Source organism: Ambystoma mexicanum, chromosome 8 (assembly GCF_040938575.1).
Source record: "Ambystoma mexicanum isolate Mex_15411 chromosome 8, UKY_AmexF1_1, whole genome shotgun sequence".
Lineage (NCBI taxonomy): Eukaryota > Metazoa > Chordata > Amphibia > Caudata > Ambystomatidae > Ambystoma > Ambystoma mexicanum.
This window is the reverse complement of record NC_090929.1, coordinates 605,730,990-605,875,168: the sequence shown is the minus strand read 5'-3', so window position 1 is coordinate 605,875,168 and position 144,179 is coordinate 605,730,990.

The window sequence follows — 144,179 nt, the reverse complement described above, 5'->3', positions numbered from 1 at the left end:
ACCACTCTGTTAGGGGAAAAACATAAGCTATGTTCGGTTTATCACCTGCAAGCTAACGGATTGGTAATAAAAATGAACGGCCTGTTAAAGAGTAAACTATCCAAACTATGCCACACACTTAAGAAAAACTGGGTGTATTGCTTACCCCTAGCACTGTTCCAACTTAGGACACAACCAAGTAAGGACCACCATTTGAGCCTGCATTAAATAGTGACAGGACAGTGCATACATACTATGCTGTCTCCAGTAAGAAGAGCTTCAGACACTCACAGAGCTGCCACAGTGCTAGGGGATGAATTTAAGGAATACTTTACACAAATGACATGTGCCGTGCGAAGTATAGCAAGGCAGATAGCACCCCTTTTCACACAAGACAGTGAGACAGATACAACTACACCAGCACAAGACAGTCCCACAGGACAGCTAATGCCAGGAGAAAATGTATACGTGCACAGTTTTGTGCACAGATGGAACTCCCCACGATTCCATGGCCCGTACAAAGTAATTTGATGGAACCACTGTGAAAGTTAAGGAGTTAAAATATTTGGTGGACTTTTCTGATGTAAGAAGACAGCACAGCACCCCAGAGTAAACAGCCACAGAGCCAAGAGGCTGCTATTCCCTAATGTAGAAAAACAAAATATGGGACAAAGGGGAAAAATGAACTTAAAAATGCATGCAAAATAAACATAAGAGATGTACATAAAAAGTTTAGAATTATCATGTAGTGTTTCTCTCTCTCTCTCTTTCCTTTTCTTTCTTTCTTTCTACTAAGATTTCTTTTTTGTTAACTGCAGGTTAAAGGATTAAAAACAAAAGACAAATGTGAGCAAAATTGGCTTAACGCCTATCAAAAGGTTTTTCATAACTACTAAAAAGATTATTGGTGGAAGAATATGTGAATAACGATGTGTGAGACCTAATAAAAAAAAATGTGCAGATAAATATGTATATATATACTGTTTTGTGTACTTAATACTTTTATATCGCCCCTTCAGGTGATAATATGATGGAGAGGAGGGCCCTCACAAACAACACCTCTAATTTAGATAGTGATAGGATAGATAACAGAGTTAATAGATATTACAATTACGACTGTGTCTTGTACTTTGTTGCAATAGTATTTTGTGTAATGTTATTTTGCCTTGGCATCTACGGGAGCTTGACTTTCATATTGGGGGATATGAAAGAGGGGAGGAGTGGGGTACACGTGATACAAGAATGATCAAGCCTCATATGGGCCAGAGTCAAGACCATTTGGTCACATAATACCTCTCTGATTGCTAATCTTAAAACGATGTATAAAAACCATACTGTCAAAATCCCAGTTTTTACATATGCTGCTATGGGGTACGATATTGATGATGAAACCAGTGAATACAATGGTGATTATTCCCTGTTCGGTACAACTGACTTGCCATATAAAAGCACACAAGCAACCAATAAACCTACCTCACATGGCACTGACATGCACTTTACCCTGAATGTCCCAACCACTCAAGATCTTTTAGTACCACAGTCCTGGCAAAATACTAATGAACACAGTGATGAAACATGGGCAAATATTTTTCCTATGAAGTACCAGAGAGTAAAAATGTTGCATAATGGTCAAGGGGGGGAGCAGGAGGAGAAAAGGGGGGGCGGGAGGTAAGGGTTATGATGCATACCATGGTCTGGGATTAGATGAGACTGAAGACCCCCGCCACCCGGATCAGTCTAACAAATGGTACTCAGACATGAGCGCAACAGCTAAACAAGCAACGAATGAGAGCTGTTATATTTGCTCCCTCATTCCTCATGCCTCTGACATGCCCAAAGTCCTCATATCCCAGGAGGTACCCATGTTGGATGCCCATTGTTTGGTTTATCTAGTATTGGTTAGGATTCGAAGCGCCTTCCAGTCACACACAGTTACAATAGAAATGATGTATAATGAAAAAACCTGCATGAGTAAACCACAAGGAGTGATCTGAATCAATGAACCATTTTTTGTTATCAAAGGGACACGGTTCACAGAAACCAAATGGCATGACGAGACAATCACGTGTAGAGCAGAGGCATTGCGAGGTCTCACTGAGGAGAACTTTCAATTGGTCAAAGAGACATGCACTCCGATCTGGTCTCAACACATCGCAAATCTCACGTGGGTTACAGCTCTCGGAAAACCCATCAAAACACAGAAAGAAATTGTACATGAACTTTGTTTCCACGGCAAAGGGAAAGTACAGATGGGTTCTAACAAACAGTGCAACAGAACAATTATCACTCCAGACATGAAAAAAGCGATGGCTGCACCAATGGACACTTAATGGATATGTGGCAAACAGGCATACCTGCATCTCTCGCCATCCTGGAGGGATACGTGTGCCATGGCCACACTGCATTCGGCCTTCATGGTGATTCTAGAAAGCCATGTCAAAGGGGGGAAACATTCAGCTGACATATCGGCAGCACCCCAGCCAGCAACACAGGAACCCTTCACATATGACATTCTGTCATAAGACAAACTACAAGACAGAGTGTCCCGCAAAAGAAGGTCATCCAATTACATCTCTAGCAAGTCATCAGAACTCCTTGCTGAAATTCCGGATAGATACAAGCTGTTCAACTCTGCAGAGACATTCTTTGCTTCCCTTTTGGAGTCAGGACTTCAGGCGAGAACAAAGCCAAATGGCTGCAGATCGTCCGCTGGGAACTGATCCAAATGGCCAACGACACTGAAGAAGGATTTAACGTGATCAAGGTGGAACTCTGCACCCTACGATTGATGACATGCAGAAAGGGTATGCCCTAGATCTCCTCACAGCAATGAACGGCTGTGTTTGCCGAAAAATCGGGAGCGCCTGCTGTACATTCATACCTTCTGAAGACGCGGACAATGGGACCCTCTCCCACGTCATCTTGGCAGTGCATAATCTCGGGGAAGAATGCGGAAAGAAGGAGGAATAGAGCCAAGCAACTGGTTTGACGACATTTTTAACTGGATACCATCTTGGTTCAGAGTGATGATAAGCATTTTTGTCCCACTCATCGTTTTCATGCTGCTATTTTTTTGTGTGTGCTAGGTGGGAATTCAATGTTGTGCAAAATCAATGCCTAGTTCAACAATGATGGTGGTATGAATGCGCAATTCGACAAGGGTACAAAATATGAAAGATGCACATATCCAAACTGGGGAGTTTGGTCCCTCTAAGTATCGTATGACAGCAGTAGACCGCTATCCTGGGTATAGGGTGGACAATTTATATCATACCACAATCATAGAGCCACGAGAACTACAATGGTATAGAGAGGTCTGGGTGTACCTGGATGGAGATGGGGGAATGTACATGACATGCACACCTGATGAATACGCTAGAAGGGGTCAGAGTTTGCGAAGTGTCTGCAGGGCTTGGATGAAATAAAAGGGACCCCAGCATGGGATGAAGCAGTGCAGGAGGCAGAGTACTATTGGAATGAAAATAATCATAAGGATTAATTTGTTACTTTAGATGTAACGAAAGTGGGGAATGTGAGGGAGTGAAGGGCCGTTTTGGCCCCCCTGTTCATTCAATACGAAATGGACCACTTGCTCACGCACTAGCGGGGGGCGCCTCCATTTCCCTTATGCTAACATCAGCATAGGTGGGGCCATTGCGAGATACACTTGGCTTCCATTTTGTGTGCCCTCAACTCCATCTTTGGACTAGGCCGCACTCCGATACTGCAAAAAGATTCTGTCCTCTCTGCAGTGCTGCGCACAGCGCACACATGGCCCCCACCTTTCCTTCCACCGTCTGAAGCTTCACATATCCCTTTCTCACAGATGCACCGGGGATAATTGAAACTAATAATACAATGTATCTCCTCACCCTTCCTCTGAGATCACTGTCCTGTGTGTGAATCGGCTCGAGCCATGACTTGTAGGCTCATCCATCTCCACAACCCTGCTCCTGCCCTCTCACCCCCACTGCTGGAAAATTACTGCCAAACTAACCCTGTGCCCTTTTAAGGTATTCTCTTGATGTACCAGAAGTGTGATCCCGCTGTGTAGCCCACCCCAGAGTGCCCCCATCAAGTCCAGACCTCCGTTGAAGTATATTGTGTCCTAAAACTAACACATGTCATTATACTCCCCACTTGCTTTTATGTGCTGAGAGCTACCCAGTCACCCAGGTTATCACGGAGGAGAAGCCCCCTAAACCCTGAACCTCATAAAAGACCCAATGAAAGATTGTGTAATCATGTGTATGCAATTTATAGGTTGGCAAGATTTACTCAAAGGTATACCAGCGATTGTTGTTTATTATATGTCTAATGGTAGTTTCTCATGCCAGCTTAGTTAGTGTCTACCTTATCTCGTAGTGGCCTAACCCTCACCCCCTCCGGACACAGTCAGCTGGACCTCGTGACTCACACCCTCCCGCCAACTGGGCAGCCTATCCTGAGGAAGCAGCGCCTGCAGAACCATATGCGACATCACTCACAAGCCAATCATGTGCCAGCATTGTAACCCATACTGTGATGACGATATTTTATTTTATAATCTTGTGTAATTGTAATGTTTGCCAGAGCGCTCTCGAGGCAGCAGAGTTCACTGGATGACAATTCTACATAAAAGCTTGTTAACCTTGCAACCTGTTCTCTTAGTCTCATTCCCTACTGGGATGTGTCATGTTTTATAAGTTTTTCCTGGTACTACGGGGAGTGAGCCTTTATCAGATATAAGAGTGCATCAGGAAATCTATATCACCCTCGTGCTTAGCCTAAAAGACAACCTCTCTGGCCGCCACAGTCTGGCTAATCCTACAATGAACTGCCATCCACTCACTCACACCACTAGAAACCTTGTCACACCACTATTCGTTCTCACTCTCTCTCTACAATTAACCACCATCAACTCCAACCGTCATCCATGTCCTCAGTCCTCCACTCACACCACTTCCTACTCATACCTCAATTCACCCACTCAGAGCTGCAGTCACCAATTCGCACTACCATTATCCGGTTCTACGTCTTAGTCCCGACTGTTGAAGGCTGCACCAAAAAAAGGCCAATTTGGTGCGGTCTTCAACAGCCAAGATTCTGACCATTTTGGGGGGTTTCAGACCCTCCAACCCCGAACCCTCTTGGGTGCCACTCCTGCTCCTACCCCACCATTTTCAATTGGTAGTTTAAACCCAGCCACTCCATGATGCCACGGACATTGTGCCCAGCCTCCCTAGCCCCCACAGACAGACAGAAACATACACACACACTTGCGTGCACACACACATACACACACACACACATATGCACACACGCTTACCTCCAAAGCCCATGACTTCTCTCCTCCAGCTAGGTCATGCCTGTGAGCCCCTGCACACACATGTGTGAAGCTTGGGCCGGATGGTGGCTTGTGGTCTCTGGAATTCAGTAGTATGTGTCACAATCAATAGATTGCAGGCAAAAGGCATAGTACCCATTATTAATATCCAATTTAAACTCTGGCACTCTATCACCAGCCCATATCTACTCACACCACATACACAAGCATCATTAACTCACCTAAGATATTCACATTAATACTCTCATATGTTTCACTCACTGTGCGATGGGGGATTGGTCCATTACCACAGAACGGTTTCGGGTGGTCCAAATGTGTTCCTCCTTAAGCTCCCATATTTCATAGCAAATGCAACTCTGGGGCTTCATTATGAGGTTGGCATATATTTCCCAGAATTACTGCATTGAGTAATTACCATTGTAGCATGGAATAATTCAGCCAACTGATGTGACATCATTACAGTTGATATGGTAGTAACGCTTACAGATTTTAAGAAATACTGTATACAGTATTGATACAAATCGACATTCGTTATGTGTCCAGTTATTTTCCATAGCAGAACATGTAGCTACTGTACAATTTCTAGTATTAATCCTTCATTGCACTATGTTGGAAACGGAGCGAGAAGTTGGGCTAATGCCCACTTTTCACTTGTTTTGGGAGTCCCTCTGCATCTTTTATTTTAATCAGGTACGGATAGCTGTTTTAAAATGCCCATCTTAGTCCTGGAGATTAAAATGGTGTCTTCTGCATACATAAGGATACCCACATTACATTTGGCAATAGTGGGTGCAACTGGAAGTTAGAAATTAAGTCATTGACATACATTAAAAACAGAAGGGGGTCAAGCACACAACCTTGCCATACTCCTTTTTCGACATGAACAGTATTTGTTCTTTCTTAGCAGTGTTATTCTCATGTTTGTCCTTATGGGACTTAAGATTTCTGTGGGGTTTTCAGATAAATTAAAATATTCGATGGGCTCTCTTGTAAATGGAGTCAAACGGTGATTTAAAATCGACAAAAACCAGGACGATTTTTTATTTAATACCACATATTTACTTAAGATAGTGAACAGGCAGACAGCTTGATCAATATTAACCGACCCCCCCCCCACCCAACCCCTACATTTGAACACTGCTTGAAAATCAGAGATACTACTTTTATCCTCTACCCAGCTCTCGAAGCGAGACGGAAGCATTTTCCCATATACTTTGAAGAGGCCATTTATCAGATTTCCAGGTTTGTAGTATTGTAGAGTGTAGCTGTGTGTATTCCCAAACAGGAAGTGGAACCCGGTATTTGGACTTAATTATAAACGAATAACTAAACATAAAAATCCCATACACATTAGAATAAACCCATATTTCTCATCATTAATACTCTGGTCCAGGGGACTGACATGCATCCATGCTATCACAAAACATTTCCCCCAGCTTCATCTCTCCCCCCTTTTGTTAGTTATGCACTATTTCCCACGCTTTTCTTTATCCTTCTCCTTTTCTAGTTGAAAACTAAGGTCTGGATACCCCTGGAAAGTGCACAATTCTCAAAGAAGCCTAGGCACTCTGAGACTGCCTTGTTGCTAATTTGGTGCAGCATAAGAAATGGTTAACATGTCATAACAACACATATGTGTGAGATGATTATAATGTTTACCTCTACCTTTTGAGGGCAGATATTACAGTAGAATACTTCTTTGGTGGTGTATACTTCCTTAGACGGTAGAATGTAAAGCATGCCTGGCCCATAGTCAGGTGGGCTATAATACAGGGTATTTGAAACTACACCTGTTTGTACTGTTACTGCCTCACTCATAATGAGGCCTGAGTCTACAGTCAAAGAACAAGTTTATGAGAACGCCTCTTTCTACATTTGGTAGATGGTCTGAACACCCACTCTGTGCCTCATTGAAGGTGACTGGGGCGGCTCAGATCATGACATAACATGGCTCATCCATCACCTTCCACTCTGAATTTTGTGTTGTTCTGCCAAGTGCTACACACCTTGGGGACCTCCCTGTGACCTTCAATGCTGGGCTTTATGTGATTGTAATTGTAATTGGAATTGATGCGTGTGATTCAATTTGAGTTGATGTAAGGTATCAAATGTTTCACAGTGACCGTCCATGGAAAAGCCCGGAATTCAAATATGTATTCTCACAGCCTTTCTGGGACCTTATTGTGTTTCAGCAAGAACGCAATCAATGGTCCAAGGAAATGATCCCAAAATGGCAAGAAAAAACCTGGGCGGTCCATGAGTGTGCAAGGTATCTCATCCAACCAGTTCTCTATCCAGATGATCTGTGTAGAAGCTCCTCAGTCATGGGCACGTTGTAATAGACAAGTATGGATTCTAGGAACTACACAGCACCAGATCCGTCACCTGAATCACACAATCCAGACAACATGCCTTAGTTTGTCAAATGTGGGTGAGCCATACTTTAGGCACCAGACAAGTTAAAGTTAGGAAATGGTCAGTAAATGCACAAATAAGGTAACCAGAATCCGTAACTATTTATGTGGAGGTGACCAGCAGGGTCCGGTTTCATACAGAGAGGTTGAATGATTTCTTAATCTTCAAGGGGCTGTTACTGGATAGCACTAAAAGGATATGCCAAAAACAGCTCTTCTTCTAAAGAGCAGGTGTGCCACGTCACAAGTTCATGAAGGCTCTTTTAGGCAAGGTGGGATAAGATTAATTGGATACGGATTCTTGGTAATTGTTCAGTGAGCTTCATAACCACAACCAGTTCGATACAATTTAGATACATGTCTCTGCCCCCACTTAAATGACCTGGTGACACAGCACTGAACAAATCAATTCCCACAAGCCATTGCTGACAATGGACACACCAGAGTCAACATAGACAAACCGGCCAATAACACACTCTTCCTGGTAGTATATGTTATCTCATGCCAAAGGATTACAATTGAGAAACAATGCCCACATTTATTCCACATTCTTTCACCCATAAACCCCAACCATCCCAAAGCAGCTACACACAGCCTTTCACTTGCCCGTTTTCAAAAGCCACTCCACCTGACACATCCACTCTCATCCACAGCACCCCTTACCTGCAATTTCACTAACAGACACTTAACAAAGACATTTTGCTGACTACAACTCCCTTTCATGTCCACTCTCAATAAAATGTATTGAGAGTAGGCCAATTAGTAGCGGGGGTATGGAGGTGTACAGACAAGGCCAAGCCCAAAGGATAAAACACTATACTACAAAGGAAACCATTTTTTGACAACAATCTGAAAAAGAAACAATAGTCAGGTCAACAATATTTGTTTAAATAACAATAATTGTCCATGCAAGCTAAAACAGGGAAATAGTAAAGTAAATAATCATCCCACTTTTAAAAAGATAGCCCATACAAAGGAATGGTCAGATACTGCTTTGGGATGCCGCTACACGTAGATTGTGGCGGGAGCATGACACACGCAAAGTGGTATGTCTTGTAAGTTCCATTTGGTATATACAAGTTGAATTTTAGTTTGAGCACTTGTAGTCCTATAAAGTAATAACAGCCAAAAGCTAACATGGGAGAAATATTCAATGAACTTGAGTGAATGACTTCTGCAATGGCTAAATAGCCCAAGCAATTTTTATTGTTAGCAATAAAATGAAATGGGTAATTCTGTTTCTGAAACAGAGATCTGTAAATCAAACCCCTCGCCCCTTTTATAATGTTCTATGCCAAAAGCATATAGCACCCATGTATCTTTGCTGACATCCTATCCTTACATCTTTAGCAACTTCCCTGCAGTGCTAGCGTTCTGAGTTCAAAGGTCACATGTGCATTCCTGACAGCTTCTGGGACTCAAAGTTACTATAGGTGGAGGTGGCTTCATAATCATCAGCTCCTCTGGTTCAAAATATAATTGTATATCCCTGCGACCTGTTGGCAGGTTAAATTGTAAATATAAGCCACGTCTAGATAAGACATGGTGGCTACTGATTTATCCAACCACAAGCATTTGATATCATATTATTGTCAGCTTGGAGGGGTGTTTCAATCATGAAAGGACTGGGTGTGAAATAGTTGTCAGGCTTGGGTTTTCCCAGACTAATCATCTGTAACCTTGCCCAGGAAGCTGCCTCTTTGATTCCCCTTAGGATTGTCAACACCTTCCTCCAAGGCACAGGATCCCTCCTGAGGAGGTCCCCTGGGAACAGGTGCTTCAAAGACAGTCCTAAGATGACAATGGCCCTACCACAAAAGCGTGCTGAATATTGAAGTCATTCTGAAGTAGGCAGACAGAGGAAGGCGGTAGATTTAGAGTAGTCCAGAGGAGAGGTCTAGTATAGAGAGGGGTTCTGCCATCTTACATTCTGATGCAGCCTACTAAACTTATTTTCCCCTCCCCTCTTCCTGCAGACAAGGCAGTCAGTGTATGACATTAGAAAGCCAACGCCACTTGTTACAGCAGCCTGGATTGGACCCCTGAGAACAGACTTGTTTTGGACCAATCTGCTGTAGCATTTTTCGTTAATAAGGGGTCGTCGCCTGCCTTAGCTATTTCATCTTTGGACTTTAAGAAAATAATGATTTACCTGGAACTCGTTGGGAATATTGTCTATTCCAAAGGCATCTGACATAAAGGGGAATACAAAAGACTCCATGGAAGAGGCAAGCTCTTCTCCCTATCACATTTAAAGGCATATTTGGGGTAAAGCTGCTAAGGGCAAAGATGTCAGTGCTGCTTGTGCACTGGAACCAGGATCCTGCTCACTGGAGGTGAGGGACACCCTGTAGCTGCCAGACATATCCCAGAAGTAGAAGTATGGACAATAAGGACTCCCCTTGTCCTGGAGATGCCGGAATGGACCTCGCAGCAAATTAGGAGCCCAGAAGCAGCTTAGGACCCTGTTTACCACCTCTTAACACTTTTGAGCTGATTATAACCTTATTTGGCTCAGTTAGTGTTACTACAGTACCAGCAGTACTGTTTTTGGCACTCTAAGAACTTTGATCCACGTACCTGCTTCTTTGAGTTGTATCGACACCTAGCTCATCCAGTGTGACAGGGTCAGGGTCATGACCCTGGTAGAGGGGACATGGGCCCCTCTCATTGTGTGGTAGGTGGGCTGCCATGGCATTTCCAGAGCTGCTTCTATGCCAGAGGTGGGTTGCAAGAGTTGAAGGGGACCCCAGTCCCTGACTCCCCAGAGTACCTGGCCTGTATAACTGTTGGTACCATTGTTCTATCTAACATGCCTCCTAGCCTCTGTCCTGGTCAGGTAATTTATATTTCCTTTTCAGACCTACCCAGCCCAGAAGCCTACAGGAAGTTCCACAAGAACCTGGTCTGGAGCCATAGGACCAGTGGGACACTGTGCAGCACTGTCTTTGGTCCATCTCAGCAGGTCATTGTGAGGCCCCAACCCTTTGCCGCAAAAGAAGAAACAGCCAAACAGTGCAGACACCTTACTGGATGAGAGGGCATCATTATGAGAAAGAAAATTGTGTGATGTTGAGATAGGAAAGTGGGTGGGGCTTGCCAGGGATTTTAATACCTATGACCTAAAGGCACACATCCCTGGGGAAATATCAGGGCTAGCTTGGCCCCATTCTACAAGTGACTACGGGACCAATGGGAACCCCCTAGGAGGGATAGTGCAGGTTAGGTTGGTCTATAAAAGCCTACCCAAACAGATGATGGATGAAAGGTGTTCAGGTGTGGTTGCAGAAGGTGTTGGTGGAATAAACAACCATGTGTTTGAAAATAAACAGTGGCAATAATTTGTGATACCTGTAATAGTTCATCTGTGACACCAGTGAAGCATATCATCACCACGAATGGAGAGCCAGCTAAACCCCAACATAAATATGGTCTCAACCCAAATTGAAAATCAATTCGACCTGCTGGAGGCCATCAACTTGCTAGGCTTGAATACAGACTCAAATTAGGTCCCGATTCTGAGCTTCATATAAAATAAGAAAAGTCTCAAGCCATGATGCAATGACACTTTCTTATTTCATCCATATTCTGAGCAAATGCGAAAAGTGTTGTTCCATCTCAGAATCAGGCCTGGAGCAGAAGCATCATCTAAGTCGGACTTGACCACCAACTTGACTTGTTTTAGACGCTTGACTAGATTTAACTTGAACGCTGACCTGATCCACTGAAAGCCCCTCTTCAAACCGCCTCGTTGTCCACTCGCCACTGGATCAGCATGGCTCAACCTTCTTGACACTAGCTCACCTGTAGAAAAGCACCAAGAAGCCAGGATCAAATCCAGTGACCCATGAATAGCAAAGGTTTGAGGCAACCAATCATAGAGATCATTTTGTCATTATGATATCTAAAACAATTTGAAAAGATACAGAAGGAAGCAGATAGTGAGGGAGTTTTGAAGGAAATCCAGAGAGTTGATGAATGAGAGGAGAGAGGAGAGGATGGAGAGAGTGTTGCAGAGCGTTGCACTTCATAGGAAAGGCACGGCCATGAGCTGGCAAGGCCCACCAAACCCAGGAGAGAAGAGGTTTTGGTGAACAGACAGCTTTAGGCAACAACCAAGAGCCTTGTGGAACTCAGAGAACCTCAGAGAACCTGCAGAGGGTCCATTACTGCGAGGCCACTCGGGGCTATAGCCAATATCTGGATGCTAGGCAGAGCATCCAAAGGAAGAAGCAGAAAAAAATCTGCAGTGAGCCAGAGCTGATTGTTGGGAATAGCTTCAGTCTGAGAAATACACAGGGAAGTGGGATGATCCAGCTGAAATTTAAGATTTACCTAAAACAATTGGGAAAATAATGTTTTGCTGGTAGGAGTTGGTGATGTCTACAAACATGGATCACCACAAGGAGATAATATGCACCTGGGGAAACGTAGAAACCATCCTGGAACACTATAAACACCCTATGACTTTTGGTGACTTGAAGTCCTTGGAACTATGAATTTCTGGAGTAGAGAACGTGGCTTGCACTAGGACATTAGGCCCTTCTAGATATGACCCTCATGCCTATTTCATCTTGGGAGTGAAGGTGACACATTTAGTGTTGGCAAGAAGGTTAAAGCTTTGAAGCACCCAGTCATAATTAATGGTATTATTTGCACATATGAGGATTAATGAGGCTGAATTTTCTACCCAACGGAAGAGCTCAGGCCTGCTTTTGAAAGTATGTATTATTGTGGATCTGGATAAAAATCTTGCCATTTAGTTTCTAACCATTTTAAGTGTCCAAGCATGCCATGAATACAATCCCTTTCCCCGAGTGTCAAATATATATATCAATTGTTCTGTTTCTTTCTTTCTTTAAACATTTATATAGCACATTAGGTCCATAGGCAAAAGGGTGCTGATACAAATCAAAACAAACAGATACAAATCAAAACAAACAGACGCAAACAAATAACATATAACAAAAAATTAATACAAATGAATGCATTTTAAAAAAGAAACTTGTATAAACCATTGGCATTTGGATACATTCGTAATCCAGTAGACCGTTAATTTACTTTAAGACCTCAACAAAGTCAACAACAAGACTCTCCCAGGGGCCATCCACCCAAGAAAATGTCAATGGGCTGTGTTTGTGGTGGTAGAAAGACCCCCAGACCCTTCTTTGATTTGCATATTAAGTAACTTTGGGTCTGTAAGGATACTTGGCGTGTTACAGCACAGAGTACAGCACTACTGCACAGGTAGCATTTTTTTTTTTGATGCAGCACCACCACATGGGTGTGGTGCATTGCTATATGTGTTGCCAGAGTAACATGGACATATAAGTAAAGACAGGCTATTCAGTCAAAAACGATTTTTATATATAAAATGCAAATCTATTTTTACAGTTAAAAGCACACATGTGCACATTAAAAATGCACACTATTTTTCACCTGAAATGCCTATGTTGCAAGAGACACATTTGAAAATTAAAAACTAACCTTATTAATAACTAACCTGACTAATAAATATTCATTTAACATAACCCACTAATACAAATGTGTCTCCATTGCAGAATTAGGCCTACTCTGAAAGTGAACTTTTAAACGCACATTCATTTTTTTTTCTCTGCTGCTCTGTCCACATAACTACAGGAAGCAAAGAGCTCGAAGGAACAGGAAATCAGTTTGTTACAATTGCCACTGTATAAGCGAGCCATTGTGTAGTGAGGGAGGAGATGACATGATTGATTCTGATTGGAGCAGCGTCATAGCAAGTATCATGCTAGAGGCTGTGATTAGAGTTTTGCTGGGGAAGCTTGAGGAGAGGGGGAGATCAATCGAGATCTTGCAGAGCTGGGAGAAGGACCTGTTTCCTGGCTGAGGCATTCCTGCTGCAAAAGCTGAGAGTTCCAGGCAATAACCCCGGTTTGAGAACGCCAGACGCTTGTTTTCACTAGGGTTAATCTTCAAGGGAGCCAAATTCAGAAAGAGAATAGCCGGAGAAAACTCATGCTGAACAGATAAGGTAATTACAGAAGCATGTGGGAGCTGTGCGAAAGTGTGCGAAACTGTTCAGTCAGTGTATTCGAGGGAGCCCCAGTCCTTTATCAGCATATTTAATGTTACCAATTGAATATATTCTCGCAGCTCTCTGTTCATTTTATCACAAATAATGTTGTACCATTTCATTTATTTCTGTAAAAAAAAGTTAAACTGTGTTTAAAATAAGTGTCTACAATACAAATATATCTGAAAACAGATAGCTAGTGTGTATTATTTCTCTCTTTCATTTTGCATGGGAAAAGGTTTAAACGTGGGTAGATTTTTAAACAGTGCAATTGTCATTTTAAAACAGATGTGTGCATGATTATATTCAGTATGGACAGTTGTGAGTGACTGTTTGTAGCATAGCCTGTTGGAGGTACATGAGCCAACGGGAAGAGAGACTCTCTGGACATAGTTCCATACCGTATATAAGGTAGTGGAAATTACCACAAAAATACCACAATAGCCCATGGTGGCACACAACACTAACACTGAAAATGTGGTATCCCTAAAATGTAGGCCTGAGGTCTCTCTAGTGATCAAGAACAATCTAGATAAAAAACAAGGGATGTTGGATATTGGGGCCACAAATAAACCAACCACTATACCAACCAACCACGCAAACTACCGCGCACATCATCTAAATAGGTCTGAATTCTGAAATAATGCAATATATTATTGTTATGTGTGACCCAATATGAATACAGAGAGTGATTATTGCTAAAGGTATTTTGGCGGTAAGAAAATACAGCAAAGCCCCAAATATCCACAAAATACCCAACAGGTCTCACCCTAAGTTACCAGGGGAATTCAGACACGGACCCCTTGCTCTTTGGTCTTATAGAGGCACAGCTCCACCTCACCAATGAGGCCCGATTAGGCTGCAACATGTGTCTGGGGTTGCTGTTGGTACTCTTGTTCAGAGGAGAATTGCCTAGCATTTCGGTGCTGGACTGCCCCTGGGCAGGACAAAGACTGATATGCAGGGATATTTTTCCTCTGTGAAAGGGACAGTGAGCTGAAGACTTGGTTGAGACTCTCCCAGGGGCAATCCACCCAAGAACAGGTCAATGGGCTGTGTTTGTGCTGGTAGAGAGACTCCAAAACCCCCCTTTGATTTGAAAGTCAACAACAAGTTTCAACGTATATGGGACATTTACAAGATTTCTAGAATTACACAGGAAGTGGGGGAGATTGCTCCAACCGCAGCCCACTACTATACAGTCCCTGTTGTTCGCAGAGCACCATTCTTCATCTTAAATTCCATGGCAGACCTTCAAATCATAAGATCTAATTCATCCAGACCAAAATATTTGGTGTAGCTAAGCGGGAATTTTATTTATGAGGGCCTCTCTGTGTTCCTTCCTCACTCGCTTTACAGCATCAGTTATAATAATGTTCCTCTGGTCCTACATAAACCTTTTAGAAATGCCATTTGTAACTTCTGGAATTTGCATTTTATTCATGCAAATGTTCCTTGAAAGGTGAGGTTTTTGTTTTGGGCTGGTGGAACGCACAGAACATAAATTGGACTCTGAGGGTCAAACTAAAGGATCTACCATTAATGGCAATGACACATGTACCGCCGGAAGACACAATGGCACAGCCTGCCTTGTGCCAGTCTCTTCAATGGTCTTGCTATTATTACCAACTTCTTTTGGAGCTTCTTGGCCAAGCACATCTACTGTCCCTTAGGGATCTTCCCACTAACCCCTTCCGCCAACTCCAGTCATAGTCGGAATTCATGAAGATTACTGGACTGTTTAAGCTTGCCAACAACATGGTTCCCTTAGACACTGCAAATTGACCAAATCATTTGGGTCCCGCTCTGGATTTGCCTAATTAGCGGTAAACTAACCTCAATAAACATTGAACCCGCTATAGAACCTGCTAACATGCTCACAGAGGACCCCTTTTATGTCTAGTAAGGTTCTCCCACAGTATCTAAAACCTCTCCCAGCAACGTTGATACATAGTTCTATCAGTAATCTTTCATTGTGATGTTTGTCAAAATAGTTTATTATCAATGAAATGCATAGCCAGCATGTGTTTTGCACAGTCTGCACCTTCTCAAGGCCGAGGAAGCTTCATTTCATGGTGGTATATTTTAATGTTTAAAGATCATGTGATAATTATTGCCCACACTGACATTGGCTGCCCTAAATATATGATCTCAGGGCACTTTGAAACATAGTTAAACCTGCATAGTCAGACAGCACCTAAAAAAAAGCTACACTGATCGATGCAATATCACCCTACTTATAAATATCACAGGATCTTGAAACATCAGGCTATACTGCAATTAAATTAAGCTTCTGTGTGTATGTAAAAGCTCCAGATACAAGAAACACATGTTGGCTATGTTTTTCAGTGAAGACATCTTTTGATAGGAGACATAAGAAACTGCTTTGGGCTCTCGCCAGGGTTCTGTGGCCATTGATGAAACTCCACTGGCTTCGGGTTCATCAGAGAGTCCTCTTTAAGGTGCTCTGTCGTCTATTCAAGTGTATTCATGGGATGGCACCGGCCTACCTGAATGCAAAAATTCAGCTGTATCGTCCACCATACCTGTGCTCTCCAGGCCAGCACCTCTTGCAGGTCCCATTGGTTAGAACAACTACACAGGGAGAGAAACGGTCTTCTGCCTTTGGCCCCCGAGCCTGGAATGTTTTCCCTTTGTAGCTCCAATGTGCTGACTCTCTTTCTATCTTTAGAAAACAACTAAAAACCCATCTGTTTGAATAAGTTTGTCTCACCTAGCAAACATCAACTTTTGAGCCAGTGCGATGCAGTAACAAATTGACTAACTTATATCTGCACCTAAATGCATTGTTTGCTTGCTCCCTCTAGGATATGCACATTACAAATCAAATCAAATGATAATAGATTTGTGTGGGAAACACTATGGTGTGGAGAGGAAGACACAGAGAAGGGCAAGTTAGAACCCGAGGGATGCCTTGAGTGTTTCAAAGGCAGATCGCATAGCGCAGACAAACGTATTCCATATGCACAGAGGCTGAGAGCCTTACCAGGATGAAAGTGAGCCAGTATGATGAGAGTGTTCACTACCCCAAAAGACGTGGGAAAGTATGACAAAGGAGTAGGGCTGACACAGTTTCCATTGCTAGAAAAGGGTGGTGGATGATCACAATATATACCATGGCAACAGTTGAACACATTTGAGGTGTAAGTTACCCTTGTTGACTGCAGGAGCAGGAATTGAATATATGAGTTTAAAAGACTGACGACAGAGATGACAGTGGCAGTGGGCAACATGAGGGGCTTACTCTAAGCCATCCTTGGGGAGGTAGCTGGTGATGTTTGGAAACTGACAGGGTACACCGGAGTGACAGCACAGAACATGGCGCAGAAGGGCACACTGTTCAATAACTGCTGACTACAGTGAAGATTTTTACTTGTTCTTACACTCTAAAGGAGTGGTGATGACGTAAGTGCTCACACAGAAAATGACCCTAGGGCATCAACAAATAGCTTACTACAGTGAGCATTTAGATCCAGTAATGAGGGGCACTATACTTGTGAACATTGGCTGCTGCTTCCTTTGCAGTAAAGAAGTCAGCAAATATCACAATGGGATGTAGTACCATGCTTGAGTTGGAGCATGCCCATTTTGCTATCCTTGAAAAGTCCAAGATCACATTAAGCCTGCAGAGAGCATCTGGATATGAGGTAATTATCTCGAATCCAGAAAAAAAGTAGCATGATGCAGAGTTGTAAAACCGGCGAGATTCAGAGGAGAATCAGTAGAAGAAGGAAACCATGTACACGACTGCACCGCATACACAGAACACTATGACAACATCCCCAGAGTAAGTGAGAATGCCCTCGGAGGAGGAGTGGTACTCTTTATTGATGTATCTTCGACCATTGACCAGATGACAGGAGAAAGGCAAACTGGGACAGCAGTAGTAAAGCTGAACCCGAGTGGCACAATTGAAATAGTGGAAAGCGCAAGATTGCCCTCACATTTTTCACCGCAAGCGGTGGAATTAGTAATTCTTGTAATGGCATTAGAAGCGCATGTGGACAAAGTGATCACAGTGTACTCCGACTCCGCCTACCTGACGCCAACAGTACATGCAGGACTGTCACATTGGAAAAGGAGGGTCTACAGATGTACTGACAGCACACCGGTGAAGCACACACCCCTATTGGCTAGACTCATAGACACACTGCAGCTCTCATCAGCCATAGCAGTTGTGAAGTGCTAAGCACACATGAGGGGGGAGGACGTGTTCTCCCACGGCAATGAAGCCACAGACTCAGAAGGAAAACATGCAGTGTATTTTGTAGAAATAAATGAGTTTGACACCACACCTAACAAATGCATATGCGTGCTTAGCATGATATTGCAAGAGGGATACAGTTCATTACCCATTAGCCAAATAGTGGAATTTCAGTGACTAGCACCATTAGAGGAGAAAGAGCTATGGATAAAGAGAGGGTATTCAATATTGCCTAAAAATGCACTGCGGCAATAGGAAAGCACAGCAAAGCTAATGATTCCCTCAGCATTATTGCAGATTGTGCTGACACAGCTGCACTATCCTAGTCACCGTAGTAAAGATGTTCTTGCAGCAAATATTGGGGAACTTTGGTTCTGTTCCAATCTGGCAGAATATGTTGCCATTTTTATGAGCAAGTGCATAGTATGCCAAAGGTTAATGAGGGTCACACGTTGCACGTAGTGTAAGGATCAATACTGCACCCTAATGGGTCTTTCCAACATCTCCACATAGATTTTGGGGACGTGATCCAAGTTTGCAAGGGGAACAGGTATATGATCGTGGTTGTATGCCCCTTTTCTCACTAGATTGAAGCTGGTCCATGCTTGCACCCCAGCCCTCATTGTGGTGAAATTCCACATCAGAGAGGTGTTCCCATGATGGGGGGTATGTGATGTACTTTGTTCAGGCAATGGGCCTCACTACGTAAATGAAATTTTTGAGCACATCACGGCCCTTTAAAATGCATTTGTAATGATACATCCCTTACATCACTTTTATGATATCATAGCCAAATGTATGCTAGCATTTCCACTGTAAACACTTTCATAATGTTGTGCCCACAATGTATGACACTATTGCCACTTTAAAAGACTTTCAGGATGCCTTAACCACAATAAGTGCCAACATTCTAAGTATAAAACAAGTTCATGATGCTTTGTTTCTGCAATATATGATAGCATTGCCACTGTAAAAATCTGTCATGATGCTGTTCTCCCACAAAACTGTAGCGTTAGCAATGCTAAATATTTTGTGATGCTTGTTAGGGAGAATTCTCTGTTTAGGCTGAATTTCCTAACCTAGTGAGTCCCCCAGCAGCTTTGCTGGATTTCTGGAGTTTGTTTTTTCCATCCTGCCAAGAGTGAGACTCTTTTCTTCCACTCTTGGACATGAATGTGGTTGATTCCTGTGAATGTCAATGTGTTCTATGGGCTATGGGGTCTTTTACTCCATAGGGTCTCATGTGTTTTACTATGTGTGTTACACCGCACCCTCCGTGCCGTAACACTGGGGCGTCCTAGAGGATCCCCACCATAGACTCCATGCCCTGGAGACTACTGTCTCCCAGGGCATGTAAAGTCACCATTGGCTTTAATAGACCTACATTTACTAACAGAACTAGTACAAACCATTCCATTGTGGACGTACTAGTAGGGGTAATTCAATTACCCCTGGGTCTGTTATTTGAGGAGGCACTGTCCCGTCCCCCCTCGTCGGGTTTTGGCTGGTGGCAGTGGAAACTACTTGTTATATTCGACCCCGAATATAACTCTATGGGATTCTTCCCATTGTTGGACGCTAATACTTTTTCCTGTTAGTCTCTAACATACCGCCGGTTTATTTATCTTAAATAAATCTATCGGTTGGTATTTTCTGCCAGAACTCGGTTTGTAAAATGGCGTCTGTTTTCGTCTCTGTGACTCCTAAACCAAAGGTTGAGCCCTTTGTTCCACATTTGGCGGGCCTCTACACAGAGGCCCTCCAAAGTGGTGCCATTCTGTCTGGGTACCACAGGTGGTGTGGGAGGGGGTTTAGGTACCCTGAACTGAGTTGCCTTGCCAACTCAAGTCGCACTCTGGTGTGATTGGCCCAAGTGGTGAGCCACCCCGCTCACCACTTAGCGTGTTTTGATTGACAGCTAGGCTGAATGAATGGGGGGTTTCTGCATAAAAGCAGGGCTTTTGGGACTGGATCTTCAGAAGTCTCCACAGGACCTAAGAATCCGACGAGGGTAAAGCTGAGCCGACCTGCAACGACGACACCTCCGGTGGAGCCCTGCTGAATCGACTCACCACTTCCCGACGACAGAGGAGATCTCCCCGCCGGAGAGTCTCTTCCCCTGACTGGTGGGAACAACCAGTCCCCTTTGCTTTTTCTTCGTTCCAGGACGCAGTGGTCGAATTGCCCGTGCAGAGCACCCCGGCAACCGGATAGCCACTAACCCCTGTACCGCGACCAAAAGGTGGTGCCTTGTGACGGAGCACTCCGCGGCTGGTCTCTTCCCTGGAGGTGCAACGATCTTCAAATTTCCTTCGACGACGAGATCATCTCTTCTCTTGGCAAAGCCCCGACGTGCATCCACCACCAGGAACAACTGCCCCCGCCGGAGCTGTCTAGCTGTCTCTCCACAGACAAGGTACCGTGTCCGCCTGGCTTCCCTTGTGTCGGTTAGCGTGAGGTGTCTGAATCCTCGCCTCTCCATTGGGTCGCCTCCAAGCCTTCTTAACTGTCTGTTCTGAACTGGTCCAATCTTTCTATAACAATTTGCGACAAAGACTCGAAGTGCATTTCCACTGTGATACTTTTTGGGACGTATCGCCTTGCCTCTCTCCGAGTGGGCCTGGCCTCTGGACTTTGCGATCTACAGTAGACCCTGCCTTACTTGCCTTGCATTTGTTCGTAAAAGTGTTGGTACCGAGTTGATTTCATACCCTGCCTTTTCTCTCCCGTCCTAACGAATACTAGAGTGCCATCTAGGTTAAAGCATTCACCTCTGTCTGCAAATAAGTGGTGCCGTTGAACCTAGACTTGTCGAAATATTGTTAGGGGATTGATATACTCATAGTAATTGTAATTGAAGTTGTTTGCCGTATTAGTGCCAGTGTGTTTTCATAGATGTGTCCTTAAAATAAATAATTATATATCTTTACACCAAAGCACTGTTCCGTGTCTACTTGTTCTACGGTGTAAATTGCCCTATCTTGTATATTCCACATACTGCCTAACTTTTCTTGAGAGAGGTCTGACTGCTCAGCCACAGCTACCAGGTGAATCTGTGTGGTACAGACTGCTACCAAGTGGGTTTACTGCCAAACACCTGTAGGCCTAAATCTTTTGCAGTGGTCCCAGAGGGAACTGCACAGGTTTCTGCTTATCAATGCTCCACTCTCACATTCTATATCAGGATTTCTACTGTATACCTGTTTTATCATGCTGCACAATATTTGCAAGAATACCAGTGTACCACATGTTAATGCTGCAGGCATAGAACCCTTTCAATCCAAAATAAACACTTTCAGGATGCCCTACTCCCTCAACATATGCCAACAGTGCAATTATAAAACATTTTCATACTGCTTTAACCACATTATATACCAGAATTGACACATTAAAATGCATTCAAGATATCATGCCCACATTATTAAATGCTAGCATTGCTGCTGTAGAATACTTCCATGATGATATGCTGCCACAAAATATGCCAGCATTGCAACTGCAACATATATTCAAGATGCTATGCTCCCGTATTATATATCAGTACTGCAACTGTAAAACACTTTCATGATGCCACGCTTACAATATATGCCAGCGTACCACTGTACAATACATTAATGTGCTTGTACATTCCCCTCCCTGCAAAAAATCACATTCAAGATGCTATGATCCCACAAAATATGCCAACATTGCAAATGTTACATGATTCTTTGATGCTGAGCCCACATATGTCAGAAATGCCACTTTAAAACATATTAATTTTCCATGTCCCCAACAAATGCCAGCATTACTACAGCACACCATTCATCATCACGTGTCCACGATATATGCAGGTATACTACTATAAAACACATTTATGGTACCAGCCCATTTTATTCCCCACGAAAAACTGCATGTAAGCTTTAAATTAGCACACACACACACATGCACACATGCACATAAACACACCCACACATACTGCATTACATTCAAATTTTTTAAGCATGTCAAAATAGACTTTCAATAAACTTACCATTCCACATTGTTAACCTACCTTTAGTCTTCTCTCTTGCGTGAGACTTGTCTCTCAGAATTGCAGTTACAGAGAGAACCTAGATGAGGCCCAGGACCAGCCTTTGGTCACCAGCTGTGGCCTGAAATGAGTTTCATCTCAATTAAGTACATGCCAGATTTGACACTTGGCAGGCAGGAGGCACACTGGGATATGTCGAAGGGAGCCTGAGATCTGTAATCTATTGCCACCACCACTCCTTTATACCAACATATCTCTACAGGCATCTGGGTTCAGTTAAGCATTTGTTCAGAGTTTATAAAGATTGAAATCCTGTATATATAATGGGCGTGGAAAGCCATATTGATATAGGAACGGTTTTATAATGTTTATATTTTCCTGGACAATGGTTCTAGTGTTCTCTTTTCCAAATGTATTTTTAAATTTGTATGCCTTTCCTTTGACTCTATTTCACACTGCCTTAAATTGCACCAAAGAATTCAAATCCCTGGGACTTCAGTGTCAGGTTGAGGACACCTTCTGCACCTCTGGACACAATGAGATCTGACCTTCCACCAGAGTCTAGTGAACAACACACCTACCCACATATCTTTCTGCTTAGCTGAACACCAAGCCACTTCTTCAAAATTGTGCACCCCAACCATCCACAATAAGTACCACCTACACAAACAAGCTAGGCCAGAACCCTCAAGAAGTTATTTCTATAATATCCCAACATCCACCTTCTTGAAATAAATCTCAGAATGCTCAAAGCATATGCAGAAGACATGGACACCCTCTGGACTGCCATCCTTCATACCACAACAATGCTTGCACACCACCACAAAGCATCCAAAGATTCAACAACACTCACAAATAATTTAAAGAGAAATGAAAAATGACTTAATCTGTCTGGAAATAGTCACACACCACATGTACCTACTAGGAATTCAACAATACCTCCACACAAGCATCCCTCATTACTCCAAATTCACAAACACCACAACACAAACCTGCATGCAAGCCTCTCCAAGCCTCTCCAAGTCTCTAAACGCACTCTCGCCAGTCCCAAGTGAAGAGGGAGAACTAAACATGGCCTTTGTTGCACCTCTACAACTCTCATCTCAATGGCAGATAAATGTAAGTTGCACATTGTTCCTGCATCCCTCCTTCCCATCATTGATTTAGCACAGGTGTGAGAATTGCTACTCACACAGACAACCATTCAGAACCTATGTTGATGAGTGGCTTGAAGAGATACAGCTGAAATCAATGGAACAAGTTGACTGACTGTAACTTCGAAGAAAGCCGATGATGTCACAACTGACACCATGACATAGATGCATTAGACATGAAGCACATAGGCATCCTTACATGAAATTACACAGACGCTTAGATTTATTTCTGCCAGGCATGAAGAACACACTTATGACTAACACAGTTAGAGGACTAACAGATGCACAACTTTGCCACACAGAAAAAAGCAAGATTCACAGGAATACATATGAACTGCTTGCTGTTGCTTAAATGTAACTAACATGTGTGGCCATGCAATCCAAGATGGAAGCTACAAGTAGATTGGAGTGAATGGAAGAAGCAGAATGGACTCGGGAAACACACAGACTGAGCTTTCAGTGCAGCCACCGTACACAGCTTTGCCAAGGACACATTGAGAGGGAAAGTTTGAAGTTAGCAGAAGAGATAGGACACCTGCAGGGAAGACACGCTGAAAATCCTTATAATTGCCCACACTTGTATGCACCATCCAATCACTTCACACCTACCTGTAAAATGTGTACTGTCAACAATTAAAGGTGGTCACAGGAGGAGCCACTAGATATGTTTTACACAATTGCCACTCTAACCCCTTATAAAATGTGTATATAGATTACCTTACAAACCAATACTGACCCTCGTTAAGTTTTCTAGGGTGTAACTTCATTTTGTGATGTCATGTATTAATAAAACTGGACGACAGGTGAGCGAGTGTGGAGAATGCTACTTTGTTCCTACTTCGATTCCTGTCATTGAATTTTCAATGAAGACAGTACAACTTTGTCCTACGGCTGGATGTCCTCTTTTTTGGTGCAGGGGATTTCCCTGACCTAGTTCCATTTGCCTATAATTGGAGAGATTGATAATAATTCCCCTTGCCTGTAATTCAGGTAGTAGTAGAGGATGGTCGCAAAGACCCCCGGCAGTTAAGACCCTTTTTTACCACTGTGTGCCCGAAGGTATGCATCGCGGCCCGCGAGGGCCAGATTGAGAACCATGCATGGAGACTAAGAGGTTGTCAGGAGCCGCCTTCGAGAAATTCCTGCCCACTCCCTGTGGGACTCCAAGCAGTCCAGATGCTAGACTGGCAGATTGTGGGAGGGATGGGGCCGGAGGACTTCAGGGAATCTGCATAGTTTAAGTATTGACCCAGTCATATTGGGGGAGGGATATTGTTGTTTGTAATTCATTTTGTGTTATTTGTGAAGTATACCTGTTTCCAGGCGTTTAGCTAGGTTACAAATGAATTATTTATGAGTACTATTTTCTAGGTGCTAGCTTAGTTAAGTGGATGATGAGGTTTCCCTGTTTCTAGGTGTCAGCTTAGTATACGGATGATGAGGTTTCCCTTTTTCTACAAGTCAACTTAGTTTACGGATGAAGAGGTTTTCCTGTGTATAGGCACTAGCTAGGTCATGGAAGGTAGTTTCTTAGTTTATCTTTATAGATGTATCTCCATGCTCTGGTATAGAAGAAGGACTACATATTTTGTTGGATTCCCCTGTGATTTGAAAAACAGGAAGACGGCCATATGTCATTTGTGTCGTTGTGTCTTGGGGTATTGTGGGATTTGAGAGCGCACTCAAAGTATTGGGGTCTTTGCCTCAGGCTTCCGTCATCACATAAAAGGTTGTTAATACTACATGACATGTTGATGCAGGGGTGAAGTCCCGTAGTGGGGAACAGATGTGTTGGTGAGAAAAAGGTCTGAGAGAAAATAGTGGGGTTTAGCTTGACGAGGTGATGTTGAAATTGTAAAAGAGTCTTATAACATTTGGATTGGGCTCGAGGAGCACGTGAAAGGATTGTGCCTTGGCCTTTAAAGGCAAAGCATAGAGTGTGGGTGGTGCACATAGCATGCTCCTGTTTGCATTGTTGAGCCAGAAAGGCTGGTGGAAGATCTTGTGATCTGTTGTGTTTTGTAGAAGTTGATTGAAAATTGAAGATAATAGTAATAAATAAATACCTTGACAAATTGTTGAAACATGTAAAAAAACAATCCCAACTTGAGGTCAAGTATTGGCAGTCAGAAAGTTACATCCCACCATTGCGGATACACCCCTTAAGCACTTGTTCAGGTCTCTTCTGCAGTATCAAGACAAAATAGTCAAGTGCAGCGTAAATGGACTTGCAATACTGAGGTCATAATGGTGAAGCAATGGCCCTGGAAGGACAGTCTTTCCAAATCTGTGCAGCAACACATAACCACGTATTTACATGCTGCATATAAAGGGAAAAAATGGGTAACCTGGTAGCTATACTAGAGCTATGGAAAATGTTTGAGGACAGGGAAGAGGATCCATCCAAGAATGAGTGGATGCGGAACCAGCATATTATGGGGGCGAAGTGCCCATGGCTTCTCCTCCCCCTCCCTAAACCACTGACACTGTGAAAGAAGGCCAGGTATTTTACCCTTTGTAAGAATTAAAAGCAGTGGCAGAATATACTAACCCCATTTATGCACCACTGGCATATTGCAAGCTAATAATAGTATAGGGACTATGATTGATGGACTCAAGGAGCGCAGGGACCTGCATGTGAGATTGACTGGGAGCAACAATGTGACACCAGGGCATACTGGGGATAGCGAAGTGACACTCCACCAAACGAGTGGGTAGGAAGACAGATACGGCTCAAATTGGGTAGAAGGGGCTGAAGAAGAGCATAGAAGCACTGAGGAGGAAGCTCAGAAACACAAGGAGAAAGAGGAAGATAACAGAGAATAGCAGTGATAATGGAGGAAGTGAAAAGAAGAGAGAGGGAAGAGGAAGAGGAACAGGAATGGTAGATAAGGGAGGCAGAGACAACAGAAGGAAAGGAAAGAGATGAAGGAGAGAAGAAAATTCAGAAGGAAATAGAGGCAAAGGTGATGTGAAAGGTGGAGGGAGAAAAATTGAAGCAGTTGCAAGTCAAGAGGGAAAAGAGGAAACTGGAAATCGAATGGCTCGTTAAAGCGCATTGGAATACAGAGGAAGAAGAGAGACAAAAGACAGGAGTGGTAAAGAGAGAGGAGAGAGAGATGCCTCAAAGAGGTTGAGGACATTATGATGGGATCAACATGTTTAAAAGATGATGAGGAAAAGAGGATATGAAGAAGAATAGGGATACTGTGTAGCATCAGGAGAGATAGCGCCTCTGCCCGTAAGGCAAGCAGGAGTATACCGGGGTCTTCATTGAGGGGGGAAAGCGACTCACTGGACAGATTAACAGGCAAACAACAGGGAAAATGCATGTTGAGGAGACTTTATTTTGAAGATGAAGAGGACACGGACGGCAATGACAGCATGGGATGGTTCTAGTCAGATGAGAACCTAGGGGAAAGTGATGATGATGAAGAGAAGAGGCCACAGCAACCCTCCAGGGAAATAAGTGCAGAGTGGGAAACACTATGTGGTGGAGAGGAAGACACTGAGAAGGGAAGGTTAGAACCCGAGGGATGCCTTGAGTGTTTCAAAGGCAGATTGCATAGAGCAGACAAATGTATTCCATACGAACAGAGGCTGAGAGCCTTACCAGGATGAAAATGAGCCAGTATGATGCGAGTGTTCACTACCCCAAAAGACATGGGGAAGTATGACAAAGGAGTGGGGCTGACAGAGTTTCCATTGCTAGAAAAGGGTGGTGGATGTTCACAATATATACCATAGCAACAGATGAACACATTTGAGGTGTTACTTACCCTTGTTGAATGCAGGAGCGGGAATTGAATATATGAGTTAGAAAGACTGATGATAGAGATGACATTGGTGGTGGGCAACATGAGAGGCTTACTCTCAGCCATTCTCGGGGAGGTAGCTGGTGATGTTTGGAAACTGACAGGGTACACCGGAGTGACAGCACAGAACATGGCGCACAATGGCACACCGTTCAATAACTGCTGACTACAGTGAAGATTTTTACTTGTTCTCACACTCTAAAGGAGTGGTGATGACTTAAGTGCTCACACAGCAAATGACCCTAGGGCATCAACAAATAGCTTCCTACAGTGGGCATTTAGGTCCAGTAATGAGGGGTCACTATACTTGTGAACATTGACTGCTGCTTCCTTTGCAGTACAGAAGTGAGCAAATATCACAATGGGATGTAGTACCATGCTTGACTTGGAGCATGCCCGTTTTGCTATCCTTGAAAAGTCCAAGATCACATTAAGCCTGCAGAGAGCCTCTGGATATGAGGTAATTATCCCGAATCCAGAAAAAAAGTAGTAAGATGCAGAGGTGTAAAACCGGCGAGATTCATAGGAGAATCAGTAGAAGAAGGAGACTATGTAAATGACTGCACCACATACACAGAACACTATGACAACATCCCCAGAGTAAGTGAGAATGCCCTCGGAGGAGGAGTGGTACTCTTTATTGATGTATCTTCGACCATTGACCAGATGACAGGAGAAAGGCAAACTGGGACAGCAGTAGTAAAGCTGTACCCAAGTGGCACAATTGAAATAGTGGAAAGCGCAAGATTGCCCTCACATTTTTCACCGCAAGCGGTGGTATTAGTAACTCTTGTAATGGCATTAGAAGTGCATGAGGACAAAGTGATCACAGTGTACTCCACCTACCTGACGTCAACAGTACATGCAGGACTGTCACATTGGAAAAGGAGAGTCTACGGATGTGCTGACAGCACACCGGTGAAGCACACGACCCTATTGCCTGGACTCATAGACACACTGCAGCTCTCATCAGCCATAGCAGTTGTGAAGTTCAAAGCACACATGAGGGGGGGAGGACATGTTCTCCCACAGCATTGAAGCCGCAGACTCAGAAGGAAAACATGCAGCGTATTTTCTAGAAATAAATGAGTTTGACACCATACCTAGCAAACGCATATGCGTGCTTAGAATGATATTGCGAGAGGGATACAGTTTTTTACATATTAGCCAAATAGTGGAATTTCAGTGACTAGCACCATTAGAGGAGAAAGAGCTATGGATAAAGAGAGGGTATTCAATATCGCCTACAGATGCACTGCGGCAACAGGAAAGCACAGCAAAGCTAGTGATTCCCTCAGCATTATTGCAGATTGTGCTGACACAGCTGCACTATCCTAGTCACCGTAGTAAAGATGTTTTTGCAGCAAATATTGGGGAACTTTGTTTCTGTTCCAATCTGGCAGAATATGTTACCACTTTTATGAGCCTGTGCATAGTATGCCATAGGTTTAATGAGGGTCACACGTTGCACATAGTGTAAGGATCAATACTGCACCCTAATGGGCCTTTCCAACATCTCCACATAGATTTTGGGGACATGATCCAAGTTTGCAAGGAGAACAGATACATGATCTGTATGCCCCTTTTCTCGCTAGATTCAAGCTGGTCCATGCTTTCACCCCAGCCCTCATTGTGGCGAAATTCCACATCAGAGAGCTGTTCCCACGATGGGGGGGGTATGTGAGGTCCTGTGTTCAGGCAATGGGCCTCACTAGGTAAATTAAGTTTTTGGCTACATCACAGCCCTGCTGGGGATTAGGCATATGCTTTCCTTTGCTTATTGCCCACAAGTGAATGGGATTTGTGAACGTCTCAATGACCTGCTCAAATAACAAAATGGGCATAATAAAAGTAACACTAAAAAAGTGTTGGCTGCATTTCCTGCCCTTAGCCTTGTTTACATTGCGTAATCAACCTGCCTCTGTCCACCATTTAAACCCCCAGGAGGTGATAAGAGGATGACGTATGCGCCTCCCATTGCTCCTCCCACTAGAGTGTTGACAGATACCCAAAGTACAGCCAGTGTCCTCGGTGATGAAATGCATGAATATCCCGTTTCAATGATGGCTAGTGCTTCTTGTATATCCTAACAGCTCAAGTCCAGGCAGGGGAGGTTGAAGAAATATGATGAACATAACGCACGAGTAGAACAATCTCAACTGCTTAGGCAACCACATCTTTATCCGGGAGACCGAGTGCCCTCAGAAAATGTTGTTAGGTCCTGGAACACACAGAGGTTCGATGGCCCTTTCACTGTAGAGCAATCAACTGACAAGGTTGTGAAGTTTGTAGGAAAAAAGTCTGGAACTACCATGAAGACATCAAGCCCTGCACATGTGAGACCCCCTCGGCCCAACCCGTAAACAATTTGACCCAAGAAGAAGAAGAAGAAGAAGAAGAAGAAGAAGAAGAAGAAGAAGAAGAAGAAGAAGAAGAAGAAGAAGAAGAAGAAGCACAACAACAAATTCAGACATGATCAAGGACTAGAGCTAGACAAGAGCAAAATGACAAGCTAGATTAGGCACACTGGGCATCATCAGGAGTTGGGCTGTATCTCAGTAGTGAATGTGCCGGGATACTGCCCAATGCTAATAGCATCACAACAACTCGGTACCTCACAATTAGCACTGGATCCTGAGTTACTGGGGAGGCGGGAAGTCCCCATTCCCATTGTGTGCATTGAACCCAATGGGAGATTGTGGGCACTATTACCACAGCGCAATTTGCAGCACAGTAATAAAGCCGCAAACGGGCAGCAGAAAGTGGCTAGATTTACCTCCAGCTTAATGCTAGAGGTAAATCTCCAATGTTCCGCCCAAACTCAGGATTGGGCAGAGCGGTAATGAGTGGTTACGCTATTACCACTTCATTTTTACCGCTCAATCGATGAGGCCCACTGTATTTTCTTTACACTAGGTAATCCTCGTGAATGTTTGGACTGACTTTGAGAAATAATTTTAAACCTGCACAAACGTTGAAAAGCACTTTTTACAAACTTGCAATAACCTCTGGACAAATGATACACTCTAAAGTGCTCCTTTATGCTTTTCTTCTCTATGTATCTCATACCTACCCAATATTGACATGGGGTCACACACGTGTTATTGCACTGCTTAATAGTGCAAAAATACTAGTGGTTTTGTGGACTTTATGGACAAAACAGGGGGTGTACAGACTTACAAGAAATGGAATTTGCTGTGAGATCAGTTGTGTTGATATTTTCTGCATTCTGCTATCTCTTCTCTACCTCTTTACTCTCTTTGCATTACAAAAGGTTGCATTGTCTCACGCTCACGTTATAGTACCTGTTAACACAAAACATATGCCTGCTATTACTTTAGCCATATCTGGGCGAGTACCTAGCACTGCCCCAGAGGTAAAAAGACTCAGGCGAAGCGCAGGCCTAGATTTTGCACTTGTAAATGCATATCTGTCTGATTCAGCCCATGTGTCCAACAACGTGTGGCATCAGCATATTGACCTTATGGCCCTTAGAAGCATGACTATGGAATAGATGGGATTACCCCAGAGTAATTCTGAGTCCAAATAACCAAACCAACTCAAGAATATGGTAAAGTACTGTTATATTAACCATTTTCTAAAACAGGCAGGTTGCAACGAACATCAACGGACATACACTCTAGTGTCTCAATGATCTCTACACCAAATATTGTTCTTATATACAAAAGCGTGTCAGAGTGACATGATACTATGTGGCAATAGTGAAAAACATATCAAGGGTCGGGATTTGTTAAGAGAAACATCTAAGTATACATTTCAATAGGAGCTAGGTTTGTTATTGGTTTGTCCATTTTCTGGTGGACAACTTATGCCTACCTCTAAAATCATAAATCAGAGAATGGAGAGTGTTGCTGTGCTGTGGGTTGGTACTTCGAAAAACAGGGTGGGTTAATATTATTCCGTAACCTCCCCTTTGTTAACCCAACATTATTGCAATAAATGCTTTGGTGTGTATCACATCTAGTCCTATTGGCTAAACAGATGGGACACCTGAGGTAAGAAAAAAGAGACACACAGTCTATGTAAAAAGTACAAAATAGTTTTGTATTAACAGCATAAAACATAAAACAGAGAAATGTTTGCTGTCATTGAAGGTATAAACAACAAAAGCAAACAAAGGAAAACACACACATTATACATTCATGTTCATTGGTCAGATGACATGTAAATTTGTAATCTGGGCAGTGGTGTGGGGTAGAAGGAGAAGCATGCATAGAAGGAAATTGAATGATTAGCAAAGATAGCGAGGACAAAGCGTAGAGTAGTGATAGCAGCAAAAAAAGTGAGACAGAGTCATTCCTGTCCTAACAGAGTGCTAAGAGCAAATCATTAGGCTAAACACAATTTGTGCAGATTAGGTTTGGGAGTGTCACTTTGCTACTCCCAGTTGAAGTCTAAATTGAAAATGCCGACAAAATCCTGATGGCATTTTTTCCCTCAGATGTGGCTTCGTTTTCCGAGGCTTGAGTTTGCCACTAAAATCATGTAATTTCAGAAATATTAGATACACAGTTTCTCAATGGGGACGTGGGGACATTAAAAACGACCTCACTTCCCAATTAGCCCAGCATCTCTCATTGCCCATACCTTCTGCCATGAAATGTCTTTGTACTTGGCCTTGCAGAGTATCCCTGTCTTTGAGAATGCACGCGAGTGAGGGCACTCGCTATCGTATCTGGAACTCAAAGTTCAAACTCTATTTCCATCCTTGGCTCACATGACTGGAGACCACAATTTGGTCCATTTCACAGCTTTTAAATGCTCTAAATGAATTAAAGCTTGGGCTCCCTTGTGTTCATTCTTGCACCTTAAGGTGAGAAGGTTCATCCTGTGCACACTCATCCTTCTTCGGAGGAGATAGCTGACCTTGCCTTCTAGAATCTTGACTTTAGGCCAGGCAGCCTCGCCACGCAGCTCCATGAGCTTATTATTCTTGCTGCAACACAGTTTTCCATTTCCGGTTCATGGTTTCCGGTTTATTTCATTCATGATAACAATGTCCATTTTCTATATAATGGCAGTTTACCTGCATTCTAGTCACTATTCATAACCAGCTTCTATGATGTCTTAATATATCTCGCGTTTCAGCGTCTGTACGTTTATTGAATGGTAGGTTTTCTGCAGCATTTTGTGCATGTGTAATCTTCTTCTTTTACATTTGAGGGTTCACTTGATTCTTTACTTCGTCATTCATTTTTTCAGGATCGATACATCAACTTCAGCCAGTATCTAAGGATGTTGTGCAAACTTTTTCTGACGTCAATAGCTCCTCTTCTTTGCTCTTTCTCAAATTCCTTCAGGTAGTTCCTCCCGCAGGTTATCATCGTCACTTTGGGGGTACATTCGATAAGGTTCTCTTAATGGGTATTTTCTTCCAAACACTTGCTGTGGTATTGGCACACCAGCTGGTATCAAACACAGCACAGTCTCATGTCTCCAATACAAGGGAGGTAGGGGGTTTGATCACCTGCAGATGTATACAGCTGCTCCTCTACAACATGACCAAGGTGTAGCGAGAGACAATGAAGGAGAGGTATGTGTGCTCTCTCATCCCCTATGCCTTGAGTGCTTCCAGAACATTTATAGCTACAGAAATGCCAATGCCCAGAGCACAAATTCCGAATGCACCTATCGCTCTGCACGACAAGAGGGCGATTTCAAAGAAGATGGGCCACATTGAGATGGATGTCACAGAAGACGTTCCTATATGAATATAGCTTTATCAAAACTCAAGGAATGATAGATGACTATTGAAGCACACACAAGACAAAGAATACGTTCCCGATGGCCCAAACACAGGAGAAGCCAAGATAGTGACACACAAAGAGTTAAAATGCCCAAGGATAAGAAAAATTAGATAGTAGGGATTCTGGGAGAGACCTCAGCTGCTGGTATATGGACAAATATTCACAGAAGGATGAAAGGAAGGCATGGAAGGGTGCAAATCACATGCACGATTGACTGTTCCAAAAGAAGTGGTGCAGAAGGAAAATGACGATTGCCTCAAGGAACGGACAGCAAGTGCCAAGCTACTCACATGGGTAGAAAATGAAGCAGGTCCCGTGCCAATCATACTGCTGGAGAATGCATCCCTGCATTTCCATAATAACAGTCCAGTGAAGATTGGAGAGAACAAAGGATGTAAATGAATATTGAGTATACCAGGAATGAAGGTTGGTACTGCAGTGCTAACGGATCACTACTGCCCTGCGGGTCCAAGGCATACATGCAACTACCGCCAGACTGGGGAGGAATATGCCCTCTAGTGCAACTGAACACACCAGCATTAGTAGTGGCTCGAAAATACATACACGTGGATGGGTTTCCCAAAATTAACACACACCAAAGGAGGACGAGATCTGTGGAGCTGACAAGATTAAAGAGAGGAAACTATGTGTCGACCAAGATGTAAGACGCATTGGACGCAATACCACCAAAGCATACACTGTTCAGCAGAGCCAAAATGATCTTCGCGTCAGTAGTTCCAGGAGTTCAGGCCAACGTGAATGCCAATTGGCTACAAATCACCGGATGGGAACTGTTGCAGACAATTAATTGAACTTTCAATGGGTTTGATGCTATCAAAGAAGAGTTGAGGTCTGTCATACTGATGACCCTACAGAACAGATCCATTCTGCATCTCCTCACAGCCATGGAAGTAGGTGTGTGCACCAAGATCAGGCCAGCTTGCTGCACATATGCAGTCTCCCACGATGTTGAGAATGGTACCTTCACGGAGGCAATCATGCAATTATCAGGCCTGCATGCCAAAATGGAGGCAGTGACAAACCCAATATAAGAAGATGAAGATTGGCTGACATAAATCTTTTCTTGGATACCATCATGGATGGCTAGTGGACTGAGAGTACTGCCTTAGTGCTATTATTATTCACTTCTGCGTTATTAGAGTAGCATTGCACAATGCAAGCAGACTACCGTAAAGACAATAGGGATGAAAATATTACTGGACATAGAGACAAAAACAGACAGAAAGACACAGAATTGCGAGGCACTGCAATCACACCTGAAGCAGTGTCCTCTGTTCCCTCCAGGCACAATGTTGTCATTCCCTCCAGATCCACAAAACTATTGGGGAAGATGGGTATGGTGCAAGCCCAATGGAAACTGCCGCTATATGACCCTAAGCTTAGACAAGCAAGTGAAATATCATGGACACATGGGAGGAGTGGATAACATATGGATGCCAAAGCTACACATGAACCGAGAGAACAGTCAACGTAGTGTGGTCGATTTATTGACCAGACAGGGGATTGAAGAGGGAGACCTAAACGTGGCCCTCGATGTACCAATTCCACTCTCATCTCGACAGCAGAGAAACAAATGGTGTACATCGTTCCTGGGCCCCTCCTCTCATCATCGATGTATCACAGGTATGAGAAACGTTATTCACTCAGACAACCATTCAGACCCTAGCCTGATGATGGTGTAGAAGAGATATAGCTGCAATCAAAGTTGAGGACTGTAAACTCAAAGAAAGCCAATGATGTCACAACTGACACCATGACATAGATGCATTAGACATGAAGCATATAGGCATCCCTGCGTGAAATTACACAGACACTTAGATTTATTGCTGGCAGACATGAAGAGCATGCTTATGACTCACATAGAGGACTGACACAGACACACCTTTGCCAGGCGGAAACCGCAAGATGTAGAAGAATACATATGAATTGCTTGCTGATGCTTAAACGCAACTGACATGGGTGGCCATGTAAATAAAGATGGAAGCCACAAGTGCATTGGAGTGAATGAAAGAACCAGAATGGACTTGAGAATACAGATATGAACAGGCTGATCTCGCTGAAACACCCAGACTGGGCTTCCAGTGCAGCCACTGTCCACAGCCTTGTCAAGGACATAGAGAGAGGGACAGTTTCAAGTTAGTGGAACATTTGAGACACCTGCAGGGAAGACAAGCTAGAAATCCTCATAATTGCAAGCAGGAGCAATCAATTCTGTGGTCCCTACACATGTTATTTGAACCGGCAAGACAGAGTCTATTCATAAGTTGCACTTGGCCTGGAAACTTTCCAAAACTCCAAGGCTGAGAAGATCTTCTTTACCAATCCCTATCCACCGTCCATGTTAAGCTCACATTTTGTTGCATAACCCATCACATCATACCAACCTGGAAAATGTGTACTCACAACCTTTGGGGGTGGTCCCAGGCCAATTGCCACACTAACCCTTTATAGAATGTATGTAAACTTTACCTTACTAATCAATCCTTACTCTCGTTAGTATTTCTAGGGTGTGATATTATGTATTAAGAAAATTGGACAAATGTCTCAAGACCGATGAGCGTGGAGAATGCTGCATTGTTCATACGTAAATACCGGTCATTGAATTTTCAATAAAGGCAGTAAAACCTTCTCCTATGGCTGGATCTTCTGTATTTTGGTGCGGGTAATTTCCCTGGCTGAGTTCCTCCATCCTATAATTGGGGCGATTGATAATAAATTCCCTGACTGTAATTGACAATGGGCCTCATTAGGACCCAGGCGGATTTCGCGGTGCTAAATGCACCGCGAAGCATGGCGGAAAGCCGCCGATAGCGCCATGGGGGTTGGCGGATTTACCGCCCCATTCCGACCTCGGCGGAGCGGTAAATCCCCAATCCCCATTCTGCCCTTCCCCATTCCCATTTTTGCCCCATAGGGTATAATGGGAGTGGGGAAGGAGTTAATTACGCCACCGTAAAATACGGTGGCGTAATTAACAACGAGGTCCCGTAGCGCCATGGTTTTCTCCGCCTGGTAAAACCAGGCGGAAAAGGCCGCCATGGCGCTACGGGAACTCGTAGTATGGCGGAGAGGTACGCCATGCACTACGCTGGCGTAAAACCCTCTCCGCCAGGGTCCTAATGAGGCCCAATGATCAACAAATCCTTACAATTCTGTGGCGATTTGCAACTCTCTTTATCATTAAAAACTGTAACAACATTGAACATATTAGCAGCCTTCCTAACACAACCTCAAAACAGACATGCTAAAAAGAAAGACAACAGCCTCAAACCATTGTCATCCCTGTCTCACTGACCTCAAGATTCATTTTCAATTGTCTATGCAACAACTTATCACCCAGCAAATATCATTCCCACAAATACACCCTCAAATAGTATACCCGGGCACTATCAAAAGGCATTTGATTAATCAGTCCTTCAAAGCACAAATGCAGCTTCAGACTTCCTCATACAAGTCTTTGTCTACATCCATTCCGTGGTTGGCACATCTCCCCTCGCATGCATTGTTCCAAAAGAACTTAAACATGCAACATCACCATTTCCAGGCAAACTCGTTGAGAGTGTACTTATTGGCCAACTCCACTCCTTCTTTAAAATCAATAACTTACTCCACCATCCCCAAGCTGGTTTCCACCCAAGGAACTGAGCCTATCTTACTGGAAGTTAACAACAACATTAGAAGATACTCTATTACTAATGGCGCCTGCACCTTCACCCTAATTAACCATTTGGCTGCTTTCAATAGAGTTGACCGCAAGGTTCTCTACGGCTAAGTGCACTGCATTGGAACTTGAAGCATGATGTTGGCCTGGACCAAGTCCTTCTTATCAGATTGTACCCAGTCAACTGATCTATCTCCCTTCGATTCTGTGGAAACAGTCATACCTTGTGGAGTTCAACAAGGTGTCATTCTTTCCCTATCATTATTTAATATTTGCCTTAGACCATTGGCTGATCTCATCAGCTCATAAAAGTGGCCTCATGAAAAGTTTGCCGGTCTGGAATTAAAGTGAGCCAAGAGCCGGAGGTAAGTCAGGAACCCGACTGGCAAAAACAGCTGGTATTACCGGCACTGGTATTAACAGTACCAGTAATACAGGCAAACCCCCCTTGGAGTCCTAAAGGATGGGGATTTACTTAGAGTTACTGGCATCTGTAATCTGCCAGTAATATTGACAGACCAGGTGTTGGTAACGGTAATTCTGTTTGGTGGTATCCTGCCAGATTTCCTACCTGGATACCACCAAACTTATAATGATGCCCAATGGCTGCTTGTTCACATACAAAGACAATACTGAGACACGCCTAAAACCAATCACCTACCTTTCTAAATACTTGTTACAGGTCTCTAATTGGATGAATGGCAACCGACGCAATTTCAACATAGACAAAACAGAGATCATTGCTTTTAATTCTGAGACCCACGACTAGTCAACAAATTCTGCCCCAAATCCCTGGGCCATTGACACCACTGCAGTGTAAAAAGTCAGAATGATGGAAAACTTTATGATTTCAGAGCTAACTTTTGAGGCCCAAAGCAGTTGGCTAACAGAAATAAGTTTTCCTTTCCCTCGTATCAGTCACAAAATCACAGACTTGAATTCCTTCATCCTCTCACTTCAATGGTATTTTGCTTGTCTTCCCAATACCTAAATCCACAGGCTCTAACTAATTCAGAATGCAGTTGTTCACCTCATATGTGGCCCTCATGGTTGGATCATGTCTCACGTGTTGACTGCTCACTTTAATGGGTCCTCATTCCACATGGAACCACATTCAAGGCTCTATTCATCGCACACCTACATGCTCTGAAATCTGTCCCAGCTTCCACCTGGAGAAATTCATTGCACACTGGCTCGGCCCTTCAGATCTGCCAAGACTATTTGTCCCACCTAAGTTCTTTCTACAAGGGTAGAAGGTCATGTTGTCTCAGTACAGACATGCAACCTCTATAACTCTCTCTCACCTGAAGCCTGCTACCTAGAAGATCATCTGGCCTTCAGCTAAACACTGAAAATGTGGCAATACCGTCAATCAATCTACATAACTCCTCGACATCCACACTTCAGTCTCATCTCACAGCACTCATCAGCTCCAGGGAGAATGTTGCAACCTATACATCATTAAAGATATTAAATAAATGAATAAAGACATCCATACATAGGTCACACTCAACCAATCAGTCAACAGCATCTATAGAACTAATCGCTAGCCTCTCCCAGTGCATCCAGATTCTTGAGGTAACCCTTGTTTTGTTATTCTGGGCCCACATTGACAGTCAAAACTTTTTGGGTGCATTCCAGTCTGAAATCAGCCCTGGGCACAACACATTGACATCCTCCTGAAAATCTGCAACAACACTATAGAAGTAGCAGCAGACAAAGGCAATGCATATGTTCCGATACTATACGGCCTTAGCATGACGTTTGCCACCAATTACCTCTCAGTGGCAATTGATTGCTCAAAATCATTTGTCACATAGAAAACACAATTCCTTCCTAGCTGATCTCTACAACCTACACCCTACACTTTCCTATTTGACCGCAGTTTTCAACTTCTAGATCTGGTCCCTCCAGAAGGTGACCTGGGACAGTGACCTTCTCAACCATTCTTATGTGTACGACACTCAAATCTACAAATACATCACAGGAAGCTGAACTAGTACTAAACTCTGGAAGCTTGTAATTCTACATCTAATCTCGGATAACTAAGAGCTGTTGAAAAATCAATGGACCATACACTGAAATAATGTTTCTCAAAACCAAATGAACCAGCAATACCCCCCTTCCATCCAAACATGACATACTTGGTAAGCTACTCCACTTTTTCAACAAGGGCATACATGTGGCATATTGACCAAGAAAATGTGGCTTGATGAACAGGATCAGATCAGTTGGCTGTCCCCCATACAATCCTGAGCCAAGCACAATGCATGTTATCTTTTACCAGCCTATTAGCCTGCCAATTAGAATAGTGCAAAATAACTTATAGATGCCAACTTGTATCTCAGCCTACTTATGTTTCTTCTTTAGTCTGACACGGATGAAATACAAATCTACATGTGTGGCTCAGGCACTGATCTACTGTTCTCTGCTATGTCAAAGGACTTTAAAAAGCAGCAAATGCAGGAAGGAGTCAGGATCGCTCAAATGCCCTGCAGAGTCAAAGCTAAGGGACAATATTTGGCCCTTAAGTCACCCTAAACAAAAAGGATTGCGCACAATCTTTTTTTTAAGGAAAGCAGCGCCCATTAAGAAATCTTGCAATACAAGAACATGAGGCTCTCGTCTCAATTTACAAGTGGAAGCAGTGGCCGGAATGTCATTCACGGGTCACCAGGGGGTCGCTCTTGCGACCCGTGATTGATAGTTTGAGACTCCTGCCAATCACCTATGACAACTGGCATTTCCTCCATCAGAGAATGCTGGGTTCATTGCTACAGCGAGGCCCGCACAGGCTGTATGCTTGGGTTCCTCCATATTGTCGTGGCCACTCTCAGCAGCAGAACATGTGTTCTGCATCGTCAAGCTAGCATGGTGCAAGCGAGGTGAGGTGGTCTGTCTACCACTGATGGTCCATTCATGCTGGCTGCCTGTAGCCTGCTAGCCTTATATGCAGCCTTTCATCCCTAACCCAACCATGATGCTACCGGCCAGGCTGGCAGAGCGCTCCCCTTTGTCCGCAAAAGGAGTGCCACACAGCCGCCCCCCCTTGAAGCTCTGCATGGATATACCAAGCAACTTGCCTTGCCAGCTTTGAAGAACTCTCCGGCCTCTGGGTTGCTACCTCTAGTGGCTTGTCATCTCCCTGTGAAGTGCTAGTCCAGACTCTGGGTGAGGTGATCTCCACCACAGCTCCTGACCCCTGCCAGATCAGTGTGCTCTATGCCCACCGCACAGAGACAGGGGGCAGAAGGAGGGTCTTTTCAACCACTGGCAGTGGCCATTTATAATGCATTTTGTTTCTACAGTGAACTGTATTGGAATCGTTTCTTTATGAGGTTTTAGAAGAAGGAAGCTTATTTAATAAACGTTGGCTTAGAGAGGGCTCTGCTGTCTTGTTGCACAGTCCTTTTAGCCCAGAACTTCATGGGCTTTTTTTGATACATTGTAAATAAATTGGGTGATAGTAAGACCTAGTGCATTATTGCTGCTTAAATGAAGCGCAGTGGAAATGTAACAATTGTATTATTTTGGCTGGAACTGGCGGCTATTGTCGTCAGTATTTGTTTTTGTGTGTCTGCTTTTAGCAGGAAGAACAAGTAAACCACGGCGTCTGCCCGGGAGGTTCTTTTTGCAGTAAATACAGGAATATTAGGTCATGGGAAAGTCTACCCAGAATTCTTATTAAAAGCCTGCGAGTCATTTCAAGTGGAGCCGGGATGCTAGCTGAGTTAACAATAGGTAACTGCAGCCCTGGGGTCTTTCCCAAACCACAAGTCTGTAGATTTGCATGCGGGCGCTGTGTTTGCATTGGCTGCTGGGCTCGTGCTCTCTTGAGCCTGCTCACAGTTTCCTTTCACGACGCTCCATCGATTTTTCCGTCTCACTAGCTGGATAGTTCACTTTATCGAAAGTCTGTCCAGCAGAATTCTGAACATGCTGATTAATACACCATCGTAAAATGCTTGTAGATCCCCTTCCTTTGAACACGCTCAAGCACCTTCTGCAAACCTATCGCCTCCTGTAGTGCCGCCTTGTCCAAGAGCAGTGTAAAGGTCGCCCTGCAGTTGTCCGTTCCGCCCACGTTTAGAGAAAGTAAAGGGCTAATTATCAGACAGGGTCAGGAGAAATATCTGTGGGTCTAATCCTTCACGGTTGCTAAGCAATCTGTGTTCATATTAGGTAACCCTGACTGCCAAATTCCGCTGCTTTAGAGACACACGCCCAGCCACCCCCTGCAACCGCCACATAACCCACTCAGCTTTCTTACCTACATTTACAAGAGTCGCACCCCCGCAAGGCGTGTCCTCCAGAGAGAGTGGGTCGTCCGGCGCTACCACGGTCTCCCTCAAAGGTTCCCCAGTCCTTGCACATGGGTTTCCTTGCGGTCGCGTCAGCAGGCCAGCACCCCTGGAAACTGGAACGATGTCCACTTTTCTCCCATGTTCCCGCAAAATTATGTGGAAGTGACCCTGGGAATAATCCCCGTATGGTCCTTAAAGTTCTTCACTGTCCCTTTAAAACCACCTTCATACCTGACAACCCTCTGGTAGTGCCTTGTAAAGCACCTACAGCTAGTCCCACTGAGCGGTTCCTTCTGGGGTTCCCTTACAAGACTGAGAAGCAGATCGCCGAGCCTGATGCGACTATCCCCTCCCGCTCCCCTCATATAATTTGTTTTTTGACAGATGGTTCATGCCTAATGGCCCACCCTACTTCAAATTCTGTGCTTGTAATTAACAGAAAGCATTCTGAGAGTTGCAGTCCTGGCTCATTTTGCTTGGACCAAGGGATCCGCAGACAGTGACGTTCTTGTGAACAGGCAGTCCTGGGCAGGCAGCTTGCTGCCCCCCCAATCCCCTTCTGCACTATCCACCTTTAACGACTGCCCTTAGCTCTTTGTCCTCCCCCATTAAATATCCGAACACATAGCGAGTTTCACCACTGACCCTTTAAAAGGCACTACGAATAAACGTCTGCAGTATCTCCTTGAGGGAGCCCCATTTATCCAGAGGTGCCAGTCCGTGCAGAATATGCATGCATGTAGGCAGCATGTATTTACTGCAAGAGTGCAGATGCATGCCGGCTGCAGAGTGAAGTTAACCAGTTCTTTCAGACTTCTCAAGACTAGGGGCCTCATTACAAGGCTGCCAGTCCGGAAATAAGGGTGCCGGTAGCGTACCGGCACCCTTTCCGGACCAGCAGACTACAACTCTGGTTTCCAGGGCCTGTGCACTAGGGAGGTCAGAAGAGTTGTCACAGAAGCATCGGCACCAATAGCAACAGTGCCAGTGCTTCCGAGTCCACATACCCATTGAATGCTATGGGAATCCACGTGAATGGGGACTAACATTTTCTGCCGCCTGACCTCCCGGTCTGCCGGTATTAGTAATGTCCCGGTGGCACTGGGAAGTCAGGCGGCAGAAACAGTGTTTCAGTCAGGCAGAAACCGGTAATGAGGCCCTATGTTCTTAAAGTGACATTGTAGCCACATGACAGGGCACATGACCAGCCCTGTCTTATAAGTCAACACCAATCTGCATGCTGGTACGTGTAGGCACAGTTTCCCACTATGGCTCCCCCAGAAGCCTTGCTCTGACACTGGCCACACACTCAGCGCCGGTTCTGTACTGTAAGCTTTATTGAGTGAAATGGCGCAGGGCTTGGGCCGGGAACGTGTTATCCCTGATGCACTTCCGGTATTATGGCAAGTTGCATAATACAGGCACAGGGTTAAGAGGGCAATGTTTGAGAAAGTTCTGTTTTAACAGGAGGAGGAGTGTGGTGCCCATGGGCGTAGGACATGGGGAGAATGGGGGACAAATCCCCCCCACAATTATAAGTGGGGGTATATAATAGCTTTTATCCCCCCCAGATTATTTGTGTATCTGCTGTAAAATACGACTGCAGTTGTCATGTAAGCTTGCAAAAGTTAAAGTAGAATCTACTTTTTCTTTTGCAAGCTTAGAGTAGACTGATTGTCTGCAACTTCTGCTGCTGCCCCACGCACTGGCGTAATGGGGGCCCCCGCAGACCCCACGGTGCGGGGGAACCCACCAGCACATGTCCTGGGAGGAGGCACCTGCATAGGAGAGAGATCTACCCCCGACTCTCTGCCTGGGGAAGCGTCTAACCCTTAGAGAGTAGGAGGTTGCTGAGCGAAGGGCTTTAGAAGGAAGGTATTTTGGAAGAGAGCATTGGATGTAGTGTGGGACCGGGCCCAGAAAGCTTTGTGGACAATGCAAAGGGTCTTGAACTTGATCCTTGCAACAACTGGAAGTGAGTGGATAGATTTCAGGGCTGGAGAGATATGATCCCTGGGCTTGAGGCCAAGGATAAGTCTTGCAGTCCTGTTCTGGATTAGTTGCAGAGGGCAGAGAGTAGAGGAAGGCAGGTTGAGAAAGAAACTGTTTCACTAGTCCAGCCTAGAGAGAGCCAGGGCTCTGGAGACAGTGTGCTTCTGGGGGAAAGTGAGAAAGGGAAGAGTCCCTTTGAGGAGGAGCAGCTGGTAGTAGGGCTTCTTGGCGATGTTCAAGATGTGAGGAGAGAAAGAGAGTGTGGAGTCAAAGATGACAACAATGTTTTTTGCCTCGCAGGAAGGCAAACGAAGAGGGCCCAAGGCAGGCAGCCAGAGTGCGCGCAGGAATGCATGGTCCCAATGAGAATGAGCTCCATCTTACTGACATTAAGGGAGAGATTGGTGGATGTGCAGCAATCCTGAATTGCGTATAGACAGTCAGGTTCTCATGGAGTCGATTGATCAGGATGGCTTGGTTGGCCACGTCGAAAGCAGAGGAAATATCAAGGAGGATGAAGACAGAAGGAATGCTGTAATCAAGGTTAGAGAGCAGATCTTCACGGGTGTTCAGAAGAACAGTTTCCGTGCCTCTGGCAGCTCTGAAGCCAGACTGATTGTCATGGAGACAACCAACCGATTCAGTGTGGAGAGTAAGCTGGAAGATGGGCTGTTTTTTCCAAAGGTTTGCCCAGAAAAGGGGTCATGGGGATTGGGTGATAGTTTGCCAGGCAGGCAGGAAAGGCAGATGGCATCTTGAGGAGTGGGTGCACAAGGGAGGGGAACGTTCCAGTGGTGAAAGAGTGATTGCAGAAATTGGCCAAGGCTGGAGCGAGGGTGTTCATATGGTCCTTGATGGTTCTAGAGGAACAGGGGAGCACCTGTTTGGACAACACTTTCGTAGATCTGACTTGTCTAGAAACCTCATCAGGCATTGTCAGAGAGAAAGAGGAGAAAGGAAGAATAGAAGTAGAGCTGGCCAAAGGGGGGCCAAGAGACGAAGAGGGAGAGGAAGAGTAGATGGGGGACAGGATTTCCTGGGTTTTAGCATAAAAGTGAGAGAGCAGAGCCAAACAGAGGGCCTGGGAGGGAACAGGAGAGGTAAAGACTGCAACAGGATTGACCAGTTACTTGCAGATTTTAAAGACTTTGGCCGTGTTGTTAGAGGCCACAGACATGTGGGCTTGAATGTGTGTTCTCTTCTTGGTGAGTGTTATTGCTGCGACTGGCATATTGGTGCAACTAGTCTAGGTATGTCTAAATGAGGCCTGGCATGCTTTTCTGTAATGGTATTACGTGTCTACACTGGTCTACATTGTGTAGCCAGTTGGACATGTTTTCATTGAGGCATGGCATTTTTAAAAGCAAAGCATTAATGTTCCTGTGCACTGTTGGTGACTTGCATGTAATGGATTGGTGTTAACCTACAAAACCATTGCAAAAACTCTTGCTTTTTAGCCAATTTTTCTCAGAAAGTGTGCTGGATATTGCATTAAAACACATATTTATATCTTTCTCCTAGTGCAGGTGTGGCATACCCCTTCAACTGCACATTCATGCGTATTGCCAAGCATGATAATCTAGGCTGTCCCAGAGTGTGGCGCAACCTGTGATTTGTTGCTGAGTTGGTGGCCCTCAGCATGGCTCACAGGGTGGCCCCCACATTTTGTGTTACGCCACTGGCCCCATGTGTGCGCATTATGAATGTTCCCAGGCCGGGGAACAAACAAACTGCATGTACCCTGCCTGCGCAGGGCACTTCTGAACAGCCTCAGCCTTTGTTTTTCAGCACAAAGGAGAAGCTAGGCAGCGACGCTTGCTGCAGTGACTCTGTGCTCGTGACAGGGTGTGTGTTTTCGCGTGAGAACAGGCTGAACAGGCAGCAGCTACCGTAAGGTAAAACAGACAAGTACCGCCCCTCCTCTTCCAGGTGCAGGGCGGCATGGGGAGGATTTATTGGAGGGAATGTGCGGCTGTGCCAATGTCAGATATAGTTTCTAAACATGCGCAGCGCATTGCAAAACTGATCAGGGAATCCTGGCCTCTTAATTAAAAATTAAGAAGCCAGGATTCCCTGATCAGTTTGCAACGTGCCACGCGTGTTTATAAACTGTATATCTCATGTTGGCAGTAGATTTATATGGGGTGAATTCAATGTGCCAATGTCAGATATACCGTTTCTACATATGTGCAGCGCGTTGCAAAACTCACTAGGGAATCCTGGCCTTTTAATGTTTCAATGAAACATTAAGAGGCCAGGATTCCCTGATCAGTTTGCAACGTGCCTCGCGTGTTTGTAAACTGTATTTGAGATGTTGGCAGTGGCACACTTTCATAAATTGAAAAACCTGAGGCCCTGCGAGAGCCACCCTAATGTTTTTCAATTCATTAAAGTGTGCCCCCGCCCCTGCCAAAGAGGAACATCACACCACAGAACAGCTCTTTGTTTGGTCCTTACTGATGGGTAGCCAGGGTTCACATTTAAGCTCCAAGCATTGGCCAACACAGGCCGCACAAAAACATACAGCGGCCATTCACCTATACAGCAGAGGATCAAGGGTGCACAATGGGAGCCGGTATATATTGACATGTACATGCAGTTTCTATACAAATGCCACAACACCGTTCAATATATTATGTATTGCCTTTTTTAATGAGAAGGGCGTGACGATTATTTTTGCTGCTTACACCATACTAGTGCACTTAAACCGTCAGGTTACTTTGAGATTTTTTCTAGTTTATTTCCTTAGAGTTGGATCACGCTGACTGCACCTGATACGTTTCTCTGCAAAACATTTTTACAAATTCTGTGTATCTATAACTGCTTACCAAAATGAGAACCGGTTCCCCAGCTGCAGGTGACATCCACTGCAGTGACACTTTGTCCTTCTTCACACTCACTCAACATGCTTAGCATACATGGAGCAACAAGAAACTCTGTTAGAACATTTACAATTGAGGCATTTCATTATAGAGTATACTGCCAACTGAGTCACTTCTAGGTGATTCCAAGTAAACATATATATAAAATAATTCACAGTCAAGGGGACACACACGATTCGCCCAGGATCACACAATCTGGCGAAGACTGGATTTTCTCCAAGATGTCCCTGTACCCCAGGCCTGGCTTGCAAAGTGCAGACAATGCCTGAGATAGCCTGACATTGTATACGAAATCCTCATGAAATCATATAAAGTAAAATGAGGATGAGCCAATCTCAAGAAAGGCCGCTACATGGGATGTGTGCTCTTTTCCATAGTAATGTCTATGGTAGGCAAGGGAAAACACTAGATGTATACTCTAATATCAGTAGTCCTCACCTAAGGCACACCCCTCCACCTCTTCGCACCAACTCACACCTGCTTGAAGTTTGGATGGTACCTGCATTTCGCTAGTTCAGGGTCCACTTAACCTTTCATAAATTAAGTGCTGTTCAAATGAGGGTAATATACATGTTATTACATTGCCTAGAAGCTGAAAGCATCTAGCTTGAAACGCTATGACAAAAGTGTTATTATATTCCATAAAACAAACTATTACCAGCACAGACCTGAACTCTGTCCCTGCCCAAAATAAACCATTTGTTGGTGCCTATCCTGCGCATCTCTTAAAAGAAATCAAGCGCTATTTTTCTGTAGGTCTTGGCTAAGCTTCATCCTGTTTTACTCAGCCTGGCTGTTTCTGTCAGCGTACTTGAGTGGTCGCAGTGCGATCAGATTTTGGGGGTAGAGCCTCGGCAGTACGTGAATTTAGTGACTTCTGTGTTTGTCCCCCCTTTCAAATATTCATGCTCCTGACTATTTCTTAAGAGTTAATGCTTGCAGGTATCAATGGGCCATTTTAAGGTCATGGATCTGGCATGCCTGTTCCAGCTTATTCTGAGAAGCTATATGGAATGGTTGGTCATGAAAGGCGTGCAAGAGAAAACCTGTGAAATGTAAGCCAGGATATCGAGGTTGCTCTGAAGACTGAGGCGAAAGTGCTGAGTAACTGTAGATGAGAGTTGTGGGGTGTGGCCATGGGGGAATGGGAAGTGAGGGACTGAGGTGCAGTAGAGAGTGGGACTGCAAAGTGGAAAAAGGGTAGAAAGGGTGCAGAGGACAGAAAAAGAGAGGAGCAAGGGAGAGGAGAGAAGGGAACAAGAACGGAGTGCTGATGAAAGATAGAGATGGTTTGCAGCACAGGGTGACCAGTGTGTGTAGGGGAGAGAGGGGTGTAGAAAAGACCAGAACACAGGGAGAGTGGTGTAGGGCAGAAATGGCATAGAAGGTGCTTCGGGTTTTGCAAATGAGAGAGAAGTGCAGTCAAGTGAGAAAGTGCAGAAGGCATTGGGTCAGAGGAGTGACTCGGTGTGGGGTGCAGGGGAGGGACTTCGGAGAAAATGGTGTACAGCAGACGAGAATGTGCAGTAGAGAAGGGTACAGAGGGGAGATTTATACAAGGAAGAATGGTGCCTCGCCTCATGTTCCCAGATAAAGGGTGGAGTCACAAATGCGTCTTCTTCTAACGCTTGATCCATGCTCACGAGGCCTGCACGTGGACGATTAGAAGTTGTTTGTTTAAATAATTGCAGATATATACACTACACCATATCTGTCTATGCATTGATTGGACCTGATAATACACAAAGTGGACCCCCTCTCCCAGGTGTAGGCCGCCATGGGGAGGATTTATTAGAGGGAACGTGGGAGCTCGGGTTTGGCACTCTCCCACTGCCCCAGTGTCATCTGCACTCCTTCTCTGGGTCCTCTCCAGGAAGAGACATTGACAGTAGGCTGTTCCTGCATCAACTTCCTTTTCACTCAATCCTACCTGCAGCCTAGGTCTAACCTTAAATGAGGTATATTTTCACCTCTGACCTTTCCTGTAGTGAGAGTTGGTGCTAGGGTGCGTGGCATCTTGCCTTGTGACACAGCATCATGTTATTTGGGCCATTTTAGCAACTTTCATGGGTTTTAGGTTGAAGGAGGCCACGCGGGCCGCAGACTCATTTTACACCATAACCTATTCCTTTAAAAAAACACTAGAATGATCTATAAAGGGCATGTAAAGTGCCAGTTCTGGTTTAGATAACGCCACTGACTTAGGGATGTTTACTACAAAGCCCTGGGTAGTTAATAACTTAATTGGAGCTGGGAACATACTACTGGTGTAATACAAATGTCTTATCCAGGAATGTCTTCATCCACTCCTTTCCTCCTTAATTGTTCATTGCACTTGCACTATCTGAAATGTTCTCAGGCTGATCATGATAGTTATTCTTCGCATTCTTAATTGTTTCAAGGACCTGTAAGAATGTAACTGTATTTCTCTCATGCTCCCCCCCTTGAAGCACTTTGAAACACATTGTGTATAGGGGCTATACAAATAAACAATCAATCAATCAAAAATCCATCAATAACTCTACTAGCACTATGCATTTCCTTCACTGAAGTCCTGCTAAAAACCAGCAATGTCAAGTGTTTGCCTGTCTATATGTATTGGGCATTTGCCAGGCACTGCTATTAAATGTTCAGGTACTTGAACCATTTTACAGCAGCTGCTACCATCAGTTGGTACCTAATACCACTATGGCGATGCTTGGCAATGGCTTTTTAAATTCCTACAAGCCCAAATGGTTGGCGTTGCCATGACTTTTTTTAAAAAAGTGATGCAACTGCATTTTTGGTACCCACCACCAGCTGAATAAGGAGTTGTAGACAAGTTTTAATAGAGGCCACCATAAACTAGCTGGGTGACCCATAAAAAAATAAAGCAGAGCCTCGAGATTCAAAACAGCACTTGTTATTCTATCCATGTTAATGTAGTGAATACCCTGGTGCCGAGGTATGATTGCAGCCCATACACTGCTGTAAAGTGTTCCATCATTGAAGGTTCAAGTGGAATAGGATAGGAAGGTTTGGCGAAACTCCATAAAGTATCTGCACTTAAAGCGCTGGTGAGAGTATTATAAAAGATCTCTCTAAAGGTCCATCGCTGGGAGGATTTTATATTCTGAACTGCTTTTCTTTTTCTTCATTTTTTTCGGTTTTCTTTTCTTCTTTTCTCTTGTTTTATACAGTGATGATATATGTAATTTAATACATACTGCTATTTTGATTTTGTGAAAAGTCGATATCTTTGACTAAAACACAACAAATAAATAAAAAAACAAAGTGCCTTAGTTGTCACCTGTCCCCCAGACTTTATGGGTCTCCTACGCCCCTGGTGGTGCCGCCTTTTTTAATCTACCTTTGCGTTTCACCACGCATCGTGGTGGGCAGCAGTGCCCTTCTGGTGGATGGGCAGGTGTGGGGCTTTGCTTTGGTCAATTGTTGTGCATGTCACAGAGGGAAGACTTTGTTCTCAGCTAACGTTCAGGATTATGCAAACATATCAGTGCGCTGATACAAAGTCAAATTAATGCGAAACATTGAAGAGTATAGAATAGCAATATTGTGCTAAAAAAGTAGCTGTTTATTTTGTAGCCTTCTGATTTATTTGCTGTGCCAATTTGTTTGCTGTGCCAACACGTGTTTAGACCTTCACAGTCTTTTTCAAGGCAAAACAACAGTATATACATTATAAGTGATCAAATATAAAAATTGTGATTATCACATTTCATAATTGTATGAACAATTTAAAAATATCGATCAAAGAAAACCCATGGTCATGGAAAATACATTATCAATTTAAGAGTAAAAGTAAATCAATGGTGCATAACACCGATGAAACGACAAGGAGAGAAGATGGGAAAGAGGAGGAGACACAAATAAATACAAACATATGCAAGTGTCCCAAGTTACTCGTTTACCATTAGTTGCATTGTTAGTTGTGACAGATAACATCTATGTCCTTCTAATCTTAGTAAAGCAAGTCTTGTCCCCTATTGGTAACATTCTGCTGCCCAGTAAACCAATCCTAAACAATATCAAAACACCATGGTTGTCATGTTTGATAACACTCAAAATTCAGCTGCATTGCATTCATGTGAAAAGCACTATATAAGAGCCGAACTGAGATCAACATGGCACAAAGTTACAACAATGTTTTGGCAAATAGTGCCCTGTGTGACCCCCATTGCTTACCTACTGTTGAACTGTGTCCCTTAAGAGTATCTGTATATGTGCTGCCAATTCTTTTGGTTCAGGTGCAAGCAAGCTGTATTCCCGTTGAACTAAAGAAAACCAGATATCGGTGTGATGCTTATCAAATGCATCAAATGCATTCTGACGGTGTGACATTTGCTTGATGGCAGGGTGAACTTGTTGCAAATGATCCCGCGTGCATGCGTGAAAGATTTACTCATGCAGGTCATATTATGGTGCATCAGCATAGACTTGGATTATATTGTGCCCACGTCATATGGGGAATATGTGAGTTGTCTCTTTGCAAAATGTTCTGTTTACTATTTTTCCCATTGGCTATGCACGTAATGACCCCGTATTCTACTACATATCCGTCCATAGAGATTAATCCAGGTGAACGAAGGGCCACGTTGCACAAAATGTATGCGCAAGCCCATGTAGGATATTATAAGCCCCATAAACTCCATAACCAGTTAGTGACTGAGAAATGATGAGCATTGCTTAATTGCAATGATTTGCACCATGCTAATCATGCTTCCTTGTGCAAATACCTTTTAAACTCACCTAGCGTAATACAGACATAGAATATGCTATTCGTTACACAATACTGCTGTCAAGTCTGTCTCGTATTTGAAAGTTTAGATACCTTAATCAATTTCAAATTGAATCTCAGTTAATGAGCATGAAGCAACTTATTGAAAATGGATAGCATATGTTAATGCTCTGTTAGTACTTGTCTATTTATGCATTGCACACATGGCATAGTTGTTCCAACACTAAGGATTGCTGTCTCTCTTTCAATGAATCAGGGAATGTCACAAAATAAACTTCAAACTGTATAAAACTAAAGACATGCTTCACTTCAGTCCATTTTCAGGACCAAAATTGTGTCTTGTTTTTAGGGGCAGAGTTTGAACAGGTTACGATTGTTCATCTCTCAAATCTAAACTATAACCCTGATGATAGGACAGGCCTAAAAGGAAGGAAAAAAAAGAAGAAAATACTTAAAAGCACTGACATGTACTGTTGAAACACAAATATGTCCTTGCGGTTAAAGAGTGTTTCATACATGCATGAAGCCAGGGAGGTAAGCGAATGGCTGCTATGCAGTTGCATCGAGAATGCCCCTTTGCTTACCTTCTCTAACAAAACTCAAAACCCTGTTTGTCACAAGCTGTCTTATCCGTCAGATAATTGATGCTTCCAGTTGACGTTCAGGCTTTTCAAACTTCTGTTAGCTATCATACACCACCATTGTTCTGATGTGGTTATTGCCATTGCTAGATAGTAAAGCAAAAGCATTTGTGAAATGCTTCAGTTTCACTAATATGTAAATATCTATCTATCTATCTATCTATCTATCTATCTATTGATCTATCTGTCTATATATGACAAAAAACGTTGTTAAAGGGACAATATGTTTAAGTTGCACTAGTAAAAACCTATAAAATTCAATGGAAAAATGTTGCTACAGGGACGTTATGGTTACAGGTAAAACCAAAAAACCTCAGAAATTCACCAGTTATGGTAAGCTAAGCAACCATAACTCCCACCACCACTGTGCACTGCTAAGACTAACACCCATAACATCAAAGATGACATCACAAATGTCATTGATGACATCACTGATGACATGACATGTCTGGCTCCATCTGTTTTTGTTCACTGACATATGTAGGGCAGGTGGGTTTGTTCACTGACAGTCAGGAAACATTCAAAAGGTTCTATGTTTGTAGAACTTACCCTTCTCATATGTTCCTACCCTAATTTCCTAAGGGTTCAGTCACAGCATATGATACATATACATAAGGGAAGAAGCAGGCCTGAAACACAGCAATCATTTGTTGCCATGAAGATAACCAGTTAGGTTATGAACACTTTCTGGTAATACTGCAGCTTTATTTGCCTATTTTACTTTCCCTGTATATGGGCTTATGTGTGTGCATTGTGGTCTCTTTTTGTTTTGTGTGTAATAGTACAAATATGAAGTAAGTGAGGTGTTGTTAGCTACTTATTACAAGTTTGAAATATGCAAAATTCTGACACTAAAGAATTTATCATTTTAATATCCAACATGGCAAAAATTTGATTATTGCACCTCTATGGTCCAGGCTGCAGAAAATGACTATGTTTCTGCATGACTTCTTTCCTATACTGGAAAGAACTATACTGCAATGGTGTTTAAAGCAATGCATTGTGTAATGAATTATGTATCTCAAGAGAGTTCTCCCAATTACCTCTGATAGTTTCCTGGCAACATTATATTGACAATCCCTTGTGGAGGCTCTTCATGAAATGTATATGTACTTGTGATGTCATCAGTGATGTCATAAATGACATTTGTGATGTCATCTTTGATGTTATGGGTGTTAGTCTTAGCAGTGCACAGTGGTGGCACAAGTTATGGTTGCTTAGCTTATCATAACTGACAGATTTCTGAGGCTTTTAGGTTTTACCTGTAACCATAACGTCCCTGTAACAACGTTTTTCCATTGAATTTTATAGGTTTTACCAGTGCAATTTAACCTAATGTCCCTTTAACAATGTTGTTTGTCAATGAATTTCATTGTTTTTAAGCAGGATAACCTTAGTGTGTACAGAAGGACTGTGCAACATAGTGCAACTGCTGTCTGGGATTATATGTTGTTTTAGTGACACATTTCGGTTTTTTCTATGTACTGTGATATGTGATTTCGTCTGTGTCCATTTGTAAGTGCTTTATTTGAAATTTAGCTTTTTAGAGTTTGTAGGTTGTAGTGGTAGTTTTGTACACTGTGTTAGGTGTGGGTAGTATTTTATGTTTTAATTTAAATATTCTGTATTAAACAAAAATGTTTTTTGAAATTTGGAATGTTGCACGCAGTCTATGTTGTCAAGACCTGTAGTGCCAGAGAATCTGTCAGAGGTGTCTAATCGTTGGGGGAGAAGGAGGGGTGGAAGTAGAGAAAGTTTACCATCTTATCCTTCTTTTATAATATATACCATGTTAATCCGGACAGCAGTCGCAGACTATGAGGGTCATTACGAGTTTGCCGGTAAGGGGTTAACGGTGCCGGTAAGGACGCCAGTGCCGTTAACCCCTTACCTCTGTAAGTGACTTCAATCCAGCACTCCAACTAAGTCAATGGGCCTCATTACAACCCTGGCGTTGGACCATGGTGCTATTAGCACCATGGTCCATGCCGGATTACGCCATGATGGATGGCGGATTTACCACCCCTTTCCAAGGTTGGTGGGGCGGTAAATCCCCATTCACCATTGCCCCTTCCCCATTCCCATTTTTGCCCCATAGGGCTCAATGGGGATGGGGAAGGCGCTAATTACGGCACCGTAAATTACGGTGCCGTAATTAGCACCAAGGTCGCTTAGCGCCTTGGACTTTAACGCCTGCAAAAAACAGGCGTTAAAGTGTGAATCTGGTGTTAAGGGTTTAACGGCGCTGCAGCCTTTTACGGCGCTGTTAACCCCTTAATGCCAGGGTTGTAATGCCAGGGTTGTAATGCAATGCCTAGTCTGGGATGCCCAATGGAAGCCCTCATTTATATATATTTTTATGTCATAGTTCTTAAATCTCGATGATGAACCCTTATATAACGCCCCTCTCTTTGAATCCCCCTGACCTCACTGAGCCAAGAAGTAGGTTTGTTTTGCAAATTAAAAGGTATATTGGAAAAATTAAACAATATATATATATATATATATATATATATATATATATATATCACACTTTTATGAACAAAATAATATCTGATAGCACACTTATGAATATAATAGTGGCCAACAATGGGTAATATTACAATAGCACACTCTTTTTAATCAATGAGGAGTTGGTATAGAAAGGATAAGGTAGCAGAGAATACTTTGTATGGTTTCAAGGAAATGCAAGGTGGGAAAGAATGCAACACAGAAATAAACTTGATATGGTTTCCACAAAAGATAATATGATTACTTTTTCCCTTGTGACAACTCACTCCCCCCCTATGCAATATGAAGAGATGGAAAGAAGAACACACAGGTTTCAGGAATACAATTAATAATGCAGTTCAATTCCAGTTCCCCCAGCAAGCTTAGAGAAAACCGGTATGATTTTAAAACACAGGCCAAATGCTTTTAAATGTGGTTGCAATGGATGGGAAAATTAAAATGCTTTTAATTCACTAAAGGAGATTCAGGATAAGTGATCGTTACTTTGGATTAGTTCAGGTCAACACTAGCAATGATTTATGAATGATCTTCAGATTGAAAACGAAAGGCAGCAGTTGCAAGCAAAAGACAGCTATTTTGACAGAAAATGAAATGGAGCTAAATTGCAATTCGCGGCACTTTTTCCGTGTGCATAAATCGTGATTACGGTACAACTGTAAGGAGTGGAATGTCGTTTTGAAGTTGTTGGAATAGGTTAGGATCTTAGCATTAAAATGACAGTTAAATCTAGCTTCTAGGACTTGTGGTTCAAAAGATACAGACATTTTTGTGGAGGTAGATTTGCAAAAATAAAGTCAAGATTTCAGAACGACAGGTGACGCTTTTACAGTTTTGAAATCACAGGATGGACACACAATTCTGAATGCAGTTCTGGACAGTTTGAAATGGATGGGATAAGATTACTTTAGACTAAGAGATTGGTTCTGTACAGTTCTAGACTGGATACTCACTCCTAGTTTTGGAATAGAATGGACCTCGTCACAGATCTGGTCAGGTTTGGGCTGCGGTTCTCTCGCCACCGGACAGGTCTCAGGCCCTCTGGGTTCTGCTCACAGCACAGCTTCTGGTCTGCTATCGACACTGCACGGCGGTCTGGTCTGGTCTCTTGAACTGGATCCGGTGGGTTCTGGATACAGCTCTGCTTTCTCTGGATCTCGGATCTGGCACAGGGTTCTGGGCTAGAAGCGAACAGCACGGCAAGGCTGTTGAATAATTTGGTTAGGTTGCTGGATTCTGAGGCCTGCTGAGAAGAGTTCAGCTTTTGGGTTAGGCCACTGCTTAAGGTTCTAGAGCTGGGTTCTAGAGTCTGGTCTCTGAATGTATCTGGAATCTGGAGTCTCTGGAGTCTGGAGTCTTTGTCTAGATCTGGTCTGGCAGAGCGCTTCGCAGGAATCGGTGAGTAGTGGAAAGTGAAGTCTCTATCTGGGTCTCAGCAGTCTCTTTTTATGTGTTTTCTAAGTGGGTGTGGAGGCTGACTTTCTATGCCCAACCCTCTGAGGATCCTGTTAAGTTAGAGGATTCTCTGTGCCCTGACTGGAGAAAGGAGTAGTGAGTCAGAATGAGTCAGAGTGATGCTGCCATTTTACAATCTAGTGAAGAAACTCCCCTTTGCTTTTACTTAGAAATCAATTTTTCATAAGAAAACATGTTTCCCGGATACACAAGTTGTTGAGAATACATGTACACATCACAGATTAATGAAGGCGCATTCTGTTCCAACTCTGATTTTCCTAAGAGCTTTAGTTCAGAAATGACAACTTATTCGTGATTTTAGTGGGTTTCACAATATTGGTCCGGCCCCCAATTTTACACAGACCTACACACCCTCTCTGAGCATATTACTGGAAGTTCTTAGGTTTCTAGCATAAAAAATGCATCCACAATATTAATAATTACAGGGCTTGGCCTCAGAACATCCCACAGCATCCAACTTAGTCTTGAACTGTGAGTGCATTTTTCATTTTAAGATTCTCAAAGTTGTACATTTCTGTCAGCTTGGAACACTTTGTAAATTGCAGTTTTATAAAACATATATTTGCTCTCAATTGAATTCACCCATTGGTTTATCTCCGCCCCCAGAAGCTTGGCTCTGACTCAGAGGTCACATGTCTTGTTTCTCCCAGAGCAGTGTTGTTCAGGCACACCCAAATCAGCATATTCTATTCAATTGAAAGAGTGTATTGTCTTGACTGAGGGCAGCAGACCAGGGTGCCACTCTCCATCTGATTAACATGACCATGCAATATCCTGCATTCTGGTGTATAGGTCTGAGGTGTGAAGGGTTCTCATGGGAAAGCAAACCTTTTGAAGTCTGAACTGCATCAGGCTGTCTTCTAGTCAATTGCAACTTAGTTCCTTATAAAAAAAAATGTAACATTATAAACTTTAAAATAAGAAATATCTCCTAAAACCAAGTCTTTTTCAACATGAAATCACTGGGTGGCACTCTATATGGCATTTTGATGGAATTCTCTTGCTTGGCATATTTAGCTTCTGAAATATAGTTCTCCTTTCAGAATTTAGATCGCCAGCGCTTGTCCGAGGCGTGCAACGGTACTGCACCCATTTTGACAGCTGTCGATTTTTTAAAAGGGGATTTTACTTAGGATTATTGCTAATATTGTACTGATGTGGATTCTTGCAGTAGAGTAATGTGGAACACCCCTCAAGAAGGTTGGATCTTTTTGGTGGTTTTGTGAGCCATGATTTTAGCAATTTTTGTCACCACTAAAACAGATTTTTGAACACATCTGTATTCCTTTGCAATCAGCATTGCTTTTTCCAAGTGGTTTCAGGCTACTGTGTGGGTAGCCCAATGGTGGTTTTAGGCAGTGATCTCCTGTGCTCACTGACATATCAAAAGTAGATGGCAGCATATCTTTCAGATTTTTACTGTGCATTTTTGGATGATTTCTGGCGGGCAGCATGCTTTCCAGTAGCCATTCTTATGTTTCTGCTACCAGCAATTTACAGTACTGTTGTAGGGCTTGGATGCGTGGGTGAAAACATCCCACAAGCCTCCCCTCTTGCGATGGCGTTGATTTTCCATAAATGGAACTCGCAAGACTGGGATGTTAGCCTCATCTTCTTCTGTTTCCGCAGATGGCAATGTTCAGCATCTTTTCCTCCATCAGGGTGGATCGATCGGTTCTCCTCGTCGGTCCTGATGGGAGTATTGGGTGGTACTCCGGGACCCTCAGATCTTTGCTCCCAGTCCCCAGGTCATCCTCCTTGGTCAGTCTCCATGGTTTATCTCTCCTAGGATGACAAAGCAAAGCGGCAGAAACATATTTGTAGACATTTCCCAACCACTATTAATGTAGTGGGGTGAGCATGTACATTTTATAAATCAGGAGACATTTGCATTCTTATCATTGTATTTTATGGACTATGTGTGGGATATTTTAGGGTTGGAAATGTATTGATCTGGAGTGGCCCCCTCTGGAGTTCCAAAGGACTGCTCCAGTTGCTGCAGAGTGTTCCTGGGATGGCAACACTTTAGCTGATTAATGTGGACCCACTTATCTTCCCCCTCTGCCAAACTGCCTTTGGGGATGTGGATTTTGTAGGCGACTGGTGAGATCTTGTCTACAATTTCAAAAGGTCCCTTCCAGGTAGGCAGAAATTTCCGCTGTTTGGCCTGGTTCCTTTGGAAATTGTATAAGTAAACCCGGTCTCCTATGTTGTATTCTTTCCTGGTAGTCTTCAAGTCATAGTGGATCTTCATGCTATCAGCTGATCTTTCTAGGTTTCGCTGAGCATAGGCAAAAGCATGTTGAAGGTGTTTTCTTAAATTTTCAACATACTCATGAGTTGTGGAGGCATTGATCAATGTCTGCTCTTGGGTCCTGTAGAGCAGATGCTGGGGAAGCACCATCCTGTGTCCAGTCATCAGCTCAAACAGTGACATTTTAATTGCAGATGAAGGGGTAGATCTGATGGCCATTATGACAAGAGGTAAACGAATATCCCAACTTGGCCCAGAATCTGCCACAAACTTTTTTAAGATGCTCACAATGGTTTTATTGTAATGTTCTACTGCACCAGAAGAGGCTGGCCGGTAAGCAATTTGTAGCTTCCTTTTAACCCCCAGTATCTCCCACATCTTTGTCATTACTTTGCTGGTGAAATGGCTACCTCTGTCTGACTCAATCCATTGGGGTAATCCAAAACGCGAAAAGATGTGGTTGATCATCAGGGCATCTGCTGTTTCTGCCTTGCAGTTTGGGCCCAGGAGACATTCCACCCATTTAGTAAATAAGCATGTCACTGTCAACAGGTACTTATTCCCCCTAGAGGAGCGAATCACGGGCCCTATGTAGTCGACTTGCAAATCTGACCATGGCAGTGTCATCCCCCTCTTTTGGAGAGGCACACAGTGTGTGGGGGATATTGGCTGAAATTGTGCACACACAAGACACCCCTTCAAGTATTGGTTGTGGTGCTGCCCCATGTGTGGCCAGTATGCAACCTCTCATAAGATATCAAATGTTGTATGAAACCCCCTACGACCGGCTGTGGCCGCATCGAGGGCGTGACTTAACATCAGGCTTCGGAATGAGGTAGGAACCACCCACTGATCATGGCCATCTTGGGATTTCCTTACCAACAAACCGTCTTGGATTCGGAACATTTTTGGACATTTCATCAACACTCTGAGGTCCTCTTTCCCAATGTAATCGGTATCCGTCAGGGGAAAGTTCTCAGGGTCCCCAATGTGTTGGTAAAACTTACAAATTATTGGATCCCCTTTTTGAGCTGTAATCAAATCAGCATCTGGGCTCTCCTTACTCCATTGTGCAGTTGAAAGATCATTGTGAGCATTTGTCTGGGACCTAGTGATAGCAGTGACCTGGATTTCCCCCAACAGGGACTCGATCTCTATTAGATCCCCTTGGATGGACCTGGTTTTGGCCAACTGATCAGCTAAGTCATTTCCAGTTTTGTCTGGTCCCTCTACTTTGGAATGACCCTTGATCTTCTTCCAGTAGATGGTCATCCCATTCACGGTGACCAGATCATCAATATTTTGAATTAACTTCCCATGTTTCAAGGGTTTGTTGTTAGCACATAACATGCCCCTGGTTTTCCAATTAACCAGGTGCTCCACAAACCCGTTCCGTACATAACCCGAATCTGTGATTATGAACAGTTTGTGGAGTTAATGTTGGACAGCAGTGAGGATGGCTTGATGCACAGCCATCAACTCTGCCACCTGACTACTTCGGGGACCACTCTTGTACCCAGCGGAGGGTTCTGGGGACTCATTCACCCATGCATTCCCTACGCCGGCCACAAGTTCTTTCTCCCCGTTGTTGTCAACATGGTAAGAGCATCCATCCACATAGACAGTGGGCATTCCCTCACACTTATCTTCTTCAAAGACTTTGTGTGGGGAATTGAGGTATGCCTCCATGTTGTCCTTGATTTTTAGACTTTCATCCTCGAGACAGTTTTCTCTGGCACAATAATGCAAGTCAGCCAGACCTTGCGCGAGGGGACTCTTCTTGTTTTGGCCATATCTGACCTCCACAGGAAAGCCTTGCATTGACAGAATCCAGGAAGTAATTCGGGTATTACTCACATTTCCGGCCCGGATTCTGTCACTTTGGAGATATTGCAGAGGCTGGTGTGGAGTCTCCACTATGATGTGTTCCCCATGAATAAACGGGTGGTAATTCTTCAATGCCCACACCGTTGCCAGGAGTGCCTTCTCACAATCGTTGAATTTTTCCTCCACAGAGGATAAAGTTTTACTCGCATAGGAGATTACATTATTGACCTTGTCATGCTTTTGATATAATACTGCAGTCAAGCATGTATTAGAGAACCCTGTCTCCTAGAAAAACTCCTTGTTTCTGACAGGGTAAGCTAGACAGGGTGCTTGTGAGAGGCTTCTTTTGAGTTGTCTTACTGCCTCGGCTTGTTCTGGATCCCATTCCCACTTGACCCCCCCCTTCAAAAGATGAATCAGGGGTCTAGTGATCTCTGCGTAGCCCTCAATGAACTTTCTGCTGTAATTAGTCAGTCCAGGGAGGCTTCTTAGTTCCTGCAGAGTTGTGGGGTCTTTCATTTTTTGAAGTGCTTACACTTTCTTTTCCTGGGGACGCAGACCCTGAGGAGTAATCTCATACCCCAAGAAATTAACACGGGTTCTACACAACTGTGCTTTCGGAAAGGAAACTTTTGCTCCGGCGGCCCTCAACTGTGTCAGAACATAACGGATCTCCGCTATGTGTTCCTCCACAGATGAACTTTTGATGAGGACATCCTCTACATAAGCCAGGTTACCCCTTGCACCCAGGTCGAGCATGGCCTTGTGTAGGAAAATGTTGAATTTGTTGCCGGAGTTGAGGTACCCTAAGGGAGTCCAGGTCCATGTGTACTGCTGGTCCCCAAAGGTAAAAGCCATCTTGTATTGGTCCTTTCTACTGACAGGCAAGGTCCAGTATCCATTGGTCAGGTCTATTGCAGTGAATACCTGTGACCCCTGGATCTGGGCCAGCCCTTGGTCAATGTAGGGAAGAGGCCATCGGGAAGTATGGACCCGTTTGTTGAGCTCTGTAAGGTCGGCGCAGAGTCTACACTGGCCGTTTGGCTTCAATATCCCCAGCACCGGATTATTGAAGGTGCTGTGGACTGGACGGATTATCCCCCGGAACTCAAGGTTCTTAATTATTTCAGTAAGGGACTCTATTGATGCGAGAGGCAAGCGATATTGCTTCACAAACACTGGAGTCATGCCAGGGTCCGTGGGAATTGTTGTTGTGTGGATGTCGGTGCGACCACAGTCATATGAGTCCACCGCAAAGAGATCTTGAAAATCCAAGAAAACTTGTTTCAACTTTTGCTTCTGCTCCAGAGTCACACAGGCATCAGCTAGGTTTGACTCTCTCTTCAACCATCTGCCTGAAGCCTGGAAAGACTTCTGGTTTCGCTATCTCAGCGGCCTCCTCCAGCTGGGTGGAGAAGTCTCTGGTCAGAGTGCTGATTTGGACGGTGGCTTCAGGTGGGAAAGGCAGCCCTCATGGATCTGGAAAATCACCTCATCCCTTCTGAAGTCACAAGTCACATCTTCCTTACCATAAGGGCAGGAAGTGTACACCAGGAAGTTCCCCCCATGCCGGGTAAAGATACTGTCTGGTGTTGTATGGTCATCACTGTCACTGTCAAAACAGTCCTTGGGGATTGGTCCTAACAGTTCATTTCCTAGATCAATGGAAACATTTTGGTCATCAACCACCATTCCAATAATGGTGCCTACGGCTAGACTAATCCACCTCTGTTGGAATGGTGTCATGTTCTATATTGACTAATGTTGTTGGGTTTACCCCCAACCCTTGCTGTTGGAGAGAAGCATTTAGATGAATATAAGCATCAGGGTTTTTCAATTTTTGTCTTCTTTTAACTTTCACTTCCAGGGAGAATTGTCGGGTCCTTTCTGGGATGGTGACTTCCTCTCCAATCTGAATTTCAACTGCATAAGGCAGCAGTTGAGCTGACCTGAATGCTTTTTCTGGATCATCAAAGCCCATGGGATTATCCGCTAATCGGGACCAAGCTTTGAAGTTTATTAGGTCCAAACTAATGGCAAAGCGATTGAGAATGTCACTGCCTAAGTAAAAGGCGGAAGTGACGTCTCGCACAACCCAACAATTATGGACTATGCTCTTGTTGCCAATGGAGATTTTGAGCATACACCTGCTTGGCAGGAGATGTTTGGAATTGGGTGTTTCCAGATCCATTTCCCATGTCTCTATCAGTTTGAATGTGGGAATGGCTGGATCTTTTGGGAGTTGGCGGAACATGGCTTCGCTGATGAAGCTCTTACCGCTGTTCACACACACTCGGGCAAGAACAGAGTCCTTCCCATCATTCAACTGAACAGGGATGAACAACTGCTCTCCAATTTGCTGAATATCAGCCAGGATCTGAGCTGATTTCTCATCTTTCTGGCACTATAGGAGTGGGAATGTCTGATTGTGGATTGGTAAAGAATTGCAGAGTGTTTCCTTCCAGTGTGGAATACCACCTTAAACTGGAAGGAAGGCTGATTTTCAGAAATAGAGAGGACCCCCCCATCACCAGTTTGTTGTCCTACTGCTCTTACTGTCACGTCTGGAATTTGGTTGTTCTGGAAGTGAAATTCTACTTGGTCAGATTTTTGTTCAACCATGTGGCATGTGCCGTTTAAACTAACATGGTTGACGCTCTGTGTTCACTTTATTGGTCGGCTAGTCTGGGTCCAGAGGACCTTGTTTACACAATCTATTAGGGGTGACAACCTTCTCAGAAGGTCATTCCCTAGTAAACAAGGGGTGCCCACTGGAGTCACTACTATGACCGGGTGTTTCACCTTGTGTCGCCCAATTTTAATGTCCAAATCTGCAGTTCCCTTGACAGGAATTTCTTTCCCGTCAAAGTTCTGAAGTTGTCCAGGAAGAGAGGTGAGAGGAATTTGGTATTTCTCCCCCCTTCCTAAATTTAGTTCATCAAAGGCCTTTTTAGACCTTTCTGCCCTCCTGGGGGAAGTTAGGAGGGAAGTTCCCTGGGTTAGGTGCTTGGCTGGATACCCCCCTTGGGCTAGAGGAGTCCACACATAACCCAGGATGGGTTGGTTTCCCATGTAGCGCGGACTTACCTAGATAGCTTGGGATCCAGTGTCCACCAGTGCCAAAATTGTACCCAGCTCCTGTACTTGTACCAGGGCATAGTATCTTCCCTCCTTCTCCGCAAGGGGGCACAGATAATGCACATTTTTGGACAACTGGTGGGCTAATTTTCTGGTTTTGGACATTGAGAGAGAAGGGATTTGGGCAGAATTCTGTGGAGAGTCTTGGGAATCTGAAAGAAAAAGTTGGCAAATAGAAATAGGAGAAGTTTTGCGTTCCCCTGGTTCCGGTTCTGGGCCACCCTCCCCCCCCTTTTGGAGGAAGTCACCAGTATGGGTTTGAACCTTGAACCAGGGGATTTTGATGTTGTTGGTTCTGGGATGGGATGATGGGCGGTGCAAGCTCAGTCCCCACATCTACCCAGTCTGGATGTGAATCCCTTGGGACCCATTTTTCTTTGGGAGGAGTTCCCCCATCTCTGAAGGAGAAGATCCTTTCCCCAGGATCCTCTGAGGATCCCTCTCCCTCAAATTGAAAGATCTGTACCTACTCCTCAAAGTAGGGCTGTTTGGGTCCTTTGTTTCTCCTACCTCCTCTCTGCTCCTTGGTGGTAGACTTTCAGGGGTAGGAGATTTTGTTTCCGGTTCCTGGGTTTCCAGGGGCTGTTTACAAGTGAGGAAGGAAGCTTCCTCCAAGCTTCCTCCAAGGCTTTACACCCCCCTTCCCCTTGTGCCTCCTCCCTGGGAACCGGTGGGTTATCGGGGTGCTGCCCCTGCCATTGTTCTGGAGCACCAAGTCCAGAATGTAGGGCATTCTGTGCCGGCATGCCCATCTGAGGGTTCTGCTGTGCCCTCAGCATGCGACCCAGATCCTGTGCCATATTTTGGAGCTGGTGCTCTAACTGTGAAACCCGCTCAGGCTGATACGGGGTTCTGTTTTCTCCCCTGGTGCTGATCCCAGGAAGGGTAGCTATCCCTTCTCTGGTAGTACCCTTTGTTGGGAAGATTTGGGTACCCCTCCACCCTTGGCCTCCCCTCTCCCGGATTAGGTGGTCTGGGCACAGGGAAGTGGGTAAAGAAGGATGGATGATTTTGGGGTTGGAAGTTCTGTGAGTACCTGGGGGAATAGTTCTGTCCAGGATTTGGTGAATTTCTGCCCTCCTGGTGGAAGTTGGGAGGGAAATTCCCTGGGTTAGGTGCTTGGCTGGATCCCCCCCCCCTTGGGCTGGAGGAGTCCACACATAACCCAGGATGGGTCGGTTTCCCTTGTAGCGGGGACTTACATAGTCAGGGGAGTGAGGGGCCCCATTTGTGGGACTACCTCCTTGACTCGCTGTCTCTGACTGGCCCGAGGGCCTTCTGGGCTTGGAATTATTCTGTGCAGGCAAGATTTTAGGCCCCCCTCATCTTCAAATCTAAAATGGGGGCAACCTTTACCTCTGCCACCTTGGCAGCAGCAGGGGTGCTGGTTGGTTTGGGTTTTTTCTGGGCATTATTTTTATTTTCTATGGGCTTCTGCACCTCATAGATTTGGGTGGTCCGTTCAATGACCCAGTCTAGTGACCTTTTCTCATTAAAATCTCTCACTAGTTGGGTCATGATGTATTTGGGTAAGGCATGGAAAAACGTATTAACAAATTCTTTGCTATCCGTGCGCACCCTTTTGGTAGTCTGCGCAAAAGCACGCTTCAACTCCTGCACAAATTCTTGTGGGGCCTGATCCTCCCCACATTGCAAATTGTAGGCTGCCTTGCGAGCCTCTTGGGGATTCCGGTGAACCGCAAAATGTTTCAAGATGGCCGCCCTATATGTGGACCATCTGGAATGATTTTGGTCCTCCAGCCCCGCAAAGAAACTGGAGTATTCTGGGGAGAATGTCCATTTTACGTACTGAATGCAGCTACTGCTGTCTTTCAAATGGAAAGTCTCCATCATTTGCTCAAAGAGCTCCAAGTGTTCCCAAACAGAATACTTGGAGTTCTTATGATAAGGAGTGATGACGCTCCTTATTGCTTTGATCTGTTTTAAGGGGTTCTTAAGCAAGGCCCTTTTTTGCCTTGTTGACCTTCTTGGTTCGGGTAACCCTGGTCCATTCATCCTCTGACTCAAAAGCAATGCTCCCAGAGGTGCCCGTCTGATCTTCCAGGTTTTTCCGGATTCCGCGTGCCTGGGAATGGCCGGCAGAATGTGGGGACCTAGTCTCCTATTTCCTGGGATGCTCAGAGGAGTCTTCTGATTCCTCCTTGCTCCCAGGATTTGATGGGTACCCCCCCCCACTGACCTAACTGGGCAGAGGTTTTCAGAATGCCCTTAAAGGGCCTACTCTCCCAGGGTTCCCCACTAAATTGCACTGTACTTGGGTGCCCATACCCGGATGCCCGCCCATCCATTCCTGGGAGGTACTGGCCTATGCGCCCCATACTTCTGACTGGATAGTAATCTGCCATCCCTGTGGCCCTGGGCTCATGTGCGCCAGGGGACATGGGGGTGGCAGAGTCCAGGGACTGGGAGAGATGGAGGCCTCTGGTACTAGGGCTCCTGAGGTTATGCTCAGGTGTTTCCCTTTCCCAGCGAACCTCATTTCTATCAGCCCCTGCTCCCTGTTGCCCTGCCAGAGCCTGTGCTTTCAGTTCTTCAATCAAGGCCTTACTAGACTCTATTAGTCTCTCCTGCATGGCTACCTGTTGCTGGAGCCTATCATTGTGCTGGCAGAGAGCCTCATTCTCTCTCTGTACTTCCTGATTAGTCTTGGAGTACTGGGTCAGTCTTTGCTGCAGGAGGGTTACCTCCGGAGTCCCGTCCCTACTGGCCTGATCCTTTCTTTCCAGAGCATCCTCCACACTCCTGGTGTGCTCAAACAAGTTCTGATGCTCTTTTTGGAGGTCACCCAGTCCCTGGAGGGCCAGGTGATTTTCTTCCATTTTCCTTTTTTAGTGGCAGACTTCCTGGCCTAAGGTGTCCCTTTCCTAAGTAAGAGCCTGCATCTGTGCCACCAGGTCGTCCCTCTGCCTTTGAAGGGCACCAGCTTTCTGGCACTCTTCCTCAAATTCTGCCTAGGTCCCAGGTCTTTCAGAAATTATGTGTTGCTTTCTGCCTTCTCCCTATCTAGGTGGCTTTGCAGGGTGACTACCTGCTCTGTGCATGCCCTATTGAAATCTAGTTGTTGCTCCAGCTTTTTCTGGCTCTGCAGTAGGGAGTCCAAACATTCTTGGTACTCCTTCTGCAAGGCTAGAATTCTGGCGTCCTGGTCAGCCCTTTCCTGTTGCAGGTTACCCATGTCCTCTTTTATTTTAATGATATACTGTTTACTATAATTTTCTGACTCCTGGCTTCTGTGCAGCCTCTGCTCAGAAGAGTCCAGGTCAGATTGGGCCTTCTATAATGCCATCAGATGCCTACTTGCCAGATCTTGGCCTTCAGCACCTTTGTCCTGTATGGCTCCCATATATAAATGTAAATATGCGGCTATCCTGACAATCTTGTCGTGCTCATCATTGGCCTTAGGGGCCATGTATAGTTTACTCAGGGCCAGGTGTAAGGGGCCCTGATCTCTCCAGATATCTAGCCCAGTTGCAGTGACCTGTTGTGTGATTTCCTGCAACCACATATTCTGGTCCTGCTGAGTCCACTCACCTCTCACAAATAGCTTATGTAAGAGGTGCTCTCTCGCTATCTTGATGTTTACCAGTGTCGTCATTCTGGAAATTGATTTCCTTCCTGACTTGACCTGCAAAACAGACCGTTTCCTGAGAGCGTTCCCTTTTGAGGGGTGCTTTTACAGCGTAACACAGCGTGGTGATCCAGCAGGATTTGTGTATCCTGTCAGTTAGCACACTGTATTAAGCTGCACAAGTGGTAGAGCTAATCCAGAAGTCCCGGCTACGAGCCCCCACTCTGTAAGAGACTTCAATCCAGCACTCCAACTAAGTCAATGCCTAGTCTGTGATGCCCAATGGAAGTCCTTATTTCTATATATTTTTATGTCAAAGTTCTTAAATCTGGATGATGAACCCTTATATAACGCCCCTCTCTTTGAATCCCCCTGACCTCACTGAGCCAAGAAGTATGTTTGTTTTGCAAATTAAAAGGTTTATTGGAAAAATTAAACGATATATATATATATCACACTCTTATGAACAAAATAATATCTGATAGCACACCTATGAATATAATAGTGGTCAACAATGGGTTATATTACAATGAGGAGTTGGTATAGAAAGGATAAGGTAGCAGAGAATACTTTGCATGGTTTCAAGGAAATGCAAGGTGGGAAAGAATGCAACACAGAAATAAACTTGATATGGTTTCCACAAAAGATGATCACTTTTTCCCTTGTGACAACTCACTCCCCCTCTATGCAATATGAAGAGATGGAAAGAAGAACACACAGGTTTCAGGAATACAATTAATAATGCAGTTCAATTCCAGTTCCCCCCAGCAAGCTTAGAGAAAACCGGTGTGATTTTAAAACACAGGCCAAATGCTTTTAAATGTGGTTGCAATGGATGGGAAAATTAAAATGCTTTTAATTCACTAAAGGAGATTCAGGATAAGTGATAGTTACTTTGGATTAGTTCAGGTCAACACTAGCAATGATTTATGAATGATCATCAGATTGAAAACGAAAGTCAGCAGTTGCAAGCAAAAGACAGCTATTTTGACAGAAAATTAAATGGAGCTAAATTGCAATTCGCGGCACTTTTTCCGTGTGCGTAAATCGCGATTACGGAAAAACTATAAGATACAGACATTTTTGTGGAGGTAGATTTGCAAAAATAAAGTCAAGATTTCAGAATGACAGATGACGCTTTTACAGATTTGAAATCACAGGATGGACACAACATTCTGAATGCAGTTCTGGACAGGTTGAAATGGATCGGATGAGATTACGTTAGACTAAGAGATTGGTTCTGTACAGTTCTAGACTGGTTACACACTCCTAGTTCTGGAATAGAATGGACCTCGTCACAGATCTGGTCAGGTTTGGGCTGCAGTTCTCTCGCCATCGGACAGGTCTCATACCCTCTGGGTTCTGCTCACAGCACGGCCTCTGGTCTGCTATCAGCACTGCATGGCGGTCTGGTCTCTTGAACTGGATCTGATGGGTTCTGGATACAGCTCTGCTTTCTCTGGATCTCGGTTCTGGCACGGGGTTCTGGGCTAGAAGCGAAAAGCACGGCAAGGCTGTTGAATAGTTTGGTTAGGTTGCTGGATTCTGAGGCCTGCTGAGAAGAGTTCAGCTTTTGAGTTAGGCCCCTGCTTAAGGTTCTAGAGCTGGGTTCTAGAGTCTGATCTCTGAATCTATCTGGAATCTGGAGTCTCTGGAGTCTGGAGTCTTTGTCTAGATCTGGTCTGGCAGAGCGCTTCGCAGGAATCGGTGAGTAGTGGAAAGAGAAGTCTCTATCTGGGTCTCAGCAGTCTCTTTTTATGTGTTTTCTAAGTGGGTGTGGAGGCTGACTTTCTATGCCCAACCCTCTGAGGATCCTGATAGGTTAGAGGATTCTCTGTTCCCTGACTTGAGAAAGGAGTAGTGAGTCAGAATGAGTCAGAGTGATGCTGCCATTTTACAAACTAGTGGAGAAACTCTCCTTTGCTTTTACTTAGAAATCAATTTTTCATAACAAAACATGTTTCCCAGATACACAAGTTGTTGAGAAAACATGTACACATCACAGATTAATTAAGGTGCATTCTGTTCCAACTCTGATTTTCCTAAGAGCTTTAGTTCAGAAATGACAAATTATTCGCGATTTTCGTGGGCTTTGCAATATTGGTCCGGCCCCCAATTTTACACAGACCAACACACCCTCTCTGAGCCTATTACTGGAAGTTCTTAGGTTTCTAGCATAAACACTGCATCCACAATATTAATAATTACGGGGCTTGGCCTCAGAACATCCTACAGCGTCCAACTTAGTCTTGAACTGTGAGTGCATTTTTCATTTTAAGACTCTCAAAGTTGTACATTTCTGTCAGCTTGGAACACTTTGTAAATTGCAGTTTTATAAAACATATATTTGCTCTTAATTGAATTCACCCATTGGTTTATCTCTGCCCCCAGAAGCTTGGCTCTGACTCAGAGGTCACATGTCTTGTTGCTCCCAGAGCAGTGTTGTTCAGGCACACCCAAATCAGCATATTCTATTCAATTGAAAGAGTCTATTGTCTTGACTGAGGGCAGCAGACCAGGGTGCCACTCTCCATCTGATTAACATGACCATGTGATATCCTGCCTTCTGGTGTATAGGTCTGAGGTGTGAAGGGTTCTCATGGGAAAGCAAACCTTTTGAAGTCTGAACTACATCAGGCTGTCTTCTAGTCAATTGCAACTTAGTTCCTTATAAAAAAAAATATAACATTATAAACTTTAAAATAAGCAATATCTCCTAAAACCAAGTCTTTTTCAACATGAAATCACTGGGTGGCTCTCTATATGGCATTTTGATGGAATTCTCTTGCTGGTTTTACCAGCCACCCTTAGCGGGAGCCGCCAAAGGACCAGGGAGCTAATAATGTGCCGTTATTAACGGGCCCGTTATTAGCTCCCTCCCCATTCCCATTGAGCCCTATGGGGGTCTCGAATGGGAATGGGGATGGGTTCCCTGAATGGGGAGTTACCAGGTCCACCAAGGTTGGAATGACCCGGTAAGTCCCCATTCAGGGAACCCGGACCCGAGTTTGGAGGCAGTTATGGTGATAATAGCACCATGGCTACCTCCAAACTTGTAATGACCCCCTATGTGTCTGTTTGCATAGATTGTGTGGCATCCAACTGGCTGAGGAAGGCAGGTGCTCTCTTACATAGTGGTACCAATCACCAAACGCAAATAACATAGACAACCAGCATCATGTGCAAAAATTGTCAGGGAAAATAGAGTATATTTGCAAATTCTGCACCTATTAAGCAAACAGGATAAAGGCTTAGGGATTACACCATAACAAAATGCATCAACAACAGAAGGGACGTCTGCCTTCACCAATGTTACCACACTGCTACTTTAAAGGGGAACTAAAAAGAAACTGCCACAGTAACTATTGTAAAATGCAAAGACCTGAACGTCAGTACAGTGTTGTAAGGACCCAAAACTTTGTAAAATAATTGCACCGGTGCTGCAGTATGCAATGGTACAGAAGCATAACGTGTCTTGGTGTAATGCAGCAATGGCAAGCACCTTACAGTGGGAGGGAGTAAATTTCCCTCACGACGCAAGTACTTTCTATAGTAACCCCATTGGTACGCACATTGCTCTGAACCGTACAATATATAATATATATTGCTGCATGTACATCAAACACATTTTCTTTTTGGTAAGACAACATATTGGAAAGGAAAGGAAGGCAGTACAAGCGGCAACCCTTCCACATCAGTATACGGGCATAGGAAAGGAAAGAAACTCTATGCATAGGGAAATGGACAGCCTGGGAGTCAAACTGGAGAAATTGGTGAACAATTGTGCCACTTTAAAGGTTGGATACAAGGATATAATTTGGACAGAATAACACAGCACTGCCACACCTGCATGTGTCCACCTTCCCCATGTCGGAGCCCGCCGTTCCCTCAGAAACCATTTCATGGGAGACGTTACAGTAATACATCAGTCTCTTCCTCCCCTCACAACCAAATTGTGCAAATCCCCATTTCCCCACAATAAGTACTTCTGCTACCCCTTCCTTTCCAAATAGGGTGTATGCCTGTGTACAAGGAAACGATAATGAGAAAGTTGCTGACTGTTTGAGTGGTTATTTTTTTTGTACCTGAAAAGGGGTTCTAACTCAGCGGCACACAGTCCTCGTTGCAATGACCGCAAGTAAGAAAAAGGTAGGTGTCCTACGTACACTGCAGCTGTCCGGCCTATCCACAGTCACAATGGAGATATCCGTATGACACCAGCATGCGCCGCATGTTTGCTTGTTGTCCACCCCCAAGAAATGCGTGTACGCCCGGTCCTTTTTGCGTAGTGCAAGTGCATGTATGTGTATGTGTTCCTCTGTGTCCTATGGACATCGCCACTGTGTAGCATATGCAAAGGAATGTTAATTAGGTAGGGGCATCCATCCACATCCTACAGTTAGCTATGCAGATAAACATCCCACCTGCTGTACCTTATAAATACCCAGCGTCTCCCTAAATTGTTCACGCATGTGTAGCGCACTTTTAATCAGTAGAGAAAAAGCAACGGTGTGCATATGACACCCATGCTTGTGCACACAACGTACTCGGTGCAATACGCGTGCAGCAGAAAGCCGTCCAAAAGAGAACAGTGGCGATGTCACCATGCTACCGCATCCACTCTGGCCGTGAGTCCTTATTTTGGGGACTGGAGCCAGAGCCTTGAACAGTGGGAAAGTGCAGGGTTGAGCAACCTATGGAGTGTTTTTCAGAAAGTATACGCTTACAGACACACCTCAATGTGCCGTTGCACATGTATGTATGGTTTGCAACAATGTACGCCTGCTTTCCGGTTGAAAGTTGTCCACAGCAACCCTACAAAAGAGCACATCCCAGAGGTGCTGTGCAATCAGTTTGCAGCTTTGCTGAAGAAAGTAGCAGGCCACATAGGTTTGTCCTGTAAGTAATGTTGCACCAAATCTGATGTGCTACAGTGCATCTGCAACTAATAGCAACCATGATACTCGGCTCAGTATGCCCAGTAATGGACAAAATTATGAACGGACCTTGCTGTGACACATGCAACCGCAGCTGCGATATTCCCCATTGTCCCAATTGCATGGGTAGCTAGCGACAAAGCGGAGTAAGTGCACATGTGTTTCCTCAAGGACGCGAGTGCCGTGTCCCAATGAAGCAGAAACATTCCTTCTTCCAGTTCCAGTTTGTTCTTTGCAGCACGCCGTCATTGCATACTGTTAACAATTTCCACACGCTTCCACCAATGACATTGAAGAGCTCTCCATGTAACAGTATCAGTTCTTTACAACAGTCCTCTGCGTACACAGCCCACTCAGAAATGTTATTGCGCAATCCCTGTGGCTCCATAGTCTCATTTCTATGCTGCCATCCTGAAAATCCCTGGATGTGGCTTTCATGCTGCGTGCGAGCGTGGGGGAATAACGTGCAACCAGGGTAGGGGAAGTTTGTTATAAGGGGCGACTCTTAAAAGAGCTTTGTTATTTTCTGTATTGTAGATGCTTCTAGAGAAACAACTTCTTTTCATTTTTTTTTTTTCATTTTCTATTTTCTTGGGCAGACATTGTTACAGTAAACTCTTCACCACATCTTGTAGACGGGCAAACAAAATAGCATTCCCAATGGGAGACAAAGAAATGCCATCTGTTTGGAAAAAATCTGCATTTCCACAACTAATGAGGTAATTGTTGCAGAAGAACATCCCAGCAGCGGATAAAAAAGTATACATGCTTCTGTTGATGAGACACCTTCCTGCGTCTGGCTCGGACCAACATCCATGAGCAGTGGGCCACACTCTTTGTAGTGTTATCGATGAGAACAGCACCTTGGGAGTGGGAAAAAGCCTCTTCACTAGCTTTAACAGCCTCTTTAGTCTACGGAACAAGCATAAAAAAGACATGTAACCCATGTGCATGCCGCCGTTGTGGATGACGATAACCTCGCCTCTACCGAAACTTGCCAGGTCTTTGCAAAGTGCATCCATGTCGGCGAAACTGTGCTCGTAGACACTGTTCCACAATGCGACCACTCCTTCCAACCTGAAATTGCCATCAAAGTTTCTTTCCAGGGCATACTTGTACAGATCTATTAGAAAGGCAACACCTATAGGCAACACAATTGGTTTCGCCATGTCAGCCAGCCTCACTACACAGAGAATAATATACAGCAGTTTTCACGCCCTTCCTGTGAACCACATTCACAGTACCTGATTGGATAATCCTGAAAGTCCATGTTCATTGGACAACAACTTAAAAATCGCAGATTGTGGCACGTGTGGTTCCCAAAGTACTGTGAGGGCCGCACCCCAGGAAAGCAGTAGAAGTCCTTCTTCCCTTTCCACTACCTCTTCTCCAGCACCACCTCATTTGGTACGGGTAAATGGGCACACACAATTCCACCATTGCCGTCTAACCCTGTCTGTGCTGCACAACACTTCATAGGTACCTTTAGAAAATCAGCCTGCTAGTGTACTGTTACTTGCCAGCATGTCAAGTACAAATTTCAGTAATAGATTGTAAAATTTGTGCATCCACATTCATCCACTTGCGCTCACACTACCACAAATTTAAGGTATGAGAAATGTTTCTGCACTATGCATATTACTGTGATATGAGTGCCTATGCGCACGGTATCGGTCACTGAGCGGCCATTATGGTCTTTAAAGCATGCTGTATGTTTTTTCCCATCCCCTACCTTGAAGTGGCACGTTAGTGATTTGTGCTTGCAACATTCTCATTGACCCATATCATACAGTGTAATATCGACACAGGATCTCCCTGCTTTGCTTCTGACAATGCTATGAAATGTTTTCCCCACTAACCACCTCCTACATAAATTGTGCAAAAATGACATCAATAGCAGCATTGAATGTATCGTACCCAGGGAAAGCAACTTTCCAAGAGATCATTGTCTGCACAGTTGTACTTCTGGGTAGGCTGCACTATTACAGCAGGCTCTTTTTAAATCTGCCCCCTTCTACTCTCCGCAGTATGCAATGCATCCAGAAGAGGAGTGCGCAACTTGGGATGGTATCTCTCCTGCAATGAAATGTCGCCAATAGCTCCCAGTGGCTGCGAGGAGTAAAGCGAGAAGAATAAGACTCTTCATTATGGAGAAGGCCTTCTTGCCCCTGGGACAACAATACCTTCAAATCTAACTCCCTATACATCTGCGTGTGCAAGTTCTTCCCTCATCCGTCTCCAACTCCCTCAGGGTCACGCGCTTCTGCAAAAAAACAGTTGTTGGTAGATGTGCTTTTTCACCTGGGGCCTCCCTCTGCAACATGCTCCCTGCCTCCTTGACACTTGAGGGGCACTATCGCCGGTTCCGGAAGCACCTCAAGTCTTTCTCTTCGCGTCTGCTGTTTCTGCTCAACTCCCTGACTAACTGCATGACATACACTTAATCAGCACTACTTACCTGACGACTCTGTGATGTCGGACCCATGTCACCTCCCCCTGCCAGGTGAACCCCTACACTGTGTTTCTAGCAAACCCCACACTTGAGGACTGTTTCGGGTATGCCTAACAGTGCATCCACCACCCTGTGTGTGCACTTATCGGTACACTTGGCACAATTGGCCCGTATTTTTATTTATTGTCATTTGTTCTTCTTCCCATGTACTGCACCTTTCCCTCCCTCCACCCATGCACTTGGGCGATCTACGTCACACCTGGCCTAGTGCGTTCATTGTCTCTGTCCCCCCTCTGTTTGCCTTCCTTTGCGTCGTCGTGCTTGCTAGACGTGTGTAGGCGCATCATGAATGCCGTAGCATACAATCGCACATCATATGATATCATACACACAATGCATGCACAACAGTAACATGCCTGCCACTTACCGTGTACACTGCAAAGTTGTTTTTTGTTTTCCGTACTACCCCACTTACTGCACACTTTTCACAAAATATTGGACACACGCAGCACACCATGCATGTTACTAACTCCAAAGAAATACATACAGTTGATGCATGCACCCAGGCAGCCTGCTCCTTACATTGCTCACTTCCACCATAGCCTTCTGCACTTCTTTGTGCAAAGAAACCTGCTGGTACACTGTTTGAGTTCACACCTGACCCACTAACCGTATAAACAATGCCTTTTGCTCCACATTTTCCTTTCCATGGCTCCCAACCAGAAAATGGCTCGATGTGGCACGTGGAAGCGTAAAGTACAGCGTAAACGGCTGACTTTTCATGGTAGGGAGGGAGGAGGTGTGGGGGTGTGTTGGGGGTAAATGTAAAACAGGATAAGGAGTTGAGTCTGTAGTACTGTCTCAGAAAATAAAAGTTATTTTGGGGTTTCTTTTTGTCCTGTTTTTGTTCTGTACATGCTTGCTTACACATTGTTTTGTTTTTATGCCTTTTGATGTGTTTCTGTTCCCTTCTCCTCCTCACACTCTCTTACAGTTCTACAGGATTGTATGCAATCAAAACAGCATTGCCAATGGAGGGCAAAAAAATTCAATTTCCTTGGACCCACTGCAAATGTTGCTCCTTAATGCTATCATAGTCGCTGCTGAGCATCCCAGCGCTGCACATAAAAGCACACATGCTTCTGTTTATAAAACACCTCCCGACCTCTAGCTATGGGCAAATTACAGCCAAATGTGCAACAAGTGCAATTACCTACACCATGTGCTCGTGAACGCATAGCACCTCACTTTAGTTGTTCCACCAAGCGTAAAATGCTCTCCGCACCCATTATTCAAAGGTCACCATCCTCGGACAGAAACAGAGGCAACTCTACATGGCTGCAGTATGGTATGCTGGCTGTCGTCAAAGGATAGGCTCTTGGGTGCATAACCAATGGCCTATGGCCCTTGGCCATGTACCCAATACTGTGGGCTTTACCTACACCGAGCACAACATAATGGCCTCATGAAAGAGAATATTTCCCACATACCACAATCCAGAAACGTAACATATGATGGGTGGTGCAAAGGGCAACTCACGTCAACCACAAGTAGTGCCATGTGGCTCCCTAATGTCCAAGGTGGTGGCATAATGGGTACCATATGGTACCGGATGCATGTCAGCTCACTTGTGCTGTTCAACCACGTCTACAAGGTCCTGCAGAACAATTTTTTTCAACATCACCACCATCGGAGACATGCATACTTAAAAGTGCATGTTTACGTTATGGTGGCATGCTATTGAGCAGGCCTAGCCTCTTCGGTGACTGGCCTACGGGCTACAGGCTTTTTGCCATACACCCAACAGTGTAGCCCTGGGCCACAGCCAGCTCAACATAACATACTTATTCATGTGAACAAGTGGCCAGGTACATGCAGGTCACCCCTAGACACTTCTAAGCATCAATTACTTCAGCACTTCTCCCAGATGACACACTGGAGGAGTTGTCACTCCATCAGGTCCAGGCATATACTACACAGTGTAAGAATTGTAACCAATCCCTACAACCAAAAAAGCAACATTTAATGCAATGATCACAAACCGCACAGTAAAGGCAACATTGTAAAACCTACTTCACCCCACAGCACTTTTTTTGCCAGTGCAAGGTGGCCACCCATTCATGTAAGGGCCTACAGGCTTAGCACACGCAACACACCATACTGCAGTGTACGTTGCAAGTTTCATGTGTTCTCCATTGTTCTCCCCTTCTGCCATTGCTCTACCATCACTGACCGCTGGGCTTCAACACACACTTCACACCCTAGTGCAACTTATGTTTTACTTTGCATGTCATGTGTACTGCAGGCCCCATCTGCAATTGTGCCTGCCAACTTTCACCCAGGCCACATATGTACATAAATTGCTCAATTACATTGCGTTGCCTGTGCATACCAGTATGTGAGTGGCTGTGAACATTGTGCATATTTCAGCTTTCTGATACTGATGACTCAATGGCACAATGTGGTAAAACACTTCCTCAAGCAAGGGTCTTATAAGGGCCTACCCATAGCAAACACAGATGGTGACATGTGGCTCCCTATTGTGCAACAGGAGCAATGATGCACACCATATGGTAATGTGCACAAAGCAGCTCACCTCTGCTGTTCCATCAAGTGCATAATGTCCTCGGCAACCATTGTGTGCTACTCACCAACTCCAAATGCATGCACAGTAACAACTGCATTGCTGCATTATATTGTTGAGACTGTGATGAAGGCCTACGCTGTTGGGTGCAGTCTAGGCCTAGGCCAAACTCACCACAACATAACAGCCATGCAGGCGACCAGGTACGCATGTGCCAGAAATCACAAAGGCAACACATGCACCTTCACTTCCACCCAACCTCCACATGGTAAAGCAGGGACGCAAGGACATGTGTTCCACTTACTTTGATGCAGAAACATACCTCTGTGTTTGGCACCGCTACCCACTTCCAATCACAAAGCATTATAAGCATGCCAACCAAACAATACAATCTTCGTAACATTCAGCCTGCTCCCACCACTCTAGAATGTGCATAGAACCAATAGTGCATACTGCACAGCAACACTTACTAATCTGCGCAATGGACACTACGCAAGCACAAGCACATACAAGAAACATTTGCACCAAGACCTCTTCCATATGTATACTATTCCGTTAATACACCCAGTGGACACACTGCACTATTGGTCACGGCACAATCTCCATCCATACACCGAGAACTGTAGGTTGTTCTACCAATCTCCACACAAATGCAACCAACATTGTGTGCACTGCAGCTAAATCGCCACAATAAGCAACAATGTGGCAGCTACTTTCAACCAGTGGACATACCTTTTCAACCAGTGGACATCATTTTCTGTGCTAGGGCTTCAGCCATGCATGCAAGGGGCTACAGACTTACCTCACACAGCACACCATATTACATGCTATGTTTACATCCTCATGTGTCGTGGAATGCACTCCCCTTCTGCAAATGTGCCTACCCCCACTCATGACAGAAAGGCATATTTGTTGTAGCTCGCATGCCATAACTAAGTCTGCCTACTATGTCCACAAAAGATAGTTGTCTGTTGAGGTGTCTGCGTATTGGCAGAGCATGCATGGATAGTGCTGTCAGACCACTGTCTTCTTGTATAATGATATATATCACGTGAAGCTCTTCTCACTCCTGCACCCTTCCCATCCCTTCTTCCCACCACCAGATGCCGTAAACTATGTTTTTCAGATTATTTTGCCGCCGCATTGTCCTCTTCACACATCCCGTCACCGCACACTGCAGTGCAATCAAAGTTGTGACTGCGCTGCAAACCGGGAAATAGGAAGGCGGAGCGGAGCCAGATATGACTAATTTTAGTATGCACATGGCTACGTACAAAAGGCCCAGGCATGCACACAGTAGCATAGACCCTGGCCACACACCGCAACACTGTCCTCAGATACACCCTAGCAGCGTTTCCCAAAACCTTTCATGCACACCACGCTTCCCTCCAGTCAACCACCGGCCGCGTCCACTGTTCGTCGACAACATGGCATACAGCAGCCCAATGAGACTTCAGTCCATGTAGCAAACAGGGAAATGGGTCAGCGGAGTGGACCCAGACATCACTAATTTTTTGGGACATACAGTTCAGTACTTTTCAAAAAAACTACTCGTCAGTTTTCCGCCAAACACACAAAAGCACACTTTCTGACCCATGCCCCGGCTCCTGCTACAAATTTGGTGAAAATCCGTCCAACCGTGGATTTTCTCCATTCAGTCTATGGGGAAATAAAATGTAGGTACCTCCCTATAACTTTGCCCCCGTGCATGATACCTCACCCAACTTGGCGAAAAAATTCTGAGGCGGCCAAATACTTTTTTTGCAAAGTTTGGTGAGGATTCCTCCAGGGGGAGTGAAGTTATAATCCACTGAAAAAGTGTTCTTCCTATGAGTTTAGCAACTTAACCATAACTACACGTCCGCTACTGCGGGGTGTGTAATATATATATATATATATTCAGTGAAAAAACTTTGTTAAAGGGACGTTATGGTTCAAAGTAAAACCGAAAAAACCCTGAAATTCGGCAGTTATGGTAAGATAAGCAACCATAACTCGCGCCACCGTGCACTGCTAACATTAACACCCAGGATATCAAAGATGACATCACAAATGTCATTGATGACATCACTGATGACATCACATGTGCATTTACTTTTCATAAAAACTCTGTACAAGGGATTCTTATAATGCTGACCGAAAACTGTCAAGGATCATTGGGATAAATATCATGAGCTAATTAGTGCATTAAGCAATGCATTGATATAAATAGCATTCTATTATGAAGTTCTATCCAGTATACTAAGCTACTCATGCAGAAACATAGGCAGTGTGTGCAGCATGCATGATGAAGGTGCCATATTCATAATCTTGCCATGTTGAATAGTGAAATGATAACTGCTTTCTTATTAGAGTTTTGCGTACTGTGAAACATGTAATAAGTAGAAAATAAAACCCACTTAATACATAATTATTACAGACAAAACACAAAGAGACAACAACACATACAAATATGAGTATATACAGGGACAGTGAAGTAAACAAAAAAGCAGAAGTACTAGCAGAAAGAGTTCATAACCTAACTGATTGTCTTTATGCAGAGAAACTATTGCTCTGTTTCAAAGCTGCTACTTACCATATGTATGTGTATCACATGATGTGACTGCACCCAAAGGAAAGGAGAGTGACTATAATTTATACAAATATGAGCATATACAGGCAAGGTAGAGTAATTAAAATAAAACTATGAGAAAGTGCTGATAACCCTAATGATTATCTTCATGCACAGAAAGGATTGCTCTCTTTCAAGCCTGTTCTTCCGCTTTGTATATGTTTCATATGATTTGGCTTGACCCTAAGTCTACAAATATAGTACCTTTTCAATTTTTACTTCCTGACTGTTACTGAAGAAAACTATGTGGCTTAGATATGTCAGTAAAGGAAAAAACGGGAGAGCCAGCCATGTGATGTCATCAGTGATGTCATTAATGACATTTGTGATGTCATCTTTGATGTCCTGGGTGTTAGTGTTAGCAGCGCATGGTGGCGCGAGTTATGGTTGCATATCTTACCATAACTGCCGAATTTGAGGGGTTTTTCGGTTTTACTTTGAACCATAACGTCCCTTTAACAAAGTTTTTTCACTGAATTTCATAGGTTTTTAGTACCGCAACTTAACCATAACATCCCTTTAACAAAGTTTTTTCACTGAATTTCATAGGTTTTTCTTAGCGCAACTTAACCATAACGTCCCTTTAACAAAGTTTTTTCACTGAATTTCACAGGTTTTTAGTAGCACAACTTAACCATAATATCCCTAACTTCATATACATGTAACATAGAACATACCGAACCCCCACGTAGTGATTTTGATGTCCGCGGACTACCGCCATGTCCGCGGACATATCGAGAATCTGAGCATGGTGAATGTAAATTTAAATAGTGTGACCCATTTCCCCTTTGAAGTTGGCTCTGAAAAGAGCCGTTTTTTTTTTTTTTTTTTTTACAGATGCTTGGCAGACACCTGTTATTTTGTATTTTTTTTCTTGTTTTTTTTTTCTTACTTTACTCTTAAAATCTTCACATAACCTTCTCCAAAGCAACCCTTACATTCCAAAATAGAAAGGCATTTCCCGTAAAAGATAAAGAGATGCCATCTTCTGTAAAATGAACAGTACTACTGGCATCAATATTCTCATTATTACAGAAGAACATACCAGCTCTAATCATGAAGGCACACATGCCTCGGTTGATGACACACCTAGCAATGTTTTACTGAGGACAAAAAACTGAACTATTGTCCCATATTGCCCTAGGTAGTAATCCAGAAAAAATTACTTTCGCGTTTGGAAGGATCTTCATTACAGCTTGAACCAAGCGTTCCAAATCAGCCAACAAAGTAGGGGCACTGATGTTGCCCAAATGGAAAGCACCATAGTGCAAAACTACCACATGTGAACTGTTCATCGTGGCCATATCCTCACAAACTTGTACGATTCCCAGTACATTACAATCAGGCACAGTGCTCCACACCACCTCCACTCCTTTCACATCAAAGTTCTTTTCAACATGCCTGCATCGAGCGTACTGTTGTAAACCATGCACAAACATATCTCCAAGCACCAACACCCTGACTTTCTCTACTTTTGCCATCTTCACCACACACAGTCTATTTCAACACAAATCCACAACCTCGACATCTGATTGGCTAATCCGTACAGTCTTCTTTCCATGTTGGATTTGCTGGAAAACCCCGGATGAAGCACGCCCTGTCCACGGACAGCCGCGGTGTCCGCGGACCCGTAACTCTTCAACAGCCCTTCTACCATTTCCACTTTACTCTCTGTGCCATTCCCTCATTGCATACAGCTAAGCAGTCACACAATACGAAGAACGTCCTCAGAACACCCCCATTTTGTTTATTTTCGAACATTTCAGGACAATTATCATTTCATTATTCAACATATTACATTACAAATATTATACTTTCATCTTGTACACTGCACATGCTATGTTTCTCCATTAGTAGCTCAGTATACTAGATAGAACCCCATAATTCAATGCTATTTATAACAATGCATCGTTCAAAGCACTAATTACGGTATGATATTTATTGCAATGATCCTTGACACTATTTTCGCAACAGTATAATAAAAATCCCTAGTACACAAATTTCATGAAAAGTAAATGCACATGTGATGTCATCAGTGATGTCATCAATGACATTTGCGATGTCATCTTTGATGTCTTGGGTGTTAGTCTTAGCAGTGCACGGTGGTGGCGCGAGTTATGCTTGCTTAGCTTACCATAACTGGCGAATTTCAGGGGTTTTTCGGCTTTACTTGGAACCATAACGTCCCTTAAACAAACTTTTTTTATTAGCACGCAAACAATATACAAAGATGTAGTGTAAACAGCAAGTTCTCACAGATGGCTTTACACAGAATGTTGCAAAGTAAGCAATTATGCTTGTTCACAGTGAAGGTCAGCTGCCTCCATTTTTTTCTCACGGGCCGGAGAGGCCACGGTAGTGGCCATGTAGTTATGGTTAAGTTGCTGTTTCCATAGGAAGAGCACTTTTTGGGCGGCTTATAACTCCGCTCCCCCTTGACGAATCCTCACCATACTTTGCAAAAAAAAGTATATGGGCCACTTCGAATTTTTTTGTAAAGTTTGGTGAGAATTCGTCCAGGGGGAGCGGAGTTATAGGGGGGGTCCCAAAACGTCTTTTTTTCCCATAGACTGAATGGGTGAAACCGCTGGACGGATTTTGATGAAATCTGCTGCAGGTACAGGGGCTTGCTCCAGAAAGCATGCTTTTGTAAATTTGGTCACCATACGTGCAGTATGTTTCTTTATAATTATGAAAAAGTAGGTCTGAAATAATTAGTGATATCTATGTTCGCTCCGCGGTCACACTTCCCTGTTCGGTCGACGAACAACAAACCAATTGGCTATGGGGCAGTCGTCATGACCATGTACACGTAACGTTTCTGCCCATTGGCTGCTGCGAGACGTGTTCTGCGTCAGATGGTTTGGATGCGCCCGACATCTTGGATCCGCGGGAAGCGGAGCAACAACCACCGTAAACTTGCTTTTTTCATTAACCTATTTTGCTGTGTCACAGAGCATTGGGAAAGGTTCAGACAGTAAGAAATGGGTGATCTATGCATTTGATCTTCGGGCGTCATGATGTAACTTCTATGGACACCTTGTACGTACAGTAAATGTGGGGGGTAATAACGATAGCACTTCAGTCCATGTAGTGGGCAGGAAATGTGTAACACTTCATTCCATGTAGTGGACAGGAAATTTGTAACTGTTGAAAGCACACGTGTATAGGTAGGCAACATTGAAATTGGCAACATGCCGTGAACGCATTATTTTTTCCAATGGCAATTATTATATTCATTAGTACGCTGACATGGGTGGCACATCCTATGGTGGTTGTGGCCAGGGGCTACAGTCTTAAGATATGGGTGATTAATGCACTTGTTCTGGGGGTCGCTCGTCATGATGTAATGTGTATGGACATCTTGTACGCACAGTACACTTATACCTACTTAATGACATATGTTCTATGGCCTCCTTGTACGCACAGAAAATGAGGGGTCCAATAAGGCCAGTATTTGAGCCCGTGCACTGCACGGGGGAGTTGTTACATTTGTAAGGACATGTGTGGTGTTAGGGAACATTGAAATTGACAACATGCCATGAATGCATTATTTTTTTCAAATGGCTATCATTATATTCATTAGTATGTCGCCATGGGTGGCACATGCAACGGTGGTTGTGGCCAGGGCCTCCTCTTGGATGCATGGCTGTCGGCCGAAGGCCTTACTTACAAGACTGTAGGCCCTGGCCACAACCACCGCCACATGTGCCACCCATGCACACACCCGTAGTGTTGCGTTTTGATTGGCAAGTTGTGGGGAGTGCATGCAGTCTTGGGTGCATGGCCAATGGCCATGCAACCAAGAACAAAGTGGTAAGTACTAGACTTGGAAGACACTGCACACCCATCCCATGTAAAATCTACAGACATACACCTAGGAGGGAAGCCTCTGGGCAGAGGTACTGAAGGATAACACACCTATAGAATAACACCTACTACCACACATCACCGAGGTGGTTGTGGGTAGACCCTGCACTCTTGGGTGCGTGGCTAAAGCCCATGCACGCAAGACTGAAGTCACAAGCAGTGGAGTTACAAGTCAATATGGGTGTGGTGGAATGTGCTAGTTGTGTTGATACCCTAGTGTCTTCACTTCATGGCTGCAGACGATGGTCCGAAAAGTAAATTTATAAGCAGCTAATTTACAAGGACCATGTTTTACATATGCAGCGATGGTTGTGGATAGGAACTGTACTCCTTGAAACTTGGTTGTAAGGCGTAGGTGGTAGTGTACTCACCGAAGATGAAAGGGCAGCCTACAGGCACTGCAGCATATTAGTACCATAGATTAGACGAATAGATTCCCATGTGTAGAAAATGCCTGCCAATATACTTACTCCTTACTTTGTTCAGAATCCAAAAACTTTTTTAAAATTGTTTATCGTACTTGCCGGAAGCATCACTTTTTCCATTTCTGTGATGAAAGAAAAAGGTGTGTTAGTGTTTGCAGCTTTTCCAAATTTACCACAATGCATAATAGGCAATTAACTTTTATTTTGGACCCTCATATTTAGTTTACAAACCAGTGTACTGTGCATTGCGCTCAGTTTCTGTGTTTGCTTTTCTAATCCTTTGGTCTGGGAAAAAATATCCTTGTCGGATTAAAAAAAAACTTAATTTCTTATGGTAGTAAGTACTTCACTTTTTTCCTTTAAGTGTTTTCTTCATTTTTTTGATCAATGTTATGTTTGTTGCCTTCCTGCCCATTTTTAACAACAGTTAGAAACCTGTAGGCGTATTCTAACTGTGCATTTGTTCCTACAGATTTGTGATACTCATTCATTTGTGTTGTTGTTACATCCTGTTTCCTTCATCTTTCCCATTAATGTTTTCTTTGTTGTCTTCCTGCGGATTTTTAACAACAGTTAGATACCTATAGGCGTATTCTACCTGTGCATTTGTTTCCAACGGTCTCTGATAATCATTTATTTGTGTCATTCTTCCATCCTGTTGGGTAGTTGGATACCTGTGGGCGTATTCTAACTGTCTGTAGTCTTTGACATACTTTGTTGACAATCATGAAGTATACATTATTTCATACATTTTGGCTTCAAGAACATTAAATACGCATTTGTTAGGTTAGCTGGCAACCTCTACTTTACAGTAATGGTGCTATCATTACATTCAAACCATCCAGAATTATTTTTAATGTATGCAGTGTAGTGACCTGCATTGGTTGTATCTCATGCATGGTAGATTATTCCTAATGTTGTAAAGGTTTCTTTCCAAGTGACACTTGACTGTGTGTGAATTCAGTCAGTTTGCAGTTGTTTTTGGTGCCATCTGCATTATAACGTAGAAGCATAAGTATTATGTAAGCACTATGTGATTGTATCAGTAAGGTAGAGCGATTGTCCGAATTGCAAATACTACATAATCTGCCATGGTTTGCATTTTGTACCAGTTGCTGAAATGGAATGCTCTCAGTATTTGGTATGGAAACATACACAAATCGCTCATTTGGGATTTCTTCCTGTATCACTTTGCTACAGAGAGTGCATGTATGTTTCCACATGTACAATATTTGGAAGATTTCATTTATAGGTAAGCTTTTGTTTTCCAATACTAATAGTATGTACATTAGAAATTCTTGTGGATCTTCTTGTGAGTTCATAGTGAATCTCACCATTCCAGCAGAGTCATCCAATTGTTGCCTTACTCCATGAACACTGTATGTGTTGTCAGGATTGCTTGTTGCATTTCTACGCAGCACTAACATTTGCAAACACAATTGCTCTGTACTGTGCAGGTAAATATGGTTAATAATTGGTGGCAATTGAAATAGAATATGGATTGCTACATTTGCATAGCAACTTACCCCACTTTCATTCGTAAATTTGAATGGGCCAGCAAGTTTTGTATCTGAGTGCATTTTTTGTTTTTTCTTTTGCTTCTTTGCCAACGTGCCTGGTTTACATTCCCTAATAGGTTCTTCTATGTTTGCGCAATTGATGAAACTTTAGCTTCTTTTCTTTTCTTTGCGGAATTTGCTGTTGCATTCTGTTGCATTTCTGTTTCATTTAATTTTCTTTTACCGCGTTTCACTTTATCTGGAACAGGGTATTGTTTCAGATGAGGGGTGTACAGTGAACACAATCTATTGTATTCTAGAATGCAAGGAATATCAGCTTTGACTTTACTTGAATCAAAGTTTATTACAATAGACCGTCAAGTGTACGTAAGCGTGATAATGCTACGTAGCTCATGCCTTCCTTAAACACTGCGTTTCCTATATCTGTCAATGCTTTCTCTAGGGTGAGACCTTGGGATTTATGAATGGTAACTGCATATGCAAGAGTTAGAGAAAATTGCTCTCTACGTACATACATGTCTTTTAAGAGAAGGAATCGAGCAATTGAGCGCCCTATACTTTTCACTTCTGAAACTTTATCAAAGCGAATATTTACAAACTGAATGTTGCTATCACGTGGGTATGATTGAAAGCCAACAACTGTGCCCAGTGCTCCATTAACGAGCCCTTGCTCTACGTCAAGGTTACATTTAAGCATTACTCTACAATTCAATGATAATTTCAATATTTTTTCCAACCCAGCTGTGTTGGAGATTGAATTTTCTAAACTATTTAGTCTTGTTGTGGCTTGCTCACACATGGGTACTGTCATACCATGTACGTCTAGTTTGTCTGTGGCGCTAATTTCTATTATTGCTTGCATTTCTTTCTTTAACATTGTTTCATTGAATTTGAAACAGCTTGCAAGAGTTGGCATTAAGGCCATACAATGGACATTTTTGTGCGCTATTTGTTCCATAACATCAGTTGCACAAGCATTATCGCCATAAAGTGCATGTATATGCCGGTTCTTCAAAACAGCTTGTGCTTCTTGCGATAATACACCAACTCTAAAACTTTTTAAGATGTTGGCATAAGTGAGATCTGCAGTTTGGCGCATGTTCTCTGTTAATTCTCTGTATTGGAAATGTTGCCAAAGGTTAACATTACCTATGCTACCAACAGTTTTCCTGCAGAGTTTGTGGCCTAAGGTTTTAAAAATCGGTTCACCTTTCACTGGTGTCAACTGTAGAAGATCTCTGAAAACCATAATGTGTTTCCCTGCAAAGAGTTCCTCGTTATTATTTTAAGTACTTCTTGCAATCTGAGATGAATCAAAGCCAACATTAGGTTGGCGACCATGTTCACTTCATCTATTAGTAGCATTTTCATTTGTTTCAATACTCTACATAATTCCATTGCAGCTTCTGCAGAAAGTTTGTAGTAGTCTAATTTATTTTAATGCTCTACTGGAAGCAGTAGTAATCGGTGTAACGTCACACCGCCTATGTTGTAGGCAGCTAAACCTGTGGGGCTGTTACAACAGCTGACAGTTTGTTGTTTGTCAATTGTTGAAGGAACTTGCTGATGATTTTGATTAAGAATGTTTTCCCTGATCCAGCTTCACCACTGACGTACAGCAGTATAGGTTTGTAATTTTGGCAGGTACATTCTTTATTTTCGTGTTGCACACCATATACAATTTGTTTTGTTACATCTTGAAAAATGGTGCACTGATTGTTGTTAAGTTTAGCTTGCTGTACAGTTAAGTCTTCTGTATCTTCTTGATACTGATACATGGTGTTCTCTACTTCTGCCATAGCTACTTCAGCCTCATTTGCTATTACTGGTTGTCCTATTGGTTCTTGACTTCCTGTTACAGAAGGTTGACTACTGTCGGAAGAGCCTTTATCTAATTGGGCCTGCAGTTCTTCTTCCTGTTGTTGCTCATTGTGTAACATTGCTTTGTACTACGTAAAGTTCACATCATTGATAGTGCTTTCATTTTCTTTGAAAGCATCTTCATAGCACTCATAATTATCTAGTATGTCTTCCTCTTTTCTCCATGGTTTGAAAAGTTGTAACAGAGACATGTAATATAGTTCTTTCTGATGAGGAGTTTTTAATGACAATTTGACATGATTAATTAAGCTTTGTTTGTTAAGTTTCACTAAGCTTCCTTCACAATCGGTCACTCTATATCTATGTTTGCTTTCATCGGGTTTTACATTAGTATGCAAAGTTTTGAGCTATGTGCTATAGACACATGCTTTCCAGAGTGGTACTCCTGTTTGGATAGTATGTGTCCAGTAAATTGTTTTTAAGAATGTATTGGCTGTTGGGATCATTTTTGGCAATTGTTTCTATGTCCTCATGTGATTTTAGTACTCTTTTTCTAGATTTTGCAGGACCAAGACTGAGCCATACTATGTTGTCTGATGTTCCATACAAAGCAGTGCCGGTTAAACGATCTGCTGCTTCATAGGCCCCACATTCTCTATGAGAGAGCATTTTTGTGCCTAGGCTGTACAATTTCTGTGATAATGTTTGGTCTGATGCTAGGTCATCCCAGAGGTCTTGAAGCTCTGTTTTTTCTGCTTTTGTAACATATCGTGCAACAGCAGTTGAATTGTCTGCAATGTACTGCACATCTATGTTTGCATTCCATAATAGGGCAATGATTGCATTGTAATCATTGATATATTTTGATTTTTCCCTTCTTTTTATGTAATACGTGTTTTTAGGTGATTTACCTTTAACACTATGGGCCTCATTACACGGACGGCAGTAAGGGTTAACGGTCACCGTTAATGGCAACGGTGACCGTTAACCCTTACCGCCGTACTACGAGGTCCCTTAGCGGGTTGGAGTTTTAACGCCTGCTTTTTGCAGGCGTTAAATACCAACCCGCTAAGGGACCTCGGAGCTAATTACGGCACCGCAAAATTGCGGTGCCGTAATTAGCGCCTTCCCCAGTCCCATAGAGCCCTATGGGGCAGAAATGGGAATGGGGAAGGGCAATGGCGGAAAGGGGATTTACCGCCCCTCCAACCTTGGAATGGGGCGGTAAATCCCCTTTCCGCCAAGGCGGTGCCGGTATTTTACCGGCATGAGCCATGGCGCTAATAGCGCCATGGCTCACCGCCTACCGTGTAATGAGGCCCTATGTCAAACTGAAGACATGAAGTTGTTTACTTCACCTGTTTCTGTAACTTGTATAGGGAAACCAAAGCGGCATTTGATGTAGTATTTATCTTTCTTTTTGTATTTGCAGTGACAATATTTGCCACGTTTGTGTCTTTGAAATTGTAAAATCTGCCCATGCAGCTCACTATGTGTCTGTTTTGAAGGGATTTCACATGTGAAATATTTTTGGATAAACAGCAAAACAGTGCTATCACTGTCGTGCCCAAATTTCGGTGCACCTTTGATCTATAACAGCATGTGAATATGTGGTGCTCCTCTCACTTGATATTCTTTTCTCCAAAAGAAGTGTTGCACTTCTCCAAGGGGAGGAACAGTTTGATTTCAAATAAAGTGTAGCATTGCAATGAAACAATGATGGAAATATATTGAGACATTAACTGGATCTAGAGAGCAAAGTTCTCCAGGTGTTAATATATCTATGTTGTTTTTGTTGCTGTTTGCTATGCGTAGGAACTCATGTAAATCTTCCCATGCATATTCTGCACAACTTAGCGTAACAAACCAAGTTGGTGGTCCAAGGTTTCTGATCATGCAACGCACGTCTCCGTGCTGTCTGAACCAGTATTCCTTTGTACCACCCATGTTTGTAAACAAATTTGTTATGCTTGATTGTAACACCTCATCTTTTTTCTTGTACTTTTTGTATTAACTGCGTAACTGACATATTTTGAAAGTGCGTTCCAGATTTAAGAATGTGTGCAACTCCATAACATAGTGTTGCTAATTCACTTTCATAGAGTAGGTGGAATATGTATTCAACATTTTGTCTAAATCTGGGATCTTGCGAATACATTCGTAATGAGCTGTTTTCTGATGCCCCAATCTGAGTGGGTCTCTCATCATATCTTCCACCTTTGCCAGTAGGAAATAGCAGTGGAAAAGCCCGTGCTTCTATACTTTTTTCCCAAATGCTCATTGGTGACCCTTTGGTTTGTCGCATTTGGTAAGTTTCTAGTGCATCATCTATGCTTTCATTGGAATGCAATGGATGCATTGTGTAATGGTCTAAAAGAGTGGATACTGTAGCTGGATCCAGAAGTTCAAATTGTCCAGTTTCTGATGCCACTTGAAATATTTCAGTTGTTTGCCTTAAGCTTTCATCAATATTTATTTCCTTATAGAACTCATTAGTGGCTTTTAGATATTGTAATGTTTGTCTACCTTTGTGTAAGTCCACTAATTGTTGCCAATTCTTTTTGTCCTTTGTTGGTACTCCATTTACCAAGACTATTAAAGAATGCTCTATTGAACGTTCCACTCCTAGAGTGTGTACATTTACCGTTAGATCTAATGGCAAGTAAACTACTTTTCCACAAATGCCTTTCACCAATTCAGAGGAAGGTAATTTTGCTGTTTTTGGATGAAGGCGTATAATTGCTTGAAATGGGTGAACTGTTTGAATTATTATGCTCTCATACAAATTGAGCTGTTGCAGGATTTTTGGTAATGGAAACAATTCCAAATTATTTGTAATTGCATGTGAAGGTGTGTGGTTGTTGTCTAATTTTGCAGTACAGTAACTGCAACATATTAGGCGCTCAGTTATTTCATATTTGCTTTCAGCTAAAAGGTACAAAGCTAATTCAAACCAGTTAGAGTCTTCATTGTTTTCTATTTTGCATGCTATGTCCACATTTTTTGTGTTCCTTTTGTAAAACGTTCTGCGGCAACATACACACACATGGTTTGGTACTTCAGGCGATGACCTTTTAAATTTTAGTATTTCTTTTCTGTATGTGTGTAATAGAAGGTTGCTATGTGCAGAATTGTCGCTACTATGCTCTAAAACTGTTGCATTTTCTACGTGGCTCTCACTTCCAAAATGCTTTTTCTGAATACGGTCCATTTCTTCTTGTAACTATTTGGGAGTACCATGCAGAAGAGTGGTATTTAAATTGCCTGATTCTGAAGCTGGACTTTTTGCATAGTATATTTTATACACTAAATTTCTTACTTTAGAATGATGTACTGATATTCTTTTGATATCATGGAAGGTACTTTTGCAAATTGGCCCAGAAATGCAGGCTAATGAATGTCCTTTTAGTCCTGTGTCTTTCCGCACTGCACAAATATCCATAATTTGCAGCACTTACATTTTACTTTTGTCTTTACCTTTTACATATTGATTGAGGAACTGACATAAAGGGCCTCATTACACGGATGGCGGAGAACCATGGTGCTATTAGCGCCATGGTTCATGCCGGTAAAATACCGGCACCGCCTGGGTGTAAAGGGGAATTACCGCCCCATTCCAAGGTTAGCGGGGCGGTAATTCCCCCTTCCACCATTGCCATTCCCCATTCCCATTTTTGCCCCATAGGGCTCAATGGGAATGGGGAAGGCGCTAATTACGGTACCGCAAATTCCGGTACCGTAATTAGCTCCCTGGGTCCCTTTGCAGGTTAGTTTTTAATGCCTGCAAAAAGCAGGCGTTAAATCCCCCAACCCGCAAAGGGACCTCGTAGTAAGGCGGTAAGGATTTACCGGTACTGGTATTTTACTGGTACCGGTAAATCCTTACCGCCATCCGTGTAATGAGGCCCAAAGATTTGAAAGCTTTGTTTGGAATGGCACACATTGATGTGCACGGCCATTTGTATACTGGACAGTGTGGTTCTGCTGAATCAAGAGGTAATTCTGAGTTTTCAGGAGATAGTTTTGTAAGCAGTGTTTCTTGTTCCATGATGGTAGTATTGATTTTCTCATACCCTCGTCCACTGCTATGGATGGCAATTGTGTTTGTTTGATTTTGTTTGTATGCTTCTTCATTAAAATATGACTCTGTGGTTGTTGTGTGACTCCATTCACCACCACAAACATGCAAAAAAATATTTTTTTTCACATTCCTTTTATTGCTGAGTTTCTTTTGTAGTTTGGTACTTGGTTTTGTTAGTGCTTTCATCCTATTTAACACTAATATGAACAACTTCCTTTTAAAAAGGATTGCACTGTCCACGAGTGCTTGTAGAATTAACTTTCTACGGTATGTTTTAAGGGGTGAGGATGATTTTGGTCCCCTTCTTAGTAGATTCTGAAGGACTCTGTGACGAAACATTTTTGCTAAAATACTTTTTTTACTATGGGTTCTTCTTACACTATCATGATTATTAGGAACATTGTTAGCTGTACTGGCAGCCATTTTTTGACAACATTTCTGTGTTTAGTGACACTTTTTGATGGAGGAGGTACAGTTTCGGTAGTTGAGACTTCTTTTATTATGATACCCAACTGCATTAGCTGGTTTGTACAAAGATTCTCTACTAACTGTACAACAGGTGGATGCTTACATTGGGCACCTTTATTTTTATTTGCTCTAATTCTGCATTCCTTTCTACAGAGTTGCTTTTTGGTAGGCATTCTTTGGTGTCTGTTGAGAAAAAAAGTATACTTTGGTCTGTTGTCCAATGTATGTGTGCAGTGTGCATGTGTGCATAAGTGTGATGGGGAAGCTCTTTGGCATTGGGTGTCAACGTACAGTGACCTCTATCATTTGGTAAGGCTACTTTACTGTTTGTATACTACTACAATGTGCTTCAGATGAGAGTACAAAGTCGCTTACTTGTGACGAGAACCATTATTAATAACCAAAATGCCAAAAACTTGCTACAGCAACTTCTTTTCACAATCTAATCTTCTAAGGATTTCCTATGTTATTTCAGTACCAAACAAACAGGGATTTGTCAGCCATTCTGCCTGTTATTCTTTGTTCAATAAATGGATGTTTGTAGGTAGAATGGTTTACAAATTAATACTTGCTTTGGTGCCCAAAATAAACAAATAACCCACGCAGCCTCTTTAAGGAGTAGTTACAATATGAAGGTTGTACTGTACTTACTTTTTTGTGCAAGATGACCAGGTTTCTTCGGATATGTCGTCTGCAGTGTAGATGCTGCTGATTCTCAGGAGAGTAGTCTTCACTGTGAATTAAAAAATCAATATCAATTACTTTGTGTGTTTGCAGCAATCATGATACTGCAGACATTACTTGTACTTCTTTCGTCAGAGGATTGAACTTTCATATTTCAACCCAGTCCACATGCACATTTCACTTCACTCTGTGCAGTCTTTGCATACTACTTTCAATATGGTACTTGAAAGTCCTTCAAAATAACGAATTTTTTTAAGGGTTTGCAAATGCCTTGTTCTTTACAAAGTGTAGTATGCATAGGAGAGAGGTTTGTAAGCGATAGGGCAAAGTACTTGATGGGGAAACATTTTGTACTTGTTAATGAAAAGCACGATGTCGAAAAATTGAGATACCCTCCGAAGGACATGTCAGCACTACAATATGCGGAAGACATTAAGCATTTGTACGATTTGTTAATGACAAATCGGCAATCTTGCGCTTTAAAAGGGGGAGCATTGTTATGTGTTCCCTATGGACACTTACGGCATTATTTTATCTATTTTAAATCATAAGGCTTCCACATGTACTCTGATTAAAATATACATACCTTTACACTATACTGATGCATGTGGACATGTATGGAGCTGTACGTAGAAATTTGCAATCCTTGCACAGTAGCTTGTGAAGTAGGTGCTTTGCAATGGTATGCGATTTCCATTAAGAATCATCAACAGTAATTTTGACGTGCGCAATGTTAATGACGGAGTTAAAATTAGCGATGTTCTATGTGATTGGTGGATGATTGTTCGCCGGCTTAGTTGTGTCCAATGAGGGACCCGCTTTGGTACCGCTGTGGAAAGGGTGGAAGGACTGGGTAAGAGTTACGTGCCGCACGTAGGCAACGCTTTTCCGCTGGTAGGGTGTGTCACATATGGGTTTTTACAGCAAATCCTGCATGGAAAGACGACTGTAGGCAACAGCCAATTAGATGTTCATATTACTCTTTTGTGTCGAAAGACGGTGCGCACACTGAAAATGCCAGAGGATGAGAGGGTCAGGGTTTTGCTGCTTGGAGACATTTTTGTGCAAGGCTTACAACATTATGCCGAGAGTAGGCATGTGGCACACCATTTCGATGTGTGAGGAGTGGAGGTGGTGTGGAGGGCTGACACTGATGCCAATGCTGTGTCAATTCTGCAAGTTTGCAGAGCCATGTGTACAATGACCACTCCTCATGTGGTAATTTTGCACTACGGTGCTTGCCACTTGGGATACCTTACTTCACGTACTTTGTTGGCAGATTTGGCATAGTTGGTTGAAGCACTCATGACCATCTTCCCAACATTGAAAGTCATTTTTTGTGCTTTACTCCCGAGAGTACAATGGAACAATACTTCTGTTTTCTGTCCAGATCAAAGCATCGGGAGGTGTGTCATCAATCGCGGCATGCGTGCATTCATGCTACGAGTTGGTATGTTTTTTTGTAGCCACGATAACATTGCTCCAAGCAGTGCGCATTACTTTGAAGGAGATTTTGTTGTGCTATCTTCCTTGGGAAATGCGATGTTCTTTTGGAACATAAGGCTTGCTTTAGAGAAGGTTCTGTAATGTTTGGAAGACTAAAGCAAGGACAAAAAATACAAAAAAATACATAAAATACCAGATGTGTGTACGATATCTGGCCAAAAAAAAACAAAAACGGCTCTTTTCAGAGCCTACCTTAAAGGGGAAAAAGGGGAATAGTACTTTAATGTACCGTCGTCACGCTCTGATCCTGTACATGTCCGCGAACATGGCAGTAGTTAGCAGCCAGCACATATCACCACTGGGGATTTAAGGGTGCAGCCGCATGTAAATGAGAATGAGCCGAGCTAGGGATTGGTCCATAAAGTTCAGTAGGTGTGTTTTGACCGACGTACTTTATTAAGACCATCTTCTCCCTCACAGGATACCACACAGCCATGGCTTTCCATGCTCGAAAACAGATTATCTGGATTGTGGGAGACTCATGGATACATTGGTTGAAGGTGCATGCAGAAAGCTGCAGTTTATCTGCAAATCTCGGATTTCCACATGCGGAAGTGCACTGGCATGGCGTGCGTGGCATGAGATGGCTGGACTTGGTACCTCTTTGTCTTACTTTACAGACAGAGCGTCCTCCAGATATACTGATCATTCATTGTGGAGGAAACAGTTTAGGCCATGTATCTGGAATTTCTTTGCAATTTGCCATGAAGGAGGGACTCGCGAAGCTCATGAAGATGTTTCCAAATTGTCAAATACTTTTTTCCCGTATTGCCCAAAGACAAATATGGTTGCGTTCGTCTGCATTTGGCCCACAAATGGAGAAAGCGAGACGCAATGTGAATAAGGCTGTGTGTGCCTTTTTAAGAGATGTTGGCATGTCCTCTTTCCACAATGAAAACATTTTGTTTCGTAGCAGTTTCATTTTCCGCAGAGGTGGAGTCCACCTCACATATGCTGGCAATCAGATGTTTCTTCACAATTTACAAAATGCATTGCACCCTCTTTTGCAATCACACTAACCTATCTCACAATCTGTTTTCCCCAATCCAGTTTTTGACCCACACATCACACCACCAAAAGGCTCTTTTCAGAGCCGGCACTTACTCCCAACGTACACTTTATTGCGTTTGCTCCGCTTGCACCCTCCATTTTTCCCTCTACGACTGTCCGCAAACTTTTGCTGAACTCCGGAGGGGTCTACGGCCGTCACTTCATAGTTCTATTGTTCTACTGAGAAATGCGGCTCTGAAAAGAGCCTTTTCTGTAATTTTTGTTGTTTGTACGTTCATTGATTAACAGCACTCGACACACTAGGAGAAGAGGCGAAAGGAGGGTAAGGAAGGGACACCAGCCACGTGGATAAGAAATGGAAACTGAACAGACAAATATTAAGGGTGAGCTTTATTTAGGTAAGGAGCAAATCTTCTGGTGCTCGGTGACTGCAGCCTCAAAAGCACTTTGAACACTCTCCCCCCTGCAGAGTACTGCGTCACAATACGTGCACACTACTGTCACCTTCGAAAGGTAAGGGTCCACAGCATTCCAAATGGCTTGTGAAGCAGCTGGAGGGAGGCTCTCCCCCACAGGAGTGTCTCTTGTGGTGGGAGGATCGGTGACTGAGGATGCTGTGGAGGAACTCAAATGACTACGCTCTTCACATGGCACCACCTTGCGATTGTCCGCAGTGTGGAACAAAGTGAGGTGTTGATTCATGGTTGTCGTACCAAAACTGTACGCTCCAAATCTCCCGCGACTCAACACCACATCGCACTGGTTTCACTTCACCAGGTTCGCACGTGCTTTTGGTATGTTCCCATAAACGGAAAACAACCGCCACATCCACGACTCCCGCCGAGTGCTCCTAGTGTGGAGTTCCTCCACTTCATTCTCTTCCTCCTCTTCTTCTTCAATCTCTAGATCCTCACCCATATATCTCTCTGCAGGCCCTTGGTGAGGTGGTGGTGGTGGCGGGTTTGGGGTGGTGCAGATGCTAATAACCCAACAGCAGCCATGGAAGCCATACCAATTAGTTTCCTTTTGGTCACTACAGCAGTAAAGGCAACACAGCTCAATCTGCTATAGCTAGAAGGAAATGAAGATGCGCTCGGGGGTGTGGCCTTTTGTAGGGGTTCAGGGGTGTGCCTTGTGACCGTCTTCATCCCTACAAAGCGGTACACACATTTTACACAGGAACTCCTGAGATGGCCTATTGTTTGGGAAGTGTGAAATTACATTTTTACACTCTACAATACTTTGCCTTGTGTCTACAAGTTCATTTTTATTGTTGCGGAAGCACACCAACCGTGGAAACTAGTCCCCACGCTCAGCGTAGGTGCGGTCACGTGATGACGTCCTCAACACATCCGTCACAGTAATGAAAGTCCCCTGGACAGCAAATGCAAAGAATCAAACGTGCGCATGCGCACAAGTGTCCTACGGACAGTGTTTGGGTTCTCAAACTACTTCAAAGTGCAACACAAGTGAGAGGGACAGTTAGGAACTGGCACGATGTTCGCAATACTTACGTTTGTACTGCGCATGTGCACGCATGCTATGTTTACTGTATGGACAGTTCCAGTGTCCTTAGGACAACTGCATTGTGGTTGACAACGAACTTGCCGGCTACCGTGCCTGGTCTACGGACTGCACCATTTTGACTCCGCCCAATACGGACTACTATACTGTCCTTCACACACTCCCTTTTTACTCATTTACACCCATTCCGGACATCTTGTGTGTTCTACAAACATGTATTATCTCGTTACCAAGCGGTACGCCGAGGTAGTATATCCTTTGGACACCCCTTTCTGTTTATGTATGCACCTTTCCAAAAGATGGTGCATCCGTTTTACTTGACATTAGACAGCACCCATATTCCATTGCTTGCGGATAGGTCGAACAGGCGTGCCGTTCGCAAACATTTTACGTCTTTTTAAAAAAAGATTCTACACACAAACTCTTTCTCTACAACTACTGTACAAAAACATTTCAAACACACACACACACACATCATTCTAAAGAAATAGCGGGGGAAGCGGACGCTGAAACAAATATGGGGGAATTATGATTCAGCACGGGCTGGTTATGAGGAGAAGATTTGTGAAGGGAAGAAGGGATGGATGTTTCGTCAAAACGTCTATTTTCCTATTCACGGTTTGGGGATGGTTCACTAGGGAATGGAGAAGCTGGGCAGGTGCAGGTGGGTCAATGATAACAAACTTTTCCTCTCACACAATCCTCCACAAACTTCCGTAAACTTTGAAAATTGTCGTTTAATATGTCCATTTTCTGCTCTATCCTTTTTAGCCTGTCTTCTTCTGTCTTGTTTGTTGCCCTTTCTTCTTTTCTTTCCTGGTCTGTTCAAAAAAAGAAAATACATAAATTGAATGCCTCCAAAATACCGGTCACCATTTTGTATATGCAGAGCAATGTATACCATTATTGCCGCTGTCTTCAGACATTTCCCTGTGTGGAAAATGCTCCTCCAGCCACTCCAAAGTACTAGCCATTTCTGAGTCAAAACAACACAAAGAAATTATTATTTCTGCACCACATACCACAAAAAAACATCACCCATATAAAAAAATGACCTGCACTCACTCTTTTGCTGTAATGTCCCTTTGTCGTTCCAGGCTACCGAGTTTCAATGATATTTGTGATGTCATCTTTGATGTCCTGGGTGTAAGTCTTAGCAATGCACGTAGATGGTGCGAGTTATGGTTGCTTAGTGTAACGAAGTGGGCTTTCCATGAATCGAGACCAAACTTCACTTCATTAGTAGCACTTTTATTATATCTTAGTGCCAGTTATTATGATAGTACAAGAGTTCGTATGTTAGTTAAGTACGGAGCAAAGAACACCCACCAGCCCCTTCATCAGAGCTCACTCTCTTTCTCCAACCGTCCTCTCTCGAACTCTCACTGTAACATTCCACTGCCTCACACTTCCAGCATCATGACATCATCACTCTGATTACAGCACATAGTGTAATGTACCCATTGTCAGATCCTCACATATCTCCCCTCCTTATTACTGACACAAAAAGGAATGTGTAATGTCTGATCCTTACATAGATGTCCCCGTGAAGTTACTACTTTATGAACCTGACCTGATAAACTGGATGTAATGTACTTGGAATTGATTAATGGACTTACAGTACATCAGAGATGTCATAGTCATCTTTGGCGAGGGCTACATCTTTACAAAAGTATAATGTACCAGTACTCAGAACTTTACATATCTCCCTTCCTTATTTCTGATACAAAAAGGAATATCAATATACTACTCTCCAAATCTATGCTGCCTAAAGCAAAATCTCTATCCCCTTCCAAATCTAACTTTTACGATTTCTACTAAACCCTCAACAAACTGCGGGCCCTGCAGTAAACATAAATATAGAGACCTGCTCTATCCTTCTCTACCTCACAACAAAACCAACTACAACTACATTTGCCACCAACTATAATTCCTGCAAAAACGTCACCCAAATTGGTAACAACCTCAAGAAGAAACTCAAATTCTCTTACTCACTATCCCAGTACTACCCAAAACTACACTGAGGATCAAACGAGATCCCTAAAGACACTTTGAATGTGAAAACAGAAACACAACATTTCTAATTAACTCTCTGTGCTCAGTGATACTCACCCCATAGTCCTTTTGTTATCTTGGATGCACAACAAGGTTATACTGAACTTCTAAACCAGAGTACCACTCCCCAAACATAACACCCTGATAATCTAAACACGGACACTTATGTCCCACCATACTCAGCCCTGATTACTCCTGTCTGTCATACTACAAAATCATTGAACCTATGCTACCTCCAAATATAGAGATTTCTCTAGATGCATATAGCACCCAGTACCTCTTAAAAAAATTCAAGAACCATAACGTACCCAACACCTGAACCTGGGAATCCGACTATACCAATCAATATACTATTTTATAAATATTTGAAAAATTGAAGAACACATGTCTTGCCAGAAACGCGACCTTAATGTCTCCCAACACCCCGACATTTTCACCAAGAATATTATTACATCATAAATCACTTTGTTTCATTCACCAGTCACTTTGTTCTATTCACTCTTAGTGATACAACACTTGTTTTAGTGCAACATAACAGCAAAATTTGCACAGCTGTGTTTTAAAGTTTCTGAATTTCTCGACGAGCTAAAAAGAGAAGAAAGTTAAACAGGAATCTTTCTTTTCATTAGTTTCATTTTTCCACCAAATGTCCATGAATTGCTCGACAAATTTTCACAGTTTCTACACCTTTCACTTAAAGTAACTTTTGTAAAATAGAGAGCATTAAATCCATAAGCTGACTATTCGTATGCTAAATATCCCAACTAATGAGAGCCATATCTCACTTCTGCCATTCAAAGCACTCACTTAATTCACTAACAACTACAAACACACACATTCTCAGACTCCATTACAGGAATACTACTAATATTCTCTGTCATAGCATGACAATTCCTTGATAAATCTAAAAAAATCTGGATCCAGTTCTTCCAAAACAATTTCAGAAGTGTCCTCTACTTCACCCAACAACTCTCCACATGACCTACAGTGTCCCCAAACTTTTTCCCAGTGAACTTTAAATTCCTTGTATGCACTCAAACAGCCATTGCACAGAGCAACTCCCCTTTCTCTGTAGTCCCAACAGTTCCTAGGACATTCGCACTTCTCGGGAATATTACTATTACCAATTTCTCTCACCGGGTATTGTGTCCGTTCTTCTACTACTACATTTGGCACCCCGCCAGTCTCTGTGCGTTGCTTGGTAGTTTCTTCAAGTGGACTTACATAACAAAGTACTTCATTTCCATCGCCATTTCCATCGTGCGCCTCTTGCAATGTCAGTCTGATCCTATTTCCATAGTGAAAGACGCTTGCGACGGCATCCTGCAGTTCTAGGGTTCTATCATCCAACCCAAACTCTTGTTTTTCAGTTGCGTCCTCTTCCAAACGCGACACCTTCACACTTCCCTTCCGTTTCCCCAATAACGCACTCTTACTTCCATTAGAGAAAAGAACCTGCTGTGCGTCCCTCGCGACCATACCCGGATCATGGGCTCCAGTCGACGTCATCACAATCCTAGGGAATGTCCAGCAGAGAGAAGCTCCACGATCACCAGTCACACCGACACCTGTACACGCCTTGTGTACTACTGAAGCAGCCTCCTACAGGCTCCTGTACACGCCTTGTATACTCCTACGGGCTCCTGTACACGCATTGTGTACTTCAAATACCCGTACACTCCTTGCGCACACAATTAGTCCGAACTGTACACACCTTGTGTACCACTACGGGCTCCTGTACACGCCTTGCACACAATAATAGTCCGAACTGTACACGCCTTGTGTACTCCTACGCGTTCCTGCATACGCCTGTGTACTTCAAATACCTTATTTTGCCCCTAGAGTGCATGCTTACAGGTCCATAAAACCCTGACCCCACAGTCATTGGGCCTTAGCTCACCTGGGGCCCCTTTGGAGGGCTGGCGGGTGTTCCTCTGTCTGGTGATAGGCTCCCTGCGTCTGAAGTTGCCTGTGATTCTCTAGGCAGACGGTTTCCTATTTGGATCGGCAGCACAGCGCACAGTAGGTGCCCAAATCAGCAACAACCCCTTTTGCGACTCATTTAGATTCTGATAACATTGGGTTGCTGCTGCGCAGGCTGACTTGTCCAGAACAGCACACCTCTTCATAAATTTACCGTGTGTGTCGCCGCTGCCTGCCGCTGCCTCCGATGTCAAACATCCTCATCGCCATTGTAACGAAGTGGGCTTTCCATGAATCGAGACCAAACTTCACTTCATTAGTAGCACTTTTATTATGTCTTAGTGCCAGTTATTATGATAGTACAAGAGTTTGTATGTTAGTTAAGTACGGAGCAAAGAAAACCCACCAGCCCCTTCATCAGAGCTCACTCTCTTTCTCCAACCGTCCTCTCTCGAACTCTCACTGTAACATTCCACTGCCTCACACTTCCAGCATCATGACATCATCACTCTGATTACAGCACATAGTGTAATGTGGCCATTGTCAGATCCTCACACTTAGCTTACTATAATGGGGGAATGTGCAGTGGTGTTTGGTTGCACTGTGAAGTATAACATTCCGTTAGTGAATTTTTTTTACTGATTGTACATATATATGTATGGCAGGGAAGGAAAAGAAAGGGGCTAAACAAGTGATGTCATCATTGATGTCAGCATTGACATTTGAGATGACATCTTTCATGGTCTGGGTGTTAGTCGTAGCAGTGCACAGGGGTGGTGGCAGGGTTGGGGGCTTAGTTTACCATAACTGCGAATTTCAGGGTTTTTTTGGTTTTAATAAGCATAAAGAGGAGGTGGAAAGTTTTTTTTTAGTGAAGTGTACAGGTTTTTGTTAGGGCAACTTAACAATAACGTCCCCTCAACAAAGTTTTTTTTTTACTGAATATATATATATATATATATATATATATATATATATATATATATATATATATGTGTATATATATATATATATATATATATATATATATATATATATATATATATATATATATATATATATACTATATATATATATATATATATATATATATATATATATATATATATACATATATATATATATATATATGTATATATATATATATATATATATATATCTTACACAGCCCACGGTAGTGTCCGTGTAGTTATGGTTAAGTTGCTAATCCCATAGGAAGAACACTTTTTGGGCGGCTTATAACTTTGCTCCAACTGGACGAATCCTCACCAAACTTTGCAAAACAAATATATCGGCCACTCTGAAATGTTCTGTAAAGTTTAGTGAGGTTTGGTCCAGGGGGGCAAAGTTATATGGGGAGTCCCAAAATGTATTTTTTTCCCATAGAGTGAATGGGGAAAAATATTTGCTCACGCCTACAGCTCAAACGGCTGGACGGATTTTCACCAAATTTGCGGCAGGAGCAGAGGCTTGGTCCCGAAAGCGTGCTTTTGTAAATTTGGTGGAAATCTGTCCAGTAGTTTTTTTTTTTTAAAACGACCTAAAAGTAGGTCTAAAAAAATGTGTGATATCTATGTCCGCTCCACGGACACATTTCCCTGTTCGCTCCGTGGCAGGGCACCGATTGGCTAACCGGCTTGCGTCATGTCCCCGGACATGCGACATGTTCACTGATTGGTTGGCGTGAAGCGTGAGGTGCATCAGATTTTTGGAAACGCCCGCCATCTTGGATTTGCGGACATCAGCCAGTGTCCACGGACATTGCGGCAAAAACATATTAAAAAACACAACATTGCACTTGTCAAACTTATCAAATTATCTCTGTGGAGGTGAGGGGTGATGAGGATGGGATGGAATATGGCTGCTAGAAGCAAAAAGAATGGGTGTTTTTCGCTGCGAAAGTCTGCAAACAGTTTGGATGTTCGCTGACAGTCCTGTGAAAGTTCGCAGACACCTCTGCATTACTGGTTTGGTGAAAAGCAGTTATTGGATGGCTTATAACTTTGGCGCCACTTAATGGAACTGCATGTAATTTTGCAATTATATTCCTGACCTGATCCTTAATGAGTTTGCAAAGTTTGGTGAGATTCTGTCAAGAGGGGGCAAAATTAGAGGGGGGGTCCGAAAATAATGTAAAGGCTTATAAATGAGGTGCCATTTGACGAATATACACTTAATTTGGCAAACTGATAATACATATAGATATAAATGTTTTTCGAAGTTTGGTTGCATTTTGTCAAGAGGGGGAAAAATTAGAGGGGGGTCTCAAAATAATGTAAAGGCTTATAAATGAGGTGCCACTTGACGAATCTACACTTAAGTTGGCAAACTGATAATAGATCTAGATATAAATGTTTTTGTGAAGTTTGGTGGGATTTTGTCAAGAGGGGGCAGAATTAGAATGGGGGCCCCAAAATATTGTTGTAAAGGCTTATAAATGTGGTGCCATTTGACAAATCTACACAAAGGTTTGCAAAAAGATTATAGATCTAGATATACATTTTTTCGTAAAGTCTGAATGAATTTTTTCAAGTTGGGGCTAGGTTATATGACGATTGTATGTGCATCATTTGACACTTTTGAAAAAATAAAACATGGGTGGATTTCCAGCAAACTTGTGTAAGGAGCATTGAGAAGGACCTGAAAGCATGGTTTTGCAAATGTGCCTGTGTTTTATTTTTTGACAAGTGTCATAATGTAGGTACAATAAATAGTGATATACCTTTGGTGACTGAGGTGTAACCTGTGGCCATGTCCAGTGGCCAGATTGTCCGAGTCATGGAATAAGGTAATGATCCGGACAATCAGGCTACTGGCCATGACCACAAGGGACAACACATGGGGTTAAAGTGGCCATCTCCACCTGGGTGTAGCTTTGTGGTAAAGTTATTCGAAATTGGGATAGGTTTGAAAGGGAAGAAAAATGTGCTTGTGGTAATATCGTCATACAGTTCTCTTTTCGCCTTCTGCAGGCTGCGATGGAAAGCAAAGAGGGGCCCTGTACCGAATCCCCAATTCCCTTTCCATGGTGGCCATCTTGGAAAAGGAGTTTCCTTCCTACACCGGGACGCTGGAGGCGTGCCGGTGTGGGAAGAAAAATCTTTTTTTTAGCACCCTGGGTTCCCACTTTGGGAACCTAGGGTGCTAATGGCCTTCATCCCCAATTCCAGGGGCTGGAATGGGGGGCTAATGGTCCGGAGACCTCGTTATCCACCCTCGCTTCGCTTGGGCTGATAACTTGGGCTGCCAGGGCGGTATCCACTGTTCCAACCCTGCAACAGGGGATAAACGCCACAATATTTCCATTAGCATAACACAAAATGCAAATGGAAATGTTGGAAAATCTTATTGAGTCTAAGGGCCTCATTCCGAGTTGGGCGGTAAGGGTTAACGGTCAGCGGTAAGGAGACCGGTGCCGTTAAACCCTTACCGCCCAATTCCGAGGTCCCTTAGCGGGACACGCAAAGGCTGGGTGGTCTGACCACACGTCCTTTGTGGGTCCCGCTAAGGGATCAGGGCTCTAATAACGGGCCTGTAAATTACAGGCCCGTAATTAGCACTTTCCCCATTCCCATTGAGCCCTGTGGGGGCTCAAATGGGAATGGGGAATGGTTGGTTGAATGGGGATTTACCGGGTCAGCACAGTTCGCAATGTCCCGGTAAGTCCCCATTCACCCAGACCGGACAGGGACCCGAGTTTGGAGGCAGCCATGGCGCAAATAGCGCCATGGCTACCTCCAAACTCGGAATGAGGCCCATATGTACTCTACTGAGAAATATAAAGTAGATGGGGTCTATACGTTTTTTTTAGTTCTATTTTTTAACTGTGAAAGGTGGTTCCTAAAGGAACATTTCTTTTATTGTTTTTGGAGGCATTTTATTTTGGCAGGAGAGTTTAGAACAAAAGGTGGGGAGGGAAATGAGGAAAGAGGCACCAAACACTAATATGGAGGGGCAAGTGGACAGGGGAAAATGTTACACGTGTGTTATTTCTAAGGTAAGGGGCAGTGTTTCTCATGCTCCTTGATTACAGCAGTGGTGGTGTCTCTTGGGCCGGATGGATGGCATTAGCTGAATTCCATTTTAAGATAAACAGAAGTTTTGCTAAAATTATGTACTGTCTACTAGATTGTTAATGGATGAGTAGGAATATGTGTTGGAGCTGTGCAAGGGAAATTTTGAAGTTGAAAGTTCCTAGATCAGTAGAAAATGCTGTTCCGAACTGTCCGTGAAACATGGATCTTATCGTGAAGTGAGGACGGGTTCTCGGACACGTCAACATGCCGCGTGCCAACATATGGTCATGTGGCTCTTTCCGGAAGGTCTGCAATGAAGTCAGATGTTCATAGACATTATGGTTAAGTTGCACTGATAAAAACCAATGAATTTCACTTAAAAAACATTGTTAAAGGGACTTTATGGTTAAGTTGGACTCATAAAAACCTATGAAATTCAATGAAAAAACTTTGTTAAAGGGACGTTATGGTTAAGATGCGCTACTACAAACCTATGAAATTCAGTGAAAAAACTTTGGGACGTTATGGTTCCAAGTAAAACCGAAAAATCCCTGAAATTCACCGGTTATGGTAAGCTAAGCAACCATAACTTGCGCCACCACCGTGCACTTCTAAGACTAACACCCAGGACATCAAAGATGACATCACAAATGTCATTGCTGACATCACTGATGACATCACATGTCTGGCACACTCTTTTTTCCTTTACTGATATATCTAGGCCAGTCACAGTCAGGAACTAAAAATTCAAAAAGTACTATATTTGTAGACTTATACTTCAAATATGTTCATACAGTAATTCACTTAGGGTCCACTCACAGCATATGAAACATATACAAAAGGGAAAACACAGACTTGGAAGACAGCAATGCTTTCTATCTATGAAGATGATTAGTAAGGTTATCAACACTGTTTTATAGTTCTGCAGTGTTTGTGTTACTGTACTTTCCCTGGATATGCTCATATTTGTACACATTGCACTTACACCACCTTCCTTAGGGCCTAGTCACAATTTGTTATAGTTATACATAGGGAAGTAGTAGCTTTGAAGCAGAGCAATCATTTCTGTGCATGAAGATAATCAGTTAGGTTACTTCACTTTCTCTGTATATGCTCATATTTGTATGTGTTGTTGTCTGTTTGTGTTTTGTGTGCAGTAATGCAATAATGTAGTAAGTGGGTTTTATTAGGTACTTATTAAATGTTCCACAGTATGCAAAACTGTAATAAGAAAGCATTTATAATTTTAGTATTTAACATGGCAAGATTATTAATATTGCATCTCCTTCATGTCTGCTGCACACTATGCCTATGTTACTGCATGTATACCTTAGAATATTGGAAAACACTTCATAATACAATGCTATTTGGATTAATGCATTGCTTCATGCACTACGTAGCTCATGATATTTATTCCAATGATCCTTGACACTTTTTTTTATTAACATTACAATAAGAATCCCTTGTACAGACTTTTCATGAAAGGTAAATGCACATGTGATGTCATCAGTGATGTCATCAATGACATTTGTGATGTCGCATTTGATGTTCTGGGTGTTAGTCTTAGCAGTGCACGGTGCTGGCATGAGTTATGGTTGCTTAGCTTACCATAACTGGCGAATTTTAGGGGTTTTCCGGTTTTACTTGGAACCATAACGTCCCTTTGACAAAGTTTTTTCATTGAAATATATTGGTTAAATATGCACAATCTGATTGTGGTCTGGCTCTGGAAGAACTGGATAAAAAGGAAACAGAAATTAATAAAGTTCCCAGCACAGAGGAGGGTAAGCAATTACGTACAAAAATCAATGAGGCTCTCACTATATATGTAGATTACATCAAACAGCGCAAACATCGTACGTTTATAAGGGATACACTTGACTATGAAACTGGCAGGATATTCACCTTTGCCAAATGCTTTGATTCCTTGCGGAAACCTGTCACTAAGCCTGCATCCGCTGCTTCTGGTGATCCTGGCACTACTTCATCTGAATCCGATGTGTCAGTCTCAGAAAATGAGGAACCTATCGTCAAACTTAATATTTTAGACGAGATGCGGCTACTCTGCCAAGATGGGAAAAATCAAAAACGTGGCAGAGGGCAGGGCAAGCCAAGAGGAAGAGGCAAAGGACGGAAATCCTGAAAAGGACCCGCCGAGGCCGCCGTGGGAAACGGCTTGGGCGCAAACCAGGAGGGCAGACTAATGCGCTCTAGAGCGAAAAAAATGATTACCAATACTATGAAGATGTGTCAAATAATGAATCTGTCCTCCCACATACTTACGAAGTCTCAAACCTCAGTTCTCTCTCTTGGGCTCAATTTCTGCCCCACCAAGGCTTTTGATTTTGTCCAAGCTTGTTTAGATCTTGACAAGTTCTTTCGCAAGATCAAGCTTAAGAAATTCTTCATTATAAATCCTACTGGTGTGAAGCCTTCTGTTTCTCGGACTGGTCGTACCAACCTCCTCATTTCCGATATCCCATCCATTCTGGATTTAGCCAGTCTTGAAGACACCGAGTTTGATTCCGCCAATGTTGACTTTACTGATTTTGACATTGACCCTTATTGGGTTGTGCATACAAAACTCAAGAACAAATCCAAATTCAATCCGCAATTCCCCGTGGGTGGCTGCTTGGAAGCCTTTTATGATTTGTGTGTCAGTGATCTGAGAAAACTACGGATTAGCACTGACAGGATTAAATATAATCTCACCGCATCACAGTCTAAGGCCATAGGTGAATTACAAAACCTGCCCAATATTGTTATTAAGCAGGCTGACAAGGGGTCAAACATTGTCATCCAAAATAGAGTCCATTATGTCTCTGAAGCCAACCGCCAATTTAGGGACCGACTGTGTTACGCTAAACTACTCAAAAAACCTTTTCACGATATACAGTCGGAACTAGGCAATCTTTGCACCAAGTGGGCTGATAATGGGCTTCTTGATGAGGATCTTGTTAAATATCTTGTTCCCTCCTGTCACAACATCCCTACCATTTATTTTCTCCCGAAGACACACAAATCTCTCACTCACCCACCAGGGAGACCTATTGTTACACTTTGTGGTTCCCTTCTTGAGCATTTGGCCCAATTTATTGATCAGTCTTTGTTTCCTTTTGTTTCTGTTTTGCCATCTTATTTGCAGGACACAAGGGATTTTTTACAGCACATTAATGATATTCCTTGGGAAGAGGGTCTTCTTTTGGCCACCCTCGATGTTGTGTCACTGTATACTTCCATTGACCATCAGGTTGGGATGCGGGCCTGTCAATTTTTTTTGGAAACACGCTCATTGAATTTTCATGGCCACAGCTCTATGATTCTGGAGATGTTGTTTTTCTGCCTCACCAATAATGTCTTTCTGTTTAATGGCACTTTCTACCGGCAAGTCAGGGGTACTGCTATGGGCAATACCTTTGCCCCATCGTACGCAAACCTGACGATGGGTTGGTGGGAGGCCAAATTCCTACACGATTTACTTGCATCCGGCTTCTCCACCCAAATTGTTGCCTGGTGGCACTACATCGATGATGTTTTTGTAATATGAAAGGGGACAGTCAGTGATTGGCAACTTTTTTGTTAGAGCCATCAATACTAACACAGTGAATTGATGTTTTACTGAATGTCACAGTACCACTGAGGTTATTTATCTCGATGTGGTGGTAACCCTGGATATTTCTGGTTTCCACACAGTTCTTCACAAGAAACCATCTAACACTGGTTTACCCTTGCATGCCACCAGCTGTCATCCAGGGCCATGTAAACGCAGTATTCCTTACAGTGAATTTATTCGTTACCGCAGGAATTGCACCGACTTGACCTCCTTTCACCAGCACTGTGCCCGAGCTGCCTCCGACTTCCTGCAACAAGGTTATACCAAAAAGAACATTGAAATTTCCTACAATAAGGCCAGAGGACTGTGCAGGGACAAATTATTGTATGGCATTCAACCGTGTAAAACTGTTACGGATGACGAACCTAGACTCATTGTCTCCTTCGATAATGCCTCCAAGAATGTACGTAGGATTATCGAGCGACATTGGCGTGTTTTAACTTTGGATCAAGATTTATGCTCTGTACTTTCCACACGCCCCACCATCACGTACAAACGAGTACCATCGCTCAGAGACGAGTTGGTCTCCAGCTTTCTGTCACCCATTGATAAAAGTCCATTTTCTTCCAATTGGTTGGCGGTATCCCCCATTGGCTTTACCAAATGTACTAAATGTAAAGCGTGTGCCCATGCTTCTCCCTGCAAATTGTACTTGCATCCAGTTACTAAAAGCAAGCACATTATCAATTATTCCATCAATTGTAACACTACCCATGTTGTTTATGTTCTTTCATGCCCCTGCAGGAAGTGGTACGTCGGAAGTACCACTGTCAAGCTGAAACTCAGGATTCTCCAACATCTCAGGGCCATTAAAAACTCTGATCCGGCGTACCCCATGGCCAAACACTTTGTGCAGGAGCATGCAAATGACTTCAATTTGCTTACTTTCTTTGCAGTGGCACACATTCCTATTCATCCTAGGGGTGGAGACCGCATTTTAAAGCTCAGAAAATTCGAGACACGATTTATTTTGGACCTTGACACTAAGTTCCCCAATGGACACAGTCTTGATGAGGAGCTTTATATGTTCCTCGGGACTCAAGGCCGTTGACTCTTTCATTTTTTCTGTGCTATGCTCTGCCTCCTGTTGATCTATCTCGATTTTTCTTTGATTCCGTGGTTCTTAATCTCCATTTGCTTTAATATTCTTCATCCTTGGCCTGCTTGAGTTATTTTACACCGTATCCTTTTTTTTGGTGGCCTTGCATTTATTTTTCTTGTATTAGACTTGTGCATGTTTATTTGTCTATCTGCTGCAGCACGATTCGATTGGACTTAAGCACCACTTTGTCTTGTTCTTACTATCATTATTAGTTGTCCTTTTATTTTTCCCATCCTTGTGGTTCCACCTTCTCCTTGATGCAGCTTCACAGTCGTTGATCTTTTTTTATTTGTACTTCTGCATTTAGTATATTTTTGCTAACATCAGATTATTCCGCCTTTCCACCACTCTACTAGGATCTGTGACTCCGGGCATCATTTATTTTCTCCTTTCTTGGTCAGCCATATACTGTGTGATTTTATATCTGTTCTTTGCTATCATTCCGGCTATTGTTTATTGCATCTTTCGAGGTTGCGATAATTTCTTTTAATGGTGCCGACATTTTGCAATTGTTATAATTCATGATTTTGCATTAATGGCTTTGTGTATTTGCACACTAGTATGCTGCTTGCACTTGCACTTTACTACCATTTTAAATAGGGCCATTTTGCTGTCTCTTGCATTGTCTTAGATTTGCATATTGCTAGCTATTGCAGCGCACTTGCACTCCATACCTATGGTGCTATTATTATATGCATTTGCACTTTATTCCATTTGCCCGAATGCTGCAATCTGCTTTGTTGATACATACTGCCATTGTCACTTTTGTTTTGCATTTTTGCACATTAATTGGCTGCTAGAATTGCTTTTAATATCATGCTCATCTCATCGGCATTTGTTATGTACATCTATGTCTTGATGCTCCAGATTGATTTCACTGTTCCTTTGATGTGGTTGCTAGACGCTATGTTTACTTCCATTCTATTGTATATAATGGTTTTATTCAATAGTACTGTGTATTTAATACTTTCTCGACTGTGTTTGTGCATCTTTGGTTATAATTTTGTACTATTATATTTGGTGCTACCCTGGAACCTTGGTCCTGCCCTACATGGAAGGCGCGCTCTAGTGTCTATTTTATGGTCTATCCACTATCCTTTCATTTTTATGTAACTTGCGCTCGCTTTATTGTAGAGCCACTTGGCCATTCTTTTTGTTCATTTTTTGCTATTACATTTCAATATGGCCGCCGCCTTCCCTGTCTGTGCAGGCACCTGTGCTGTTCCAGGGAAATAGTAAAAGGACTATTTTTGGTTAAACTATAAAAGTGCTTTAGTCTTCTTCTCTTCACGTGAACAAGCACTCAGTTGAGTGTGAAACGCGTTGTGTGTGGGTCGTGCATACTGCCGTCCTGCCTCTGTTTTTGTTGCTGCTTCCCAGCCGTTTTTTATGTATTTTTTGTCCATTTCTTTGGTCATATTAAAGTATTTCAAGACCTTAAATTTCTTTTGCGAGCTGTGCTAAGTTTGGGTCTTTCTATGGATTTTTTGTCTCCTAGCTGACCGCGGAGAGTGCGGTTAACTTTCTCCTCTTCTTTTATTTCCATATATATATATCACGTGGCCACGGTAGTGGCCATGTAGTTATGGTCAAGTTGGTGTTTCCATAGGAAGAGCATAGGAAGAGCACTTTTTGGGCGGCTTATAACTTCGCTCCCCCTGGACGAATCCTCACCAAACTTTGCAAACAAAGTATATGGCCCACTCTGCAAAGTTTGGTGAGGATTCGTCCAGGGGGGGGGAAAGTTATAGGGGGGGTCCCAAAACTTTTGTTTTTTCCCATAGACATAATGGGAAAAAACTTTGCTCACGCCTACAGCCCAAACCGCTGGACGGATTTACACCAAATTTGCAGCAGGAGCAGCGGCTTGGTCCCAAAAGCGTGCTTTGCTTTATTTGGTGTAAATCTGTGCAGTAGTTTTTAAAAAAATGACAAAAATGTAAGTGAAAAAAATTAGTGATATCTGTGTTCGCTTTGCGGACACACTTCCCTGTTCGCTCCGCGGACAGGACGGTGATTGGGCAAGCAGCTTGCGTGATGTCCGCAGACATCTGACGTGCTCTCTCATTCGATGCGGTGAAAGCGTGCAGTGCGTCTGGCTTCAGAGACGCCCGCCATCTTTGTTCCTCGCATGAGAGGCTTTGTCAGCAGGAGCGGGATCTGCCGCCTGCACGGTAAATCTGTGTCTGTCTCCTGTTCCTCCCACCCCGGCTCATGCGCCGTGTGTCCTTCTTGTCCCCCCGACCCCCACTCATGCTCCGTGTCTCCCCTGTTCCTCCAGCCCCCCGCTCACGCCATCGGCACACGATGGCCAGCGGAGGGCCGAGGAGCGGGATCTGCCATCTGCCATCTGCACACGAACGCTGTGTGTCTCTCTCCTTCCCCCACCCCCCGCTCATGCCCCGTGTGTCTCTCTCCCTCCTCCCCACCCCCCGCTCATGCCCCGTGTGTCTCTCTCCCTCCCCCCCACCCACCGCTCATGCCCCGTGTGTCTCTCTCCCTCCCCCGACCCGCGCTAATGCCCTGTGTGTCTCTCCCCCTCCCGCTCATGCCCCGTGTGTCTCTCCCCCTCCCGCCCACCCCCCGCTCATGCCCCGTGTGTCTCTCTCCCTCCCCTCACCCCCGCTCATGCACTGTGTGCTCTCCCCCCACCCATGCCCCGTGTGTCTCTCTACCTCCCCCCTACCCCCGCTCATGCCCCGTGTGTCTCTTTCCCTCTTCCCCACCCCCGCTCATGGCCCGTGTGTCTCTCTCCCTCCCCCCCACCCCCGCTCATGCCCCGTGTGTCTCTCTCCCTCCTCCCCACCCCCCGCTCATGCCCCGTGTGTCTCTCTCTCCCTCCCCCCCACCCCCGCTCATGCCCCGTGTGTCTCTCTCCCTCCCCCCAACCCCGCTCATGCCCCGTGTGTCTCTCCCCCTCACCCCCCGCTCATGCCCCATGTGTCTCTCTCCCTCCCCCCCAACGCCTGCTCATGCCCCGTGTGTCTCTCTCCCTCCCCCCCACCCCCGCTCATGCCCCGTGTGTCTCTCTCCCTCCCCCCACCCCCGCTCATGCCCTGTGTGTCTCTCTCCCTCCCTCCACCCCCCGCTCATGACCCGTGTGTCTCTCGATCCTCCCCCCACGCCCACTCATGCCCCGTGTGTCTCTCTACCTCCCCCCTACCCCCGCTCATGCCCCGTGTGTCTCTTTCCCTCTTCCCCACCCCCGCTCATGGCCCGTGTGTCTCTCTCCCTCCCCCCCACCCCCGCTCATGCCCCGTGTGTCTCTCTCCCTCCTCCCCACCCCCCGCTCATGCCCCGTGTGTCTCTCTCTCCCTCCCCCCCACCCCCGCTCATGCCCCGTGTGTCTCTCTCCCTCCCCCCAACCCCGCTCATGCCCCGTGTGTCTCTCCCCCTCACCCCCCGCTCATGCCCCATGTGTCTCTCTCCCTCCCCCCCAACGCCTGCTCATGCCCCGTGTGTCTCTCTCCCTCCCCCCCACCCCCGCTCATGCCCCGTGTGTCTCTCTCCCTCCCCCCACCCCCGCTCATGCCCCGTGTGTCTCTCTCCCTCCCTCCACCCCCCGCTCATGACCCGTGTGTCTCTCGATCCTCCCCCCCACGCCCACTCATGCCCCGTGTGTCTCTCTCCCCCCCACACCCCGCTCATGCCCCGTGTGTCTCTCTCCCCCCCACCCCCGCTCATGCCCCGTGTGTCTCTCTCCCTTCCCCCCACCCCCATTCATGCCCCGTGTGTCTCTCCCCCTCCTGCCCACCCCTCGCACATGCCCCGTGTGTCTCTCTCCCTCCCCCCACCCCCGCTCATGCCCCGTGTGTCTCTCTCCCTCCCCCCACCCCTGCTCATGCCCCGTGTGTCTCTCTACCTCGCGCCCACCCCCCGCTCATGCCCCGTGTGTCTCTCCCCCCCACCCCTGCTCATGCCCCGTGTGTCTCTCTAAAACCCCCCGCCGACCCCCCGCTCATGCCCCGTGTGTCTCTCCCTCCCCCTCACCCCCGCTCATGCCCTGTGTGTCTCTCGACCACCCCCCCACCCCCGCTCATGCCCCGTGTGTCTCTCCCACTCCCCCCACCCCCGCTCATGCCCCGTGTGTCTCTCCCCCTCCCTCCCACCCCCCGCTCATGCCCCATGTGTCTCTTACCCTCCCCCCACCCCTGCTCATGCCCCGTGTGTCTCTCTCCCTCCTGCCCACCCCCCGCTCATGCCCGTGTGTCTCTCTCCCTCCCGCTCACCCCCGCTCATGCCTTGTGTGTCTCTCTCCCTCCCCCCACCCCTGCTCATGCCCCGTGTATCTCTCTGCCTCCCCCCCACCCCCGCTCATGCTCCGTGTGTCTCTCCCCCTCCCGCCCACCCCCCGCTCATGCCCCGTGTGTCTCTCCCCCTCGCGTCCACCCCCCGCTCATGCCCTGTGTCTCTCTCCCCCCACCCCCCGCTCATGCCCTGTGTCTCTCTCCCCCTCCCGTCCAACCACGCTCATGCCCTGTGTCTCTCTCCCTCCCCCACCCCGCTCATGCCCCGTGTGTCTCTCCCCCTACCGCCCACCCCTGCTCATGCCCCGTGTGTCTCTCTCCCTCACCCCCACCCCCGCTCATGCCCGATGTGTCTCTCCTCCTCCCGCCCACCCCCTGCTCATGCCCCGTGTATCTCTCTGCCTCCCCCCCACCCCCGCTCATGCTCCATGTGTCTCTCCCCCTACCGCCCACCCCCCGCTCATGCCCCGTGTGTCTCTCTCCCTCACCCCCACCCCCGCTCATGCCCTGTGTGTCTCTCTCCCCCCCCCCGCTCATGCCCTGTGTGTCTCTCTCCCTCCCCCCTACCCCCGCTCATACCCCATGTCTCCCCTGTACCCCCCCACCCCCTGCTCATGCCCTGTGTCTGTGTCCTGTTCCCCCCACCCGCTCATGCCCCGTGTCTCTCTCCTGTTGCCCCCCGCTCATGCCCCGTGTCTGTCTCCTGTTCCCCCACCTGCTCATGCCCCGTGTCTCTCTTGTTGCCCCCCGCCCCCCCCGCTCATGCCCCGTGTCTGTCTCCTGTTCTCCCCACCCTCCGCTCATGCCCCGTGTTTGTCTCCTGTTCTCCCCACCCCCCGCTCATGCCCCGTGTCTGTCTCCTGTACCCCCCACCCCCCGCTCATGCCCCGTGTCTCTCTCCTGTTGGCCCCACCCCCCAACTCATGCCCCGTGTCTGTCTCCTGTTGCCCCCCACCCATGCCCCGTGTCTGTCTCCTGTACCCCCCCACCCCCGCTCATGCCCCGTGTCTGTCTCCTATTGCCCCCCGCCCCACCGCTCATGCCCCGTGTCTGTCTCCTGTTCTCCCCACCCCCCGCTCATGCCCCGTATCTGTCTCCTGTTCCCCCCACCCCCCGCTCATGCCCCGTGTCTGTCTCCTGTTGCCCCCCACCCACCGCTCATGCCCCGTGTCTCTCTCCTGTTGCCCCCGACCCCCCGCTCATGCCCTGTGTCTGTCTCCTGTACCCCCCACCACCGCTCATGCCCCGTGTCTTCCTCCTGTCCCCCCTCCTATGATGCCCCTTGTTGACCTCTTGTTACCCCCACCCCCCGCTCATGCCCCGTGTCTTCCTCCCGTCCCCCCACTCCTTGCTGATGCCCTGTGTCTTCCTCCTGTTCCCTCCCACTCGCTGCTCATGCCCCGTGTCTTCCTCTCGTCCCCCCTCCTATGATGCCCCTTGTTGACCTCTTGTTCCACCCACCCCCCCTCATGCCCCGTGTCTCCCTTCTTACCCTCCACCCCCTGCTCATGCCCCGTGTCTTCCTTCCCCCCCATTCCCCGCTCGTGCCCCGTGTCTCCCTTCTCCCCCCCCACCCGGTCATGCCCCGTGTCTCTCTCTTGTTGCCCCCCAACGCCCCGCTCATGCCCCGTGTCTGTCTCCTGCTCTCCCCACCCCCCGCTCATGCCCCGTGTCTGTCTCCTGTACCTCCAACCCCCCGCTCATGCCCCGTGTCTGTCTCCTGTTGCCCCCACCCCCCGCTCATGCCCCTTGTCTGTCTCCTGTTCTCCCCACCCCCAGCTCATGCCCCGTGTCTGTTGTTCCCCCCCCGCCCTGCTCATGCCTGTGTCTGTCTCCTGTTCCCCCGCCCCCCGCTCATGCCCTGTGTCTGTCTCCTGTTGCCTCCACCCCCCGCGTCTCTCTCCTGTTGCCCCCCACCCCCGCTCATGCCCCGTGTCTGTCTCCTGTACCCCCCACCCCTCGCTCATGCCCTGTGTCTGTCTCCTGTTCCCCCCACCTGTTCATGCCCCGTGTCTCTCTCCTGTTGCCCCCCCTGCTCATGCCCCGTGTCTGTCTCCTGTTCCCCTCACCCGCTCATGCCCCGTGTCTCTCTCCTGTTGCCCCCCCACCCCCTGCTCATGCCCCGTGTCTGTCTCCTGTACCCCCCCACCCCCGCTCATGCCCCGTGTCTCTCCTGTTGCCCCCCACACCCCCACTCACGCCCCGTGCCTGTCTTCTGTTCCCCCCACCACCCGCTCATGCCCCATGTCTGTCTCCTGTTCTTCCCACCCGCTCATGCCCCGTTTCTGTCTCCTGTTCTCCCCACCCCCGCTCATGCCCCGTGTCTCTCTCCTGTTGGCCCCACCCCCCCACTCATGCCCCGTGTCTGTCTCCTGTTGCCCCCACCCATGCCCCGTGTCTGTCTCCTGTACCCCCCCACCCCTGCTCATGCCCCGTGTCTGTCTCCTGTTGCCCTCCACCTCCACTCATGCCCCGTGTCTGTCTCCTGTTCTCCCCACCCCCCGCTCATGCCCCGTGTCTGTCTCCTGTTCTCCTCACCCCCCGCTCATGCCCTGTGTCTCTCTCCTGTTCTCCCCACCCCCCGCTCATGCCCTGTGTCTGTCTCCTGTTCTCCCCACCCCCCGCTCATGCCCCATGTCTCTCTCCTGTTGGCCCCACCCCCCCGCTCATGCCCCGTGTCTGTCTCCTGTTGCCCCCCACCCCCGCTCATGCCCCGTGTCTCTCTCCTGTTGCACCCCAAGCTCATGCCCCGTGTCTGTCTCCTGTACCCCTCACCCCTCGCTCATGCCCTGTGTCTGTCTCCTGTTCCCCCCACCTGTTCATGCCCCGTGTCTCTCTCCTGTTGCCCCCCCTGCTCATGCCCCGTGTCTGTCTCCTGTTCCCCTCACCCGCTCATGCCCCGTGTCTCTCTCCTGTTGCCCCCCCACCCCCTGCTCATGCCCCGTGTCTGTCTCCTGTACCCCCCCACCCCCGCTCATGCCCCGTGTCTCTCCTGTTGCCCCCCACCCCCCCACTCACGCCCCGTGCCTGTCTTCTGTTCCCCCCACCACCCGCTCATGCCCCGTGTCTGTCTCCTGTTCCCCCCACCCCCGCTCATGCCCCGTGTCTGTCTCCTGTTCTCCCCACCCCCCGCACATGCCCGGTATCTGTCTCCTGTTCCTCCCACCCCCCGCTCATGCCCCATGTCTGTCTCCTGTTCTTCCCACCCGCTCATGCCCCGTTTCTGTCTCCTGTTCTCCCCACCCCCGCTCATGCCCCGTGTCTCTCTCCTGTTGGCCCCACCCCCCCACTCATGCCCCGTGTCTGTCTCCTGTTGCCCCCACCCATGCCCCGTGTCTGTCTCCTGTACCCCCCCACCCCTGCTCATGCCCCGTGTCTGTCTCCTGTTGCCCTCCACCTCCACTCATGCCCCGTGTCTGTCTCCTGTTCTCCCCACCCCCCGCTCATGCCCCGTGTCTGTCTCCTGTTCTCCTCACCCCCCGCTCATGCCCTGTGTCTCTCTCCTGTTCTCCCCACCCCCCGCTCATGCCCTGTGTCTGTCTCCTGTTCTCCCCACCCCCTGCTCATGCCCCATGTCTCTCTCCTGTTGGCCCCACCCCCCGCTCATGCCCCGTGTCTGTCTCCTGTTGCCCCCCACCCCCGCTCATGCCCCGTGTCTCTCTCCTGTTGCACCCCAAGCTCATGCCCCGTGTCTGTCTCCTGTACCCCTCACCCCCCGCTCATGCCCCGTGTCTCTCTCCTGTTGCCCCCACCACTGCTCATGCCCCGTGTCTACCTCTTGTCCCCCCTCCTATGATGCCCCTTGTTGACCTCTTGTTCCCCCACCCCCCGCTCATGCCCCATGTCTTCCTCCTGCCCCCTCCACTCCTCGCTGATGCCCTGTGTCTTCCTCCTGTTCCCTCCCACCCCCTGCTCATGCCCGTGTCTTCCTCTTGTCCCCCCTCCTATGATGCCCCTTGTTGACCTCTTGTTCCACCCACCCCCGCTCATGCCCCGTGTCTCCCTTCTTCCCCCCCACCCCCCGCACATGCCCCGTGTCTTCCTTTCCCCCCATCCCCGCTCATGCCCCGTGTCTCCCTTCTTCCCCCCCACCCCCCGCTCATGCCCTGTGTCTGCACTGTTGGAACAGGGCAGACACGGGGCATGAGGGGGGGTGGGGGCCCCACCTTGCCCTACCCCCGCTCATGCCCTGTGTCTCTCCTGTTCACCCCCACCCCCGGTCATGCTCCATGTCTGTCTCCCTCCTTTTCCCCCCGCTCATGGCCCGTGTCTCCCCTGTTCACCCCCACCCCCGCTCATGCCCCATGTCTCCCTTCTCCCCCCCCACCCCCCGCTCATGCCCCGTGTCTCCCTTCTTTCCCGCTCATGCCCCGTGTCTCTCTTCTTTCCACCCCCTGCTCATGCTCCATGTCTCTCTCCTGGTCTTCCCGACCCCCCGCAGATGGCCTGTTGTGTTCTCTTTATACACCCTGCCTTCCCTTTCCCTGGTGTCCATCTTGGTAAAAGATTTTCCTTCCAACACCGGGACGCCTGCCTGCGGCGTCCCGGTTTGGGAAGCAAAATCTTTTTTTTACCACCCCGGTTTGTGATGTCATCTTTGATGTCCTGGGTGTTAGTATTAGCAGTGCACGGTGGCGCGAGTTATGGTTGCTTTTTTTACCATAACTGCCGAATTTCAGGGGTTTTTCGGTTTTACTTTGAACCATAACGTCCCTTTAACAAAGTTTTTTCACTGAATTTCATAGGTTTTTAGTAGCGCAACTTAACCATAATGTCCCTTTAACAAAGTTTTTTTACTGAACATATATATATATATTACATGGCCACTGTTTCCATAGGAAAAGCACTTTTTGGGCGGCTTATAACTTTGCTCCCCCTGGACGAATCCTCACCAAACTTTGCAAAAAAAAGCATATGGCCCACTCTGAATTTTTTTGCAAAGTTTGCTGAGGATTCGTCCAGGGGGGGCAAAGTTATAGAGGGGTCCCAAAGCTTTTTTTTTCCCATAGACTGAATGGGGAAAAAACTTTGCTCGTGCCTACAGCCCGAACCGCTGGACGGATTTTCACCAAATTTGGACCAGGTGTAGCGGCTTGGTCCCAAAAGCGTGCTTTTGCAGATTTGGTTAAAATCCTTCCAGTAGTTTTTTTTTTTTTAAATGACCAAAAATTAGGTAATAAAAAATTGGTGATATCCCTGTTCACTCCGCGGACACTGTCCTGATTGGCCAATCAGCTTGCGTTATGTCCGCGGACATGCAACGTGTTTGCTGATTGGACGGCACAGAGCGTGGAGGGCATCAGATTTTCGGTACCACCCGCCATCTCAGATTCGCGGACGTCCGCGGACAGCGCAGTGAAACTTGGTTTAAAATTTGTATTTAGTAGAGTGTGTTTGTGTGTAAGAGTGTTTAGGGAGGGTGGGAGAGTATGAGATAGGTTAATGTTGTGTTTTTTTATGTGGTAGACGCTCTTGTTGTGTTCGATTTGTCCGCGGAAGAAAATGGCTGTTCTGAAATGTTCTAAATAAACTAAATGGGGGGGTGTTCTCAGGACGCAATATGTGTCAGTTTTGTTCGCAAGCAAGCTGAAACTGTTCTAAGAACACTTGCGGTGCCCTGAAATGTTCGTAGGGGGTGTCCTGAAGACGCTGTCCGTATTGTTCTCTGGCAAGTTGAATGTGTTCTAAGAACACTTGCGGTGTCCTGAAATGTTCAAAAATAAACAAAATGGGGGTGTCCTGAGACGCTGTCCATATTGTTCCCTGCCAAGTTGAATGTGTTCTAAGAACACTCGTGGTGTTCTGAAATGTTCGTAGGGGGTGTCCTGAAGACGCTGTCCGTATTGTTCTCTGGCAAGTTGAATGAGTTCTAAGAACAGTTGCGGTGTCCTGAAATGTTCGTAAATAAACAAAATGGGGGTGTCCTGAGGACGCTGTCCGTATTGTTCTCTGGCAAGTTCAATGTGTTCTAAGAACACTGGCAGTGTCCTGAAATGTTCAAAAATAAACAAAATGGGGGGGTCCTGAGGACGCTCTCCATATTGTTCATTGTCAAGTTTAAAGTGTTCTAAGAACACTTGCGGTGTCCTTAAATGTTTGTAGGGGGTGTCCTGAAGACGCTGTCGTTATTGTTCTCTGGCAAGTTGAATGTGTTCTAAGAACATCTCGCGGTGTCCTGAAATGTTCGTAAATAAACAGAATGGGGGTGTCCTGAGGACGCTGTCCATATTGTTCGTTGTCAAGTTTAAAGTGTTCTAGGAACACTCGCAGTGTCCTGAAAGGTTCGTAGGGGGTGTCCTGAAGACGCTGTCCGTATTGTTCTCTGGCAAGTTGAATGTGTTCTAAGAACACTGGCGGTGTCCTGAAATGTTCGTAAATAAACAAAATGGGGGTGTCCTGAGGACGCTGTCTGTATTGTTCGTTGTCAAGTTTAAAGTTTTCTAGGAACACTCGCGGTGTCCTGAAATATTCATAGGGGGTGTCCTGAAGACGCTGTCCGTATTGTTCTCTGGCAAGTTGAATGTGTTCTAATAACACTGACAGTGTCCTGAAATGTTCGAAAATAAACAAAATGGGGGTGTCCTGAGGACGCTGTCTGTATTGTTCGTTGTCAAGTTGAAAGTGTTCTAAGAACACCCGCGATGTCCTGAAATGTTCGTAGGGGGTGTCCTGAAAACGCTGTCCGTATTGTTCTCTGGCAAGTTGAATGTGTTCTAAGAACACTCGTGGTGTCCTGAAATGTTCGTAAATAAACGAAATGGGGGTGTCCTGAGGACTCTGTCCGTATTGTTGGATGGCAAGTTGAATGTGTTCTAAGAACACTCGCCGTGTCCTGAAATGTTCGCAAATAAGCAAAATGGTGGTGTTCTGAGGACACTGTCCGTATTGTTCATTGTCAAGTTGAAAGTATTCTAAGAACTGTTGCGGTGTCCTGAAATGTTCGTAGGGGGTGTCCTGAAGACGCTGTCCGTATTGTTCACTGGCAAGTTGAATGTGTTCTAAGAACACTCGCGGTGTCCTGAAATGTTCGCAAATAAAAAAATGGGCGTGTTCTGAGGACGTTGTCCGTATTGTTCGCTGGCAAGTTGGAAGTGTTCTAAGAACACTCATAATGTCCGCGGACATTAAAAGTTTCCATACGCCATAGTTGAAATGTTTGACTCTATGGGTGTGATATGCTGTGGTGGTTGTTGCCAGGGCATAGACTGTTGGGTGCATGGGCATTTGGCCATGCACCCAAGAATCTATGCCCTGGCCACAACCACCACAGCATATCACACTTATAGTTGCTTATAACTTTGAGTCAAAAAGAAATTTATAAGGAACAAAGTTATAAGCCATTATGGGTGTGATATGCTGCAATGGTTGTACTTATTATAATATACTTACTGTTTGGTTTAGTAACTGAAGTACATATATTTGTTCATTTCTGTGATAAAAGAAAATAGTATTTTAGTATTAGTATTTTGTAATGACATATTACATTGTATAATCAACATTTTTTTTTATGGACCCTCATATTTAGTAGATTACAAACCAGAGTACTGTGCAATTTGCTCAGTTTCTGTGTTTGTTGACAAAATCATTGGGTCTGTGGGAGAAATAAAAATCCATGTTGGATTAAAAAAAACTTTTTCTGTTATGCTACAGTTTATTTGTTTGTTAGTTTTCAGTGTTGTTTCTGGCTAATGCTTTATACATTGTCTTGTTGCAGTTTTTTGGAGCAGTAACATATTATTTATTTGTTTGGATATTGTACAATTTTGGAGCAGTTATATACCAGTAGGCGTATTCTAACTGTTTATTTTTTGATATATTTTAGTGGTATTGATTTATATGTTTGGATATTGTTACATTTTGGGACAGTTAGATACCAATTGGCGTATTCTGTCTATTTTTTTTTATATGCTATAATTTATTGTTTATCTGATTAGTTGTTGTGGAATCTTTGGGTAGTTAGATAGCTTTTGGAATATTTTAACAGTTTATATTTTTTTACTACAAGTTTACTTAAGGTTTAAGTACAGTTTAGTTATCAAATTTTGTTCTAAGAACATTAAATAAGCGTTTGTAAGATATGCTGGTAATCTCTGCTTTAGAGTAATGGTACTATCATTACATTCAAACCATCCACATTTCTTTTTTAAATATGCAGTGTAGTGCTCTGAATTGGTTGTGGCTCCTGCGTGGTAGATTATACCTATTGTTGTGAAGGTTTTCTTACCAAGTGATATTTGACCATGTGTGAATCCAGGCAGCTTGCATTTGTTTGTGGTACCATCTGCATTGTAACGTAGAAGCATTAGTATTACATGTTTACTATGTGTTTGTATTACTAACGTGGAGCGATTATCCGAATTGCAGGTAGTACATAATCTACCAGGGTTTGCATTTTGTACAAGTTGCTGAAATGGAATGGATTCACAATTAGGTATTGATATATATATGAAGTGTTCATTTGGGATTTCTTCTTGTGTCACATTGTTGCAGAGAGTGCATGTATGTTTCCACATGTATGAAATCTAGAAGATTTCATTTATAGGTATGTTTTTATTTTCCAGTGCTTGTAGTAAGTACATTAGACATTCTTGTGGATCTTCCTGTGAGTTTATAGTGAATTTAACCATTCCAGCACAGTAGTCCAATTGTCGTCTTATTCCATAAACACTATACATGTTATCAAGATTGTTTGTTGCATTTCTGTGAAGTGCTAACATTTGCAAACACAATTGGTTTGTACTGTGTAAGTAAATGTTGTCAACAATTGGTGGCAATTGAAATAAAATATTCATTGCTACGTTTGCGTAGCAACTTACTCCAACTATATTTGAGAGTTTAAATGGACCAGGTAGTTCTGTATCTGATTGATTTTTTTTTAGTTTGTCTTCCTTCTTTGATGAAGTACCTGGTTTACTTTCCCTAATGGGTTCTTTTATGTTTGTGGTACTTGATGAAGTTTTAGTTTTTTTTACTCTCTTTGGAGGATTTGAAGTGACATCCTGTGCATTTCTATTTGATTTAGCTTTCTTTTAGAATGTTTTACTTTTTGTGGTACAGAATATGTGTTTAGACGGGGGGTGTATAGTGAGTGAAGTCTATTGTATTCTAAAATGCAAGGAATATCAGCGTTTACTTTACTTGCATCAAAGTTTATTAGAAATAGACCGTCACGTGTACATAAGCGTTAGTGCTACATAGCCCATGCGTTCTTTAAAGACTGTGTTACCAATGTCTATCATTGCTTTGTCTAGGGTAAGACCTTGTGATTTATCAATTGTGACTGCGTATGCAAGAGTTAGAGAAAATTGTTCTCTGCGTACATACATGTCTTTGAAGAGAAAGAATCGAGCTGTTGAGCGTCCTATTCTTTTTACTTCTGAAAGTTTGTCAAAGAGAATATTGACAAACTGAATTTTGTTGTCACGTGGGTATGTTTGAAAGCCAACAACTGTACCCAGTGCTCCATTAACTAGTCCTTGGTCCACATCAAGGTTACGTTTAAGCATTACTCTGCAATTTAAGGATAATTTTAATATCTTTTCTAAGCCTGCTGTGTTTGAGATTGATTTTTCTAAACTGTTTAGTCTTGTGGCTTGCTCACACATCGGTAGTGTCATACCATGTACATCTAGTTTGTCTGTGGCGCTAATTTCCATTATTGGTTGTATTTCTTTACTTAACATGATTTCATTGAATTTTAAACAGCTTGCAAGAGTTGCCATTAAGGCCATACAATTGACATTTTTGTGGGCTAATTGTTCCATAACATCTGTAGCACATGCATTATCACCATAAAGTGCATGAATGTGTCGGGTTTTCAATATTGCTTCTGCTTCTTTAGAAAGTATACCAACTCTGATACTTTTTAAGATGTTGGCTTAAGTGAGATCTGCAGATTGGCGCATGTTTTCTGTTTATTCTCTGTATTGGACATGTTGCCAAAGGTTGACATTTCCAATGCTGCCAACAGTTTTACGGCAGAGTTTGTGTCCTAATGTTTTAAAAATAGGCTCACCTTTTATTGGTGTCAATTGAAGAAGATCTCCGAAAACAATAATGTGTTTTCCTGCAAAGAGCTCTTCATAGTTTGTTTTGAGTACTTCTTTTAATCTGAGGTGAATCAAAGCCAACATTAGGTTGGACGCCATGCTCACTTCATCTATTAGTAGCATATTCATTTGTTTCAATACTCTGCATAGTTCCATTGTAGCTTCTGTAGAAAGTTTGTAATAGTCTCATTTGTTTTGGTGTTCTACTGGCAGGAGTAGGAATCGGTGTAAAGTGACACCACCTATGTTGTAGGCAGCTGAACCTGTGGGGGCAGTGACAACAGCTGAAAGTTTGTTGTTTGTCAATTGCTGAAGGAACTTACTGATGATTTTGATTAGCTTCACAACTGACGTACAATAGTATAGGTTTGTAATTTTGGCAGGTGCATTCTTTGTTTTCATGTTGTACACCATGTGCAATTTCTTTTGTTACTTCTTGAAAAATGCTACGTTGCTCATTGTTTAGTTTTGATTGTAGTATAGTTAAGTCTTCTTTATCTTCATATTGACACATGGTGTTTTATACTTCTGCCATAGCTAATTCTGCCTCATTTGCTATTAGTGGCTCTCCCAGTGGTTCTTGGCTTCCTGTTACAGAAGGTTGACTACTGTCAGGAGTGTCTTATCTAGCTGGGCCTGGAGTTCTTCTTTGTGTTGCTGTTCATTGTGCAACATTGTTTTGTACTGTGTAAAGTTTACATCAGTTATAGTGCTTTCATTTGCTCTGAAAGCATATTCATATGAGTCATAGTTGTCTAGTATTTGTTCTTCTTTTCTCCATGGTTTAAAGAGTTGTAGCAGGGACATGTAATATATTTCTTTATGTTGAGGGGTCTTTAATGACAATTTGATATGATTAATTAAATTTGGTTTGGTGAGTTTTACTAAGCTGCCTTCACAGTTTGTCACTCTGTATTTACAGTTTTTTTCATCAGGTTTTATATTATTTTTGTATGTGTAGTTTTGGGCCATGTGGTATAGACACTTGGTTTCCAAAGTGGTACTCCTGTTTGGGTAGTATGTGTCTAATAATTTGTTTTTTAAAATGTCTTGGCTGTTGGGATCATGTTTGGCTATTTTTTCTATATCTTCGTATGATTTTAGAACTCTTTTTCTAGATTTAGCTGAACCAAGACTTAGCCATACTATATTTTCAGATTTACCTTACAGTGCAGTACCAGTTAAACGATCAGCTGCTTCATAGGATCCACATTCTCTATGGGACAGCATTTTTATGCCCAAGCTGTATCATTTTTGAGATACTGTTTTATCTGATGACAGGTCATTCCAGAGGTCTTGCAGCTCTGTCTTTTCTGCTTTGGGGAAGTATGCTGTGACATATCGTGCAACTGCAGTAGAATTGTCTGCAATGCACTGCACATCTATGTTTGCATTCCAAAGTGGGCAATGATTGCATTGTAATCAATGATATATTTTATTTATTCTTTTCTTTTTATGTAATATGTATTTTTAGGTGACTTACCTTTAAAACTATGTCTAACTGAAGACATGAGGTTGTTCACTTGACCTGTATTTGTAACTGGTTTAGGGAAATCAAATCAGCATTTGGTGTAGTATTTCCCTTTGTTTTTGTATTTGCGACGACAATATTTGCCACATTTGTGTCTTTGAAATTGTAAAATGTGTGCATGAAGATCACTATTTTTGGATTCCGATGGAATTTCACAAGTGATATATTTTTCAATAAACTGTAAAACAGTGGCATCACTGTCTTGACCAAATTTAGGAGCATCTTTAATCCATAAAAGCATGTGGATATGTGGTGCTCCTCTGGCTTGGTATTCATTTCTCCAAAAGAAGTGTTGCACTTCTCCAAGGGGAGGAACAGTTTTATTACAAATAAAATGTAGCATAGCAATGAAGCGATGGTGAAAATATCTTGAAACATTAACAGGATGCAGAGAACAAAGTTCTCCAGGTGTTAGTATATCTATGTTTGTTTTGTTTTTGTTTGATATGCGTAGGAAATCATGTAAATCTTCCCATGCATATTCTGCACAGCTTAATGTAACAAACCAAGTGAGTGGCCCAAGGTTTCTGATCATACAACGTACATCTCCATGACGCCGAAACCAGTACTCTTTAGTACCACGCATATTTGCTAATAGATTTGTAATATTTGATTGTAAAACCTCATCTTTTTGTTGCACTTTTTGTAATAATTGTGTAGCTGTCATATTTTGAAAGTGGGATCCTGATTTTAATATGTTTGCAACTCCGTAACATAAAGTTACTAGTTCACTTTCAAAGAGTAGGTGGAATATGTATTCCACATTTTGTCTAAATCTGGGATCTTCAGAATACATTCGTAATGAGCGGTATTCTGATGCTGATATTTGAATAGGTCTATCATCGCACCTTCCTCCTTTGCCAGTAGGAAAGAGTAGAGGAAAAGAAAGTGCTTCTATACTTTTTTCCCATATGCTGATTGGTGATCCTTTTGTTTGACGCATTTGGTATGTTTCCAGTGCATCTTCTATGGTGTCATTAGAGTGCAATGGATGAATTGTATAATGGTCTAAAGTGTTTGATATTGTAGCAGGATCTAGTAGCTCAAATTGACCGGCTTCTTGTGTCTCTTGAATTATTTCAGTTGTATCCTTCAAGTTTTCTTCAATATTAATTTCTTTGTAATGTTCATTATTCTCTTTAAGATATTGCAAGGCTTCTCGAACTTTATGTAAATCGAACAGCTGTTGTCAATTTTTTTTGTCTTTTGTAGGTACTCCATTTACCAAGATAATTAAAGATTGTTGCATTGGACGTTGCACTCCTAGAGTGTGCACATTTTCTTTTAGACCTAATGGTAAATACACTACTTTTCCACGAATACCTTTCACTAATTCAGAGGGAGGTAATTTTGCAGTATTTGGTTGAAGGTGTATTATTGCTTGAAATGGGTGCACTGTTTGAATTATGATGCTCTCATATAAATTAAGTTGTTGAAGGGGTTTTGGTAGTGGATATAATTTAAAATTATTTGTGATAGCATGTAATGGAGTTTGGTTGTTGTCAAGTTTTGTAGTGCAGTAACTACAAAGTATTACGGGGTCAGTTATTTTGTATTTGTTTTCTTCTATAAGGTAGAGAGCTAATTCAAACCATTTAGAATCTTCATTGTCTTCTATTTTGTTTGATAGGTTACAGTTGTTGTGTTACTTTTATAAAAGGTTCTGCGGCAACATACACACACATGGTTTGGTACTTCAGCTGATGTACTTTTAACATTTAGTATTTCTTTTTTGTATGTGTGTAGTAAAAGGTTGCCATGTGTAGAATTGTTACTAAATTGGTTTACAGCTATTTCATTCTGTAAGTGGGTTTCACTTCCAAAATATTTTTTTTTAATATAGTCGATTTCTTCTAGTAGGTCTTTGGCTGTACCATGTAGAAGAATGTTATTTAAATTGGCTAGAGCTAAAGCAGGACTTTTAGCATAGTACAGTTTATAAACTAGATTTCTTATAGTTGAATGATGTGTTGATATCCTTTTGATATCAAGGAAGGTGGTTTTGCAAGTAGGTCCTGTAATGCAGGCCAATGAATGTCCTTGTAGTCCTGTGTACTTGCGTACTGGACAGGTATCCATATTTTGCAGTAGTTTAATTTGGATTTTGTCTTTGCTTTTCACATATTGATTAAGGAATTGGCGTAAAGACTTGAAAAATTGTTTGGGAATGTTAAACATTGACGTGCATGGCCATTTGTACACTAGCCGTTCTGATTCAGTTGAATGGAGGGGTAATTCTAAGTTTTTAGGGCATATTTTTGTAAGGAGTACTTATTGTTCCATTATGGTATTATTAACTTTTTCATAACCTCGACCACTGCTATCTATGGCAATTGTATTTGTTTGCTTTTGTTTGTACGCTTCTTCATTAAAGTATGGTTCTGTGCTCGTAGTGTGACTCCATTAACCTTTGCAGATACTTAAGAAGTTCTTTCTGTTGACATTTCGTTTATTGAGAAGTTTTTTTGTAATTTAGTTATTAGTTTTGTTAGTGGTTTCATTTTGTTTAACACTAAAATAAATAACTTTCTTTTGAGAAGAATTGCACTGTCTATCAACGCTTCTAAGATTAATTTCCTACGATAGGTTTTAAGCGTTGAACCTGGTTTCTCTCCTGTTTTTATAAGATTTTGAAGGACTTTGTCATGGAACATTATGGCTAAAATACTTTTCTTGGTATGATTACTTTGAACTATATCAAGATTTAAAGAAGCAGTTTTATCTCTAGTGATAGCTGATTTTCAGTTAATTTATTTTGGTTTGGTTTACATTTTGATAGAGGAGGCAAAGTTGTACTTGAAACTTCTCTTGTTTCACTAAATGACTGTATTAGCTGTTTTGTTTCAACTTTTTTTTACAAATTGTGCTAGAGATGGATGCTTATGTTGGACACTTTTATTTTCATTGGCTCTACTTCTGCGTTGCTTTCTACGGACTTGATTTTTGGTAGGCATTCTTTAGGGTCTGTTGAAAAAAATAAAGAAGGTATGGGTTGGGGTGTTCTGCAATGTATGTGTGCTGTGTGCATGAGTGTTTGAGTAAGATGATAAAGATGTATGTAATGGTGTGTGATTGTGCATTGGGAACTACAACCAGTAGGGATGAATATTATTGAATTAATGTGTTACTAAACTGGGGTTCAGAGGAACAAAGTAAGCTAGTGGTATGGAGAAGTATAAATAGTATACCTAATGCTATACAATTAAAACAGTTGTTTGTTCTGTAACTTCTAAATTCTAGCGGTTGAGTTGGGTAACTTGTGTGTCGAAAAATAGGAATTTGTGGGCCATTCTGAATGTAAATTGCTGTTTAAGAGATGGGGATTTGTGGACAGAATAGTGCAGAATCTCAATTTTTAGGCACAGAAATAGCATGAATTAACCTTACAGTGTGTTTAAGTAATAATACAAATATTATGGTGATATTCTACTTCCTTTTTTTCTAAAATGAGCAGGTTACTTCTTAGTTCTTCTTTGTACTTCAAATTCGGCTGCTTCTTTTCAGGAGAATGGTCTTCACTGCAATTGTAAAAGAAACAAATTAGTAATTTTGTTTGTATATAGCACTGTTTTAAATTTTTAATTGGCGTCCTCAGCGCCTTTCTCAAAACCATTAAAATTATCTTATTTACATAAGATACGTCGCACCAGTTGAATACATATGATATGTTCTTAATGAACAAATTGTATTGCAATTACTAACTGTAGCAACCAAAATATCTTTACTATGTCTTGTGAAATTTATAATGTAGCACTGAATACCATTATTCCTGTAACTAAGCTCTTCCACGTAATAGTGCCTCAATGTAATGGGCTGCTAGTCCTATATAAATGTAAGTAATTAAATAAATAAAGAAATAAAAAAAAATGTAATTGTACAAGTATTATTATTTGAGATTTGAATATAGAGTGTGCATGCAATTTTGTTTGACTATATGTAGTTTCATTTTAGTTTAACATGATTTGAGTGTGTGTGTGTATAAAGAAATTAAATAGTATAAATGTTTGTAAGTGACAGTTAATTTCAGGAGATTGAAAAAAAGACAGTAGATTAATTTTAAATATTATACAAGCTAAAAGTCAGTTAGAAAATGTGTCATGTACTGTACAGAAAATATGCATACCTGTACTTTGTGTTCATGCATATGGATATGCATGGAGCTGCAAGTAGAAATCTTGGAGACTTGTACAGTATGTCTTGTAGATGGTGCTTGCCAATGATATGACACTTGTACTCATAGAGAGATTCACAGTACATTTTCAGTGCTGATCTATGATGATGCAGTTAGATGTAGAGGTCTTGAATGTGATTGGTGGATGGTCATGTGACTTCTTAGCTACATCCAATGAGGGAATGGCACAGAGAGTGAAGTGGAAATGGTAGAAGGGCTGTTCATGTTACGATATGTCCGCGTACATGGCGGTAGTTCGCGGACATCGTTTGTTACATCCGGGGATTTTTGAGTTCAGAAGTTATGCAAATGAGAATGAGCACTAAGAGGGATTGGTCAGGAAAGTTTAGTGGGTGTGTTGTGCCAGGATAGAGTTTCTCAGATACTCTTTTTGCTGAGAGAAGAACAGATAGCTATGGCTGTGTGTTTCAGAAAACAGATTGTTTGGATTTTGGGAGACTCGTGGATACATTGGTTGAAGGTGCATGCAGAAACCTGTGGAGTAGCTGTAGATCTTGGATTTCCACATGTGGAAGTACACTGGCATGGAGTACATGGAACGAAGTGGTTAGACTTGTTACCTCACTGTGCTACTTTGGAGACAGAGCAACATCCAGATATAATTATAATTAATTGTGGAGGGAACAGTTTAGGACATGTGTCTGGAATTTCTTTGCAATTTGCAATGAAAGAAGGACTTCGGAAGGTCATGGACATGTTTCCAAATTCTCAAGTAATTTTTTCACGGATTGTGCAGAAACAAATGTGGCTTTGTTCTTCTTCATTTGGTCCACACATGGAGAAAGCAAAGCGCAATGTCAATAAGGATGTTTGTGCATTTCTAAGAGATTTTGGCATGTCCTCTTTTCACAATGAAAATATTATGTTTCGTAGTACATACATTTTTCGCAGAGATGGAGTACATCTAACTTATGCTGGCCATCAGATTTTTCTAAGAAACATACAAAATGCATTGCGACCTTTTTTAGAATTACAGCATCCATTTTGAAGTAGGTGTTGAGTATTTATAATTTTTGAAACACAAACACCTCCCAAAGGTTCTTTTCAGAGTCACCACTTCCTCCCAGAGAAAATTGCAATGCTTATGATAGGGTAGCACCCCAAAATTTTAGATGTCCGCGGACTGTCCGCGGACTTCTAAAAAATACAAAGGGCCCTGCTTCATTTATTTTCACTTCTATTTTTTAACTGTGAAAGGCGGCTCTGAAAAGAGCCTAATTTTTTTGATTTTTGTTATTTTATATTTTTTGGGTTTTTTTATACACGACACACTAGGAGAGGAGGGTAAAGGAGGGTAAAGGGAGGGACACCAACCACAGGGATAAGAAAGGGCGAGCTGAGAGAGGAAGATGTAGAGTGGGTTTTATTTGGGTAGTGAGCAGGTCTTCTCGTTCTCTGAGACGATAGTCTCAAAAGTACTACGAAGTCGCTCCCCCCTGCAGAGTACTGTGTCGCAGTACATACACACAACTGTGACCCTCGAAAGGTAAGGGTCATCAGCAATGTGTATGGCCTGTGAGGCAGCATGTGGAAGACGCTGTCCCACAGAGGTGTTCCTTGTGGTGACAGGATCGGAAACGGAGGATGAAGTGGAGAAAATCAACCTACTACGCTCCTCGCAAGGTACAACCCTGCGAATGGCCTTAGAGTGAAATGACCTGAGGTGTTGCTTCATAGTTGTGGTCCCAAAGCTGTACGAACCATGCCTCGCGCGACTGAGTACCATTTTGCACATATTGCAGGTGACTCGGTTCGCAGGAGCCTTAGGACCATTCCCATGAATGGTAAATAACCGCCACACCCAAGATTCACGCCTAGTGCGGGTAGTAGGGATTTCCACTACCTCATTCTCGCCATCCTCTTCTTCCTCCTCTGCATCCTTACTCCTGTTCCCCTCTTCAGGCCCTTGGGGAGGTGGTGGTGGTGGAGGGGGTGGGGGTGGTGCTGAAGCAGGTGCAGCACCAGGTGGCAGTAGTTCAGTAATGGATGCCATCTCGATGATGGTGTAATCTGCAGGTGGCGCAAAAATCGCTGTGTTCTGAAGAATAGCCAGAAACACAATGAGAATATGCTCTAGTTTGTGGTGTTTTATAGGGGTGCTTGTAAGCGGTTCGCGGACATGCACGCTGTCCGCGGACAGATTTAACACAATAAAAGGTTCAAAAGGTTTCAAAAAGTATGTAGAAACTCAGGATTAGTATGTGCTATGGTGAGTTTTTATTGAGAAATATTGTGGATTACTTGAAAATGTACTTTTAAATTGTTCGGGGACACGAACAGTGTCCGCATTCAGAACACGCAATCAGCGTGGGCGCGGTCACATGATCGCTCCGCGAACATGTTCGCGAAGGAAGCAGCTATCCGCAGGACACCAAATGCACGGACATTGGTTTGCGCATGTGTGCTGATGTCCTACGAACACAGTTCGGGTCCTGAAATAATTAAAAGTGCGTGACACGTCAAAGGAACAGTTACGGACAACCATTTGTTCTTAGAACAGTTTAACTTCCTTGCGAACAATACGGACAGACATAGCGTCCTCAGGACACCTCCATTTTTGTTTATTTACGAACATTTCAGGACATTGCTTGTGTTCTTTGAACACTTTCAACTTGGTAGCGAACACTACGGACAGGTATAGTGTTCTTCAAGACACCTCCATTTTCGTTTATTTACGAACATTTCAGGACACCACAGGTGTTCTAAGAACAGTTTCAACTTGCTAGCGAACAATACGGACAGGTATAGTGTTCTTCAGGACACCCCCATTTTGTTTATTTACGAACATTTCAGGACATCGCGTGTGTTCTAGAACAGTTTCAACTTGCTAGCGAACACTACGGACAGGTATAGTGTTCTTTAGGACACTTTCATTTTCGTTTCTTGAAGAACATTTCAGGACACCGCGTGTGTTCTAGAACAGTTTCAACTTGCTAGCGAACATTACGGACAGGTTTAGTATTCTTCAGGACACCTCCATTTTTGTTTATTTACGAACATTTTAGGACACCACTTGTGTTCTTAGAACAGTTTTTACTTGCTAGCGAACACTACGGACAGGTATAGTGTTCTTCAGGACACCTCCATTTTCGTTTATTTACGAACATTTCAGGACACCACGTGTGTTCTAGAATAGTTTCAACTTGCTAGCGAACAGTATGGACAAGTATAGTGTTCTTCAGGATACCTCCATTTTCATTTATTTACGAACATTTCAGAACAACCGCGCTGTCCGCGGGCACCTAAATTTTTTTTTCTTCAAAAAACTGAAACTAATTACAACACAATATAAAAATGTAAGTTTATTTAACATATATTAACAATTTATGACAGAGAAGGTGAGGCAGAAATGGAAACAAAAACAGGAGAATTAGGGGTTTCAACATGATTGGTATCAGGTGAAGAAGGGATGGAAGTCTCATCAAAACATTTTGGGTTATGGAGAGGGTTTGGGGATAATTGACTGGGATATGGTGAGGGGGACAAGTACATTGGGACAATGGTATGAGGTTTTTGTTTTAAAATGATCCTCAACAAAAGTTTTCAAATTATTAAAATTGGTCAACAATAAATCCATTTTTTGTGTTCATGCATATGGATATGCATGGAGCTGCAAGTAGAAATCTTGGAGACTTGTACAGTATTTCTTGTAGATGGTGCATGCCAATGATATGACACTTGTACTCAGAGAGATTCACAGTACATTTGCAGTGCTGATCTATGATGATGCAGTTAGATGTAGAGGTCTTGAATGTGATTGGTGGATGGTCATGTGACTTCTTAGCTACATTCAATGAGGGAATGGCATAGAGAGTGAAGTGGAAATGGTAGAAGGGCTGTTCATGTTACGATATATCCACGGACACGGCGGTAGTTCACGGACATCAGGTGTTGCATCCGGGGATTTTTGGGTTCAGAAGTCATGCAAATGAGAATGAGCACTGAAAGGGATTGGTCAGGAAAGTTTAGTAGGTGTGTTGTGCCAGGAGAGAGTTTCTCAGATATTCTTTTTGCTGAGAGAAGAACAGATAGCTATGGCTGTGTGTTTCAGAAAACCGATTGTTTGGATTTTGGGAGACTCGTGGATACATTGGTTGAAGGTGCATGCAGAAACCTGTGGAATAGCTGTAGATCTTGGATTCCCACATGTGGAAGTATACTGGCATGGAGTACGTGGAATGAAGTGGTTGGACTTGTTACCTCTCTGTGCTAGTTTGGAGACAGAGCAACATCCAGATATAATTATAATTCATTGTGGAGGGAACAGTTTAGGACATTTGTCTGGAATTTCTTTGCAATTTGCAATGAAAGAAGGACTTCGGAAGGTCATGGACATGTTTCCAAATTCTCAAGTAATTTTTTCCACGGATTGCGCACAGACAAATGTGGCTTCATTCTTCTTCATTTGGTCCACAAATGCAGAAAGCAAAGCGCAATGTCAAAAAGGCTGTGTTTGTGCCTTTCTCAGAGATTTTGGCATGTCCGCTTTTCACAATGAAAATATTATGTTTCGTAGTACATACATTTTTCGCAGAGATGGAGTACATCTAACTTATGCTGACAATCAGATTTTTCTAAGGAACATACCAAATGCATTGCGACCTTTTTTAGAATTACAGCATCCATTTTGAGGTAGGTGTTGAGTATTTATAATTTTTGAAACACAAACACCTCCCAAAGGCTCTTTTCAGAGCCACCACTTCCTCCTAGAGAAAATTGCAATGCTTATGATAGGGTAGCACCCCAAAATTTTAGATGTCCGCGAACTGTCCGCGGACTTCTAAAAAATATAAAGGGCCCTGCTTCATTTATTTTCACTTCTATTTTTTAACTGTGAAAGGCGGCTCTGAAAACAGCCTTATTTTTTTGATTTTTGTTATTTTATATTTTTTGTTTTTTTTTATACACGAAGGAGAGGAGGGGAAAGGAGGGGAAAGGGAGGGACACCAACCACGGGGATAAGAAAGGTCGAGCTGAGAGAGGAAGATGTAGAGTGGGTTTTATTTGGGTAGTGAGCAGGTCTTCTCGGGCGCTGAGACGATAGTCTCAAAAGCACTACGAAGTCGCTCCCCCCTGCAGAGTACTGTGTCGCAGTACATACACACAACTGTGACCCTCGAAAGGTAAGGGGCATCAGCATTATGTATGGCCTGTGAGGCAGCATCAGGAAGACGCTGTCCCACAGAGGTGTTCCTTGTGGTGACAGGATCAGAAACGGAGGATGAAGTAGAGGAAATCAACCTACTACGCTCCTCGCAAGGTAAACCCTGTGAATGGCCTTAGAGTGAAATGACCTGAGGTGTTGCTTCATGGTTGTGGTCCCAAAGCTGTACGAACCATGCCTCCCGCGACTGAGTACCATTTTGCACATATTGCAGGTGACTCGGTTCGCAGGAGCCTTAGGACCATTCCCATGAATGGTAAATAACCGCCACACCCAAGATTCACGCCTAGTGCGGGTAGTAGGGATTTCCACTACCTCATTCTCGCCATCCTCTTCTTCCTCCTCTGCATCCTTACTCCTGTTCCCCTCTTCAGGCCCTTGGGGAGGTGGTGGTGGTGGAGGGGGTGGGGGTGGTGCTGAAGCAGGTGCAGCACCAGGTGGCAGTAGTTCAGTAATGGATGCCATCTCGATGATGGTGTAATCTGCAGGTGGCGCAAAAATCGCTGTGTTCTGAAGAATAGCCAGAAACACAATGAGAATATGCTCTAGTTTGTGGTGTTTTATAGGGGTGCTTGTAAGCGGTTCGCGGACATGCACGCTGTCCGCGGACAGATTTAACACAATAAAAGGTTCAAAAGGTTTCAAAAAGTATGTAGAAACTCAGGATTAGTATGTGCTATGGTGAGTTTTTATTGAGAAATATTGTGGATTACTTGAAAATGTACTTTTAAATTGTTCGGGGACACGAACAGTGTCCGCATTCAGAACACGCAATCAGCGTGGGCGCGGTCACATGATCGCTCCGCGAACATGTTCGCGAAGGAAGCAGCTATCCGCAGGACACCAAATGCACGGACATTGGTTTGCGCATGTGTGCTGATGTCCTACGAACACATTTCGGGTCCTGAAATAATTAAAAGTGCGTGACACGTCAAAGGAACAGTTACGGACAACCATTTGTTCTTAGAACAGTTTAACTTCCTTGCGAACAATACGGACAGACATAGCGTCCTCAGGACACCTCCATTTTCGTTTATTTACGAACATTTCAGGACACTGCTTGTGTTCTTAGAACACTTTCAACTTGGTAGCGAACACTACGGACAGGTATAGTGTTCTTCAAGACACCTCCATTTTCGTTTATTTACGAACATTTCAGGACACCACAGGTGTTCTAAGAACAGTTTCAACTTGCTAGCGAACAATACGGACAGGTATAGTGTTCTTCAGGACACCCCCATTTTGTTTATTTACGAACATTTCAGGACATCGCGTGTGTTCTAGAACAGTTTCAACTTGCTAGCGAACACTACGGACAGGTATAGTGTTCTTTAGGACACTTTCATTTTCGTTTCTTGAAGAACATTTCAGGACACCGCGTGTGTTCTAGAACAGTTTCAACTTGCTAGCGAACATTACGGACAGGTTTAGTATTCTTCAGGACACCTCCATTTTCGTTTATTTACGAACATTTTAGGACACCACTTGTGTTCTTAGAACAGTTTTTACTTGCTAGCGAACACTACGGACAGGTATAGTGTTCTTCAGGACACCTCCATTTTCGTTTATTTACGAACATTTCAGGACACCACGTGTGTTCTAGAATAGTTTCAACTTGCTAGCGAACAGTATGGACAAGTATAGTGTTCTTCAGGACACCTCCATTTTCATTTATTTACGAACATTTCAGAACAACCGCGCTGTCCGCGGGCACCTACATTTTTATTTATTCAAAAAATTGAATCTAATTACAATGCAATATAAAAATGTAAGTTTATTTAACATATATTAAAAATTTATGACAGAGAAGGTGAGGCAGAAACGGAAACAAAAACAGGAGAATTAGGAGTTTCAACATGATTGGTATCAGGTGAAGAAGGGATGGAAGTCTCATCAAAACGTTTTGGGTTATGGAGAGGGTTAGGGGATAATTGACTGGGATATGGTCAGGGGTAACAAGTACATGTGAGACAATGGTATGAGGTTTTTGTTTTAAAATGATCCTCAACAAAAGTTTCCAAATTATTAAAATTGGTCAACAATAAATCAATTTTTTCTTTTATGCTTTCAAGAGTGTTATCCGTAAGAGTTTCTTCAGAGGTATTTTCTATTTTGATATGCTCTGTACAAAAAAATATATATATGTTAAATATATATAAAATAATAATAATTAAATGGTTTATAAAGTGTGTACCATTAGCTTCACTATCTTCTGACATTTCGTCATGTGGGAAGTGCTCCTCTCGCCATTCCATAGTACTAGACATTTCTGTGAGAAAAAAAAAGATAATATATATATTTTTATTATCTAATACAGAAAGTTTATAAATATATGAGTAAAATGAAGTACACTTACTATTTCAGGTAATATATGTTCTGAGTACTCTGTAGGTCTGGTCTTGCTCTTAGTTGTGGAGTGTCTGTGAGGTAATTATGTTGGAAACCAATTTATCTTCATTTGGTATATTCCATTTTAGAACATATTGTATTTAAATGAATGGTTAGTGTGTTACATATATGGATTACATTTCTTATGTATTACTACATATAATATGTATGTGTGCTACTTTGTGCATTTTTTAAATGTTACTATGTTATAATATAACAATTAAACATACCCCCCCAGACTTTTAGGTAGTGGTACTGTTGTCCGAACATGTGCGCGGACATCAAATTCAGTAGAAGGGGTTCAGTATGTTCGATATTACATGTACATAAAGTCAAAGTTATTATTGTTAAGCTTTGCTATTAAAAACCTATGAAATTCAGTGAAAAAACTTTGTTAAAGGGACGTTATGGTTAAGTTGCGTTACTAAAAACCTATGAAATTCAGTGAAAAAACTTGTTAAAGGGACGTTATGGTTCCAAGTAAAACTGAAAAAGCCCTGAAATTCGCCAGTTATGGTAAACTAAGCAACCATAACTCGCGCCACCACCGTGCACTGCTAAGACTAACACCCACGACATCAAAGATGACATCACAAATGTCATTGATGACATCACTGATGACATCACATGTCTGGTTCACTCTTTTTTCTTTTGCTGACATATCTAGTCCACATGGTTTTCTTCAGTAACAGTCAGAAACTACAAATTTTATTTTATTTGTAGACGTATCCTTCAAGTAGGTTCTTACAGTAATTCCCTTAGAGTCCAGTCACATCGTATGAAACATATACATAGGGGAAGACAAAAGCTTGAAAGACAGCAATCCTTTTTGTGCATAAAGATAATCAATAGACTTATCAGCACTTTCTGATAGTTCTGTTGTTTTTTTATGGCTGTACTTTTCCTGTATATGGTCATATTTGTATACATTGTACTCACACTACTTTCCTTAGGGTCCAATCACATCAAGTGATACATATACATAAGGTAAATAGCAGCTTTGAAACAGAGCAATCATTTATTTGCATGAAAATAATCAGTTAGGTCATGAATTGTTTCTGCTACTACTTGTGCTTTTTTGCTATCTTCACTTTACCTGTATACACCCATATTGGTATGTGTTCTTGTCTCTTTGTGTTTTGTCTATAGTAATGCAATTATGTAATACATGGGTTTTATTAGCTACTTATTTATTACATATTTCACAGTACACAAAAATCTATTAGGAATACAATTATCATTTAATTATTCAACATATTAACATTATGAATATTATGCCTTCATCTTGTACGCTGCACACAATGCTATGTTTCTGCATGAGTAGCTTAGTATACTAGATAGAACCCCATAATAGAATGCTATTTATATCAATGCATCGTTCAATGCACTAATTAGGGTATGATATTTATTGCAATGATCCTTGACACTTTTTTCGCAACATTATAATAAGAATCCCTTGTACACATATTTCATGAAAAGTACATACACATGTGATGTCATCAGTGATGTCATCAATGACATGTCTGATGTCATCTTTGATGTCGTGGGTGTTAGTCTTAGCAGTGCACGGGGGTGGTGCAAGTTATGGTTGCTTAGCTTACCATAACTGGCGAATTTCAGGGATTTTTCGGTTTTACTTGGAACCATAACGTCCATTTAACAAGTTTTTTTCACTGAATTTCATAGGTTTTTAGTAGCGCAACTTAGCCATAACGTCCCTTTAACAAAGTTTTTTTCACTGATATATATATATATATATATATTTATATATATATATATATATATATATTAGATGGCCTGCGGTAGCGGCCATGTAGTTATGGTTAAGTTGCTAAACCCATTGGAAGAGCACTTTTTGGGAGGCTTACAACTTCGTTCACCCTGGACGAATCCTCACCGAACTTAGCAAAAAAAGTATATGGCCCACTCTGAATTTAAAGTTTGGTGAGGTTTGGTGAAGGGAGGATAAAGTTATAGGGGGGGTCCCAAAATGTCTTTTTTCCCCATAGACATAATGGGAAAACAACTTTGCTCATGCCTACAGCCCAAACCGCTGGATGTATTTTCAACAAATTTGTAACAGGAGTGATGGCTTGGTCCCGAAAGCATGCTTTTGTTAATTTGGTGTAAATCCGTCCAGTAGTTTTTTTTTTAAATGACCAAATCAAAAGGCAAAAAAATTAGTGATGTCTGTGTCCACTCTGCTGACACACTTCCGTGTTCGCTCCGCGGACAGGACACCGATTGGCTAATAGACTTGTGTCATGTCCATGGACACACAACGTGTTTGCTGATTGGTTGGCGTGAAGCGTGAGGTGCAACAGATTTTTGGAAACGCCCGCCATCTTGGATTCGCAGATATCGGCCATGGTCCGCAGACATCGCAGTAAAAACATATTAAAAAACACAACATTGCACTTGTCAAACCTATCAAATAATCTCTGGGGAGGTGAGGGGTAATGAGGATGGGATGGACTATGGCTGCAAGAAGAAAAAAAAAGTTTGGTTTTCACCACGAAAGTCCGCTAACAGTTCGGATGTTCGCGAACAGTCCTGTGAAGTTCGCAGACACCTCTGCATTACTGGTTTGTTGAAAAGCAGTTCTTGGATGACTTATAACTTTGGCACCACATAATGGAACTGCATGTAATTTTTGAAATTATATTCCTGACCTGATCCCGAATGAGTTTGCAAAGTTTGGTGGGATTCTGTCAAGAGGGGGAAAATTAGAGGGAGGTCCCGAAATAATGTAAAGGCTTATAAATGAGGTGCCATTTCACAAATATACACTTAATTTGGCAAACTGATAATACATATAGATATAAATGTTTTTGCGAATTTTGGTGGGATTTTGTCAAGAGGGAGCAAATTAGAGGTGGAGTCCCAAAATAATATTAAGGCATATAAATGAGGTGCCATTTGACGAATCTACACATAATTTGGCAAACTGATAAAAGATCTAGATATGAATGTTTTTTCGAAGTTTGGTGGGATTTTGTTAAGAGGGGGCAGAATTAGAGTGGGGGTCCCAAAATATTGTAAAGGCTTATAAATATGGTGCCATTTGACAAATCGATACAAAGGTTTGCAAAAAGATTATAGATCTAGATATAAATGTTTTCGTAAAGTCTGAATGGATTTTGACAAATGGGGCTAGGTTATATGATGATTGTATGTGCAGCATTTGACACTTTTGAAAAATAAAGCATGTGTGGATTTCCAGCAAACTTGTGTGAGGACCATTGAGAAGGACCTGAAAGCATGGTTTTGCAAATGTGCCAGTGTTTTATTTTTTGAAAAGTGTCATAATGTAGGTACAAACAATAATGATATACCTTTGGTGACTGAGGGGTAGCCTGTGACCATGTGCAGTGGCCAGATTGTCATGGTCATGGAATAAGGCCATGATCCAGACAATCAGGCTACTGGCCATGACCCTGAGGGACAAAACATGGAGTCAAAGTGGCCATGTCTGCCTGGGATTGGCTTTGTGGTAAAGTTATTCGAAATTGGGATAGATTTGAAAAGGAAGAAAAATGTGCTTGTGGTAACATGGTCATAGAGCTCTTTTTGCCTTCTGCAGGCTGCCATGTAAAGCGAAGAAGGTCCTGTATGGAACCCCGCCTTCCCTTTCCATGGTGGTCATCTTGGAAAAGGATTTTCCTTCCTACACCGAGACGCTAGAGGCGTCCCGGTGTAGGAATAAAAATCCTTTTTTTTAGCATCCTGGGTTCCCACTTTGGGAACTTAGGGTGCTAATGGCCTTCATCCCCATTACAGGGGCTGGAATGGGGGGATAATGGTCCAGAGACCTTGTTAACCACCCACGCTTTGCTTGGGCTGATAACTTGGGCTGCCGGGCTGGTATCCACTGTTCCAGTCCCTGGAACGGAGGATGAACGCCACAATATTCCCATTAGCATAACACAAAATGCAAATGGAAATGTTGGAAAATCTTATTGAGTGTATTGGCCTCATTTTAAGGCTGGCACTCCCGTAATGGAGTGGGCCGGTACGGGACCGGCCCCCTTCATTCCGGGAGCACCGATTCCGAGCTTCCCATCGCGAGACCCGGATCGCACGCATGTTGAAACCAGGCGTGCTTTCCGGGACCCGTGAGGGGAAGAGGGAGGTAATAACGGGCCAGATGTAATCTGCCTGTTATTACCTCCCTACCCATTCCCATTGAGCCCTATTGGGGCTCTAATGGGAATGGGGATGGGTTCCTGCAAAGAGGAATTACAGGGTCCTCCTATGTCGGAGTAACCCGGTAATTCCCCATTGCAGGAACCCGGTAATGGAGCCCGGAACGGAGGCAGCCATGTATATAATAGCTCCATGGCTACCTCCATTCTCATAATGAGGCCCTATGTACTTTAATGAGAAATATAAAGTAGATGGAGTCTATACGTTTTTTTTGTTTTAGTTCTATTTTTTAACTGTGAAAGGTGGTTCCTAAAGGAACATTTCTTTTGTTGTTTTTGGTTATATATTTTTTGGGCAGGAGAGCTAAGAACGAAAGGTGGGGAGGGAAATGAGGGAAGAGGCAACAAACACTAATATGGAGGGGTAGGTGGATAGGGGAAAATGGTGTGCGTTTGTTATTTCTATGGTCGGGGTCAGTGTTTCTCATGCTTCTTGATTACAGCAGTGGTGGTGGTTCTTGGGGAGAAGGGACGGCATTAGCTGATGCCATTTTAAAATAAATAGCAGTTTTGCTAAAAGTATATACTGTGTACTAGATTGTTAATGGATAATGAGTAGGAATAAGTGTTGGAGCTGTGCAATGGAAATTCTGAAGTTGAAAGTTCCTAGATCAGTAGAATATACAGTTCCGAACTGGCTGCGAAGCACAGATCTGATCATGAAGTGCAACCAGGTCCTCGGACACGTCAACATGTTGCGCGCCAGCATATGGTCATGTGGCACTGTCCGGAAGGTCTGCAATGAAGGCAGATATTCATAGACGTCTACGGATGCAAAACTAGTTGAAATAGTTGCAAAAAGTTTATATAAGTGTTAAAAATTATTCTAGAAGGTGGGAAATGGCAGAGGTTTAAGGTGCCACTTTGTAAATTGGACACAAATATTGCTAGATTTGTTAAGTATGATATTAGTAACTTGTAGGTAAATAGCATGCACTGGTAGCATGCACTGGTAAAAACCCATGAAATTCACTGAAAATACTTTGTTAAAGGGACATTATGGTTAAGTTGCACTAATAAAAACTAAAGAAATTCAATGAAAAAACTTTGTATTTTACTTCCAAGCTTCCAAGCACAATACGTGAAGTCAGAATCAGGATAAGAGAACACCTTTCAACAATAGGAAGCCAAGATGTGACGTTACCATTAGCAGTACATAGCCCAGAAGAGCACCACATGGAGAATAAACAACACCTGAGATTTATAGGCCTTCAGCAAGTAAGATTGGGAAGGAGAGGCAGCAATTTTTAACGTCTCTTACGACAAACCGAAGCAAGACTTATCTGCAGGTTCAGAACAAGGTCTGAACAAGGACAATGAGATGGTTCATTTTCTATAGTCAAAGGGACATTAAATATATAGACTGGGCGACCACTGAAGTAAATAACTTGATGTGTTTCTGTAAGTATATGTATTCAGAAAAGTATTATATGTCGATAATGGGCTAAATACCCTTATACTGCACACATCTAAACAAACCACACGTGGACTAATTATAGGCTAGTCATGTATACTGTACAAACACAAATGTGCACTTATTATGAGTTGACTTCATTCCCAGTATTAATTATGTATGCTGGGCTAACATATATATATGTACCTACAATAAGTTGAGTCTAGTTGTAGTATGATTTGCAATGGAGGCACAATATATTATATATATATATATATATTCAGTGAAGAAACTTTCTTATAGGGACGTTATGGTTCAAAGTAAAACCGAAAACCCCTGAAATTTGGCAGTTATGGTAAGATAAGCAACCATAACTCGCGCCACCGTGCACTGCTAACACTAACACCCAGGACATCAAAGATGACATCACAAATGTCATTGATGACATCACTGATGACATCACATGTCTGGCTCTCCCTTTTTTCCGTTTACTGATATATCTAGGCCACATAGTTTTCTTCAGTAACAGTCAGGAAGTAAAAATTGAAAAGGTACTATATTTGTAGGCTTAGGGTCAAGTCACATCATATGAAACATATACATAGCGGATGACACAGGCTTGAAAGAGAGCAATCCTTTCTCTACATGAAGGTAATCATTAGCGTTATCAGCACTTTCTCATAGTTTTATTTTTATTACTCTACCTTCCCTGTATATGCTCATATTTGTATACATTGTACTCACTCTCCTTTTCTTAGGGTGCAGTCACATCATGTGATACACATACATATGGTAAGTAGCAGCTTTGAAACAGAGCAATAATTTCTCTGCATAAAGACAATCAGTTAGGTTATGAACTCTTTGTACTACTACTTCTGTTTTTTTGTTTACTTCACTGTCCCTGTATATACTCATATTTGTATGTGTTGTTGTCTCTTTGTGTTTTGTCTGTAATAATTATGTATTAAGTGGGTTTTATTATCTACTTATTACATGTTTCAAACTCTAATAAGAAAGCAGTTATCATTTCACTATTCAACATGGCAAGATTATGAATATTGCACCTTCATCATGTATGCTGCACACACTGCCTATGTTTCTGCATGAGTAGCTTAGTATACTGGATAGAACTTCATAATAGAATGCTATTTATATCAATGCATTGCTTAATGCACTAATTAGCTCATGATATTTATCCCAATGATCCTTGACAGTTTTTGGTCAGCATTATAAGAATCCCTTGTACAGAGTTTTCATGAAAAGTAAATGCACATGTGATGTTATCAGTGATGTCATCAATGACATTTGTGATGTCATCTTTGATGTCCTGGGTGTTAGTGTTAGCAGTGCACGGTGGCGCGAGTTATGGTTGCTTATTTTACCATAACTGCCGAATTTCAGGGGTTTTTCGGTTTTACTTTGAACCATAACGTCCCTTTAACAAAGTTTTTTTACTGAATTTCATAGGTTTTTATTAGTGCAACTTAACCATAAAGTCACTTTAACACATTTTTTTTGACTGAATTTCATAGTTTTTTATTAGTGCAACATAACCATAACGTCCTTTTCAATGGAGGAAGAACACTAGCATCCTAGGTTCTCAAAGTGGGAACCCGGGGTGGTAAAAAAAAGATTTTTCTTCCCAAACCAGGACACTGCAGGCAGGCGTCCCGGTGTAGGAAGGAACATCTTTTACCAAGATGGACACCAGGGAAAGGGAAGGCAGGGTGTATAAAGAGAACACAACAGGGCATCGGCAGGGGGTCGGGAAGACCAGGAGAGAGACACGGGGCATGAGTGGGGGGTAACACGAGGGAGACACGGGGCATGAGCAGGGGGTGGAAAGAAGGGAGACACGGGGCATGAGCGGGAAAGAAGGGAGACACGGGGCATGAGCGGGGGGTGGGGGTGAACAGGGGAGACACGAGCCATGAGCGGGGGGAAAAGGAGGTGAGACAGACATGGAGCATGAGCGGGGGTGAACAGGAGAGACACAGGGCATGAGCAGGGGTAGGGCAAGGTGGGGCCCCCACCCCCGCTCATGCCCCGTGTCTGCCCTGTTCCAACAGAGCAGACATGGGGCATGAGCGGGGGGTGGGGGGAAAGGAAGACACAGGGCATGAGCGGGGGGTGGGGGGAAGAAGGGAGACACGGGGCATGAGCGGGGGGTGGGGGGAACAAAAGGTCAACAAGGGGTATCATAGGAGGGGGTGACAAGAGGAAGACACGGGGCATGAGCAGGGGGTGGGAGGGAACAGGAGGAAGACACGGGGCATGAGCGGGGGGTGGGGGGTACAGGAGACAGACACGGGGGCATGACCAGGGGGTGGGGGCAACAGGAGAGAGACACGGGGCATGAGCGGGGGAGAATAGGAGACAGACACGGGGCATGAGTGGAGGGGTGGGGGGAACAGGAGACAGACACGGGGCATGAGCGGGGGTTAGGGGGTACAGGAGACAGACACGGGGCATGAGCGGGGGGTGGGGGGCAACAGGAGAGAGACACGGGGCATGTAGCAGGACATTTGGGCGGCCGGTTCGACGCGGGACGATTTGGCGTGGCCGGTTAGGCGCAGGAGCCGGTTCGGCGCGACACAGCGCGGCAGCCCGCTCCGAACTGGCCGCACATAAATGTCCTGCGAGTTCTTCATGCAGGCACCACAGCCAAACAGAGTACACAGCCGGGCCCGCGAATGTGGGGGCTGTGTACTCAGCACAGCACAGCCCCCACCCTTGTGAGCCCGGCAGATCAATTCTGCTCTGTGCGCCGCACCCCAGTGCACATTGCCTGCTGTTTAGGGAAACGTTCAGTGCAGTGCACTGAAAGTGTGAGTTTCAACTTCATCCCACACTATTTGAAAATGAAACCGCTCTAGAACAGTTTCATTTTAAAATAGTGTGGGGTGAAGTTGAAACTCGCATTTTCAGTGCACTGCACTGAACGTTTCCCTAAACAGCAGGCCATGTGCACTGGTGTGCGGCGCGTCAAAACATCCCGTCGCCCAACCGGCGATGCCGAAACGGGATGTACCGA